This window comes from Mus caroli, unplaced genomic scaffold, assembly GCF_978045245.1.
Source record: "Mus caroli unplaced genomic scaffold, Mus_caroli_1 scaffold_4, whole genome shotgun sequence".
Classification (NCBI taxonomy): Eukaryota; Metazoa; Chordata; class Mammalia; order Rodentia; family Muridae; genus Mus; species Mus caroli.
This window is the reverse complement of record NW_028227259.1, coordinates 139,989,035-140,118,988: the sequence shown is the minus strand read 5'-3', so window position 1 is coordinate 140,118,988 and position 129,954 is coordinate 139,989,035. Positions and strand designations below refer to the sequence as shown.

Sequence of the window (129,954 nt, the reverse complement as noted above, 5' to 3'; positions counted from 1 at the left end):
CAGAGTGAGTTCCTGACAGCCAAGGCCTCTAGTGAAACCCTGTCTCAAAAGGGAAAGGAAAAAGAAAATAAGGTGCTTGTTATTCTTCCAGAGGACCTGGGTTCCCAGCACCTACATGTTGGCTTATAACCACCTCTAGCTCCAGTCCTGGGGAACCCGATGCTCTCTGCTGGCCTCCAAGGCACCAGCTACGCACGAGATGCACAAACATACATACAGGCTTAGTCAAATATCTGTAACACCTATACATATAAAATAAGCATACATATATCTATAGCTGTATATATCTGCATTTCAAACTATGGAGTCTGTTCCGCTTGAGTTCCCCTGCCTTTAAAGCTGAACCAGTCTGTCTTCCTGTCTCTGGCCACACCCCTCCAGCAAGCCTGTCACTTCTTGGAGATCTGCTCTCAGTTGTTGCTCTCTGTGTACCCAGTCGTTAGGAGGCAGTGATTATAGCTCTTTGCAGAGTTAATCTCAGGAGATGGTCCAAGGGCACTTCAGGGCAGCCTTGCTGTAGCCTCCTCTGAAGCAGTCACACCTCTGCCAGCCAGGACATCCTTAGCTCCAGCCACAAGACAACTGGTCCACAGATCCAGGCTGGGACCCAGCCAGCTTGATTCTCCAGGCTCTGCCACGGGCGTGCAGAGTCAGCAACTGGCGGAGAGATGTCTTACACAAAGTGAGGCTGTTTAGGATCTCAGGATGGACCTGAACTGAACAGCCCTGGCCAGTGGAATGGTGGGGCAGAGCCCTGACTGGCAGGCTCAGACTAGTCCTGCCAGCTGGACCAGAATGAGGCTTTCTGCCAGAACCTGCCCTGGCTTCATGCCTGCTCCAGGTGTTCCGATCCAGGGGCTGGATCAGAACTAACATTATCAAGAAGCTGAGAGAGTTGGGGAATCGGTAGTAGCAGGGGACAGGGTGTGCTAGATGGCTCCCTGTGGAAAGCTGCTCCTCCCCACCCCCGCCCATGGGCCCTGGGAAAGCAGGGCTGTGGGTTTAGGAAAGAATGTGGGTGGGTAAGTCTTGCTACAAGCCTGGGACTCTGGGACCTTGTAGGTAAAACGGTTGGGTCCCTTGGATTTGCATTATGTCTTTTGTCCCTTCCATTTTCTTGAGCAAGTGAGTGAGTGTGTGTGTGTGTGTATGTGTGAGTATGTGTGTATGTGTGTGTGATGTGGTTGTGTGCATATGAAGAGACCTGAAATGGAGTCTGGGAATTATTCTTAATTGTTCTTCTACCTTCTTCATTGAGACATTGCTTAATCAAACCCAGAGCTCTGGATGTGGCCCCTGACTCCTGATCTTCACCTCCCCGAGGCTGGATTGCTCACTCAGGTATCTGTGTGGATTCTAGAGGTCTGATTGGTTCTCATGCTTGCATGCTGAGCCACCCCCCCCCCAACTGCTCATATTTTCCTAAGAGCCTCACTATGTTCCCCAGGCTATTCTTGAACTCAAGGTCTTCCTGTCTTTGCCTTCCAGGCACTGGGGATGCAGGCATACACTATTACATAAACACAGCTCTTGTCTTTCCTTCCTTTTGAGGCAGGGTCTTATATAGCTCAAGATGGTCTCAAACACGCTTTGTAGCTGAGGCTGGCGTTGAGCTCCTGAACTTCCTACCTGGGATGGCATCCACCATTACACCCAGTTGATGTGGTGCTGAGGGTGGAACACTCAACTGCCTACATATTAAACTGACCTACATATTAAACTGACCTACATATTAAACCTAGTTTGCTCTTCTTCTTCTTCTTCTTCTTCTTCTTCTTCTTCTTCTTCTTCTTCTTCTTCTTCTTCTTCTTCTTCTTCTTCTTCTTCTTCTTCCTCATTTCATTTGTATGTTCCTATATGTGTATGGGCACTGGTATGAGTCTGTGTGGATGCCATGGTGGGCATGTGAAGGTCAGAGGATAGCTTTTGGGGGTATGGGATTTGAGGAGCTTGGATTCAGGTCATCAGGCTCAGCAGCAAGAGCCTTTCCATGCCAAACCATCCTGACAGAGACGGGTCTTACCATGTAGCTCAGACTAGCTTGGAGTACTGAATCGTCCTGCCTCTAACTTTCGAGTACTAGGATTACAGAGCTGTACTGTCATACCTAGCTGCATTCCTGCAATTAAAAAAAAAAAACTTTTTAAAGATTTTTATGTATATGTTATGTGTGCACCTGTGTGCTTGCCTTTGGAGGCCAGAGGTATAAACTCCCCTGGAGCTGGAGTCACAGGAGGTTGTGAAGCCACCTATGTGGGAGCTGAGATCTGAACTCAGATCCTCTGAAAGATCAGTCCGTGTTCCTAACCATTGAACCACCCCTCCAGAGTCAACCCCTTAGACTCTGGGTCACTAGGCTCCAAAGCCCCCTGGGGCTCCTCAGCTCCCTCCCTGGGCCTCCTGGGGGATGATGGATGGACAAGGCAGAGCACACAAGGGTGGAGCTAAAGCTTGTGTAATTGCTTTGAGTGAGGCTGAGGCTAGTCAAGGCAAGCTCTCTAGAGCAGGCGGATGCTGCGATCTCTGTCAGTCTTGACCGAGATGTCAACCCCAATCCTCCTCCTCTGCCCATTGCTGAGAGTCCACATTCCGTTCTGCAGGTGTCTGTGGGTGGGGTTGACTGGGGCAACACCCCAGGAAGCTGACTGGAATTGCCACATCTCCTGTACCTTCTCTACAATCCTCCTCCTCCTCTTCTTCCTCCTCCTCCACACCTGGCCTCTGGACAATGCTGTTTTTAATAGTATTTTAAATTTGTATTTGTTTATTTTGTGGTATTGATAGAGTTTCAAAACAGTTGGGTTTGGAATGTGCAATATAGCCAAGGCTGTCCTTCAACTCCCGATCTTGCAGCCTAATGCCTCCTAAATGCTGGGAGTACAGGTGTGAACTAGGGCATAAACTGAGGGTCCCGGCACAAGACGTACAAAGTAAGGCATGACCCATGCAAGGCACGGCTGAGGAGAAGGATTTTATTGTGGATATTGGGGAAGGAGACCAGCCAGAGGCAGCTGGAAGAGTCCAGAGCAGGGAGAGAAATTAGCAGATTGGCCACAGCCAGTGGACTGGACCGGCCCATGAGGTAGGGGTGAGGGGGAGCAAGAGAGAGAGTGAGGCAGAGTGTGGACAGACCAAGGGAGGAAAGAGGGTGCACAGCCAACTAGGAAGGTTAAAGAGAGGCTAGGGAGGGAAGCTGCGCTGAGGTTAGTATAGGGGGTGGGGAGAGGAGCTGGGCTAATACTGAGGAAGCCTGGAGGCTAGCCTGCACTTTGATATGCTAGTAGGGACAGTGGAGAAGAAGGAAATTTCTCGCCCGGCATGGTGGCGCACGCCTTTAATCCCAGCACTCGGGAGGCAGAGGCAGGCGGATTTCTGAGTTCGAGGCCAGCCTGGTCTACAGAGTGAGTTCCAGGACAGCCAGGGCTACACAGAGAAACCCTGTCTCGAAAAACCAAAAAAAAAAAAAAAAAAAAAAAGAAATTTCTCTGTTCATAGAGAACAGGACCAGAGGCTGGGAGAGAGGGGGTTGCTTTAGATCTGACTGGCTCTTGATCCTTTTTTTTTTACTCTTAAGATATTTTCATGTGAAAAAAAAAAAAAAAGATGTTTTCATGTGTCCCAGGCTGGCCTCAAACTAGCCATGTAGCCCAGGATAACCTTGAACTCCTTTCTGTTTTTTTTTTTTTTGGTTTTTTTTTTTTTTTTTTTTGGTTTTTTCGAGACAGGGTTTCTCTGTATAGCCCTGGCTGTCCTGAACTCACTCTGTAGACCAGGCTGGCCTTGAACTCAGAAATCCGCCTGCCTCTGCCTCCCGAGTGCTGGGATTAAAGGCGTGCATCACCACGCCCGGCTTGAACTCCTTTCTGATCCTTCCTCTACTTCTGGAGTGCGCCACCATACCCAGTTTATCCAATGTGGGGGATCAAACAGTACTTCACGGATGCCATGCAAACCCTCTACTGAGCTTCTGTTCTGTTCTGCTCTTCTGTTTGTTTTTGAGACAGCAAGTATATGTGTGGCCCAGGCACTCCTAGAACTCACTCTGTAGCCCAGGCTGGCTTCAAATTCACACTGCTTTTGCATCCGTTTCTGGATACTGGAATTACAGGCAGGCATCATCATACCCAGCCTGGTAAACGTTAATCTCCAGGTTATCTCTTTCCCCCTTCTTTTCCCCCAGGAAGGGCCTGAGCCCATAGCGAGCACTTAGCAAAGACCCCAAAGGGTGCTCCAATATAGCACACTCATCCCTAGCCCACCATAATAACTCTGGAGTCAGACGGTGGTAAGCAGTAGCTTACAACTTTTATTTGAGAAAAACAGCAAGTAAATGTATGTATCAAAAGAGCGCACAGATTGACAGAGAGGGATGGCCAGCAATGGCTACGGGAGATAGGCAGCAGGCTGATGGCTTCTACTTGGCTCCAGACTGTTCTGACTTCCCAGCTTCTGGGCCCCCAATTTGGGCGCGGGCCTCGAAAGTGACCGGAATGGTGATCTCCGCTGACTGCGTGACTGCTTTGGGCAACGGAGCCTCCACGGTAAGTGTGCCCTCAGGGGACAGGGAAGAGGACACTAGGGTGGGGTCCACACCTGGAGGGAGCCTGGACACGCAGAAAATCAGGGCAAAGGTTACACATCCCTCCTGACCCGGGGCTCTTCGCCCTCCGCCCTGGGTCCGCTCCCCACCCCGGCCCCCCCCGCCCCCGCCCTCCATGCAAGGAATCAGAACTCACGTGTATTTCCGGGTGAAACACCGAGAGATGTAGCCATGTTCGTCCTGCCTTTCTTCGTGCTTGCCTATGGGTGGGGACAGAAGGAGGTCAGAAGCAGCCCTCTGCTGTCCTAGCTAAGGAGTGGCTGGGACCCCCAGGGAGGCAAACAAACCAGAGTGCGGCGGGGTGCCTGACTGTCTGGAATCTTAAAACTTTCCAGAAAGTTCCCTTCTGAGATTTGGGATGCGAAGGGCTTGGCTCTGACCCAGGCTTGGATACCAGGGTAGGTATACTCAAAGCTGTGCCCACGCCGCCTCCGCGGCTGGGTCTAGGGACCCTGATCCTGCCGCTTGCTTATTTGGGAATGAAGTCTTCCAGAAAATGTGTTGGGTCTTCCTTCATTTTGTTTATGTGCTGCGGGTGGAACGCAAAGCCTCAAAGGCCTCCCGGCAGGCCAGGCGAAGCTCTACCCTGAGCTACATCCCCAGCTGTTGGTCCATATCATCGAAGATGACAGAGCTTTAAGAGCAACCTGCACCCCGCGTTCCGGGGCAAGAGAAGCAGGCAAGGGAGAATGACGCGGGCTCCGGGTCCCTAGGTTCATTTCTAACTTTTCAGGGTCCTATTCCTCAGGGTTTCAGCCCCCATCCTCAGCCCCCCAGCCACTACTTTCGCCCCGGCAGCTTCGTGCCCTCTGGGCACAAGGGAAACTCACCAGTGATCTCCACCACGCCTTCCTTGGTCTTCACTGTGAGCTCCTCGGGAGCGAAGTGGTTGACGTCCAGGGACACGCGCCAGCGATCGGCCGTCTGTCGGATCTCCGAGACCCCGCTGCTGAGCTGCCGGTTGAGCGCTCGGCTGAAGGCCGGTGCGGCCAGGGTCACCGCCGCGGGGCCCTCGGCGGTCGCGGCGGGCAGCGGGCGCACGTAGCCGGGCCACCCAGCGGCGCTGAACCACTGCGACCACTCATCGGGCAACCGGGGCACCCCGAAAGCTTGATCGAAGAGTCGGCTGTGTGCAGGGTACCAGTCCCGGAATGGTTCCCAGCTCGGGCTCCGCAGCAGCGAGAAGGGCACGCGGCGCTCGGTCATGTTCTTGGCTGTGCTGGTCAAGGCTGAGGATCTAGAAGCACTGGGCTGAGGATCCGAGAAGTGCCGGACTGGAGCCCCAGCGTGCTTTTATGTGTGCCCAGCCGGGTATTTTTAGCAGGCGGTGCTTCAGGTCTCTATTAATGGCAATGACCGTCTCAGGGGCCGCCCCTCGCCGCCCCTCCCCTCTGCATTCCTCCCCCTAAGCTTGCAAAGGGGGCGGGCAGGCGCGGCCAGGAAGGTTCTGCCCCCATCTGGAAACTTCTCTTGTTGAAGAAAACAAATGACGGCGTAATACCGGTAGCTGGAGCGATTCCCACTGTCGGGTTTAGGACACTGCTGGCTGAAGGGCGGTGGCCTGGGGCCAGCCCCATTTTTTATTGAGAATAAACCAGGAGAGGTTAGGCCTTTTGTGTCGCAACTGAGAAGCAACTGAACCTGGTCCGAACCTGGAGGCCTGTGGGAACACACATGTCATGGCACACCTGTGGAGGTCTCAGGAAGACCAGCAAGATAGCTGTCTTCTATAGTGTATCTCCTGGGGAGCAAAGGCTTCGTGGCAGGCGCCTTAGTGTTCACTGAATATCTTTCTGACCCAGAAACTGACTTTCTTTCTTCCTTCTTTCCTTTCTCTCTCTCTCTCTATCTCTCTCTCTGAAGTAGGGTTTTTCTTTTTTTATTTTGATGCTTTTTTTTTTTTTTTTTTTTTTTTTTTTTTTTTTGGTTTTGCTTTGCTTTTGTTTTTTTTTTCTTTTCGAGACAATGTTTCTCTGAATAGCCCTGGCTGTCCTGGAACTCACTTTGTAGAAAAGGCTGGCCTCGAACTCAGAAACCCGCCTGCCTCTGCCTCTCAAGTGCTGGGATTAAAGGTGTGCACCACCACCGCTGGGCTATTTTGATGCTTTTTTTTTTTTTTTTAAATATTTTATGTGTATCAGTGTTTTGCCTGCATGAATGTCTGTGTGAGTGTCAGATCTTGAGTTACAGAGAGTGTCAGATTTTGGAATGCCAGGTGGGTGCTAGAATTTGAACCTGGATACTTGTACTGGCTGGTTTAGTGTCAATTTGACACAAGCTGGAGTTATCACAGAGAAAGGAGCCTCCCTTGAGGAAATAGCTCCATGAGATCCAGCTGTAAGGCATTTTCTCAATTAGTGATAAGTGGGGGGGCATTGTGGGTGGGGCCATTCTTGGGCTGGTAGTCTTGGTTCTATAAGAGAGCAAACTGGGCCAGGTGGTGGTGCACACCTTTAATCCCAGCACTTGGGAGGCAGAGACAGGTGGGTTTCTGAGTTCAAGGCCAGCCTGGTCTACAGAGTGAGTTCCAGGACAGCCAGGGCTATACAGAGAAACACTGTCTAGAAAAGACACCCCCCCCAAAAAAAAAGAGAGAGAAAGAGAGCGAGAGAACAAGCTGAGCAAGCCAGGGGAAGCAAGCCAGTAAGAAACATCCCTCCATGGCCTCTGTATCAGCTCCTGCTTCCTGACCTGCTTAGTTCCAGTCCTGACTTCCTTTGGTGATGAACAGCAATGTGGAAGTGTAAGCTGAATAAACCCTTTCCTCCCCAACTTGCTTCTTGGTCATGATGTTTGTGCAGGAATAGAAACCCTGACTAAGACAGTACTATAGGAAGGGCAGGCAGTGTCTCTAACCATTAGGCCATCTCTAAGGAGACATCGAACCTGGAACCTGCAAGCTGGATGAGTAGGGAAACCCCTAGTATCCTCCTGGTTCTGCAACTGCCCCACCCCAGTGCTTGCTCGGACTGGAGGCACAGGCCACACTCAGCTCTTTTTTGGTTTTGTTTTCTGTGTGGTTGTGGCTGTTCTAGAACTCTTTAGACTAGGCTGGCCTGGATCTCACAGATTGGCCTGCCTCTTCCTCCAGAGAGCCCGGCTTAAAGGCAAGCAGCATCACATGGGGCCACCTTCAGTTTTTTTTTGTGGGTTGCTGTGTGTTAAGTACAAAAGAAACTGGGGTCAAAGGGCTATTTGTGGTGTCTATTAGCATACCAAAGAGCACCCTGGCCTGGGGGCTCTTGGCAATACTCTGCTCAGCCCTTCTCACCCTGTCCCTTACCCCAAACTTCTCCAGCTCTTGGGGCTCCCTCTCCCAGCTGCTCATCCCTGTATGTGCTCTCTTGGTCCTCTCTCCCTCATCCCTCTCTCTTGGTTCTCTCTCTCTCTCTCTCTTCCCTCTCTCTTGGTTTTCTTTACCCCATCTCTCTTTGGTGGCATTTTTCTCTTCCAATCTCTCTCAGCTCTTTTTGTTTTGTTTTGTTTTTTGGTTTTTTTTTTGAGACAGGGTTTCTCTGTATAGCCCTGGCTATCCTGGAACTCACTCTGTAGACCAGGCTGGCCTCGAGACAGGGTTTCTCTGTATAGCCCCGGCTATCCTGGAACTCACTCTGTAGACCAGGCTGGCCTCGAACTCAGAAATCCGCCTGCCTCTGCCTCCGGAGTGCTGGGATTAAATGCGTGTGCCACCACCGCCCTGACTCTCTCTCTCAACTATTGTCCATGCCCAATCTGCCCGCCATATTCAGTTCAGTTTCTCGGTTCTGGACTCTAGCAGATGCCCCCGGCTGTACTCTCTCATCATGTCCTCGATTTATACACTGCGGACCCAAACTCAGTCCCCAAGCTTGCACAGTCAGTTCTTTATCCACTTTGGGATCTTCCGAGGCCCTCGTTTGTTTGTTTTGTTTTCTGTTTCTTTGGTTTTGTCCTTTGTTTGATTGTTTGTTGTGTTTTTTGAGCATATGGTCTCATGTAGCCCCGAGTAGTCTAGAATTCTCTAAGTAGCCAGGAATGACCCTAATTCCTGATCTTCCTGTTTGTATCTCTGAAGTGCTGGGATCATAGTCACCTGCCACCACATACAACAGGAATGTCGTATTAAACAGCCTGGTGGGCTCATTGGGAGAGTCAGTTCCCAGACCATCACTGCTTGAGTTTCTCTGGTTCTGTGCCCGGTGGGGGAGTCTGTAAAAGTTACATTCTCCATTCTTTACTCTCCCTCGGCAAGATGGGAATGACCAGGCTGCTAATAATGCTGATGTCACCAGGCAGGCATGAGAGTCAGTGACATCATAGAAGTGAAGATGTAGCCCAGGGCCTGGTGAGTCACAGTTAATTATTGGTTCCTTGTTATCCACCTTGGTTATCCGTCACTAGGGTTGAGCCTTCCCTATCCCTCAGGGGGGTGGACCTAACAAGGGAGGCTGCTTTCAAAGTTGGAGCAACCCTGCTGCCTGTGTTTCTCAGGACTGGGAAACGGACCACTCTCCCAACCCCTCACTGGGGGGGATTCTGGGCAGGGGCTCTACTACTGAGCCACGCCCCCAGCCTCTCCCTGGGGGATTCTGGGCAGGGGGTCTATCATCACTGAGCCACACCTCCAGCCCCTCACTGGGGGATTCTAGCCAGCAATATACTGCTGAGCTATATCATCATTGATCATTTTACTTTTTAAAGAAGTTATTGCCGGGCGTGGTGGCGCATTCCTTTAATCCCAGCAGCACTCGGGAGGCAGCGGCAGGCAGATTTCTGAGTTCGAGGCCAGCCTGGTCTACAAAGTGAGTTCCAGGACAACCAGGGCTACACAGAGAAACCCTGTCTCGAAAAAAACCAAAAAACCAAAAAACAAAGAAGTTATTTAATTTATTATTAATACTTATCATTATTTAAGTGTATGTGATGGGGTTGGGGCAGGTGTGTATGCCATGGTAGGTATATGGAGGCCAGATGATCATTTTGTGTTGCTGTTTCTGTCTCCTTCCACTCTATTGGTTCTGGGAAGGTTATCAGGCAATGTAGCATGTTCTCTTTTTCTTGTTTTGTTTTGATTTTTTTTGTTGTTTGTTTTTTTGAGACAGGGTTTCTCTGTGTAGCCCTGGCGGTCCTGGAACTCACTCTGTAGACCAGGCTGGCCTCGAACTCAGAAATCTGCCTGCCTCTGCCTCTCAAGTGCTGGGATTAAAGGCGTGAGCCAGCCGGGCGTGGTGGCGCACGCCTTTAATCCCAGCACTCGGGAGGCAGAGGCAGGCGGATTTCTGAGTTCGAGGCCAGCCTGGTCTACAAAGTGAGTGCCAGGACAGCCAGGGCTACACAGAGAAACCCTGTCTCGAAAAACCAAAAAAAAAAAAAAAAAAAAAAAAAGGCGTGAGCCACCACGCCCGGCCACATGTTCTCTTTTTTAAAGACTAATTTATTTTTATTTATGTGTATGAATGATTTTGCCTGCCTGTGTATATGTGTGCGTGTAAATATACCATGTGCTGAGAAGGCCAGAAGGCTCCAGGTACTCCGGAACTGGGTTTTAGATGGTTGTGAGCCACACGGTGGGTGGAAACCAAACCTTGGTCCTCTGCAAGAGCAGCCAGTGCTCTTAACCTCCAGCCATCTCTCCAGACCCTGCAGCAAGTGATTTTTTTTTCCATTGAGTCACGTCACCAGCTCATATTGTAGTTTTGGAGATGGGGGTCTCACTGAATCCTTCAGGCTAGCTTTGAACTCACTCTGCAGCACACGCTGGCCTTGAACTCGCTGTCTCTCTCACTCGGCCTCCATGAAGTGTGGATTGGAAGGCTGCTGCATCAGCTGAGTTCAGCTTCCTTTCCTGTTGTTTTAGTTTTATTACATGTGTGTGTGTGTGTGTGTGTGTTTGTGTGGCCATATGCACTTGCACAAGCACTGTGGGGGGTCAGAGACCAACTGGTGGAAGTCGGTTTTCTCCGTGAAAACCAACTCTTGACAGTGCCTTCGTTGGCTGAATCAGCCCTCTAGCACTCTTTGGAGAGAGAACTGAGTTCCCTATATATCTCTTGGAGTACAGCTGGGTCACTAGTGTGAGGTCACTTCAGAAAGCCTTTGAGTTACCAGAGGTCTCTTAGGAACCAAGAGAAGCACTCAGGGCCTCTGCTCTCTCCTATGCTGGGTCATATTATAACTGGGAACTCCTGCCTAACCCATCTCCCCAAGATGTGTGTTTTAGGAAGTCCTTTGTTCCCCGCCCCACCCATGCCCAGCTTCATAAATCTATGGTGAGGTCAGAAGCCTGGGAGGGTGCTCACTGGCCCCTGCTTGCCTACCGTAGCCCAGACTGCAGCCCAAGGTGCCCCACCCTAGCTGGCGCTGTCAAACATGATCATAGATGCTTTTAAATGTGCCGGTGTTGGGCCCAGCCTCGCTTGGGAGGTGGGGGTTACTAGCTCTTTGTAGATACAAGCTTCCTTCATCTGGCTTTATACCAGGGCGAGGAGAAATTATTAGGATTGATGTCACAGCCAAGAGGGCTTGTGCAATGTGGGACCGGCATCCCAGACACTCTGCTGAAGCCACCGTCCCCCATCTACCCCCTCTTTTTTTTTTTTTTTGTAAAATTTGAGACTGGGTCTCGTTTAGCCCAGGCTGGCCCATACTGAATATCAGAGACTATATTTAATTTCCCTACTGTCCCTTCCCACGCGCTGGGATTACAGGCATGAGCTATCACAGCCAGCCTTGTTTTCAGGAGAGAAATGGCTCCCACCCATTGTCCCCTGACCCTCACACACGCACCATGGCACATCCATACATGCACACGCACAAACACGCACAAGAAAATGTCAAAGCGAAAGCAAAACTTGAACTCTTATTGGGTGTAGGTGTGATTAATATATGACAGCCCAGTGTGAAGACCATGAGTTGGTCCTCTCCACCCACATTTTTTTTTTTTGTTTTGTTTTGTGTGTATGTGTGGGTGGGGGTGGGGGTGGCGTTGTAGATTTTGGAATTTTGCTTATTGCTTGTTTTGGAGACAGTATCTCTCTATGCAGTCATTATGGCCAGGAATTTGTTATGTGGAACAGGCTGGACTTGAACTCACAGAGACTGGTTGGCTTCTGCCTCCTGAGTGCTGGGGTTGAAGGACTGTGCCCCATGGTGGGCCTTTCCACCTTGGCTTTGAGTCAGGTTTCTCCTGCCTGCCTGCCTGCCTGCCTGCCTATGCTTTCCATTTCTCTGTAGGAGTCTGGGAATAGAGAGTGCACCATACATCTGGCTTTAATTTTTTTTTATTTTATATTCACTGGTGTTTTATGTGCATGAATGTCTGTGTGAGGGTGTTGGATCCCCTGGAACTAGAGTTACAGTTTTGAGCCTCCATGTGGGTGCTGGGAATTGAACCTGGGTCATCTGGAGGAGTAGCCAGTGAGTGCTCTTAACAGCTGAGGATGTCCCCACTCCTCTGTTTTCTTTTTTGAGACAGCGTCTCCTTACCTAGCCCAGGCTAGCCTGGACGTCACTGTGTACTGTCGGCTGGTGTCTAACGTGGTAACCCCTCTGCCTCAGCCTCCCCACTGCTGGGCTGACTAGTGTTCATCCAAAGTTCATCCAAAGACTTGCAGCTCTTCCTCAGCAGGACCGGCTTTATGACCAACCTGCCCCATCACAGGGGCGGGGCCCAGGTAGCTTTCTGAAGTCTGAGATGAGAAGCAGGTGGGGGAGAAACTGGGTTTTGGGGTCAGACAGGCAGGGCTGGGTTTGAAACTTGGTACTGGTCTGATAGCCTCTTAAACCTACATTTCATGATTTGAAAACCAGGGCTATTTCATCTGCCTATTAAATAATTCTTTTAAGTACATTTATTTGTGTCTGTGGTAAGGGGCACATATGCCATGGCCCATGTTTGGATGCCATGAGACTGCTCACCAGAGGCAGTCTCTCCTCTGATCATGTGGGTTCCTGGGATTGAACTCGGGTCATCCCAGCGAGAGCCTCTACCCGGTGGCTCTCATTTACTTAACTGACATAGTTGTGCCAGGTCCCAAACGTGATGAAGTGTGTCTGGTGAGCTGGGGTCTCTCTCAGTGGCCTTCAAGTTTTTATATTCATTTTGTTCTGTTTGTTTGAGACAGGGTCTCACTATGTGACCCTAACTGACCTGGAACTCACTGTGTAGACTAGGTTGGTCTTGAACTTGTGACGTCTTCCTGCCTCTACCTTTCAAGTGTGTGCCACTATACCCAGTTTGTGTTCTTTCATTTTGGACACTGTGGCTCGTGTGTGTGTGAGTGTGTGTGTGTGTGTGTTTTATGACATAGCAAAATAGCTTCTATAAGGACATCGTTTTTCAGATGTGAGCTGGGGCTGGAGACACAGGGCTGCTGTTCTCCCTGCTCTGGAGGCTGATGCAGATGGGTTGAAAGCAAAGGTCTGCCTGGGCTACAGAATGAGATCATATCCCAAAATAAAAAGCAAGAAAAGGGGGCTGAGGAGACAGCTCAGTGGTTATCTCTGCAGCTATGAGCACTTGTTGCACTTCCAGAGGATCGGGGTTCGAATCCCAGCCCCTGATTCTAGCTCTAAGAGATTCAAGTCCTCTTCTAGATTTACATACATGTGTGCACAGACATGCAGGCAGGTAAAAAAAACACCCATATACATAAAATAAAAATAAGAAAAAAAAAGTCAAAAGATGGCATGGGGTATGGCTCAGTGGTAGAACTCCTCTGCATTATCATGGAGTCTGGGTTCAATTCCCGGCACTGGAAAAAAAAAAAAAAAAGAGGATGGGAGACACAGAGGGAAGAAAGGGAGGGTAGAAGAGAGAGAAGTGAAAAGTACAGGAGGAGCATGGTCCAAGCCTTCAATTGAGAGCCAGAAGCAGGCAGATCTGAGTCTGAGATTAACCTGCTCTACATAATGAGTTCAAGGCCAAGCAGAGATATATGGAGGAGCTGGGATGGGCAGGAAGGGTAGAGGGGTGGGAGGGGGAAGAAACAGGAGCAACTTTATCATCTAGAGATTTCCCTGAACTCCAGGGCTGACAGGCCATAGCCCCACTTCTGCAGAGTCTGGGGTTTCCTCCATGGAAGGGCCCCTCCTCTTGTCTGTAACCTCAATGTCTGGAGTGCTCTGAGAAGTGACTCCCTCCTCCCTTTTCGAAAGTGCCTGAGTTTTTGGCCATGCCAGCCACACCCTTGACAGGCCTCTGCCAGCTGCACCCCAGCCAGCCCCTCCCTTTCTGGCTCAGCCTCAGAGAACACTCTGGAGTCTTCCGGGAGCTGCTAGGCAGAGGCCCGACAGCTGATGGATTGCACCAGTCACCGGCTTTACTGGGTACCAGAAATAAGCATAGTCATCGGTATAGCACACTCGACGTGGGGGTGTCTGGGGTCTCTCCCAGAACATCTCAATGTGTCTCCCTGGGAGTCTGATTTCCCCACTGGCATGAAGCTCACCTACCCCCATCATTACTGAAGGGGATCAACAAGGGGCCAGGTGACAGGGCTAGGGAGCCATTCTCCATCCCCAACTGTTCTTGGCCGCAGAGCGGAGAGAATCTGTCTAGCTAGGGAGTCTGGGGACCTGAGTGCTTCTGACCTTGGCCAGAGGCCAGCAAATGTGACTCATTTTCTTCATCTGCACAATGAGACCATTGGACTGGATGTTCTGGAAGTCTCCAGGGCTGTGAATCAAGTTTCTCCTCTGCTATTGCCTCCCCCGCCCCCTGGGCCGTCTGCGACTTCGTGCTCTGTAAAGGCTAAAGGGCTGCAGTGTGCACACAGGCATTGCTTGACCAAACTTAGACTTTCCCTAGGCCCTTCTAACACTCCCTTGTCAAATTCAGTTTTAGCAAAACCATGCTAAGTGTGTTTTATGTAGGACTGTTAAAATGGCTTAGTAGGTAAAGGCACTTGCCACTAAGCCTGGTGAGCCCTGGGGCTCACAGAGTGAAAGGAGAGACCAGAAAAGCTGTTTTCTGACTTTCATATGTGTGTCATAGTATGTGCGGTAGACCCACACACTCGCACATGTGCACACAAATAAATATATATCAGAAAAAGAAGCTAGAATCCTTCTAGCTTGGTTTAGCTCAAATCTGCTTCATCGACACCCACACACATAAAAATCAATTGTAGGGGCTGATGAGATGGCTCAGCGGTTAAGAGCAGTGACTGCTCTTCCAGAGGTCCTGAGTTCAAATCCCAGCAACCACATGGTGGCTCACAACCAACCATAATGAGATCTGATGCCCTCTTCTGGTGTGTACTTACATATTACATAAATAAATATTTTAAAAAATCAATTGTAAAGCTTTTTAAAAAAATTGCACTTGGGAGGCAGAGGCAGGTGGATTGCTGAGTTTGAGGTTCAAGGCCAGCCTGGTCTACAAAGTCAGTTCCAGGACAGCCAGGGCTACACAGAGAAACCCTGTCTCAAAAAAACCTAAAACAAAACAAAAAATCCGCTTCGTCATCCTGGTGCTTCTCCTCCTTTTCCTTCAGTCCAGCCCCGGCTTTGAGCTTCCTCTGTGGCTATGGATGAGCTTGAATTTCTGGACCTCCTGCCTCTACCTCCTGAGTGCCAGGTTGATTACAGGCACATCCTATCATGTCCCTCTCCTCCTCCTCCTCCTCCTCCTCCTCCTTCTCCTCCTCCTCCTCCTCAAGCAGAGGGCAGGCTGAGCCTGAATCCCCTGGAGTTTTCTTATCTTGCATAGCCAAGGAAGCTCAGAGGGCTGGGAGCCTCCCGCGGAAGGTATCCCCTAAACCACCTTTCCACCACTCTGTCTCCCTCTAGTGTCTGCTCCTTCTCCTCCTCCTCTCCCCCTCTTCCTCCTCCTCCTCCTCCTCCTCCTCCTCCTTTTGCTTTTTTCAAGATGGAGTTTCTCTATTTAGCCCTGGCTGTCCTGGAACTCGGTCTGTAGACCAGGCTGGCCTTGAACTCACAGAGATCAGCCTGCTTCTGCCTCCTGAGTGCTGGGATTAAAGTTATGTGCCACCACACCAGGTACACTTTTTTTTTTTTTAATGTTGTGTGTTTTATGTAAGTGCACCGTGTTCAATCCATGCTGGGAGAACGTATTGGCACCTTGAAAACTGGAACTACAGACACTTGTGTGCCATCGCATGGGTACTGGGAACGGAATCCTAGTCCTCTGCAAGAGCACGTGCTCTTAACCTTTGAGTGACCTCTCTAGCTCCCACACCCTGCTTTGAAATAGGGTCTCTTGTAGTCTAGGCTAGCCTAGCCTGGAATGCAAATCTGTAGCAGGTTAAAGGTATACATCTCCATACCTGGTGACCTTGACTGTAGTCCTGGCTCCACTTGGGATGGCAGGTCTGTGCACTACACCCAGCTTTACCTGTTGCTGAAGATCACATCACACATGCTAGGCAAGTCCTCCCTCCACTCAGCTACTGCTCCCGCCCTTTCCCCCTCAAGTTTCTTCTTATACCTTTCCCTTACCCTGCTCCTTGGCCAATTGCCTGAACAGTAGAGTTTACCCCTGGGGTTGGAGAGATGGCTCAGCGGTTAAGAGCACTGGCTGTTCTTCCAGAGATCCTGAGTTCAATTCCCAGCAACCACATGGAGGCTCACAACTGTTTGTAACTCCGAGATTTCACATTCACATAGACATAAATGCAGGCAAAACACATGAAATATAGATAACTAAAAAAATATCTAGCCTGGTATTGTTGCTGTTGTTGGAATATACTTTAATCTCAGCACTCAGGAAGCAGAGGCAGAACTCTGTGAGTTCTAGGCCAGCCAGGGCTATCTATTGAGACACTGTTTTAAAAAAATAAAACAATCAGTATTAATGACGGTAAAGTCAAGAGAAGAAAGGTATGTTAGGAGCTCCCCAAACCCATGAGAACATAGTCAAGTCTTGAGATGGGCTTGAGTGTCTCCCAAGACAGCCCTTAAAAGTAGCTAGGTTGGGGCTGGTGAGATGGCTCAGCGGTTAAGAGCGCTGACTGCTCTTCCAAAGTTCCTGAGTTCAAATCCCAGCAGCTACATGGTGGCTCACAACCATCTGTAACGAAACCTAATGCCCTCTTCTGGAGTGTCTGAAGACAGCTACAGTATACTTACATATAATAAATAAATAAATATTTAAAAAAAAGTAGGGGCCCAGAGCCTGGGGCATCTCATTTTGGGGACTTGCTGGGTATATAGTGGCTAGAGCCAAGTTTATTAAATGAATACTTTTTTTTTTTTTGCTGTTTCCAGACAGGACTCTCTGTGTTCCACTGGCTGTCCGGAAACTTGCTCTGTAGACTAGGCTGGCCTCAAACTCAGAGATTTTGAGTGTTCTACCTGCCTCTGCCTCCTGAGTGCTGGAACTAAAGCCACTACTGCCCAGCTGAATACATGTTTTGATAACAGACGCAGGCTTGGGAGGTGTGGAGTCCACTTCTGGGAGTACCACAGAGAGACAAGGACTAGGGATAGCAGTGGACTATTTATGTGTTACATTGGCTTGGGGGCTTTCATTGTAGACGCTGATAAAAGACACAGGGACCTGGGGAGAGAGCTTCATCCTGCAAATATGAAGACCCGAGCTCCATTCCTAGTACCTATTCGAAAAGAAACCATATAGGACGATGTATGTTGTTTTTTTTTTTTTTTTCCGAGACAGGGTTTCTCTGTGTAGCCCTGGCTGTCCTGGAACTCACTTTGTAGACCAGGCTGGCCTCGAACTCAGAAATCTGCCTGCCTCTGCCTCCCGAGTGCTGGGATTAAAGGCGTGCGCCACCACGCCCGGCTTGACGATGTATGTTGTAATGCCAGTGGTAGGAAGATGGAGACAGAAGAGTTAATTCCTGGGCCTTGTAGGCCAGCCACCCTATGCCAGTGAGAGACTGCCTCTCAACAAAAACAAAGAGGGTGTCACCTGAGGAATAGCACCCATGTCCTCTAGTCTCCACAGGCACACAGATGTGCACTTCCACATACACATAATTTACAACCTCTTCTAACACACACACACACACACACACACACACACACACACACACACACACACACGGCCGGGGTCTGTTCTCTAGTTGTGTGTTGGGATAGAAACCATTGGGGTGCTTCATGTGAGTCCCATCTGATAAAGGCTGACCAATATAAGAGTGAGTAGCTAAATCCCCAATCCGGAAGAGCTAGTTCCAGGGTCTAGAGCCAAGAGTGCCAAACGCGGGCATCCTGGGGAAGGACGGCCCCGCCCATTCTCCAGGCAACTGGGGCAGGGATCCATACTTCCTGTTTTCGCGTGGTGATCCCGGTCGTGTTTTCCTGGTCCCGCAAGGAATAGAGCAGAGGGCAGGCTGAGCCTGAATCCCCTGGAGTTTTCTTATCTTGCATAGCCAAGGAAGCTCAGAGGGCTGGGAGCCTCCCGCGGAAGGTATCCCCTAAACCACCTTTCCACCACTCTGTCTCCCTCTAGTGTCTGACACTGCCAACAACCTTATCATGGATTCAGGGCGTCTGGAATTGCTGGGGAGGGGGACGGGGATTGTTTGTTTTGTTTTTGTCTTTCTTTCGTTTACGCATTCAATAAACATTTCAAAGGTAACTGTGGCGGGGGTGGCGCAAGCCTTTAGCTCCAGCACGGCGGAGGTAAAGGCAGGCGGATCTCTGTGAGTTCTTGGCCAGCCTAGTCTATGGAGTGAGTTCCAGAATAGCCAGGGCTACACAAAGAAACCCTACTGGAGTGTGGCGGGGGAATTTAGGGAAACAACAAACAAATGAATAGCCGAGGGTGCATTTTGGAAATAACAGTGCACCGTCTTGGGGAGGTATTTCCTTTTCCCTGTGGCTGTTTGGGTTGGGAATCTGACAGGATGAAGGTCTCTGTGCTTTCAATAATAATGATAATAATAGTAATAGTAATAATAATAATAATAACAATGATAATAGTGGTAGGCTGAGATGGCTCAGTAGCTGGGGGCATTTGCCAAAATAGGCTTGGTAACTTGAGTTTGCTGCTGGAAACCCATGTAGAGGAAGAAGGAGAGAACTAACTCTACAAAGTTCGCCCTCTGGCGTCCATGTGCACATTGCGTTATGTCCCACACCATCCACATACAAGTAAAATTTAAAAACAGAAACTAGGGGTTGGAGAGACGGCTCAGTGGTGAATCGCAGCACTTACTGCTTTTACAGACCACTGGGGTTTAATTCCCAGCACCCACATGGTGGCTCACAACCACCATAATTTCAGTTTCAGGAGATCTGATCTCCCCGGGCACAGAGTATGTGATCCACATATAAACATGCAGCCCAACACCCCCACACAGGGCATGGAATAAGAAAAATGAATGAATGAAAGAAAGAGAGAAAAGGAAAATAATAAGAAAGCACGTGTGTGTGTGTGTGATTCTTTTTGTTTTGGGACAGAGCCTCTCTGTGTAGCCCTGGCTGTCCTGAAACTCCCTATATAGACCAGTGTGATGGATGGTTTGTAAATCCTCAGCCCAGAGAGTGGCACGATTGGAAAGAGTGGCCCTGTTGGAGTAGGTGTAACCTTGTTGGAGTAGGTGTGTCACTGTGAGTGTGGGAAATAAGGCCCTCACCCTAGCTGCCTGGAAGCCAGTATTCTGCTAGCAGCCTTCAGATGAAGATGTAGAACTCTCAGCATCTCCTGCACCATGCCTGCCTGGTACACACATATACATATACATGTACACACACACATATATATAATACACACACATATATATGTACATTTTTTTTCCCCAAAGGGATCAGAAAGATGGCTCAGCAGTTAAGAGTGCTGTCATGGTTTGAATATGCTTGGCCCAGGGAGTAGCACTATTTGGAGATATAGCCTTGTTGGGTAGGTGTGTCACTATGGGAGTAGGTTTTGAGACCCTCAATCTAGCTGCCTGGAAGTCAGTTTTCTCCTAGCAGCCTTCAGATGAAGATATAGAACTCTCAGCATCTCCTGCACCATGCCTGCCTGGATGCTGCCATGCTCCTGCCTTGATGACAATGGACTGACCCTCTGACCTGTAAGCCAGCCCCAATTAAATGTTCTCATCATGAGAGTTGCCTTGGTCATGGTGTCTGTTCATAGCAGTAGGACCTTAACTAAAGACAGCCAGGCTGGCCTCCCATTCACAAAGATCTGCTTTCTTCTCCCACTTCCGTGCTGGGATTAAAGGCTTGTACTGCCACCACCCAGCTGTAATTCATGTTAAAAGATACCCTTGCTTTGTAAACCCCAAATTGGCCTTCAACACCTCCCATCTCTGCCTTCAGAGAGTGGGCTCTGCACCACCATGCCCCTCTGGACCAGTGTTCATGATTAGGGGGCCTTGAAGTGCTTCAGGGTATGTGCACAGGACCTGCTCTGCTGAGAGGTCGGCTCTTTACATCTGCCACAGTTCCAGGAAATGCTTGACTCAACCAGTTGCAGTCTAGGGGAGTGGGCTCCATCGGTTAAGTGCCTGTTGAGCAAGCATAAGGACCTGAGTTCAGCTCTCCACCAGCACCCACATAAAAGCCACAGATGTGGTAGACATAATCCATAGTGCTGTGTGTGTGTGTGTGTGTGTGTGAAGCAGAGACAGAAGGATCCTAGGAACTCCACGGCCAGTCAGTCTAGCCAACTAGTGAGCTCCAGAGTCTGGGAGACCCTGCCTCAGATTAGGGTGGAAAAGCTTAAATAGAGGAAAGACATTTAATGTTGGCCTTTGTCCTATACACATATCACACACACACTACCCCTTCACACATATCCCCCTACCATACACTATACTACACACAAAGTACATGCACCACACACACAAACAGTACACACACACCACACACAGTATATACTCCACACACACCACACATACCACACACACCATACACACACTACACAACCACACACACCACACACACACATAGTACATACACACATAAAGTACATACACACACCACACACACACACACAGACAAAGGGGAGACAAAAAGAGGGGCAGACAGGAGGACAAGGAATGGGAGGGCATGGTGGCCTGTGACTGAAATCCCAGTAATTAGGAGACTGAGGCAGGAGGATTATTATCGAGAGTTCTAGTCTAGCCTGGTCTACCAGGCTAGTCAGGGTTACATAGAGAGACCCTGTCTCATTTTTTAATTTTAATTAGGTATTTTCTTCATTTACATTTCCAGTGCTACCCCAAAAGTCCCCCATATCCTTCCCCCCCCACTCCCCTACCCCCCTACTCCCACTTCTTGGCCCTGGCGTTCCCCTGTACTGAGGCAAAAATATGGAACGCTTCACGAATTTGTGTGTCATCCTTGTGCAGGGGCCATGCTGATCTTCTCTGTATCGTTCCAATTTTAGTATATGTGCGGCCAAAGCGAGCACTCTTTTTTTTTATTTGTTTTTTTTTTTGGTTTTTCGAGACAGGGTTTCTCTTTATAGCTCTGGCTGTCCTGGAACTCACTTTGTAGACCAGGCTGGCCTCGAACTCAGAAATCCGCCTGCCTCTGCCTCCCGAGTGCTGGGATTAAAGGCGTGCGCCACCACGCCCGGCCTTATTTGTTTTTTTTTAAAAAGATTTATTTATTCATTTTATTTATATGAGTTCACTGTTGCTGTCTTCAGACACACCAGAAGAGGGCATCATATCTCATTACAGATTGTTGTGAGCCACCATGTGGTTGCTGGGAATTGAACTCAGGACCACTGGAAGGGCAGTCAGTGCTCTTAACCACTGAGCCATCTCTCTAGCCCTGGGAGACCCTGTCTCAAGTAAACAAAACAAACATGGCCACAGTGTACATACATACTACATACCCTATACACACACACACACCACACACCCCCGCTGTCCCCCCACTAACCACAGAATGATGCGGCTGGTAAAGGTACTTACCTCACAAGCCTGGTGATCAGAGTTGGCTCTCATATAAATGTGGCAGGAGAGAGCTGACCCCACACAGTTGTCCTCTGATCTCCACACACATGCGGTGGCACATGTGTCCTCAAACATATTGCATATGTACACACAATAATTGGGGCGGGGTGTGAGACAGAGTTCCTCTGTGTAGTTCTGGCTCTGCTGGAATCTGCTCTGAGGTCCAGGCTGGCCTTGAACTCACAGAGATCTGCCTGCCTCTACCTCCAGAGTGCTGAGGTTAAAGGTGTGTGTCACACACAATAATTTTAACAAATAGCCCACAAATCCTCCAGGCTGGAAGGACATTTTCTTGATTTCGTTTTTCTTTCCACTTGAACCTCAGAGGCAAGTGGTCGGACCTGGTTCCTTGAGGCCACCCACCTCTCCTCACTGGGCCCCTCGGGAGGAATGAGAGCCCCACTCAGTCCTTATGGGGAGAGACCCCAGTCCTCCCTGCTCCCTGATGCTCGCAGTCACAGAGACTCAGTCGCAGCCTGTCACCCGGGCACCTAGTGTTTTTTTATTACAGTCCAAATGTTTTCCCGCACTGCGGAGAAAGAGGGAAGGGGAAACTGAGAGAAGGTGGGAACCCGGTTCAGACCCCAGACTCCTCCCCCCACCAGAGCCCAGGGCATCTGCCCTATTGGGCCAAGGAAGACTTCGAGATCCCTGAGGGCCCCAGCAGGGGGGTGGGTGGGGCTGGGTGCCGCAGAAGAGGGCTGGAGGGGGGACCACCTCATCCCCGTCGTGTTCCAGGGTGAGGGCTTTGGCTGGAACCTACCACCCCAGTTCTGAAAGCCTTGACCAAACCTGCCCTATCAAAGCCTGGTAAGGAGGCCTCCCTTGGGCAGGCTCCGAAGTGCACCGCGTGTTAGTTAGCTTGTGACCGCGAGCTATCATTTGGCCCATAACCCAGACAGCAGCCTGTACCTGTCTCCCAGTAGCCCTTGACCTGTTTGGTCATCTGACTGCCTTGTTTGGGCCCATGCTTAAAAAAAAAAAAAATGCCGCTGCTTTCTACCCGTGTTTTTTTCTTATCTTCTGGCCTGAATTCCCAGTCTCTCACTTTTGAGACAGATTCTCCTGTACCCCAGGTTGGATTCGAACTCACTATGTAGTCTAAGATGACCTTGAACTTCCGGTCCTCCTGCCTCGACCTCCAGGGTGCTGGGATTACAGGCATGCACTAGCATGCTCAGTTTTATGCTTTGTTTGGGATGGAAACCAGGACTTCACTCATGCTAGGCAAGCACTCTACCAACTGAGCTAGGGCCTCAGCCGCTGACCTTTAACTTCCGTGTTAGATACAGATGTGGTATATGCCACCTCTTGTGCTGATGAAGGCCTGGAGGGCGTGGCCTTGATGTGAGGGCGAGGGAGAGAGATGGGCCAAGTGTGAACTTCTCATTGTGCCTGGCATTACCCCAGGAGTTAGGTGGTCCTTTCTTCTCTCTTAGATCTGGCTCGCTTTGCCATTTTTAGATCCACCCCGTGGGAGATAGAGAAAGAGGAGGGGAAGGTCCCAGGCATGGCACCTTCCAAGCTGTGCGGGGGGGAGGGGGGTCCACTGAGCTCAGGTGAGGTGACAGCCAACTCTTGTGGACTCTTGTGCCATACACAGGCAATGGGCCCCAGGCTGGTAAGCTGGCCTCAAGCAGAAGAGGGGTGTGGTGATCTGATCCCTGTGTTCACAAAGGCTCTTTGTTCCCTGGGCATGGTGGGTGGGCAGGGCGTGGGGATGGGCACACCTCAGGGGCAGGACAGTTTGATTCCTCCTCGTGGGTGGTTCACCCACCCTAGAAGACGCTCTTCTGTAGTCCCACTTGCCCACGTGCTGCCCCACCCCCACCCCGGGACCTCTGTAGCAATATGGGGGTACAGACCCCTCTTTCCCAGGTCTCAGGGCCCCAGCCTCTCCTTGTTCCAGGGCCTTCCAACCCTAGATGGGTCCGTCTGGGCTTAGAAGCCCCCACTCTCAGAGCTGCTCCGGCTGTGGTAGCTAGGACTGCGGCTCCTGGAGGCGCTGCAGGAGCGGCTGCGAGTCCCGTGACTGCGGCTGCTGTAGCTTCCATGGCTGTGGCCAGGGCTGGGGCTCCGGCTGTGGCTCCGGCTTGAGTAGTCTGTGCTCAAGCAGCTGGAGGAAGAGGAGGGGCTGGGCCGGTAGTAGGGGATGGGACGCTTGCGGGCACTGTAGGAGAAAAAAGAGAAGATCCTAGTCCACCCAGAGCCGCCAGCTCTGCCTGTCCGTGGTCCTCACTCAGGCCTCAGCCCCCACCCAACAGTGGCCAGGGCTTCCTGCCTTAGTTTCCCCTGAGTCTTTATCTCTGGGACAACCCCAATTCCAAATTTCTGTGTCCTTTGCCAAATTCATATTGATTGTTTTGTTTTTCCTTGTCTGCCAAATTCTTTATCGATCTGAGTGTGTGTCAAACATTTTCAGAATAAATGAAGTTTATTGTGTATGTGTGTTTCTGTCTCTCTGTGTGTCATGCTGGGGAGAGAGAAAAGTGCCTCACAAATACGAGGAGGGGTCTAGTCCAGCCGAGGTGCACCCTGAATTTCATGAATGAAATTTCCTCCTCCTTTTAATGTTTTTATTTTTAATTATGTGTCGGGGGGGGGAGGGGTATGTGCACATGTGCAGGGGCCATAGAGGCTGGAGGTTGTTGGATCCCCTGGAGCTGATCAACATGGAACTTCAATATGTGTCCTGGGACTTGAACTTGGGTTCTCTGGAATGGCAGTAAATGCTCTTAACCTTAGAGCCATCTCTCTAACCCAAAATTTCATTTCATTTTTCTTTTCTTTTTTTTTCTTTTAAATTATTTATTTATTATATGTAAGCACACTGTAGCTGTCTGCAGACACTCCAGAAGAGGGCGCCAGATCTCTTTAAGGATGGTTGTGAGCCACCATGTGGTTGCTGGGATTTGAACTCAGGACCTCTGGAAGAGCAGTCAGTGCTCTTAACTGCTGAGCCATCTCTCCAGCCCTCATTTTTATTTTCTAAGGAAGGTTTGCTATAGCTCGGGCTGGCTTCAAACTCACTGTGTAGCCAAGGTTGGTCCCGAACTCCTGATTCTCTACCTCCTGAGTGCTATAATCACAGGCATGTGCCACTACACTTTTTTCCCTCCTCTTTTCTTCTTTCTTTCTTCCTTCCTCCCTCCCTCCCTCCCTCCCTTCCTTCCTTTCTTCTTTTCTTGCTTTATTTTAGATGTCACTATGAAGCTCAGACTAGCCTGTAATGTTCAGTCTCCTTGCCTCAGCTTCTGAGTTCTGGGGTCACAGATGTGTGCCATTATGCCCAGCATGAATGAAATTAATTTCTTTTTTGAGACAGAGTTTCATGTATCGTAGGCTAGCCTGGAACTTCCTGTGTAGCCGAGGATATCCTTGAACTTCCTATCCTTCTGCCTTTAACTTCCTAAGTGCTGGGACTGCAGGTTTATGTCATCAGTCTGTGATGAGGACCCTGTGACGGCCCGTGTGTGGAACGCTGGGTTCTATGCATGCTCTACTCGCATTCTCTTAAGTGAGACACAGCCATAGGCCTTTGAATGAAGCTCAGCAATTGCCTCTTCACGTGCAGGTACTAACAACTATGGCCATTAATATATATATATATATATATATATATATATATATATATATATATATATATATTCCAGACAACATTTCCAAGGTTTCTCTGTAGCCCTGGCTGTCTTGGAACTCTGCAGTCTAGGCTGAGAGGATGTAGACTTTTATGGTCATTCAAAGAAAACAAGGAGGAGACCCCTGGCCACTGCTGTCTCTGTTGCAGCTTGTCCCCACCTCCCATCTCCATCCCAACCCTTCACTCAGCTACCTCCCGCTGACCCGGAGTTAGTTTGAAGGCAGGTGGCTATGATCCAGAGAAAGAAAAGAAAGTGGTTAAGGGGGCTCTAATGCCCCGCCACACGGGTTAATTCTGAGGAAGAAAACCAGCTGTGCATTAGTAGTAGGAGGAGGAGGCAGCCTGGGACAGAGGGGCTGAGGTGGGCGCTCAACTGGAAGATGTGAAATTCTGCCCATCTTAGGACCCTCAGTGTAGAACTGAATGCATCTGGGATGCTATCTCTAGTGTGGTGGCCTGGCCTTTAGGTCTGAGTAGAAGGCAGCCATATTGCTTTCTTGGAGTCTCAGACTATCAAGAATGAATGGGATGGTTCTCGACCTGTGTGGGGTCCGACCCCTTTGGGACCTCATATCAGATATTTACATTATGACTCATAGCAGTAGCAAAATAGTAGTTATGAAAGAGGAACGAAAATAACTTTTATGGTGGGGGGAGGTCACCGCAACATGAGGAACGGTATGAAAGCGGTGCAGCATCAGGAAGGCTGAGAACCGCTAGACTAAGGACACTTAATTTGAGAAGAGTGTCTTGGAGTTAAAAAGATTCTTACGTATGTCAGCTAATTAGACACATCTGGCCACTGAGGGCCAGAGAGGCACATTCAGTCTCCCTCAGGTGCCTCAGCAGGGCAAAGCTGGGCTCAGAACTCTGCCAATGGCGATCTAGTCACACTGGCCTAATCCTGGGCTTCAGGGTAAATTTTGATTTGTTGGCAGTAGGGATTGAATCTAGGGCCTCACATATACTAGGCAGATGCTCTATCTAGGTCCCCAGTTACTGACCATGTGATTCTAGGCAAGGTGCGCTACCACTGAGCCACGCCCCCAGCCCCTCCCTGGAGGGGGGGAATTCTAGGCAAACATTCTATCAATCTTTTTATTTTGAGGCTAGGTCCTACTTACTAAGTTTCTTAGGCTCGCCTTGAATCGCCACTTCCTTCCTTCCCATCCTACCTAGTAGATGGAATGAGAGGCCTGAGCCACCAGTCCCAGCGTTTGGGTGATTTCATCTGCAGACTCAGACCCTTCTATTCCTCTGTCACCTCGGGCACACGCCTCATTCTGCATGGGGTTCCTCAGACAGCTGCCCCAGATACTAGTATGCTCTGCCCCCTCCGCCAATTCCCCGGGGTGTTGGGAGGTTAGTGAGAAAAGGAGACGCAGATGGAGAGCTGACCACCACCAGACTAGCTCACATGAGTATCACTTGGGCTGCCTGTGGAGCCCGGTCCACACGGCCCCCAGGCTGGCCACAGGCCACGCAGCAGGAGGTTCCTTGAGATGAAGGAGAAAAGTTTGTATCATTGAGGGTGTGATAGACACGGGGAGGGAAGAAGGGGCTCCAGATGGATGAATGGAATCTTCCAGAGCTCTATGCCTGTGACTGGTCACCCCGACCCGCAGACCAGCTCGGATCCATGGCACCTCTTCCCTCCCAAGGTTGTCACTTCTGTCTTTCATGCTCTGGCACCCTCGTTTCTCCCCAACTCTTCGATGACCCCTGAGTCCACTAGTTTCTCTTCGCCCAACCCATCCTCCTTTAGTTCTCTCCCCCCACCCTCCGCCCCCCGGACAAAACCCTCCTCTTTCCTCAGTATTAGAATCAGACCATTCTAGAAGGCCCCCAGGCCTGTGAGCCTTGACTTTCTGACATCCCTAGCTACCAATTAGAGCAAGTAGCCCTAGTCTCTTCTCGCCCCGAGTCCTCTTTGTACCTGGTGATGCGTCTCGGCTCCATGAAACTGGGCGAGTCCCGGCGCCGCTTTCGGATGGGCGAGTAGCTGCGGGAGCGACGCCGGGTGCGGGCGGCCTCAGCCTCGGCGTGCCTCGCACGGCCTTCGCTGTCCTTGTCCCTGTGGGACCCATCATGGTGAGGGATCCCCGCCATATGGGTCCTAAGTCCGGGTTCTATGCCATCCGCCCCCTCCCACCTCACTATTCCGGTTGGGACACTTACCTGCCAAGAGGTTTCTTGGGTGACGGTGAGAGGCTGGGGCTGCGGGTCCTTTTGTCTGGGGAGCGCGAGTGGGATTTGGAGGGCGAGCGGCTGGAGCTCCAGGAGCCCGGATGGGGACCCGGGCTGCGCGATGAGCTGTTGCCCTCTGGGCCTCCCCGTCGGCCGCGCGTGCCAGGCGATGGCGAGGTGCTAGCCGGCCGTGCGCGCGGGGGGCGCTCCTTTGCTCTAGAGGAGGGAGCGAGGGAAAGGGTTCAATGGTGTGGGCTGCGGGGTAGGGAGACACAGGTTGTGTGGGTGGCAGTAGAGATCCATGAGCCCACCCCAGAGGAAATGGGGCGTCAAAGGACAAATTGGGGATTCCCTGTGGGATTATTAACAAAGGAGGGGGACTTCATTGGAAGTGATGGAGTGACCGGGCTGCACGTGGAATGATGGGCGGGGGGCGTATCGGGGTGACCAGTGAGGTCACTGTTTGGGGATGACCAGTGAAGGGGTACTCCTGTGTAGTGTAGGTAGGAGGTCGGCTCACCGTTTCCCGTGTCCGCCGTGACCTCGCTCGGAGCAGGGCTCGGGCCCGGGGCCCGGGGCGCCGCCGCCGGAGTCGCTGCTGGAGTGGGCCCCGCTGAGCGAGCGCGACGAGCCCCGAGGCGGTGCGGGCTTTGTACGCCGGCGCCCCCTGCGGCGGGGCGCGTTGGCCGAGGACCTCGATCGTCTCCTCCTCCGTCGACGACGCCGGCGCCTGGCTGTCCCTCCCGCCGCGCGGCCCCCGCGGCCCTGCGACGACGGCGCGGAGCGGGGACTCTGGCTGTCCTTCCCACGCGCGGGAGGCGTGGGCGCGGCGGCCGCCTTGTCGCAGGCCCGGGGCGAGCTGGGCTTCTGACGGGGAGAGAGGCAGAGAAGGGCACGGAGGGGCGGAGAGGGGGCGAGAGAGGCCGGGAGAGATGCAGAGGGGACCGGAGCAGAGAGGGTGGCAGATGCATGGGATGGACGCGGGAGGGCGGGGAAGAAGCAGAAGAGGGGCGGGGAGGGTGCAAGCCGGATGGAGAGGTTGGAGAGAAAGAGAGGAGGGATCGAAGGGGGGGGGGGACGTGAGAGGGCAGTGGGGTGGGGGGGAGAAAAGGAGAGAGGGCTTTCACCGGGCCTAGGCCGCGGGCTGCAGCCCCGGAGCATCGCACACACGGTTCCCGCGCCTGCCCTGCCTCTACCTCTCCTGAGTGTTCACCTTCTGGCCTCAACATAGCAGACCATGCAAGGTTCTCGGCATGCATAACACAAGAGGGACGGAGCGGTGGGAATGGAGGCTGCAGGGGAGGGGGGCTCCAGGATGGGGTACCAGAGGGATTGGCATTGTCCCCGCATGGGGGACAGACGACTTCCCCCCAGTAGAGAGAAGAGAGAGGTACGACACTGGTAGGTCAAGCCAGGGCCAGCCCACCAGGGCCAGGCTCCCCCCACCAGGGTAAAGGGCATGGGGGGGGGTTTGTCACACGGCACACAGATGGGGGAGGGGGCAAGATAACTGAACTCAAAATTCAACCGAAGAAAAGGAGTCAAAACAGAAATAAAAAAGAAAATCAAAATAATAATAATAGTAACAGAAACAAAAATACCACAAATGTCATTATATACCCAAATCAAAATGATCTGCTGGGGAACCTGACTTTATTGTTATTATTTTCTTTCGGTTAATATTTGACTTTGTTTTGGCGACCCTGCCGAGAGCTCAGGGATGTTCAGTAGCTGACCGACTGTCTTTCTGTTTCTCTCTTTTCTTTTTCTTTTTTTTTTCATTTCATTTCTTTCTTTTCTTTTTCTTTTCTTTCTTTCTTTCTTTTTTTTTTTTTTTGTTAAAGTTCTGATTTTTTTTTTTTAAGTCCCTCTTGGTTAACGTCCACTTACCAATAAAGTGGCACTTCCTCCTTTAGTAGGTAAGTTGTGTAAGAAAAGGGAAAAGCGTGGTAGCATAAGTTCATCATTAGAGTCACAAAAATGCAAGAGAGATAGAGAGAGAGAGAGAAAAACGCAACCACCCCCTCTAGGCCCGAGAGGAGGCCGATTCACCTCTAGCGGACCAGCAAATGTCCAGGTCCTTGGGCATTGGGTGTCAGCCGGTGCCCTTGGCTGACATCTGAAAAGGGCTGTGAATTTGTTTCTTTTCCAAGAGTGAGTTAGGACCAGAAAGGGAACCTGACACCATCCGAGGTCCTGGCTGGGAACTAGGAATGGAGCCTGCCTACTGCCTCAGCACCACGGAGTCCTGGACAAGTCAATATCCCCAATCTAGGCCTCAGTTTCGCCCTCCGCACCACGAGGGTTTGGCTTTTGCTCCCCAATGTCTCTTCCAGCATAAATAGTTGAGGATTCTCTGGTTGCGCCCTCTCCAGCCTCCCCACCCCACCCTTTACAGAAGGACCCTCCTGACTTTGGTCCCCAACCTTGCAAGATCAGATGCTACTTATTATTCTTGCCACTATTCCATTGACAAGTCTGTCCCTGACACTTCCACAATCATTACCCAGCAGCTCTGCTGTCTGTAACCTCAGGTTTGCTTGTTTGAGACAGAGTTTCACTATGTAACAATGGCTAGGCGTCAGATCCATTGGCTTCTGCTTCCCAGGGCTGGGATTAAAGGCATGCACAATGATGCCAGTGTGTATTCTTTTATTCTTTCTTTGTTTCTTTTCTTTTTTCTTATTTATTTATTTATTTATTTATTTATTTATTTATTTATTTATTTATTTATTTTTGAGACAGGGTTTCTCTGTGTAGTCCTGGCTATCCTGGAATTTGCTCTGTAGACCAGGCTGGCCTTGAACTCAAGAGATCTACCTGCCCCTGCATCCTGAATGCTGAGACTTAAGGTGTGGGCAGCCACCGAGACCACCCAGCTCTTTTCTTTGGCTTGACAGGATCTCAAGATCTATAGGCTGGCCTGGAATCTAGAATCCAATATGCAGCCCAAGATGACCTTGGACTCAGGATCCTACAGATGTCACCTCTGAAGGGCTGGGATTACAAACCCCTTCACTATGCCCAGCTTGCTTTGTTTTTAGACACGGTTTTACTATATAGCCTTGAACTTGAAATTCTTTTGCCTCAGACTCCTGAATGCTGGGATTACAGGCGTGTGCCGCCATTGTTGGGCATAATCCCAATTTTTAGCATAAAACAGGACACTGAATCCTTAATGCTATTGGCTGAGGAAGGAAGAATTTGCTTCACTTAGGGCCACTCAGGGAGTTCCAGGCGCCGGTAGGGAGTCTAAGCTGAGTTTGTTCAGGATATCTTGCTATCACTGGGAAGGAAGCATGATTTCCTTGGCCTGAACTTGGATGTTTCTGGTAGAGGGGATGATGGGCCCTGACCTCTCTTCAGGGCTCCATAGAGCCCCACAAAGAGTTCTAGCCAGGATGTGGGCCTCACTGATGGAATGTGCCGATGGCTTGTGATTGGTTGTGGTTGGCTGAAGAAATCAATGAACACTAGCCTTAGCTGGGAGTCAATGAGCCATGAAGACTTCTCCCAGGAGAGTGGGTCTTTCTCCCAAAGTAGAGGCAGGCATAGGTGGCCCTCTGGGTATGATCTGAGTCACCTGTCCCACTAAGCAATCTTTACTTCCTCATCAGCTTAGGCTATGGGAACTGGCGGCTGATTTTTGTTTTATTTTAGACAAGGTCTCTTGTCGCTGAGGCTGGCCTGGAACTCCCAATTCTTTTTTTTTTTTTTTTTGGTTTTTCGAGACAGGGTTTCTCTGTATAGTCCTGGCTGTCCTGGAACTCACTTTGTAGACCAGGCTGGCCTCGAACTCAGAAATCCGCCTGCCTCTGCTTCCCAAGTGCTGGGATTAAAGGCGTGCGCCACCACGCCCGGCTTCCAATTCTTGATCTAGTTGAATTTCTGATTCTTCTGCCTCCACCATCCAAGTGCTGAGAATTACAGGTATTTTTATGCGGTGGTGTGGCTCAAACCCAGGGCTTCATGCATGCATGCTAGGCAAGATCTCTACTGACTGAACTACATCCCTGACCCCATTTTAAGAATTTCAGACAGGGTTTCATGTAGCCAAGGCTGGCCTCTGATTCTCCATGTAACCAAAGATAACCTTGAACTCCAGAAAATTCCTGTGTCTGCATTATGTGCCCAGATTGGACTGTGCCCAGCTTGAGGCTGGTTGTTGTAAGGATACTTTCATTCTTAAAAGCCATCTCCAGAAGAACCCTCAGCTTTCTCCCCGACCCCAACAGGCAAATAACATCTTTCAGTCCCTGGTCTGTACCAGGGTCCTCTCAATGAATTTCCTTCTAGGGGGCAAATGAGAATGATGTCTCTAGGTTCTTCCAATGCATCCTATGCCCAGGGTGGTCAGCTTGTCAACTAAACAGAGATACCAGGTAAGAGAGCCTTAGGAACAAATGCACGGGAACTCACAGCTCCGTGTCACCATGGTCCCCTCCTTTAAGGCTACCCTGGTCAGGGGAGGTAGCAAAGCCAGTGGTAGAGGATTGCATACTGGGATTGGGACCAGTTCAGAATCAGAGCTAGAGACCTGACTCAAAGCAAAGAACAGGGTCAGGGAGGAAGATCAAGCCCATGATGTTCCCTGCCAAAGACAAGCAGGAAGCCCCTCCCACCTCCCCCCCCCCCCCCCTGTCAGTACTGCAGTCTGAACCCAGGGCCTCATGGATGGGAAGCAAGTCGTTCTACCAGTGAGCCACAGCCCTAGCTTCCTCCTCATCACTTTGAACAGGGTTCCATGGAGCTCAGTTAGGACTCACTAGATAGCCAAAGTTGACCTTGAACATTTTAAGTTTTGCTTAGTTTTGTTTTTTTAAACTAAAAAGGTGGTTGCTTTACCCCCCATAACAGTCATACCACCATTGCATTGATGGGCACATCTTGCCAGACATTGGACTTCTATTCTTCCTGTCTCTACCTCCATGAGCCATCACGCCTGATTTATGAGATGTTTAGCTTATAACCCAATGCTTCACATATCCTAGGCAAACACTGGCAGCTGGACTAGTGATCCCCAGTCCCATGCAGATACATCTTGACTTCCCTTGGCTTGGAGGTGGTGTAGAATATTAGGAACAGAAAGGATCTGGACTGTGTGGCTGAATACCCCTAATATGCTTTTGTCCCCAGCCATTGAGGTCTAAGCCAAGATAGGTGGCTTCCTACCTTCCTACATAGGTCTTGAAGTCACAGTTCCTCGTTTGTCACTTTCCCGTGATTCCTTTTGAGCTGACCCTGCCCAAGCCCAAGGAGAAGCCCTTGAGGGGAATTAAGTTGATTGTGAGAACTTATGCTAAGTCTCATATGAGGTGGCCATGCTTCCCCACTGATAAAATGGGGATGAGCAGAATCTTGATTGGGTTGGCCCATGAAGGGACTAGCCTGTATGCTGGCCCCCAGCCTGAAAGGATCAGAGCAGGGGTGAAGGCCTGGGGTTGGGTGGAGAGGGTCCCCTGCAGCCCAGGATGGCAGAAGATGGAAAGAAGGTGCTGTCAGGGAGTCCCTGGGGAAGGGCAGCCCACTCATCCCTCCAGAAGCTGCTGAGAAAAGGTCACCATGACCCTGCTGGAGGCTGCACCTGCCTCCCTCCCTCCCTCCCTCCCTCCCTTCCTTCCTTCCTTCCTTCCTCCCTTCCTTCCTTCCTTCCTTCCTTTTCTCTTTTGTGTATATGTTCCTCTGTGTGTGCAGGTGTATATGTATGTGTGTGTATGGGGAGGCCAGCTGTCAATCTTGGGTGTCTTTCTCCAGGGTGATATTCTTTTTTTTTTTTTTTTTTTTTTTTTTTTTGGTTTTTCGAGACAGGGTTTCTCTGTGTAGCCCTGGCTGTCCTGGCACTCACTTTGTAGACCAGGCTGGCCTTGAACTCAGAAATCCTCCTGCCTCTGCCTCTGCCTCTGCCTCCCAAGTGCTGGGATTAAAGGAGTGCGCCACCATGCCTGGCTGGTGATATTCTTTTTAAATTTTAATTTTTAGCAGCTATACATTGTAAATTACACTTATTTATTTAGTTGTGTGTGTGTATGTGTGTATGTATATATGTGTGTATGTGTGTGTATGTGTGTGTGTATGTGTGTGTCTGTTGTGTGTGTGTATGTGTGCATGCATGTATGTGTGTATGTGTGTGTGTGTGCAGAGGACAACTTGAGGAGCCTGTTTTACTCTTTTTACTTTGTGAGTTCCAGGAATTGAACTGAGGCCACTGGGCTTTGTGGCAAGCACCCTTTACCCACTGAGCTGTTTTGAGGACCCAGGGTTAGTCAATTAAGCCAGGCTGGCTGACCAGCATGCCCCAGGCATCTTTTTGCCTTTGCCTTCCCAGACCTAGGATTAGAAGCACAAGCCACCATCTTTGGCTTTCTAATGTGGGTTCTGGGGCTTGAACTCAGGTCCTCTTGCTTGCAAAGCAAACACTTAATACACTAAGTTATTCTCTTAGCTCTGCTAGTAACATCTTCCTCCCCATCCCCCTGTATAAGAAAAATGTGAGGGTCAAGGGCAATAATCAAGGTCAGAGAAAGGAGACAGTGGAAGCAGAGGGGGCAGGGGACAGAGGCAAGGAAACATCTGGAGTGACTTGCCTTTGTGTCCTCTTTGCACCCCAGGACTGCACATGCTTGCCTCTCTCCCACTGTCTCCCCATGTTGAAAACCAGGAAGTCTTGAAAGGAGGGGGGCTCCATGTCCTCCTCAGGCTGAGGTACCTCTCCCTTTCAGACTCCCAGCCCTCATCCCCCTTGTGAAGAGCAACACTGTCATCTCCCTCCCAGCAAGCACCATTCGAGATAGCTAGAGTGTTCTGAGAAGTGAGCTGGCCTGACCCTTCCTGGAATAAACACGGGAGTAGTAGCTAACCCTTCCTTTTCCAAAGCTGAAGACGGAGAGTCAGCAAGACCTCACAGTGGCTCCCGGGAGCTCAAAATTCTGTGGTTATTTTCAGGCAGGACAGGAAGCTGATGGGAGAAGGAGGAGGTGGTGGCCCCCTAAGGACCCATTTCTGACTGCCATTTTCTACACAGCTAGCTGAGCGCTGGAGTGGCCACCACGAGTTTCATGTGATATAAGTGCTCTTTCTGCCTTGAGTCACTCTGACTATTAGCGATGGCCTCTTCTGGATCATTCTGCAACAAGGAATACCACTGAATTCTCAATTTCAGAAATTCAGCAGGAGAAAGGACACTGGGGACTTGGAGAAGCCCCTGTTCTGGGGGTAAGCTAAGATTTTATACCATTCTGAAAATCACCCCAGAGTCTTGGCCAAGTAGGTTCTTAAGGTCTAGTGCCTGTCCCTGGCCCACTCCAGACCCTCTCTGAAGTGACTCTGTCATCACATGTAAGTTACAGAGCTATGGCTCTCTGTGGTACTAATACCTGCTAGTATCTCAGAACCTTGAAGCTTGTACCTCTGATATCTACTGTGCTACCATGAAAGGACTTAGTCTAAGTCTAGAGTTCATTCAGCCTGGTATAGTCAGCCCCAAAGGGTGCAACGGGACTTAACTTTGAACTTGACCCTCAAGGTTCTTACATCCCACTCTTCTACTGCTTACTGTCTAGGTGGGCCCTGGAGGACTGGCGCATGTGAGACCAAAGCTCCTAGCTAGAAGCTGGCAAGGATAAAGGTTAGGGGTTCTGCAACCACCCCGGACAGTAGCAATCAAAGCGACCCCACTGCAAGCACACAGAACAAGAATAGACATGAAGACTGAATGTTAGACCACATACAAGTGCATTCAGCCAACAATGAGAATGAGGGAGAGCGAAGGGAGGCTTGGGGAGAGGATCAAGAGGTGGAGAGGAAGAAGCAGAGATAGCAAAGATGGGAAGGAGGAGAGGATGAGCCTGCAAAGTCATCAGGGCTAGGGATGGAGAATGAAGGGAACCAAACCACAGCCCAGGGGGACAGTTCAGGTGGCTCAGTTTGGAGAAGGGGTAAGTGAAAAGTTAGTTAAAGAAAGAGAGGAAAGAGAAAAACAATCAACTTAAAACAAAGTGGAGGGAGGGAGGGAGGGAGGGAGGGAGAGAGAGAGGGGGAGAGACAGAGAGAGAGAGAGAGAGAGAGAGAGAGAGAGAGAGAGAGAGAGATTCAAATTAAGCAGAACAGCTGCACATATCTGAGCTGAGAGAGGGAGAGCAAGTGCATAGCCAGGTTGGGGTACCTACCTTCTCAGTGGTCACAGACAGGGATGCAACAATAAAAACAAAAAAGGTCTCTGCACGGGGAAGGCAGGACACCAGTGACTCAAAGTGGCCTCCCCTCTAAGCTAGCAGAGGGGGAAACAGCCTGCCCAGTGGCTTCTGGGTGTCACCCCAGGGATGGAAAGGGCCACTTGTCAGCCACCTCTGATAGATTCATTATGTATTCATTTCTTTTAAAACCTTTAACCACAGGGTTCAACAGACCCTTTCCTTAATCCATTATATAACAAACTCCCCAGAGGGCATGCATGCAGCAGCTAATGAAGGCAGAAAACCACAGGGTGGACAGGGAAGGGGCAGGCAGCTTGGGGGAGAGGCCCAAATCTGGAGGAGAGAGATGGAAAGGGGAAAACAGGCACAGAGAGATGGAGCATAGAGAGAGAAAGGAAACAGAAAGGTCAAAGAGAAGGAGGCTGGTTAAGTGAGGCCAGTGGAAAGGATGCAGAGGGCGGGGTGGGGACTGCATATTTAAAAGGAAAGACAACCACAGGTTCCATTGGAAGAAGGAGCCTGCCTCTCAGATCAGCCCCATGGCTTCCCTAAATTTTTTCTTTTCTTTATCTGCTTTTTTTTTTTTTTTTTTTTTTTTGAGACAGTGCCTCATGTAGCAAAGACTAGCCTTGAACTTGCTATATAGTTGTGGCTGGCCTTGAATATCTGATTCTCTTGCATCTACCTCTCAAGGGCACCACGATGCCAGATTTCCTGTGGTGCTAGGGATTCAGTCTTAGTACACCTGTGTGTATTAGGCAAACATTGCCAACTAAGCCCCATTCATAACTCTCTTCCTTTTTTTCCCTCACACATAGTAGGCCAGCATCCCACTGCTGAGCCACATCCCAAGATACCTTTTTACTTTTGATTTTCTTTCTTTCTTAGACTAAGTGATCGAGAGTGACCTTGATGGTCTGGAGTCTGTGATCCTCTTTCTTTGGATTAGAGGTGAACACCACCAGGCCTGGCTGTACTTTTCAGAGATACCAATGGCTTGTCCCCAGACTAGAACGGCGCTTTTCTCTAGCTTAGAATGCCTATCTTGGAAAACTTTACCTGAGTTAAATTTGCAACAGCCTTTAGTCTCTCTCTCTCTGTCTCTGTCTCTCTGTCTCTCTGTCTCTCTGTCTGTCTCTCTCTCTGTCTGTCTCTGTCTTTCTCTCTGTCGGTCTGTCTATCTGTCTGTCTTTCAAGACAGGGTTTCTTTGTGTAACCTGGCTGTCCTGGAACGTTCTCTGAAGACCAGGCCGGCCTTCAACTCAGAGATTAGACTGCTTCTACCAAGTCCTAGAATTAAAGACCTGACACTGGCTTCCCCTGCCTGCCAACAGCACCCAAGGAAATGTCAGTCCCTCGCTCTTTGTGTGGTCCCTAGTTTTTTTGCAAGGTCCTCTGTGAACTCAGAAACACCAGTACTGTTAATTTACAATGTGAGATAATTTCAGTTCCCTGGGGTTAATAAGAGGGATAATTGCCCCTCCTTAGGAAGTAATATGGATATGGTTACTAATTTTTATTTGGAGTTGTGTTCCCTTTTAAATTCTGATCAGAAGAGAGGAAAGTATATAAAGATATGGGCATGACTAATGTAGACTTGAAATTCAAACACCATCTCTGCATTAGAAGAAAGGCTTCCACAGGAACACACACAAAAGCAAAGTTCTAGAACACAGAAGAGAGAGAAAAGAAAAAAACAAAACCCAACGCAAACCCAGAAAGATAGCTCATATTTCTGTACATTACAAAGATTTTTTTAAATAAAGAAAAAGTAAATACAAACCAAAAAAAAAACCAACAAAATAACAGGAAAAAAAAAGACATAAACTCCCCCACCCTCAACTAAACAAGATATGGAATTATAGTATTACCACGTTTCAAATGGGAGGCTAAAAAACAAACAAAGACATAGGTGGGGTTAAAATGTTGAGCTTCTGTTTTTTCCATATCTTTCTTTCTCTCTCTTTTTCTTAATGATCTTAATGATAGTGTCTTAATGCTCCCAGTATTTATGCCCAAAGACATTCAAAAATATTTCTTGAAACAGTGAAGGCACCATTGATGCCCCACCCTCCCTTCATCTCACCTTTCTGGGTACAGAAGAACCAGTCTCTTTAACATTCCAACCCCCACCCCCAGTCTTTTTTTTTTTTTTTTTTTTAACTAGAGGATTCAAACATAGGTTGCAGACCCAGGATGGTCTTAGACTGTGCAGGAGGCAAGGGTGAGGAGAAAGAGTCTGAGCTATGATTTGAGATAAGAGTAAACAATGTTCTTGGAAAACTCCTTTGGCCATGTGAAACAGTGTTTTGGGCAGAAGATACAAAGTACTGCCTAGACCAAATGCTGACTCAAGCCATTTGACTTGTGTCAAGGTACCTTCTAGGTACTGTTGCCATTTTGTCAGAACTGCAGGAGTCTGGTTACTGTAGCCATTTTGTTTACACATGTACAGGACCCTTGCAAGGGGCCACAGGCAGGGAAGTTGCTCAGAGTTCTAGGACCCCACAAAAGGGGTCAGAAATAGGATGAGACTTGGTTTGAAACCAAACCAAACCAAACCAAACTCAAACTGTGTTTTGGGCTATCTCAGGAGGCCATACATGGGAGACGGTGCTCGGTCTTTTGTGCTTTGGAAGTTTGGGGGTGGCCATGCTACTTCGCAGGTTACCTCATCAGTTCCAGCCCCTGCTGGGCTGCTTTAAGATACCCCTTTGTTCCCTCTCCCATACTCAAGACAGATCCAAGAGACATCGCTGTCTTCACAACTGCTGGCCTAACCACAGCCTCAGGAGCTAGGCCAAGAACCTGGCATCCTTTCCAGGTAGGACAGCCTAGAGGCAGGTTCATCTGTAGATATCCTGAGAACAAAAGCTTTGTGCCTGTTTCCTTTCCACCTTCCTCTCCAACACCACAGGAGGAAGAGTATTTCAGAAAAGGGAGGGAGTGAAAGAAAACAACCAAAACCAAAAAATCAAAATGAAACTGACATGTAGAGGTTTGTGTTGGCTGCAGAGACCTGAAGTGTGGGGATGGCAGCTTGGAGCATAGCTGAGACATCGTGGGTAATGCATGGCTGCTGTGGAAGGGACCCTGCTATCCTATCCCAAGTTCCTGAGCACACCCAGAGGCCCTGTCAGCATTGCAGCACCTTCTCCCTGCGAGGCCTCAGCTTCATGCTCTGACGGACAGACAGATGGGGTCTATAGACCCTGTGTGGCCCACATTGGGAGAAAAAGGTCTAGTGTTTTTTGTTTGGGCTCCTACGATCATGTGATCACATCACATGCTTGCAGATCTAGAGGTGATTGTGTCCCTCCTGACGATGGGTGGGCACAGTTTGTGGAGCGGGTAGTAATGGTAGGGGTGTTATAGTTTTCTCTGTACTATCAGCCTGGGAGGAGAGGCTCACAGGTTGGAGACACTGGTCCAAGGTGGGCAATGCGGGGGCCAAGTACTAAAGAAGCTCATTGCATGGTCCGGAGAGAAGTGAAGGGTTAATGGAAGGGGCTAAGAGGAGGGAAGAACTCAGTGAAGGGGTAAGGGCTTGGGTGTCACATGACACCCGCTGCAGTTTGAGTCATTTCTCTCTAGGATGTGTTTACAGTCTGCACCTGCTCCCTGAAGGCAAGAAACCTCGGTTTATTCCCCAGCACCGTATCCTGACTACCTCTATGGTCAAGCCTTCTCTGACCTTCACTTTGCCAAGTCGAAAGTAGCCCAGGCCTGCAGGTGCCCACTCACCCCCAAATTCTCACCAGACCACCAGGCCCAGGTGAGAACAACAGCCAACCGACATCCAACTGAGCAAGGCACCCGACTCTCCTTGTAGAGCACAGGTCAGAGGGATGGGAACAGGGAGAGCATCTGTCGGGTCACCTGGAGACCCATCACGGCCCCGCCCCTTCTGCTACCCTGCCCCAGCCCGCACGGCGCAGTCCGCCGGCAAACAGCGTGAAGAACCCTCCACAAAGCCAAGCTTACGTACATCGGGCGGGCTGTGCGCCGAGCCGGGGCGACCGCCGTGCGTTCCACTTCGCTGCCTGCTGCCTCCGTTCTGCTGGGGCGACCCCCATCCGCTGCCGCCCGATGGGGATGGCGACCGGCTCCCGCTGGATCGCTGGCTGCCTGTCTTCCGCCCGTCATCTCGATGCTTGGGGCTCAGTCTGGGGGAGCAGAGGGATGGGGGAGCCGGCGTGGGACGCCCCCTCTGCAACTGACCTGGTTCCCAGCTGCACTACCTTGAGTTCCCATTTAAGTTCTTCCTCCAGATGGACACCAATTTGCTCTGTCTGATGAACTTTGGTTCTGGGGACTGCTCCCGCATCCCAACCCTTAGGGACACAATAATTCCCTCCACCCCACAACGATGTCTATCTATCTATCTATCTATCTATCTATCTATCTATCTATCTATCTGTAATTTTTTGAAGATGATCACATGTAATCCGGGCTGACCTTCAAACTCTACATCTAATCTCGAATGACCTTGAACTTCTGATCCTCCTACCTCCATCTCTGAAGTGCTGGCATTGCAGGCATGCATTACCACAGTTGTTCTGGGGGGTCAAACCCAGAGCTTCGTGCACACCAGGCAAGTACTGTAGCAACCTGCCCTGAAGCAGCCCCTTTGAGCACAGCCCCAGGGTTCAGCCTACCTGCTGGGTGATCCGGAATCACTGTAGTGTGAGGACATTGAGGGGCTGTGGGAGCTGGCGCTGCTGTGGTGGTGGAACCTTCGGCCTGGAGACTCAGTGTGAGGCCTGGGGTGGGCAAGAGGAGTTGGCCTGATGGAAGTGCTATTTGCCTTGACCATGGTGTAGCCTGGCCCGACCGCAGGGACTTGGGGTAGGTAACTCAGAAAGGTCACTGGGGGATCAGCCCCACCCCCAGCACGGCCTGAATGGGTCTGGGTATAGGGTCTCCAAATCATTCCTGAGAGTTAGGGAAAAGCATTTCTCCTGGGAAAGCCCCAACTTCCAAAGACCATCTCACCTCTCACCTGATCTTGGAATGAAGGTGTGTGGCTGAAAGGATCAAGGGACAGAAAGAATGCATGGGTGGCAAGGGACCTAGGCTCCAACAATCCTAAGTGGCCACTGGCTCACAGGGCTTCCTCGGTGCAAGTTAAGTGAATCTTAACTTTTCCGTCTGGCACAACTGGAGAGCTACCCTTTGAGTAGTACCCTTTGCCCTTGGAGGTATGATTCGAGGTGAGTTTAAGAGGTTGGTTTGGGGTGCTAAAAGGCCAGGTTTTCTGGGGATGGGGGAGCAGAGGGTGTGTTTACCTCTTTCGATCTTTGTTTTTTTCTTTTCGTTTGCTCTTGAGGCTTCTCGATCTGCAGGGAGCAGAGACTGAGTCTGAGAAGAGCGCGCCAGAGAGTGACTGTGTAGAGCCCGCACTGGAGCCCAGCTGAACTCAGGTACAGAAGCTTGGAAGTTCGAGTTGCTCTTCCCTTAGGTGGGAACTTTCCTGGCTGACAGGGATCTGCCCATAGGGTACAGCCAGGCTTCATGAAGAGGGGTGTGTACGCATGTGGTGCTGGCGGGCACACTTAAGTGGGAGCACTACCACAGAGCCATGCTCTGTCTGTCACATTCTGCTTTCTGTTTCCCGTTTAATGATCTCATTCTATCTCCCGTTCCCTCTCTGATGCCACCAAATCCTTTCAAATCCCAAACACATATAACAAGCACAGAAATGTACTTCTTACAAGAGAGAAAGGAATAGGAAAGGACCTGGGAGTGGGAAGTCTTCTGCTTGCTTTGAGCCTCAGAATCTCCCGGAAGTGGATGTAGCAGTACTAGCTCACTTACATACAGGTCCAGTCCTAGTCAGAGGGGCTGAACATAGCATGTGTCCACTAGGGGGCAGCAGAGGCCCATGCTACCCATCCACTCTGGGAGGGAGGGGAAGGGCAGAAACGGGGTGGGGGAGGTTCTGGGGGTGGCGATTGGGAAAATAAAAAGGGTAGGGTGGGGGAACTGTATAGGCTTTTCTACTAACAAGTACAAATGGCCTTTTGTAAATCCCACCAATGGAAGGGCCAGGAGACTACACCTGCTCAGGGCTGTGGAGAGGGAGTCTGGCTTCCAGAGTAAGGGTGCAATTGGCCTATACCTTTTGATCCCTGATACTGAGCTTTCTACTAGCTTATGCCTGGGTCCCCCATCCCCATCCCCACCCCACCCCCACCCCCACCTTCCCTCAGTCATCCCTAAAGATCAGGCTTGTAGAGAGCTAGCAACCGATATGCCAAACTCCAGCTGTGGTCAGAGCCTCAGCACCCCATCTTCTATCTCTGAGCCAACCCAGTTCACAGAGATGCTCTGGCCTGGCATGTCCCCCGCCCTGTTCCATGCAATTTGGGGTCCTGATGCTTCCACTTTCAAAGAGGGTACCTCCTGACACACCCACTGGACACAGGAGTTGCAATTCTTTCTGGACTTTCTTGGGGCTGAAATGGGGCAGGCAAAGGCTAAAAGTAGTTCTTGGGCCTACCTGACCTTTCAGCCTCACTTGCATCAGTGAAAGAGGAGTCCCCTCTCACTACTGTGGTTTTGGTCCCTGAAGGAGACCGGCTGCCTCTGTTTGCCTGCCTGTTCAGGAAAGCACAGCTCACCTGTATCGTCTCTTCCTCCGGGACCCAGAATCAGACCTGTAGGGTGATAAGTCCTCCTGAGTCTCTATAGGAATGGCTGGTGAGGACCCCAGCCCAGGGAATGGCCAGCCCAGGTCCTGAGCCCAGGGAATGAGGTGGGCAGCTGGGGGTGGGGATTGGGGGCAAAGTACCGATCTCGACGGTGTTTCTTCACATTCTTCTTCTTCTTGCGCAGGGGGGAAGCACTCCCACAGCTGTGGAGATGGGTGGGCACCAGTGAGCTTGGGGTGGAGGGGAGAGGATGTGTGTGGCTGATGGGGTTCCCGGTCTGGAAGCTGGGAAGGGGCCCCAAGCTATGAAGCCCAGAGTCCCTTGGATAGAATGACCTGGAGCTTATGGGTCAGACTGGCAAGACCCCTAAAGTTGCTGCTACTGCCTGCCTCTTTTGCCTTCGTGTGTGTGCACAGATACATGTAGAGCCCAGAGGTCTGCCTCGGACATCACTTATGAGGCCCCCCCAATATATTTATGTATTGTGTGTGTTTATGTGCACATGCCAGGGGACATACAGGGAGAGCAGAGAAAACAAAATAGTCTTTGCAAAGTTCTTTTCTGCCACTGTGGAGGTCATGGGACTGAGGGTTGCCGAGCCTTCTCACCAGCCCTGTTTTCTGAGTCATGGTCTTTCACTGGTTCTGGGACTTGCCAACTTGGCTTGACTCGCCGGCTCCTGAGCCCTGGGAATCCATCTATTTCTGTCTCCTCAGTGCTGGGATTAGAAACCTGTGTGTGTGTATGTGTGTGTTGTGTGTTGTGTGTTGTGTATTGTGTGTGTTGTGTGTTGTGTATTGTGTATGTGTTGATGTGTGTATGTGAGTCTGGTATGTGTGATGTATATGTGTGTGTTGTGTGTGTGTGTCTGGTGTGTGTTGTGTGTGTGTGTCTGGTGTGTGTGTGTGCCTGGTGTGTGTGTGATGATGATGATGATGATGTGTGTGTGTGCCTGGTGTGAGTGTCTGATGTATGTGTGTGTGTGATGTGTGTGTCCCTGGTGTGTATGATGTGTATGTGTGTGTGTGTCTGGTGTGTGTGTGTGTGTGTGTGTGTGTGATTCTAGGAGTCCCACTCGGATGTTCATGCTTTCAATGCAGACACTCTCCTGTCTGAGCTATCTCCTCAGAACCTTTGTGTTGTTTGCTTAGTTATTTTCGTTTGTTTTGGAGATTGGTTTTGCAGTGTAGCCCAGGCTAGCCTTGCGCTCATGCTCTTCCTACCTTGGCCTCCTGAGTGGTGGGATCACAAGAGTGTGCACCCTGTCATGAGGGGAAGGGGAAACACTTTTGTTGGGGGAGGGAGTCTGGTTTTCTTACAATGCTGAAATTAAAACCCAGGGCCTCACACTAGGCAAACTCCCTGGCTCTGAGCTATCCCCAGTCCTGGGATCTCTTTCTGGGCTGGGTGTGAGAGTCCAGTGTCCAGCCATGAAGGGTCAGACCTCCTGTCTCTGGAAGGTGGCCTTGGGTTCTTCCCACCCACAGGTGTCGCTCCCCCCGGACCCCCTTCCTGTCCCCTTCATCACTGACCTGCATTCTGACTCTAGTCTCCTCTTTTTGCTGAGGGTGGATGCCAGAGAGAAAGGACAGACAGATGTTTCCAGTTAGCTAATGGCCCCAGTTTGTACCTCAGGACGCGATGGGGGCAGAGGGGACATAGAGATGGGGGAGTTGTAGTTGAGGTCCAGTAATGACCCCCTTCCCAGGGACACACACACTTGGTTGGGATGGTGTTTAAGTGAGTCCTGGGAGGATGGTACTACCCAGTGGGGATGGGACTTAAAGTGGGGCGGAGCCTAGGGAATGGGCGGGGCCAAGGAGAGGGGCTAAGCTGCAGTGTAAGAATTCAGGAAAGGGAGAGGGGCAGGTTAAAGTTTGCAGATTCCAAGTGTAGCATCCGTGTCCCGTGTCCCGTGTCCCGTGTGGGTCCAAGATGGGAACCTCAAGGCCCTCCCCACCTCGCTCTAGGGCCATGCGCCACTCTCACCGGCTCCTCCGATGACTGCCTTTCTTTTTCTTCTTCTTCTTGGGAGGGGGCGATGCAGAGCTGCTGGACCAGTGCTTGGTCCTGAGCGAGAAGGGGCGGCAGCGGGAGGTGAGGGGGGCGGCCCCGTATTGCCCTCCCCTCCGCCGCGGCGGCCGCTCACCTGTACCCCCGGTGCCCGCGGTAGCAGGAGACCGGGCAGTCGCAATCCACTGGGCCGTCGTCCTCATCGAAGGGTGGGTACTCCAGGCCCGGCTCCAAGCCTTCCATTCGTCGCGGGGTCTCTGCCACGCTAAGGAGAGACAGAGATGCTGCCCGTCCGCCTCTAAGACTGGCCTTCTCGCTGCTGCAGCCTAGGCGATACCCTCTGGGCTATTTGTGGCTGGGAAGAGGGGACTATGCTTGTAGACCAGGGGGCTTGCCATCCCCAGGCCTGGGGGATCTGATGAAGATCTGAGTAACCCAAACTCAGGTTCAGTGGTTTGCAAAAGAGAAATGCCAAGTCAGGTAGAGCAGGCCTGTTAGCTCAACTACTGGGAATGCTGAGGCAGGAGGTTTTCAAGTTCAAGGTCTTTCTGATCAACCTAAATAAGAATGAATGGATGGATGGATGAATGGATGGATGGATGGATGGAGGTCTGGGGATGTAGCTTCGAGGTAGAGCACTTGTGTAGAATTACCCAGGGAAGGACTTGGGGTCCCCAGCTCAGCTGTATAGCACCCACCAATAGGAAAACCCTGAGTTTCACTCCCAGTAACACGCGCGCACACACACACACACACACACACACACACACACACACGAATGCAGAGTTGGCAAAGGGCCCACCTAGCCTATCTGCAACACCTAAGCTGGGTGTGGTAGGGTACACCTCAGGAGTTCAGGGCCACCCTTTGATACTTAGGGAGGTTGAGGCCAGCTGGGTTACCTGAGAATCTGCCTCAAACATCAATAAAACAATTAGGTCCATCCCACGGATTGAGCTCTTTCTTACCCCTGGACAAGTCTTCTCCCAGTGACTGTTAGCCTGTCGTCTTATCCTGGTGTCCCTTCTGGCCTCCCTTTCCCTATTCTTTCAAAGGACCCCTCCCCCACCGCTGACATCTGCCTTTCCAGATCCCTGGGCACCCCCCACCTCCCGCCTTTGTGCCTCCCCTCCCACCTCTTTTCCTTCAGCCCTGGCCTCAGCCTCTGAAATATTCATAGCCTCTCCTCACCCTCCCTCCCCTCCGCAGCCTCCAGAGGCCTTCTGCACTTCCAAGCTCCAGCTGCCGGCTGTCTTCATCAATCACGGCCAGCGCTGGAGGGTGTGTGCACTCGCGGCTCAGCTCTCTGCCATCCCCAGCTCTCTACCACTCCCCACCCGTCTCCCTCTCCGAATCTCAGAACTCCACTCCACCCAGCAGGAGCCTGCTGTCTGCCGGCCTCCCCACCCGCAGGCATCCTCTGCTGCAGATGACTGGTTTGCAATGTGCTATCTAGGCATTCCACTCCTCTCAGGGACTCACAGGAGTCTTTATCATGATGGCTCTGTCCCTAAGCCACCGTGTGACCTGGGATGATTAGGTTCCTGGCTGAGCCTCTTCTTCAACAAAAGAATTCTTTAAAAAGTTAACTGTATTTTAAAAACATTATTTTTTAAAAAAATATTTATTTACTTACATATGTCTGGGAATGGGGCTCACATATGCCACCATGAATGTAGAGGTCAAGACACAGCTTGCAACCATCATTTCTCTCCTTCCACCATGCGGATTCAAACTCTGATCATTTGGCTTTAGAGGCAAGCTCCTTTACTCTCTGTGCTATCTTTTGGTAGCCTACATTTCAACCCCCCTTTTTTTTTTTTTTTTTTTAAATCGAACAAGCCTACAAATGGTCTTCCATAGTAAAGGGCTCCAAGGTGACAGTCCCTTCCTCCTCATCTCTACCTCCCTCATCTTCCATTCTGGTGAGGACAGTTCCCTGGCTTCAGAAGAACCCCCCCCCCTTCTCACACACACACACACACACACACATACACACACACCCTTGGGGGCTGCCCACACACAGTTCATCCTTTCCTGTACAGAGGAGGGAGGGCAGCACCAGTACCAGCTTTGGATTCTCAAGATGCATTTGAATCCAGAAATGAGTGTGCTGGCTAGCCCTCAGGGGCCTTATCTATACAAGAAAAGAGAATTCCCTGGCTTTGAGCAGAGGATTAAGTAAGATTCTCTCTCTGAAGCTCCCAGCAGAGAGGCCGGTCCAGTGACTGGAGTGTAACCCAGTACTGATTACTAGGTGGGAGGCATCTGCTGGCTTACACATCACAGATGCCTCTTCCTGGAATCGATCTGGGAACAGCACATAAAAGATGGAAGGAAGGGAGACCGGCTGTGGTGACATGGCTAAGGGAAGGAAGGCTTTACAGCAGGCATGGTGGCACACATTTATAATCCTGGCACTCAGGAAGGAGGCAGGAGGATCACAGGTTTGAAGTCAGCTGTGCCACATAGTAAGTTCAGGGTGAACCTTTTTATAGAAACCCTGTCTCAATAAATAAGTAAGCGAACAAGGAAAGGCTGACAAAATGGCTCAGTGGGTAAAGGCATTTGCTTCTAAGTCTAGTGACCTGAGTTCCATCCCCAGAACCTACGTGGCAGAAGGAGAGAACTGACCCCTGCAGATTGCCCTTTGACCTCCACACATACACTGTGATGTGTGCATTCTCCAATCTCCTTTCTTTGTCTCTCTCAAAATAAATACATAAAAAGTAATAAACACAAGGGCTGGGGCTCAGCAGGTGGCGTGGCAGATCGTTTAATGCCCAACCATGGGAGTGGACTTCGGATCTCCAGCTCTCACATAAAAGCCAGGCGTGCTAGCACACACCTGTGATCCCAGTGGCAGGAGCTGGAGTTAGGAAGAGCCCTGGGCCTCCATCAGTTCCAAGTGGTTACTACCAGGTACAGAGAAACTCTGTCCCCCCAAAATCAGGTAGAGCCCATATGGTGGCATATGTCTTTAATCCTAACACTTGGAATGCAGAGGCAGGTGGATCATTGTGAGTTCGAGGCCAGCCTGATCTACAGAGTGAGTTCCAGGACAGCCAGGGCTATACAGAGAAACCCTGATTTGAAAAACTAAAGGAGAGAGAGAGAGAGAGAGAGAGAGAGAGAGAGAGAGAGAGAGAGCCATTGTCTTCTGACTTCCACCTGCACACACATGTATATATACATGAGTGAGTGCATATACTTGCACATATGAATGTACTCACATATACCATGCACACATACACAAGATAAAAATCAAAACCCCAGGCAGGGCTGGAGAGATGGCTCAGTGATTAACAGAGTTTTCTGCTTTCCCAGAGGACCAGAGTTCAATTCAGTTCCCAGCACCGTGTGAAGGGACTCTTAACTAGCCCTAACTCCAGCTCGGGGTGGGGGGGTGGGGGGGTGGGGCGGTGCAACATGTTGCCCTCTTCTGACCTTGGCAGGTACTTGCACATATCCACATATCCACATGCATATCCACATGCATATCTATGCACAGAAATAAACTACAATCAGCTGTGAACTCATTACTTTCAAGTGATTATTAACTAAATTCTGTGTTTAAAAGACAAAAGCCGGGCTGGAGAGAAGGCTCATCGGACTGCTCTTCCAGAGGTCCTAAGTTCAGTTCCCAGCAAACACATGGTGGCTCACAACCATCTGCAATGGGATCTGATGCCCTCTTCTGATGTGTCTGAAGAAGATTTTATGCACATTTTATATACATAAGGACCATGTACTTATGTACATAAAATAAATAACTCTTAAAAAAAAAAGTCTAGGGGTTGGTGAGATGGCTCAGCAGGTAAGAGCACCCGACTGCTCTTCCAAAGGTCCTTAGTTCAAATCCCAGCAACCACATGGTGGCTCACAACCATCCGTAACAAGATCTGACTCCCTCTTCTGGTGTGTCTGAAGACAGCTACAGTGTACTTACATATAATAAATAAATAAATCTTAAAAAAAAAAAAAAGCCTAAAGCTCAAGGACCAGTTCTGTGGGTCAGTGTCAGGTCTGTGGGTCAGCGTCAGGGGCTTTCTCAGCACATGTGAGGCCTGGGCCTTGATCTGTAGCACTGCACAGGCAGCTTTTAAGTCGACATATCTCCATCAAGATACCCACTCCCTTATAATTGGAAGACTGATTTTATTTTTTCAAAAGAAAAGAAGAAGCCACATGTGGTGGACATGGTTCAGTGATTAAAAACCCTTCTTTAGTGTGAGGCTTTGAAATGAATCCCTAGCACATTAAAAAACAATAGTTATGATCCAACTTGCAAAAATGCTGACAGCCTTGAGGCCAACACATGGATGGATATCTGGGAAGCTTTTGGGGGGAGCGCTGGAGAGACTAATGTGATCCTATTGCCTGCACAGAACCAAGCATCCCCCTCCTTTAACTCAAATCTCCCTGCTCGTCCTCATCCTGAAGCTGCTGGCTTCCTTCCATCTGCCCTTGTCTCCCTCCGCTGGAATGTCCAGCCCCTTGAAGTCCTAGGTCCATCACATCCCACACAGCTCCTCAGCCACACAAATGCCTGACGTGTAAAATACAGTCTTTAGTGAGGCTGTAAAATGTAGGGACATCACATCTAAGTTGTGTGGGCGAGCTGGTGGGAGGAGGGAGCCTCAGTTGATTCAGACTGGAGCATGATGAAGCTTAGATACAAAATCAAATTACTCCCTTTGAGCATTACTTAATCGAGGACCTTTCCAGGCTTTGTAACTGCTGGGTTAGGTTGGCCACTGATATCCTTCATGCATGCCTTGCTCCCTGCTTCTTCCCTGTTCCCTGCACATCCCTTCTCTGATGGCTCCATCTTCAGGGTACCTTCCTCGGTAACTCTCAGCTTTATTTGAAGAAATCGATTTTATAGGTATGATTGTATAAGTGTATGTGTACCATGTGCATGCAGTGCCTATACAGGCCAGAAGAGGGCGTTGGATTCCTTGGAACTGGAGTTACAGGTGGTTGTGAGCCACTATGTGGGTACTGGAGTGGACCCTGGTTCTCTGCAACAATAACTTGTGCTCAGAGCCATCTCTCCAGCCTCCCTTGTTCCCCACCTCCACCTTAAGTTTTGGAGACAGGGTCTCTCTCACTGTTGCAACAAGACTAGCTAGCCAGCAAGGCCCCAGCGTCCACAGGGGCTCAGCTTGCAGATGCACACTATGCACATGGCTTTCATGTGAGGGCGGAGAACCCAAATGCAGCGCCTCTCCTTCTAAGCAAGCATTTTCCCACTGAGCCATCGCCCCACACCTACTTATCACCAGCACATTCTAACTTACTACTTGTGTGGCTATGGCTTCACATGCTGCATGGCCAGGCTTCCTTAACATTGTTTGTTCTTAAACCCAAGTTTGTTACCTCGTTAATGGTTCATTACACCGATGGAATATGTCTATGGGGGTGGGAGGATGGAGTGTCATCCCACCATAGAGGTGACCGGCTCAAGCACAGGCAGTTGGCTATGAAATGAAAAGGTGTCTCGAGACCAGATTCAGTGGCGCTCACCCCGGATCCTGGCATTTGGGAAGTGGAGGCAGGAGGATCAGGAGGTGAAGGTCAACAAGTTGGAGGCCAGTCTAGGCTACATGGAACTAAAAATGGAGGGGGAACAGGGAGATGGCTTAGTTGATAAAGTGCAGCCTGTGCAAGTGAGAGGATCTGAGCTTCATCCCAGCACCCCAGTAAAAATCTGGGTGTAGTGATGTGCCCATGTGATCCCAGCATTGAGGAAAGAGAGACAGGAGGGTTTCTGGAATGTGCTGGCTGGCCAGATCAGCTTAATGGTGAGCTCCCAAGCCAGTGAGAGCCTGTCTCAGAAAATAAGGTAGATAGAAATTGAGGAAGGTATTCAATGTTGATCTCTGGCCGCCACATGTATGTACACACACAGGCATACACACACACACACACACACACACACACACATACACACACACACACACACACACACACACACACACACACACACATGAAAGGTTGCCCCTCACTGGATGTTCCTTATACCATTTTTTTAATCAAAAAGAGACTTTTGGGGGGTAATTTTAAAATTCCATCTATCTATTTATTGAGTGTGTAGTGTGTGAGTGTGTGCATTATGTGAGCGAGCATGTGTGCTACAATGTGTCTGTAGTGGTCCAAGGATGACTCCCTGGATTTTATTCTCTCTATCCACTCTGCAGGTTCCAGGGATCAGATTCAGATCATCACTGGCTAAGTCCCCTCACTGGCTAGTGTGCCGACACTCTGGTCACTTAACTGCTTTTGTTTCTCTTTAGCCAGGAGCCTATTGGTCCAACCAGCCGCGATCATGGTGGGATTCTGGGCAAAGGGTCTTCCCTTTCTGCCCGTCCACTCAGCCATCATGGCGCTCGCCTCACACAGGCCTTGAATGGTGGCAGGAACAGGAAAGAACTGCATCTGCATTCTTTTATCCCATGCCTCCCAGCCCGGGGCAAACATTGATCCTATGTCTATTATGATAATTGCTAGTGCGGGTGCCAGACAGTATTTCGAGTGCTTTCCATGTATTTATCCCATTTAATCATTGAATATTCAGAACAAGCCTTTGACACAAGAACCATCATTAACGTTCCTATCTTACAGATGAAATGATGAGGTTCAGAGAGGCCACACCACGTCTAAAATTAGATGTGTCGGGAGAATGACTAGACTTTGTTCACACTGTGTTGGGAAGTAGCTCGTAAATATTGCCTCTGTCAGCCTGCTTTCCCAAACACTTTGGTGTATTATATAAGCAGGAAACTTTCGAAACAGAGCAGCTGGCTGCTGAGGTGGCTCAGAAGCCAAGCCTGATGACCTGAGTTCATACGGTGCCCAAATGGTGGCAGGAGAAAACTCATTCCTGCAAGTTGTCCTCCACATGCATGGCACGGAACATGCACGTTTACACACACACACACACACACACACACACACACACACACACACACACAGAGGGTAGAGTGTGTGTGTGTGTGTGTATGTGTAGGTAGGCTATGAGGAGGTGGTGGAATTCTGGGGGTGGGGCCAGTTGAAGGAAGTGGGGCAGCATTGTGGGGAATGTCTTTGATGGACATATCTTGTGCTTCTCCCTTTCTGTGTCTCTGGCAGTTTCTGGCTGCAGTGATGTGTGCCATCAGTTCCAACATGCTTCCTCTGCTACGGTGAATTTACCCTCTGATACCATTAACAAGACAGCCTGTGTTGTCTGTGTCGCGTACTTTGACCACAGGTCTGGACAGGTAACGAACACACCATGTTCCCACCCCGGGGATCCACCATCTGAAGGAAAACATCTCCAAACACATTCTGTCTCTGTCCAAAGCCTTTTCCTGCCTTCTGGCTTTTGTAGGGTCATTTCTAGATATGGCAGCAAGACAATATTCTGATGGCAGTCTGGAGTGAAGATTACCCCAGGAAGCGATCACTCTTCTCAGTTAACACACAGGCAAAGAGGGACCACTCCCTAAGTGTGATCCCACCTCTGTTGTGAAGCCAGTATGAACTCATAATGACCCCAAAGACCCACAGGGTGGGGCCCCTTCAGTCTGGATCTGTCTTCATTGTTTATAAAAAGTTTTCAAATTTTATTTTATGTGTGAGTGTCCTGTCTGCCTGCTTACATGAGCACCTACATGGAGCCTACAAAACTCAGAAGAGGGCATCAGATCTCCTGGAACTAGAACTGGGGATGGCTGTGAACCACCATGTGGGTGTCAGGAATTGAACTTGGGTCCTCTGGAAGATGACAAGTGCTCCCAACCACTGAGTCAACTCTCCTGACACTTACTCTTTTTTTTTTTTTTTTTTTTTTTTTGGTTTTTCGAGACAGGATTTCTCTGTATAGCCCTGGCTGTCCTGGAACTCACTTTGTAGACCAGGCTGGCCTCGAACTCAGAAATCCACCTGCCTCTGCCTCCCGAGTGCTGGGATTAAAGGCGTGCGCCACCACGCCCGGCTTGACACTTACTCTTGTTAACTGTAGGGGCTTCCAAATTTGGGGGTAAGAGTATATTTATGTGGTAGAGAACTTACCTAAAATGCTCCCAAAACACTAGTCTGCAACTTGTGGAGTGTCAAGAATGGAGGCCAAGGCATAAATGCGGGGGACTCAGGGCTTTATAGGGTCTTGGGGAAAACCTAGACTTGGCAGGCACACAGAGACAGCCAGGCAGAAGGGAACCCCCAGACCTGTGGTCAAAGTACATGACACAGGTGACTTGGGCTGTTTTGTAAATGGTATCAGAGGGTTTTTGTTGTTGTTGTTGTTGTTGTTTTGTTTTGTTTTTTTGAGACAGGGTTTCTCTGTATAGCCCTGGCTGTCCTGGAACTCACTTTGTAGACCAGGCTGGCCTCGAATTCAGAAATCCGCCTGCCTCTGCCTCCTAAGTGCTGGGATTAAAGGTGTGTGCCACCACGCCTGGCAGGTATCAGAGGTTTAATTCATTGTGGCAGAGAAACCATGTTAGAAGTCAACAGAAATTGAGCAGTTGCTAATTGGAGTCAATTCTTGAAGACAATTGAGCACAGGAGTCATGTAGGTGATGTCGGTGGCCACCTGTCAGTGATGTGTATTTGCCGTGTGCTGGGGATTAATCCTCACCATTTATTTATGTTTTTCTCATGCTAGGGATAGAAATCAGGGCCTCCTGCATGCTATGCAAGGGATTTACAGCTGAGCCACATCCCCAGAGTCTTCCTGGGGTGGAGAGGTGGATTCTTGGCAAACACTCTACATCCAGCGCTTCATGGAGGATTCTAGGCAAGTGCGCTATCATTGGACTCATCTCCAGGCTAACGAGCCTAGGAGGTGGGTATCCTACCTTCGTTTTAAATGTAAAGTTGTGAAGAGCTGGGGAAATCAAGGGTCTGCCCAGTCACAGCTAGGACTGTGGTGCAGCAGGGAGCCAGAGGCCAGGGTGCTCACCTTAAACTTAGAGCTTTTGACACGTGGATGGAGCATCTGTCTCTTTCCCCTATACATCAAAGATGTGAAAACTGGCTCAGATGCCAGGTCCATAGAAAGTGTGTGGCCAGGCTGTGGCGAACCCTGCCTCACCCCTATGTATGTGTCAGGCCTAAGAACAAGCTTGATTTCAGCACCACGGATAGCTGCCGGCCTTTGGGCTGCTGAGCACATCTTGGTGTAGTTGTTGCAGTTCCTTTATTAACGCCTTTATTGCTGTTTTCTGTGTGAGTGTGTGTGCTGTATATGCCTGTGGGGTGTGTGTACATGTGTAGGGGGGTGTTGGTGCTCAAGTGCATGGGTGCAGAGGTAGGAGGAGACAACAGCATCCCGCTCTATCACTGTTATTTTCTTGAGTCAGAGTCTCTTACTGAACCTGGAGCTAAGATGGCAGCCAGCAAGCCCCCGAGAACCTCTCTGCCACCCACAGTGCTGAACTGCTACTTCTTGTCTCCCAAGTGCTGGTATTACAAGCATGTGCCAGCACACCCAGTCTTTAATGCTATTGTCTGTACTTAGAGACTTTTGGTTCAATTCCCTTATGATGAAACAGGAGCTTCGTGCAAAAAACTGGGAGAGCCACACTGTATTAGAGATCACAAGGATAACCAGCAACGACCCCGTTCTCAGGCTGGGAATGAATGTCACATGGATTAAACATACGTTTGCCTAGCATGTATGAGGCCCTGCATTCTATTCCCAGCATGACATACACTGAGCATGATAGTGTATACTTGTAATCCCAACACTCTGAAGGTGAAGGCAGGGGGGTCACAAGTTCAAAGTCAGGCTAGAAAGATGGCTTGGTGGTTAAAAGCACTTGCTGTTCTTGCAGAGGACTGAGTTTGGTTCCTAGCATTCACGGCAAATGGCTGCAATTCCAGTTTCAGAGAATCTAATGCTCCCTTCTGGCTTCCGTGGGTATCTGCTCATGTTCATGTTCTCTCTCAGTCTCTCTGTCTCTCTCTGTCTCTGTGTCTCTGTCTCTGTCTGTCTGTCTCTGTCTCTGTCTCTCTGTCTCTGTCTCTTTTGAGATAGGGTCTCACTATGTAGCTCTGGTTATCCTGGAACTCCCTAAGACCAGACCGGTCTTACCTGCATCTGCCTCCTGAGTGCTGAGATTAAAGGTATGGGTCAAACTGGTTTTTTGTTTTTTGTTTTTTTTTAAAGGAATAAAAGAAGTTCAAGGTTATCCTCAATTACAGAGCAAACCAGACCATCTTGGGATACATCACACACACACACACACACACACACACACACACACACACACACAATCACTGTTATCATTCTCTTTCTTTCCTTCTCTCTCTTCCTCTCTCTCTCTCTCTCTCTCTCTCTCTCTCTCTCTCTCTCTCTCTCTCTCTTTCGTCAGGGTTTCTCTGTGTAACAACCTTGGCTGTCCTAGAACTTGCCCCTCAGGCCAGGCTGATCTCAGACTCACGAAGATACACCTGCCTCTGCCTCCCAAGTGCTGAAATTAAAGGCAGGCACCACCACCACCACCCTGCCTTAGAAACTATTTTAAAATATTTGCCATTTTTATTTACATGCATGTGTGTGATTGTGTGTGTGTGTGTGATTGTGTGTGTGTGTGATTGTGTGTGTGTGTGTGTGTGATTGTGTGTGTGTGTGTATGAATGGACGCCACACGTGTGCAGGATCCTGAAACCAGAAGACTTTGGATCGCTGTAGTTGGAGTTCCAGACAGTTGTGGGCAGCGCAACAAGGAAACTGGCAACTGACTTCTGGTCCGCAGAGCAGTTATGGCTCTTAACTGAGGAGCTGTCTCGCCAGAACCTGATGTCTTTTTTTTTTTTTTTGACCCAATCTGTTTTATTAAGGTTGTACACAGGACCAAGAGAGAGTTATTTGCAGAATAACTTAACAGTGGCTCTGCCACTAAAGAAAATGGTTTTCCGGAGCTGTGACGAAAGGATGAACCATCTAGAGACTGCCAATATCCAGAGATCCATCCCATGATCAGCATCCAAACGCTGACACCATTGCATTCACTAGCAAGATTTTGCTGAAAGGACCCAGATATAGCTGTCTCTTGTGAGACTATGCCGGGGCCTGGCAAACACAGAAGTGGATGCTCACAATCAGCTAGTGAATGGATCACAGGGCCCCCAATGGAGGAGCTGGAGAAAGTACCGAAGGAGCTGAAGGGATCCGCAACCCTATGGGTGGAACAACATTATGAACTAACCAGTACCCCGGAGCTCTTGACTAGCTGCATATGTATCAAAAGATGGCCTAGTCGGCCATCACTGGAAAGAGAGGCCCATTGGACACGCAAACTTTATATGCCCCAGTACAGGGGAACGCCAGGGCCAAAAAAATGGGAAAGGGTGGGTAGGGAAGTAGGGGGGAGGGTATGGGGGACTTTTGGGATAGCATTGGAAATGTAATTGAGGAAAAGATGTAATAAAAAATTAGTTTTAAAGCCGGGCGTGGTGGCGCACGCCTTTAATCCCAGCACTCGGGAGGCAGAGGCAGGCGGATTTCTGAGTTCGAGGCCAGCCTGGTCTACAAAGTGAGTTCCAGGACAGCCAGGGCTATACAGAGAAACCCTGTCTCGAAAAACCAAAAAAAAAAAAAAAAAAGTTTTATATGTAAAAAAAATGTTCCCTCATTTAAAAAAAAAAAAGAAAGAAAAGAAAATGGTTTTCCCTATGGGTCACCAAGATGAATCAGTGGGTAAAGGCACTTGCCGCCAAGTCGGATGACGTCAGTCCAATCTGTAACCACCACGCGGTAGAAGGAGTAAACTGATTCCCGGAAGTTGTCTTCTGGCCTCCACACACACACCCTGGCATGCATGTACACTAACTCACGGTCACACGCGTGCACATACAATAAGTAAATAAATGTTTAAAAAAAATGTTTCTTTCCTAGCAGCCACCAGCTGCTCATAGAGCCTTGGAGAGTGTTTTCTTTTGATTGAGACAGAGTCTTTTTGTATATCCCAGGTTGGTCTTGAACTCACTGGGTAGCGTAACAATCTTCCTGTCTCCGAAGCTAAAATCATTGATTAGGTTTTCGTGAAACAAAAGTGGACAAAAGTCTGCAGATTCAGGAAGGTGTCTGCTGCTGAGCTGGGCCCACGGCTGAGAGAAAGGCCAGGAGTCTTTCTCCAGCTTCTCTCACAGCCTCAGTGCTGATTGGGGAAGAGTTCGTCAGCGAGGTGGACACCCTCTGAATGTGTCCTGTAGGATTTGCTGAGTACATTGTCAGGCAGAGCACTGGGCTACCCTTTGCCATTTCTCCAATTCAGCCCACTCCATTTTCTACACAGTTTTTTCTCCTGTGCTGGGGCTTGCATTTAGGACTGTAAGTACTCTAAGGCTGAGCCCCAGAGTCATGCTGGAGGGTTCAAGACAAACACTCTACCACCAAACACCAGCACCCCCTCACGGCCCCCAGCAGTGGGCTCTACCACTGAGCCACGCCCCCAGCCCCTCCCTTGGGGATTCTAGGCAGGTGCTCTACAACTGAGCCACGCCCCCAGCCCCTCCCTGGGGGATTCTAGGCAGGTGCTCTACCACTGAGCCACGCCCCCAGCCCCTCCCTGGGGGATTCTAGGCAGGGGCTCTACCACTGAGCCACGCCCCCAGCCCCTCACTGGGGGATTCTAGGCAGGGGCTCTACCACTGAGCCACACCCCAGCCCCTCCCTGGGGGATTCTAGGCAGGGGCTCTACCACTGAGCCACACCCCAGTCCCTCCCTGGGGGATTCTAGGCAGGGGCTCTACCACTGAGCCACGCCCCCAGCACATTCACATTTGGCTTTGTACAATCTAGGACACATCACATGCTTATCCTGGAGTTCATTTTACAGGTAAAAATAACCGACCCACTGACTAACTTGTAGCTTGCCTGTGGTCATACTGTCAGTTGGTTGCAATATTGGGAGTCTGAACATTTCTGAAGTCGCCTGGCTCGTAGCCCATAAACAGGAACCAGGTGGGCAGCAAATGGCCCTCAGGGATCCTCAGTTGTGCATACTCTGTACTCTAGGCCAGGCCAGAGCTTCCAGTGGGCAGAGTTCATGAAATCTCCTTCACTCAGCCCATCTCCTAATGGTGCATCGGGACAAGTCCTCCCCTTCGTCCCCATCCAGTTGCAGCGTGAGATGCACCCTCCCTTACTGTCACTCAGGCAAATACTCACATGTGGGCCCCAGGCCGGTCCTCCCGGGTCAGTACGCCTTCCTTCTCCATCAGCATCTGCCGGAAGGTCCCGACCTTCTGCCGGATCTCCTCCTCTGAGTACCTGTGGGGAGGAGGAAGCATAAGGATTTCACGGCCACCTCAGGTCTCTCCTCAGTGCACTTTGCCTGCTCTCCAGCACTCGCACACTCCAGTGGTGTCTACTTTTCGTAGGTTTTTATTCTATCTCAATGAACCCTCTCCCTCGACCTCCCTTCCCGCCACTCCCACGCCTCTCCGCCCTCCTCCCCCCCAAGCCTCTCTGCCCACCTTCTGCTTTCATTCAGTACTCTCCTTTCCCTTCCTTCCCCTCCCTTTCTTCCTCCCTCCCCTCCTTCTTCTCTCTCTGTATTTTATATTTCTCCCCTCTCCCTTCCTCCTTTTCTCTCTTTATTTAATTTATAACTACACTGTCACTGTCCTCAGACACACCAGAAGAGGGCATCAGATCTCATTGTGGATGGTTGTGAGTCACCATGTGGTTGCTGGGAATTGAACTTAGGACCTCTGCAAGAGCAGTCAGTGCTTATAACCACTGAGCCATCTCTCCAGCCCCCTCCTTCTCTTCTTAATTCTGTTTATTATTAAGCTCATCATACAAACTATAAAAAGTTTTAATTCTTACTTGATGGATACACGTTTTTTTGTTTGTTTGTTTGTTTGTTTTTTGTTTTTTTGGTTTTTCGAGACAGGGTTTCTCTTTATAGCTCTGGCTGTCCTGGAGCTCACTTTGTAGACCAGGCTGGCCTCGAACTCAGAAATCCGCCTGCCTCTGCCTCCCGAGTGCTGGGATTAAAGGCGTGTGCCACCACGCCCGGCCTGGATACACGTTTTGTCTGTATGTCTATCTGTGGACCACATGTGTGCCTGGTACCCAAGGAAGCCAGAACAGAGCAAGAGATCTCCTGTAACTGGAGTCACAGATAACCATAACCACAGTGAGTGAAAACTGAACCACAGTGCGAGTGATGAGAATCGAACCTGGGTCATCCGGAAGAACAGATGGTGCTCTTAACCACTGAGCCATCTCTCCAAACTCCTTTTTTAAACAGAGTCTTGCTACGTAGCCCAGGCTAGCCTGTAACTCACTTGAAATGCAGGTCTCTCCCTTTTAGTACTCCTGCCCCAGGGTCTCGGTGCTGGACTCACAGGCTGCCCCTCAGGACTGTGCACTCACAATTCATGCCTGATGTGTCTGTGGCTGTTAGTGAGTGAGTCTTGGGTCATGACCTCCAGGGTTTTCATTCTTTAGAATGGGAGACAAAGTGAGAGAATAGAAACGGGGGAGGGGGAGGGAAGGGGAGGGGGAGGGGTCTTCTCTTGCTTTGCCTTCTGCTCAGGACCCACTACCTACTCCTACAGCAGGCACAGCCTTCAACCACTCAGCCTGTCCATGGAAACGGTATACCTTTCCCTCTCTTGTTTCTTATTGATATTTTCCTCAACGAACATTTTATAGAAGATTAATTTAGCTTTCAAACTTTGTTTGTTTGTTTGTTTGTCAAGACAATGTTTCTCTTTGTAGCGCTGGATGTCTTGCAATGTGCTCTGTAGACCAGGCTAGCCTTGAACTCAGAGATCCACCTGCTTCTGCCTCCCATGTGCTGAAATCAAAGGTGTGCACCACCACCCTATAGCATTCAAAAGTTGTTTTTAAAGCAAAAACCCAAACAAACATGTCCTTTATTTATGTGGGTTTTTTAAAAAGGGGTTTCTGGGGGATAGAATACAGGGTCTTGTACATGTTAGGCAAAGGTGAATGACCACTCAGCCAAGAACCCAGCCTCTTACTGGGTGATTTTCGACAGGCAGTTTACCTCCAAACTACAGTCCCAGCCTTTGAGTACATCTTTTGACCCATAAACTTCTAGGATCACCTTGTAGTGACCCAAGGGTGAACACAAGGACTTGACACATTGTGTATTGACAGAAGGGAGGACACCCTACCATGGAGGGTGTCACCAACTATGTTTCCATAGTAACCTGTATCTTCTGGATCTTGGCAGTGCTCCTTTCTTTAGTAATTATGTTAGCTTGTCTGTGGCTCTGTACTACCTCAAAGTTACTTAGAGCTGAAGTTTCCCTCCCCCTCCCCTCCCCCTCCCTCTCCTCCCCCTCCCCCCTCTCTGGGTTCAGTCCCCGGAACCTGATAGTCTGTCTGCCATGTTGTGGCATCCCCACCCCCAATTTCTTTAAAAATGTTTAGAGAGCTGGAGAAATGGCTCAGCAGTTAAGAGCCCCGGCTGCTCTTCCAGAGGTCCTGAGTTCAAGTCCTGACAACCACATGGTGGCACACAACCATCTGTCAAAGGATCCGATGCCCTCTTCTGGGTGTGTGTGAAGACAGAGAACTCATATACATAAAATAAATAAATAAATCTTTAAAAATTAAAATGTTTATATTTCTTATTTTTAAAAATGTATGTGTGTTTTAATGTATATGTGCAGGTGCTCACGGAGGCCAGAAGAAGCCATTAGACTCTTTGGAGCTGGAGTTTTTCTAAGTCCTCTGAAGTGGGGGCTCGTAACTCTCTTTTCATGTCTTGAGCAGCAAGTGCTGTTTTTTGTTTGTTTGTTTTGTTCTGTTCTGTTTTGTTTTGTTTGTGAGACAGGGTAGTTTACTAGGTAGCTCTGGAGTCCTGGAACTCACTCTGTAGAGCAGGCTGGCCTTGAACTCACAGAGATCCACCTGCCTCTGCTTCCTGTGTGCTGGGATCATTCCCTGGGTCTTTGTTTTTGAGACAGGTTATCACATAGTCCGGGTTGACCTCAAACTGGCCATGTAGTCAAGAATGACCTCAAGTTCCCGACCTATGTGCTTCTCCCTCTGTGACGCTGAGATTGTAGGGAAACGGAATCCAGGGCTTTAGGCGCACTAGGTGATGCTAACCCTCATCCCCAGCCCAAGGCCTGGGTTTTAGTGAAACTTGAAGTGTCTCCTAAGGGGCCAAGGGCTCTCTCTGGAGCCTATAGATCCTAGGCAGGTTCCCATATTCAGGCCTGTATCCATTGGGAGTGTCGATGTCTCACTAAATTCACTTAGCACTAAACGATTTTAAAAGTTTAATTTATTCATTTATTTTTGGCCAGGCATAGTTGCCTTTAATCCCAGCACTCAGAAGGAAGAGCTGGGGGATCTCATAGTTTGAGGCCAGTCTGGTCTACATAGCAAAGTTCCAGGTTAGTAAATTATTATTTATTTAATGTGTATGTGTGCATGCATGTTTGTGTATGTGCGTGTCTGTGTGCGCGCATGTGTGCGCACCCACACGTGTGACTGAGGACATGAGTGACTTCTGAGCCCAGGACCATCCATCTCAGTGACTAGATTAAGGGGAAAACACAGTTTAAAGGTCATGGAGACTTTGCAGGAAGCCTGGTTACTTAGAAAAACCCCTGTGTTTTCTTCCCTGACTAGCTCGGCATCTCTATCCATTTTATAGATTGTGGAAATGGGGGCCTTGAGTTGTCATTTAAGTTTATTCGTCTTTATGCTTTCAACACTGGGTGTGTGCATCCGGGGCATGGGGCACGTATCCCTGTGGCTTCTGTGAGTTAGAGCCTAGTCTAGAGCGTCAGAGACGGTTTCTGGATTGTCTGAACTAAAGAATAAATGAAAAGTTGGCTTTGTGGCTCCACTTAGCTAGTCCAGACCCTGCTTCCTTGCTGGATTAGGCTGCTGATTCCCAGTACCTTTCAGATTCAGCACCAGGCTCCAAATGAGGCACCCAGCTCTCCCTGAACACTTCAACCCTATTCCAACTCTGCCCTCGCTCTGCCCAACCTTTTTCTGACCCAGCCAAGGTCAGGATTGCAGACTAGGCTCAATGTTCAACCAACCTCATCAGAAGTGGCATCTGCCACAGGCTGGATCAGGCCCTGGCCACATTCCAATGTTGCTTCTAGATCCACTCACCATGCAGGGCCAATCTCCCTGCTCAGTCCGGTCTCGACCACGCCCCACCCTGTTGCACCAATATCCTGGGTACAGCTCCATCACATACAGGTCAGGTCCTCTCAATCAGAACAGTCGCGCTCCACAGCTCCCCCAAACCCTGGTGGTGTACCAAACTCCAGAGTGCACCCAAGCTTACGCCCATCTCAGTCCTGGCTCCACCCACCCCGTCCTCACCCCAAGTTACTCTGCCACACAAAGTCTCTGGGCACAGCTCTACCACTGCCAAGTTCTCAAACAAATAGCCTCGCACTCCTCCCGGAAGTAAAGCTTGACCATTCTCTGTCTAGGCGCCCCTCTGGAGAGTTTAGCTACACCCCTACTCCGCCATTCTCCCCATGTCTCCATACTTACATCCACACTCTTGCTCTGGCTTTATCCTACCTTACTCCTGCCAGACGCTATGCCTAGCCCCGCCCCTTCCTCCGCACCCAGCCTCAGTGCATGCTGGACCGCTGCTTAGACTGGCTGTGCCCATTTCAACCACATACCAACCATACCCCCTGTCGGGCCCCGCCCTTTCCCACTTCTCCAAGCACAAAGCACATCCCAACCACGCCCCTATTCTAACTCCTCCTCACCAGGTACTCCGTCTCTGGTCTCGCCCCGCCCCATTCTGCTCTGATTCGGGCTACGAAATCCAAACACTCCCCAGTCTGTCTCTGCCCTGCCACGCTGCACCAAGTCCCCAAGCGTAATCACCGCTCTACCGTAACTCCTTGCCCTAGCCACGCCCCACCATGCTCACCACGCCCTAGCCCCGCCTCTGACAGCTCCAGCGCCAAGTGCTGAACAGTTTGATCTCGCCCCACCCACATCTCCTTTGGCCCCACCCCTCCCGCCACGCCCTACTCACCCCTGCTCCTCCATCATCTCCTGCAATTCCATGCACTTGAGCTCCACGCGTCGCTTGCGCTCGTGGTCCAGGATCTCCCGGTGCGCGCGCTTCACCAAGCCGGGCTCGGCGGCGCGCAGCTCCTCCTCCGCGCGCGGCCAGGACCCGGACGAGGCGCCGGGCTGCGGGAAGCCATTGGCAGCATCCGGTGGAGCTGGCATGCCGGTAGCCCCGTTGTTCACGGTGGAGGACATGACACAGGTCCTGCGGGACAGATAAATCACAAGGTGGGGTGGTCACTCACTTCTCGGCCATTGGCTAAGCTCTTTCTCTGTGACTTAATCCTGGAGGTTTAGGGCCCACTCGCGGCTCTAATCCGCTTGTTCTCACGCTGTAGAGGGAGGGGCGGGTACCACCACTTAAGGACATGAATGTAATTCACACTAGTCTTCCCCCATCTGTACAGTGGGTGGGTGCAGGCCAGATCTTTGTATTTTGTTTTTCCTTCACCTTTTTTTCCTTAGACAAGATTTCCTAGCCCAGCCTGGCCTCCAACTCACTGTGTAGTCAAGTGTGACCTTAAACTTCTGATCCTCCTGCCTCAGTCTCCTAAATGTTGGAGCTTACAAGCTTGCACCATCAGACCCTGTTTATGCAGTACTGGCGATGGAACCCAAGGCTTTGTGCATGCTAGGCAAGCGCTCTATCTGCTCTGCTCCAGCCCCTCCAGTCCCGAATGCCTTAAGAGAAAATCTTCTATGAAGCTAGTGACATGGCCCAAAGGGTAAAGGCACTTGCCACTGAGCCTGGCTAGAGTTCAAAGCTCAGAACACAAACACCACACACACACACACACACACACACACACACACACACACGTGTGATAGAAGTAGAGAACCGACTCTTGCAAATTGTCCCCTGACCTCTGCATACCGGAACTATGGCACATGCACACACAACTCAATAAATAAATGAGCACAAACGATTTTTTTGTTTTTGTCTTTTTTTTTTGATTGCTTGTTTGTTTTGTTTTATTTTTCTCAAGATAGGGTTACTCTGTTCAGTCCTGGCTGTCCTACAACTCTCTCTGTGGACCAGGCTGGCCTCCAAGTCAGAGATCTGCCACTTCTCCCTCCTGCGTGCTGGGATTAAAGGCATGCACGACCATGCCTATCGAGCCTATTAATATAAAATTTTAAAAATCCTATTTTCTGGTGCTGGGATGGAACCCAGGACTTCATAAATGACAAGCAGTCTACCACTGAGTTACAGCTTTAGCCATTTTTTTGTTTTAAAGATACTGCTGGGTATGCGGTGACTCATGACTTTGGTCCCAGCACTTGGGAAGCAGAAACAGGCAGATCTCTGAGTTGGAGGCCAGCTTAATCTACAGAGAGTTCCAGGAAAGCCAGGGCTACACAAAGAGAAACTCCAGGTTGGAAAATCAAAAACAAAGCCAATTAAAATAAAAAGATATTAGGAACTTATTTTCTTTTAGGTGTGAAAGTTTTGCCTGCATGTATGTATGTGCACCACATGTGTGCTTAGTGCCCGAGTTGGTCAGAAGAGGATATCAGATCCCCTGGAACTAGGTTTGTGGGGAGTTGTGAGCCATCATCTGGGAATCGAACTTGGGTCCTCTGCAAGAGCAACAGACAGGTTCTCCTGACCACTGAACCGTCTTTCCAGTCCAGCTTCAGCTGCTTTGTTTGCTTGCAGTGTTGGCATTCGAACCCAGGACCTGGTACCTGCCAGGTAAGTGCTTAACATCTTGGCTGCATCTCCAGCCACCGGGCTCAGTTTGAACCAGCCGTAGCCCAGGGCACCGTTCTGGCTTTGTTCAGTATACTTCTAACTTCCAGTCTGCGTCCAAGGCAATCCTGCAGGAATGGGGGTTTCTCCAGTTTCATTCTCTTCCTACTTTGGGTGTAGTTTCAGTCTTTTCTGCATCTGGCTAACTCTCCCAAAGCTAATATTGCAGGAGGTAGTTTCAATAGGAGCACCTCTCCTTTGTTCTCGAAATACTGATCCCAAGGTCTGCCCAAGGTGACGTGGAAAATTAGCTTTCCAGAAAGCCATGTCCTCTTGTGTGCTAGGGGTAGGGCAGAGGCATGATTTGGAGGCAATAAGTAGAACACACACACACACACACACACACACACACTCACACACTCGACCTCTATCTTAACAGAGGGAACCGCCTCCTAAGCTATTTCCGGGTCCTTTCTCCAAGGCTCTGCTAGTTGCTAAGCAACTGAAGGTCTCATTCTCAGGGTGTGGGATGCAAAGGATTGAGGGAAGGGTTGGGCATGTATAGATTGGAGCCATCTCAGCAACACTCTTTCCTCTTGCCTCTCTGGGGATGGAATCCAGGGCTTTGCACATGCCAGGCAAGCACTGAGCTAGCTAAGCTATAACCTCAGCCCAATTGACTTTCAAAAAAAATGGCCTGGCCAGATATCTCACCAATAGGGTTCTAGACCAGGCTCCTCTACTCTTTGCTGTGTGACCCTGGGGATATTACTGCCCATCTCTGGGTCTCTGATTCCCAACTGTGGCTAGGAAAACCATCCGCATTCCTTGTGATGGGCGAGTTCCTGGGGACTTACAGAAGGGAGTTACTTGTAATGGTTAGTTTTCATTGTCAGTTTGACATAATCTAGAATCCCCTGGAAATGCAGCCTCAGTAAAGGGCTGTCTGGTTTGAGCTGGCCCGTACATTGATTGAAGTGGGAAAGCCCTGTCCACTGTGGGTGGCATCATTTCCTAGGCAGGGAATCCCAAACTGTTTAAGGGTGGACAGTGTGAGCTGAGCACTGCATGTGTGCTTTAATTCATTGCTCTCTGCTCTTGACTGTGAATATGATATAACTAGTTACTGCAAGTCCCTAACACCATGCCTTCGCTGCAACGATAGGATAGATTGTAACATTGATTTGTGAGCCAAATGAACCCTTGACCTCTTGAGTTAAGAGTAATGCTTTTTTTTTTTTTTTTGGACAGGTCCTTACTATCAAGCTCCGAGCTGGACCTGGCTATGTAGACCAGGCTGGCCTCAAATAGACAGAGATCTGACCACCTGAGTGCTGGGATTAAAGGCCATGTGCTACAACTTCTGGCCCTTGTCAGTGTATTTTATTACAGCAACAAGAAATTAAGACACTACCCTAACTCATCCCTCTTCATCCCTAACCTAGAAAATTTCCCACCTCTGCCCCTGGAAAAGCCCTGAACCTCAAACTCAGTTCTCCTCTGAGGCACACACACACATATACACATACACACACATACACACACCCCAAATACACATTCATACATAAACACACCACATACACATACATCACATCTACACACACACATACACCCACACTCACCCACTCATCCTCACATGCACACACCACACATATATACACACTCATATACTCCCACCCACCCACAACACACACACACACACACAATTTTGATCCCTCACCTCTCTCCTCACTGTGGTTCCTATTCATCCACTTATTCTCTGCAGGTGACATCATCTCCATCCCCCATCTCAGGTGACAACATCTCCATCCCCCATCCTCCATCTTGCCAGGCCACCCTGTCCTCAGCCCCCATCTTCCACGAATAACCTGAGAGATCCACCCTGGCCACAGAGGCCACCTCATGTCTTGGGTTAGATTCAAATAGCCTGGTATGGTAGCATATCACTGTGGCACAACCTTGCCGTCATGGTCCAGCCACATAGATCTTCCCTTTCTCTTAACTCCAGGCCTGCCAACTTGCAGCTCACACTCCCATAATGCTCTTTGTTTTTTGAGATGGAGTCTTACCTCATAGATAGTCCACACTGATCTTGAACTACCACATCTCCCAGGTTGGCCACCAATTCATTTTCCCCTACCCTCAGCCTCCTGGGTGCTACAGTTTCAGGTTTTAGCCACCACGCCTAGCTTCCAGGATGCTCTCGCTACAGACTCCTGGTCAACACTCACAGGCACCATCAATCTAGAGAAGCCTTTCCTTATCCTGAAGGCTGGGGCCACCCTTTCTAAGCTCTTGTCACTTGCTGTTGTCACTGTGGATTTACAAGCCTAGGGCAGCCTTGGAGCTTCTGAATCTTGCTATCAGTCAAGTGCCTACATAAATGGAGCTCAATGAACAGGACTGGAGCAAATCAAAGCCATTACAAAGGGTGGGTGGGGTAGAAATACGTGGCACAGCCAGTCCTGCTGCCTGCACACTCTCCTTGTTCTGCCTTCTTAGTTTCCTTGTGCTGGGAATGGAATTCAGGGTTCTTTCCATGATTGGCAAGCTGTCTACCACTGAGCCACGCCCCCAGCCCCTCACTGGGGGATTCTAGGCAGGGGCTCTACCACTGAGCCATGCCCCCAGCCCCTCACTGGGGGATTCTAGGCAGGTGCTCTACCACTGAGCCACACCTCCAGCCCTCATTGGGGGATTTTAGGCAGAGGCTCTACTACAGAGTCATGCCCCCAGACACTCACAGGCAGATTGTAGGAAAACACTCTACCACTGAGCTACACTGCCATCTTGAAATTTCATCTCTTGCCACATTCTGTTCTAAATCAGCCCCCAGCCTCTAACTCCCCTATTTGGTCATTGTTCAGGTAGTTCAACTGGGTTAAAATTTCTGTTCTCTTCTTTTCCACCCAAGGAGCTTCTATTTATCCTTTGGAGTCCAGCCCAAATGTTACATGGGAATCTTGATCTAGGTTGGAAGTTTGAATCACCCCCCTGCAGTTTTGACCCACCTGATATGGCATTGGGACACTGTAGTTCAGTATGTTTGTGTCTGGCTGTTTGTGTCTGGCTACCATTCCTAGCTTGTAACTGAGGGAGCACTGCCCTAGCTTCCCAGAGCAGATCCCATACTCACAATGGAGTAGGGGCCTGAAAGCCGTAGAAACATTTGAGACTTCAGCCCCTGGAACCTAGCTTATGTTGTCTCTTTTTGAGATGCTTGAAATAGTCTTGCTCTGTAGTCCTAATGGGTCTGAAATTCTATATGTGATCAGGGTTGGCTAACTTCCACTGCTCAGTCCTGCCTGCCTCAGTCTCCCTAGTGCTGGGATTACAGGCAAGCACCATGGCACCTGACTGATGGACATATTCATCTCCCCTTGCCCCATAGAGCCTCCCGTAGCCCAGACTTGCTCTTAAAATCAAGGGTGACAGACGATGACTTTGAACTTCAACAGTCCTGATCCTAAAATCTAAAACATGCATCTTTTGGGGGGGGAGGGGGGAGGGGGGAGGGTAGTCAACATGACCTGCATACCTAGGATCATGTGACAGACTGCAGAATCAACACAGAGACACTAAAGATGCTCTTTAGAATCACCTACACGGCCGGCCAGATGACTCAGCAGGCATAGGTGATGGCCGCCAAGACAGATGCTCTTGACTTTGAGCCTTGGAACGCACTCGGTGGGAGGAGAGAGCCTCCAGGGCTCACAACTTGTTCTCTGACCTCCACAGGTACACGGTGGCTTGTGTGCATGGGCACGGGCTCAAATTAAATTAATTTAAAATGGAGAATAATCTATGGACTATGTGCATGAGGTGTACATGAAACATAATTAGCTGGGCATGGTGGTACCTATCTGTAATCCCAGTGTGGGTACGTGTATATGTGTGTGTGTGTGTGTGTGTGTGTGTGTGTGTGTGTGTGTGTGGCTAAGACAGGAAGGTTGTGAGTTCGAGGCCAGTTTAGACTACATAAGCATATAAGACTACATGGTTTGCCTCAAAAAAGCAAGCACTCTATTAACGGAGCTTGGTGATAGAGTACTTCCATTGTAGGCACAACTGAGTTAGATTTCCTGAAGTCAGATAAAATAGGTGTATTAGTGTGTACTTCACTTCCTGGGGAAGGTGGAAACAGGTGGATATCTGGAATTCACTGGTCCTCGTGATAAGCTCCAGGTCACAACAACAGCAGCAGCAACAACAACAAACAATCAGTCAAAAACAAAGAAACAAACCCCCAAACCAAAGTGGACAGTGCCTAAGAAATAACATACAGGTCACATGTGGCTTCCATACACATGTACACACACACACACACCACACACACCACACACACGCACACACGCACACACACACACACACACACACACACACACACACACACACACACACACACACACAGAGTCTCTCTCTTCCTAAGTCTTGGATTCAGCAGTTAAAAGCACTGACTGCTCTTCCAGAGGTCCTGAGTTCAATTCCCAGCAATTATGTGGTAGCTCACAACCATCTGTAATAGCATCTGATGCCCTCTTCTGGTGTGTCTGAAGACAGCTACAGTGTACTCATATACATAAAATAAATAAATCAACAAAATTGATAGGTTGGGATAAAGCTCAGTGGTAGAGTGCCTACATAGTCTGCATAAGGCCCTGAGTTCAATTCTCACATACACAAAATTCTAAAACCTGGGAAAATATAACTGAAGTTGGAAACACTTCTGGCCCCTAGCATTTTTTTTATAAGGGATTTGTACCCCGTCCTTTGATCTATGATAACTGTTTGATTCACCTGTACTCAAATTCGATGTAGGTACCTAGTGGAGGACCACAGTGCTCTGTCCTTCCGAATCACATGCTTGCTTAGTGAGTGGATGATCGAGTGGCCTGAAGATCAGATTCACAGAGGACACAGTCTGGAGGAGCTTATGAATATAGTCACAGCCCCCAAATGGCTGAACAGATGGAAACAAAGGGATGAACGTATAAAGGTAGAAAAGGGATTTTGAGAAACAGAAATGGCACATGTTGAATCTGGGTCCCCAAACTAACAGTCTAAAGTTGGGTTGGGTTAGACCGCGTTTAGAAAGAATATATTTAGGGAGCATTGAGGGATTTTCAATGACCACACTCCCAGTTTAAGTCAATATGACGAAGAGGCTGCCAGAAGTCCAAGCAATCTTTAGCTACATCGACGAAAATATGATCCTGGGAGGGAGGGAGAGTGGAAGATACAGGTGGCTAGACACCCTGTCTCCGCTCATTTGAGAGATCGAAGAGGATTCAGGTCACACCTGGCTGAGGCTTCTGCTAAGAGCTGTGAAATGTTGTCAGACTTGGCAAATAAAAACATGGGCTCCCTAGTTAAGTGAAATTTGAATTTCATGAAGTTCGTATTTGGGACAGGCTTCTAAAAATTATTCGAGGTTTCTCTGAAGTTCAGATCTAATTGGGTGTCCTATATTTTATATGTCAATCGACCTCCGATGTATCACAGATTCAAATCTCTGAAGGTGAGATTATTATTATTCCCTAGGTGACTCAGTTTTGTTTTCTCTCTGTGTGTGTCTCTGTCTCTTTCTGTCTCTTTCTGTCTCTGTCTCTCTCTGTGTCTCTCTGTACCCACCCCTGTCTGTCTGTCTCCAGAGCCTCACTATGTAACCAAGCATAGCTGGAAATCAATTCTCTCTCTCTCTCTCTCTCTCTCTCTCTCTCTCTCTCTCTCTCAAGATGTATTTATTTATTTTATGTATATGAGTACACCATTGCTCTCTTCAGACACACCAGAAGAGGGCATCAGATCCCATTACAGATGGTTGTGAGCTACCATGTGGTTGCTGGGAATTGAACTCAGGACCTCTGGAAGAGCAGTCAGTGCTCTTAACTGCTGAGCCATCTCTCCAGTTCCCTGAAACTCTTGTTTAATATAAAACCTTTGAGACAGAGTCTCACGTGCCCAGGTTGTCTTGCGGTCATCAGTGTTCCTCCTGGGTATCTATGGGGTTGGTCTAAGCTTGGATGTGCAATCTTTCTGCTTCAGACTCCAGAGCACAGAGACTCTATGCACCCTGCCTCTTCATCTGCAAGACAGGGCTTAATAGAAATCCTGCCTCTTGAAGAGGTTATGAAGAGTGAAGACACTGATGTATGTACAATTTTTGTTCCAGCCACATGATGGACACCTACAGTCCCAGCATGTGGGAGGCCGAGGCAGTAAGATCATGAGTTCAAGTCCAGCCCGTACTATGCTATAGAAGGATAGTCTGGACTACAGTAGAGTGAGACCTTATCTGCCTCTGTCTCAAAATCAGCAAGCATGCAAACACACACACACACACACACACACACACACACACACATTGCTGGTAATGATGTAGGTCAGCACACATAAAACCCAGCACTGCATAAATGGTTTGTGCTGTCTGTCACAAACCTGTAATTTCAGCACCCAGGAGGATCAACGGTTCAATGCCATCTTCAGCTACATAGGGAGTTTGGGGTCATCCTGGGCTACATGAGGTCCTGACTTAAGGAGAAGAGAAAGAAGAAAAAAAGGTGGCGGCGGGGGTGGGGGGAGGTTGTGGAGATCCCACGGTAAGCGGCCAGAGCTAGAAGCCTGGAGGAGCTGGTGTCTCCCGGCGGTGAGAGGGTTACAGCAGCTTCCTCCAGGCCTTCTTGGAGTCTCTGGGGAACTGCAGAGCTGCTGTGTTACCCAACACTCCAAAAGATGCTGCTGCAGCTGGGAGAGAAAGACACCAAACAGCTTCCTTTCAATTATTTAGTGGCTGGAGCTTCCTGGGGCCCCGGCTGGAGCCAGAGGAAAATCTTGGCGGAAGCAGCATCTTGCAATAGGGCTGGAGAGACCTGGGCTGGAGCCATGGGCTAGAGCCAAGGTGGGAGCCTGGGGGAGAGAGAGGCAGCCTGACTTGTTCGAGTGCTGGTACCTCAGTGCTGTGCCTCAGTAACAAGCTTTAGGGTCCCTTCTCCTGTCCTCTCCTGTTCAGTCCAGAGCTCTCTGTCCAACCACCAGGGCCTGGGCCAGGGCTTGGCTTGACCCCTCCTCTGCAGCCTCAGTCTATGCTGTTGAACAGAGGTGAGATGCTGACCCAAAGCAGGCAGGCAGAGAAGGCAAACATGTGCAGCCCAGGAGGAAAGCACAGGCTGCTTTGGTAGCGTGTAGGTTTGGGCAACCTGTCCAGCCTCAGGCTAGCGTCCATCTTTCCTGGCCTTTACTGTTCCTTGAGTCTGGAATGCCTGACCCCTCCATTCATTCTGCCAGAATGACCAGTGCCACCTTCAGCGACTCCCTAAAGTGTGTCCTCCTGGGGGAGGTGGTTCTGGGGGTCACCTTAGCATTCTGTACTTTTTCCGCTATGTTCTGTCTCTGGCTGAGTGACAGGTTTGTTTATTTGTTTGTTTGTTTGTTTATTGTCTCATGAAGACCAAGCTGGCCTTGAACTCCTGTAGCCAAGGATGACTTTGAACTCCTGATTCTTCTGACTTTAGCTCCTGAGCTCTGGAATTCCAAGCACTAATCAACATGGCCAGTGTCTTCAGTGCTCAAGGTCAAGCCCAGGGCTTTGTGCACTCGACCAGCTAAGCCCTGTCCCCAGCCATATTTTTGAGATAGTGTCTTACCAGGTAGCCCTGGCTTCCCTAGAACTCACTCTGTAGACCAGGCTGGCCTCAGACCTCACAGAACTCCACCAGCCTCTGCCTCTGAAATAGGAGGAGGACTAGCTGTGTGTGCCACCACACCTAACTTCCCATACCGGACTGGACTTGTGATTCTTCTGTGTTAGCCTCTCGGGTGCTAGGATTACAGACACACTCCAATCCCCGGCCTGCCAGGGGTCTCTCTGAGAGCAGTTGAGTTCATCTATCTTCCTGTCCTTAGTGTCTGTCTGGGGTGGGCTGTCACACTGGGCAGCCATCTGTGACCAGCTCAGCACTCAGATGTGGAGGTAGGAGGATCTATAGTTCAATGTCACCTTTGGCTACATAGTGAGTTCAAGACCCGCCTGTGTTGCATGAGACCTTGTGTCAAAATAAACAAGAGGGGCAAAAATCCAACCTCGGGCAGGGGAATGGCTCGGTGGGTAAAGCTGCTTGCCTCCAAGCCTGAAGACCTGAGATTTACATAGTTGGGGGAGAGAACTGACCCCCCACACTGTCTTCTGACTGCCACATGTTTGTGCCATGGTACACACTCAATAAACAACCAAGCAACTGTAATACGCAGCTTGCCTGTGTTTGTAATATACAGCTAGCATGTGTTTGTAGTGGTGAGGCTCACTTCTTCTATCTCACTACTGTCATCTTCAGGGACTTTAGTGGAAGCTGTCCTTGCTCCCAACATCCAGTCTGTTTCCCTTTGACATTTGTGTAAACTCCATGGCCATCTCTTCCCAAGGCCTGATGTCAGCCCAGTCTCTGAATGAGATGGGAATGTCTTGTCTTCTAGCCAAGCGCCACCCCCATCCTAGGGTTTCCAACTTGAATTCCCAGATCAAAGCCTGCATGGCAGGTTCCTGGAGCTGAGGGCGCCTCTGCTCTGTGCTTGTTAAGGAGGAGCTGCAGTCTGGGCCAAATAGCCCAGATGACATCTGTGCAGACTCCTGAGGTCCAGAGCTGGCTATGCAGAGCTTGGTATGGGACAGACCCCACAAGCCAGGAGTTCAGACTAGCAATGTCAACAAAGGACGGCAGGCACCCTGCTCTCCAGGCTTACAGACTCTGGGATAGACCAGAACAGGCAATACTGGCTCTCAAACATTATACAAAGCAAATCAGTAAACAGCTATTGAAGCCAGAGCTGAGGGTTTAGGATGCTCCTCGGGCAGCATGGCGCTTGCCCAGCTTGCACAAAGCCCCGGCTTCTGCCTCCAACACTGCCTAACTTCAGAGTGATGAAGTACACTTGTAATCCCAGCACTTGTGGGTGCAGGCAGGAGGGTCAGAAGTTCAAGGTCATTCTCAGTGGACAGGCAAGAAGACTTAGCAGGCAAAGACGTTTGCTGCCAAGCCTGATGACCTGAGTTTGGTCCCCAGAACCCACACATGGTACAAAGAGAGATAGCTCTCCTCCTCTGACCTCCACATGTAGGCTGGGCTGTGGCATGTGCACAAACACACATGTACATGTGTGTACACGCATGCATGACATAATAAATACATGTAAAATCATCTTTTACCAACAAAAAGTCATCCTCAGCTATAAATAAGGCCAGCATGGAGAAATGAGCGGCTAGCTCAAAAATAAAATAAAATAAAATAAAATAAAATAAAATAAAATAAGGCTGGAGAGACGGGTTAGTTGGCAAGGTTTATGGCAAGCAGTAGGACCTGGGTTCAAGCCTCAGTTTGTTCTTTAAAAGTCAAGTGTGGAGCTGGGCACTGGAGGCATATGCCTGTAATCTCAGCAATTGGGAGGCAGGGGCATGTGGATCTCTTGAGTTCGAGGCCAGCCTGGTCTACAGAGTGAGTTCCAGGACAGCCAGGGCTACACAGAGAAACCCTGTCTTGGGGTTGGGGGTGGGGGGAGTAAGGTGTGGAGCTGGACTAGTGGCTCAGACGTTAACAGCATTTCCTTTTCTTCCTGAGGGCCAGAGTTCTGCTCTCAGCTGCTGTACCTGTAACTCCAAGGCCAGAGTACCCAGTGCCTCCAAGTCTCTTGTATCTTCTGGCCTCCAAAGGCATCCACACACAAGTAAACACACAATACGTTCACACAATAACATTTTTAAAAATCTTAAAAAGAAAAGCTGGACGTGGCTGCTGGGCAGTGGTGGTGCACACCTTTCATCCCAGCACTCAGGAGGCAGAGGGAGATCCCTGAGTCCAGGCCTGGTCTACAGAGTGAGTTCCAAGACACTCAGGGCTACACAGAGAAACCCTGTCTTAAGAAAAAAACAAAACAAAACAACACAACACAAAACAAACAAAATGCTGCACAAGGTAGTGTGCATTTGTAATCCCTGGTACCTTCTGGCCAGCTAGCCAGGATCAGCGAGACACTGTCTTTAAAAATAAAATGGATGCCATTTGAGGAACAAAACTTAAGGCCCTATAAACTGGATAAACTAGTGCACAAATGCACACACACACACACACACACACACACACGCACACGCACACGCACACACACACCTGCATATATTACACACACACCTACCTGCACACACCACACTTGCGGATGCCATGCACACATACCTGCACATACCATATACATATATATGAAGATAACACACACATACACGCAAAACACTGAACAAATAAATAAAAGTTGGCAACTTGGAAGCTATGGTAGGAGAGGTGAGTACTGGCCAGGCAGCTGCTCTCTCCCACTGGGGAGAGTGTTGGTGGGGTCTGGGGCAGATGCCTCCTCTACCCACACAACCTCATTATGGAAAATTCCCTCTATTGACTTGACTCTAATCAGGCAGTCTGCCCTGGGCATCCCCCTCAGGTTCCTGCTGGGCCAGCTGAGATCAAAGAGAGAGTCAAAGAGAGTTGGGCTGGGGGCTGGAGCGTAGCCTGCCAGCCTTTCCCATCGATCCAGATGTGCCTGTCGTTGCTAGGCAACAGCCTCCAGTCTCTTCTGGTCCTTCCTCCCCCCGGGGGCTGCAAGATTGGGCAGTAAAGGGAGTGAGAGACAGAAAGAGAAACATGCTCACTCCCTTGTTTTTCCTTTCCACACTAAAATCTCTGTTATCAAGCCTGGAGTCTATTTTCCTGCTGGGGAAGCACTCCTGTATCGGGAGCTCCGCCCTCTCACCAAATGGATCCCTTTATCTTACCACACATCTACATGCATCTCTGGTATACTAAAAATCCACACATCCAGTGCACCAAAGAGGAGCGTAGTCTCCTAGGAAGAAAGACCAGGGACTCACCATGAAGGTCAGAAGAGGGGAGGGGAACTCAAGGCAAGACTCAAGGCTCATGCAGGGGCTGGCACACACATCTGTATTCCCAGCACTTGTGACATGGAGGGAGGAGTGCCAAGCCTGGGATGTCAATAAGGCAAAACCCAGAGAAAACTCATGGAAGTAAGGCCACGGTTCCTGAGTCCTAGTTTCTGCTTTGAACTTGGATCTGATGTGGGAGTCATCTGATTTAGGGAGAATGTCTCCAAAGACAAATCCACACTCACATTTTTGAGTGGGTTGGTATCTTTCTTTCTTTCTTAAAACGTAGGCTGCATTTCATAGTAATTTTTCCTGTTGTTGTTTCAAGTGCTGTAATCTAAAACAGTAAGTCATGTTTTTTCAACAGGCGTTGAAATGTACTGCGGGCTTGCGAGGCTGAAATTGATGAAATAATGCAAGCCAGTCCCTGTCATCTCGCCTTTGCTGTTCTGCATGTGTCATCAGCCCGTCCCGCTGATCTTTCCTGGGGCTTTTTTCTTTTGGTTTTTTTGAGACAGGGTTTCTCTGTGTAGCCCTGACTGCCCTGGTACTCACTCGCTCTGTAGATGAGGCTGGCCTCGGAACTCAGAGATCCGCCTGCCTCTGCCTCTTGAGTGCTGGGATTAAAGGTGTCCACCACCATTGCCCAGCGATTACTTTTTCACTTTTCCGGGTTTAGAAAAGTTGGCTGTGTGTGCCACGCCCTAGCAGTTGTTATATTACAGCATATTTAGAATTTGGTCCTTTTCAGGAGGACTTCCCTTGTAGGTGGAGGAAGGAAGATATTTCTCTTTCTGTTGGCCCCTCTTTATTTTTCTTTGGTGTGTGTGTTCAAGTGAAGGTTTGCCAGTGGAGGCCAGAGATCAACCCAGGCATCACTCCTCAGGAGCCATCCATCCTGGTTTTTGAGATCTACAGTTCATCAATTAAGCGAGGTTGACTGGCCAGTGACGCCCCCAGGGTTCCTCCTTGTCTCAATCCCTCCAGCACTGGGTTTACAGTTGTGCCCTACCATGCCCAGCTTTGGGCATCCAAATCAGGTTCACGCATGTGCAGCAAGCACTTTACAACAGATCCGCTTCTCCAAACCTGCCTTCCCCCTTGATTCCTTTCAAATCTTTTCTTTCTTGGAGACACTGCCTCCCCATGCAGCCCAGCCTGGCTTCCAGCTGTGCAGCCCAGAAGCTCATCAAACTCCTGCCTCAGCTTTCTAACCACTATGTCCAGTTGTCAGATTTTTAAAAAATTAATTAATTAATTTTGTTCTATCTGAGGCTGGAGAACAAGTTTAATATGGTTTTGAGCGGAAATGAAAACCACAACAGGGCAGGCTGGCTCACCGCTCATCAGCTGCTGGGCTGGGGCTGGGGGTGAGGGAAGAGAAGAGGAAGATTCAAGAAAGCAAGCTGCCACGGCAGACACGTGGCTGTCAAGTGACAACCTGAAGGACTTAGTTTTGCCCTTCCACTATGTAGGTTCCCGGGGGCTTGAACTCAGGCTTGGTGACAAGTGCTTTTAACCACTGAGCCATCTCGACAGCCCCCAACCCTTCTTGGAATGTATCCGAGGGAGAAGAAGAGGAACTTAGGCACTTAACAGCTCAGTGCAGTAGACAGAAAGGCTCTGTCCCACTCTGACCCAGGGTGGTTCCTGGAAGCCCTTGGTCCTGGCCCTGCCAGCCGCTTGCTCTATCTCAGCCCTACAGTATGGTGCCCTTCTGAGACCTCTGCCCAGTACCTGATGCACACACTTCAACTCTGAGAGGCACAGCTTTCCAGGGTCCTTGACAAATGGTAACCAATTAATGTCAATTAATCTGATTATCCTAAATCGTTAATTAAGCAGTTAATTAGCAACATCATTGACAATAACCCATGGATCCCTCAGGGATGGCAAGTGGGGCTATGAAGGAGGCTCTCAGTTCTCTGGGAGGGAAGGGGTGAGTCTCTTGGTGTTGCACCAGGAGCGATGGATACTCTTGCCTTCCCATGTATGCCTGTCCATGTATTTTTCTTGCTTTGCCATCAGCACAGAATCCACTCCTGCCATGAGCTCTGTCTAGTAGACCCTGGCCAGGGTGGAAAGGGTGATATGAGCTGGATTTGTTAGCATAGGTCTGTCATCCCCAGAGGACCAATTACTTGAGGCTTATCTGGGCAACTTAGTGAGACTGTTTCCAAATAAAAGCAAAAATAAGGTGGTGGGGCTGGGGGGCGGGCGTATAGCTCAGTGATAGAGCTTTTGCTTAGAATCCTTAGTGAGGGTCCGGACATGTTACTGGAGCTATATCATCTCCTTTGCGTGCATACGGTCCTGGGGTCAATCCCTAGTAGAGGAGACCTCTGTAGGGGAGAGGCCAGGACAGGAAGGGAAACTGTGTCCATCTGAGAGGCTGCTCTAAGGTCCCAGAGCTCCTCTGCATGCTGCCTCTTCCTTCCCAGACCACAGCTTGTCACCTTCACCAAGGCCATGGAACCCTCAAGCTTCACAGCAATTCTGGATGGGAACAACCAACTTTCAGGACACTTGGAAGATGAGGGAATGAGCACCCTTAGGCCAACCTCTGCAGCATGGGGACCTTTGACAACACAGGGCGCAGGCCCTTGCCTTTAAATAGCAACAAGTCCGAGAACCTGGGAACAGGGCAACCCCACCCACTGTGCTATCACTCCTGAGCTGAGGTATGGACCTCGGCTTCCATCCCACTCCAAAGGATGCTGTGAGGATGAGAAGGATGGATGAAGTCAAGCTGCAGAGCCTGGTACCCGGGGGATGATGAACAGGGAGCCAAGAGGAGAGAGAGTAGTGTGTGTCAGAGGCTGAGCAAGGAGCCTCGAGGACACACAGGAGACAGGTTTGCTTGACATACCTCACAGAAGCTGTCTGAGCAGAGTGTGGTGATGAAGGGGGAGAAGAAGGAGGAGGAGGAAGAGGAGGAGAAGGAGGGGGAGGAGGAGGAGAGAGATCAAGAGGAGGAGGGAGAGGAGGAGGACAACAACAATGATGAAGATGAGGAGGAGAAAGAGGAAACGCAGGAGGAGAAGGAGGAGGAGGGAGAAGAGGAGGAGGGAGAAGAGGAGCAGGGGGGGGCATTTTAGGCAGAAAAGACCACATATGCAAGAACGAGTCACTGATCTTCAACTCCATGCAAAATAGAACTTGTTTTTACAATACTAGGGATGGAATCCAAGGCCCGGTGAACCCTAGACAGGAGCTCACTGCTGTGCCACGGTCCCGGCTTTTTTATTTTTATTTTGAGACAAGTTTCAGGCTGATCTTGAACTCTCCATCCTTCTACCTCACTTGCCTAAGTTCTGGAATCATTCCGTTTCTGTTTTCTTTTGTCTTAGTTTTCTGGTTCTGGAAACCTGGCCAGTGATGCGCTCTGCTGGGTGAGGCACCACCACTGAGATCCACTTCCAGCTCGTCTGCGTCCCTCCTCTCCCGTGTCCTGCCATCTGTATGACCCTCGCACCTCACACTCAAGATTCTGAACCCTTCATTCAGATTGGGTCCTAGGAATTTTCTTATCACAGATTCTTCTCGAAACACACAGGAAGGCATGTTGCATCATGGGATCTCACTGTGGGGAATTTGTATGTCCTGGGGTGGCCCCTGGGTCACGTGACCCGTGTCCTGAAAACACCTCATCGCCCTCCCAGTCTCCATCTGTCTGAATCACGTTTGCCTGTCTTCAAACAGTTCTGTCTGCTGGGTCCCGCTGGGAGCGTCCTTGGTGTGCTAAGCTGCCTTCCTGAGAAAGATGGAGCCTCACATCCTCACCTGGCAAAGTCCCCACAGGCTGTCTTGTGTCTCTTCCTGAGTCCCAATTTCCTTGGCCCTGGTTTTTCTTCAATTCTCTTCCTCCTTCAGGAGTGCGCTTCGTTCTGGCAGACCTGCATGGTTTCTGTGAGGTCCATCTGGGATGCTGGCTCTAAAGTTCCCCCGCCAGGCACCCCAATCTTGCACCAGAGCCCTGGCCCACTCTCAGACAAGCTAAGCATCTAAGCCACGTGGCCTGCAGAAACATTACCAAGTCTAGGCAAAAAGGATACTTTGTATTTGTGGTGTTGGTGAGCCTCCCGCCAGGGTGCAGGCTAGACAAGCAAGCATCTTTCCACCCAGCTATGCCCAGCCTCTCTCTGGGGGATTCTAGGCGAGCTTCCTGCTGAGGAGGGCTTCAGTGCCATCATGGTTCTAAATCTTTATCCAATGTTCAGCATGGGACTGAGTATGGCATCGATTATGAAACTTCTGAGTCAAGTCAAGGTACCAGGCTGGACTGGGGAGATGGCCCAAGGGTTAAAAGCACTGGATGCTCTTCCAGGCAGGGGTCCTGAGTTCAATTCCAAGCAACCACACGGTGACTCACAACTACCTATAATGGGATCTGACGCCCTCTTCTGGCATGAACCATATATACACACAGAATACTCATACATATATACATTTTAAAAAATTATTAAAAGAAAAAGAAAGGCACCAAGCAAAGGTGCGGCGAGTGACGGATGCAGGTCGGAATGAGCGTTTCTGCTGTCAGATGCTCCAGAGAAAGGGGGTGGAGCAAGGAAAAGCTCGGAAAGGCAGTGGAGAGCAAAGTGTGTCTCGTGCACCTGTAATCCAGCACTTGGGAAGCAGAGGTAGGGGCGATCAGGAGTTCAAGGGCAGCCTTGGCTATGTATCAAATTCAAGAGCAGTGTAGGATACAGGAGACCTTGTCTTCAAAACATCAAACAAACAAAACCATAAAAATAAAAATACAGGGGCTGGTGAGATGGCTCAGTGGGTAAGAGCACCCGACTGCTCTTCCGAAGGTCCAGAGTTCAAATCCCAGCAACCACATGGTGGCTCACAACCATCCACAACGAGATCTGGCGCCCTCTTCTGGAGTGTCTGAAGACAGCTACAGTGTACTTATATATAATAAAATAAATCTTTAAAAAAAATAAAAAAATAAATAAAAATACAGAATTGGTAAAGAGCTCATCGGGCAAAGGCACGCACTGCCCAACTTAGTAACCTGAGTCCTCAGGACCCAACTCCCAAGTGCCACTGCCCTCTGCGCTCCACTGGGGACCTGAACACAATAAATGAAAAAAACAAAAACACCCAAACAAACAAAAAAAATAAAACCAAAGTAAAACCAGACAACATGAATGGATTAGATGACTCAGCCAGCAAAGCGCTCGCCAGGCAAGCTGGAAGATGAGTTCAAGCCCCAGACTCATGGATTTTTTTTCCCCCAAAGAAAACGTGCTTATAACTCCAGTGCTAGGAAGTGGAAACAAGCAGATCTCTGGGGCTTCCTAACCAGCCAACCTACTTGGCGAGCTGCAAGTCAGCGAGAGACCCTGTCTATTAATAAGTAAATAGCCAGATAAATATGACAGTGCCTGCCATTTCCTCTGTCTTTGTATGTGTGTGCACATCTGCACATGCACACACAGATACACACATTCATTCACATGCATACATGTGTGCACACTTGTAAGCACGAGAACACACACACACACATGTGTGTGCACCCCCCCCCACAAACTCATAAAGAACCAAGAGAGGCGTTCTACATAGGATACTGAGAGTGTGAATAGGACCAGATGATGGGAGGGGGTTAGGGCTGACCATCAGCAGGGCCAGCTGAGTGTCCCAGCTTCCATCTCTCCCAGGAGACTTCCAGTGCCTTTCTGGGTGGCTCAGCTACTCGTCCAGTCCTGAGGCTCACTCTGCTAACCAGGAGTCTTTGTTGGGTGCTAAGGGATATGCTACCAGCTGGGGATAGGCTGAAGGCTCTACCCCCCGGCTTTCTCCCCACCCACTGGTCTCCCTTTCTCTCGAGAAGATTCTAGGCTGGGCACATGCATCCCCATCCCTGTCAAGTCTCCTGGGAACTCAGGACCTGTCTCTCTTCAGTTATGCGGGCACTTCTTGCCTTGGTGAGCAGTGGCTTCTTCAATAAACCGTAGTTCCTTCTTAGCCACAGCCTTTCAGTGTCTCCCTCCATCCCTCCATCCCTTCCTCTATCCCTCCTTGTCTCCCTCCTGCTCTCTATTTCAGATGACGAACCCCAAAGTTGCCCTGATACTCTTGGTCAGTGGTTCTCAACCTTCCTAATGCTGTGATCCTTTAATACAGTTCTTCATGGTGTGGTGACCCCCAACCATAAAATAATTTTTTGTTGCTACTTTGTATTTGTTATTTTGCTACTGTTAAGAATCATAATATAGGGCTGGAGAGATGGCTTAGCAGTTAAGAGCACAGACTGCTCTTCCAGAAGTCCTGAGTTCAATTCCCCAGCAACCACATGGTGGCTCACAACCATCTGTAATGGGATCATATGCCTTTTTCTGGTGCGTCTGAAGAAGCTACAGCATACTCATAAATAAAATAAATAAACCTTTTTTTTTTAAGATTTATTTATTTATTTATTATATGTAAGTACACTGTAGCTGTCTTCAGACACTCCAGAAGAGGGCATCAGATCTCATTACGGATGGTTGTGAGCCACCATGTGGTTGCTGGGATTTGAACTCTGGACCTTTGGAAGAGCAGTCCGGTGCTCTTACCCACTGAGCCATCTCACCAGCCCCCAAACCTTTTTTAAAAAAAGAATCATAACGTAAATATCTGTGTTTTCCAATTGTCATGGTTGACGCCTGTGAAAGGGTCTTTTGACTCTGTACAAAAGTAGCTGTGACCCCCAGGTTGAGTCTAGATGACCTCTCTAGATCCTCCTGCATCCTCCACTGGCCCTGGCTCACCAAGGACTTTCCACCTCTCCATGTCATTACCCTTGCTATGCGGGGTACCACTTCTCTGCATCTTCCTTATCACTCTCCAGGGCCACAGAGAGCACCAGCTCTCCCAGGGGCCTCCTCCTGTGGCCCACAACTCTGTAGATAGCTCCCATCTCGCTGAACCTCAAAGGGTTGTAACTATGAGTCCCCGCAAGTGCTCTAGGGAATCGTCAAGGTGAAGGTCAGAGTCAGACTGACCCCTGTGTCCTCACGGCTCATACAGTGCCCAGGGACACAGAGATACCCACCATGTGTGAATTATATTGATCCAGATGGTGGTGCACATTGGATTCTATTTAATAATAATAATAGATAATAATAGATTTTTTTTTTTGAGACAAGATCTCTCTGTGTAGCCCTGGTTGTCCTGGAACTAGCTCTGTAAAACCAGACCAGGCTGGCCTTGAACTCAGAGAGATTCTCCTGCCTCTGCCTCCTGAGTGCTGGGATTAAAGACATGTGCCACCAACCAGCCATGATTTTATTCTTATGGAATTCTGTCAAACCCACCATCTATCACTTCTCTGTGTGCGCCAGGAGGCAGATCCACACTTCAGCAGCTGGTCCTGGGGATAGAGGGTGAGCCCAGCTGAAAGCAGAGCCTAGGGATGGCTATCAGCTGATTCTAGCTCTGAGCTCTTTCCACTGAACTCCTGCAGGATCCGTGATCTCCCCTGGGGATGTGTGACCTACTCAGACGGTCTCTGCCAGCAGCTTTGGCCACTCCTTTCAGCAGTCCCTGGCACAGGGTGCTGACTGACAAAGCCACTTCACTCTCAGGCTCATCTGCCCCATCGTCATCTCTTTCAAGGAAAGCACAGAGCCCCCAGACCCCGAGGCTGTGTCCTTGTGGGCCTTGGTGAGGCTTCCTTCTCTACTCTCATTAGCTTACTGGGAAAGCAGCCTCACCCACAACCAGTCTTTATACAGCCTCACAGGGCTCAGGCTCCAGCATAGGGGAAATAGTAAGCTTATGATCGGTCTCTGAAGACATCTTAGGATGCTCAAGCTGGAGAAAAAAAAATGGATGCAGACTTCTCCCCACGGCCTATTTTCAATGATTTAATTTCATGTACCTATGAGCATGTAGGAAGAAACCTGCAAGGAGGTACCACAGTCTTAGTGCTTGTCTTTGGGTGATAAGAATGTTTTTCTTTGTGTGTGTGTGTGTGTGTGTGTGTGTGTGTGTGTCAGGAATGAATGGAACCCAGGACTTTCTATATGCTAGCAGTTATTTGACCATTGAACCACACCTCCAGTCCAAAATTGGCAGGTGCTCTACCACTGAGCCACGCCCCCAGCCCCTCCCTGGAGGATTCTAGGCAGGGGCTCTACCACTGAGCCACGCCCCCAGCCCCTCCCTGGAGGATTCTAGGCAGGGGCTCTACCACTGAGCCATGCCCCAGCCCCTCACTGGGGGATTCTAGGCAGGGGCTCTACCACTGAGCCATGCCCCCAGCCCCTCCCTGGGGGATTCTAGGCAGGGGCTCTACCACTGAGCCACGCCCCCAGCCCCCTCACTGGGGGATTCTAGGCAGGAGCTCTCCCACTGAGCCACGCCCCAGCCCCTCCCTGGGGGATTCTAGGCAGGTGCTCTACCACTGAGCCACGCCCCAGCTCCTCCCTGGGGGATTCTAGGCAGGGGCTCTACCACTGAGCCACGCCCCCAGCCCCTCCCTGGGGGATTCTAGGCAGGGGCTCTACCACTGAGCCACGCCCCCAGCCCCTCACTGGGGGATTCTAGGCAGGGGCTCTACCACTGAGCCACGCCCCCAGCCCCTCACTGGGGGATTCTAGGCAGGGGCTCTACCACTGAGCCACGCCCCCAGCCCCTCCCTGGGGGATTCTAGGCAGGTGCATTATCATTATGCCATACATCTGACCTTGTAAAACATTTTAAAATTGCCAGGTGGTAGTAGCAGCACACACCTTAAATCCCAGCACTCGGGAGGCAGAGGCAGGGGATTTCTTGAGTTCGAGGCCAGCCTGGTCTACAGAGTGACCAGCCAGGGCTACACAAAGAAATCCTGTCTCAAAAAGAAAATTAAATTAATTTCATTCTCACTACATGTGTCCCGGTGTGCACAAGTATGCACATGGATGTGCACATATGCATACCACACTGTGTATGTGAATACCACAGTAGTTCTTTTAGGAACCACTTCTCTCTCTCTACTTTGCTCTTACTGAGTCCCTCTCTCTCCCAGGCCCTCTGTCCCGCCCTCTGTGTGTGTGTCTGTCTCTCTTTTTCTGACAGGGTCTTATATAGCTTAGATTGTCCAGAAACTCACAATGCAGCCCAGACTGGTCTCAAACTCTCAGCAGCCCTTCTGGCTCAGCCTTCCATGGGCTGGGATTACAAGCATGAGCCAACATGTGTAACCGGGTTCTTATTTAATTATTTGTTTATGTGTCTAGGGGTGAGGTTCTTTCTATACAGCCCTGGATGTCCTGGAACTCGCTCTGTAGACCAGGCTGCCCTTAAACTCAGAGCTCCAGCCTGCCTCTGCCTCCCAAGTGCTGAGATTAAAGGGAGGCCTCACCACACTTGATTCCTTCCTTCCCCCACCCCCACTTCTTTTCTTTTTAAGAAGAGGGCATTGACAATACAACCCAGGGCCTCGAGCTCGCTAGGCAATTGTTCTCCCTGAGCTATGTTCCCTGGGATTACCCATGTATACCTTTGCCAGCTTGAAAGCAGGTCATCTGTAAAACCAAACGCTTCAACACACGCTAGGTGTGGTGTTACATACCTGTCAGAGGACAGCCAAAAGTTTAAGTTCAGCCTAGGCTAGTCTGTGATACACATTGACATATTGAGACCCTGCTTAAGAAAGAATTGAATGCAATTTGGTTTTGCCTGCCTGTCTCTGCCCTGGGTAATTCTGGGAAATAGTGGGAAAGAAGGGACCCCCCCACCCCCACCCCAAATGAAGAAGCTGTCTGCATTCCAGGATCAGCGAGTGGGAGAGTCTCATAGCTTTCAGAGGCCCCAGCAAGATGCTGAGGGATCCAGGCTCTGTCTGCCAGCTTCAGCTGGCACGGCAACCTCTGCAGTGGGCAGGAGGCCAGGGGGAGGCTGGTGGAGGCTGAAGCGAGGCTGCCTGCTGAGGAAACAGTGCTGCAGACCGGCAGCTTTTAAGATGATGGGAGCCCTAGGGGGTTGGTTGGTGGGCTGCTCTGGAGCCAAGGTCTACATAGCCACTGAAGGGCCTTTCTACAAGTCCAGAGGGTCTACCCAGACCTTGGTCATTTGTCCAAATCCGCACGAGAACCCCGTTTTGGATGATACAAGGCTAACAGAGCTGGGCTGAAGGTGAAACTGTCGACTTCCTATACCCATGACCAAGAGGAAAGAGGAGAGCAAGAAACACAGATGTCACCACATGGTGAACAATGCTGTACCAGACTGCAATTGTGATTGCTGGCAATGAATTTCTTCCTATCGAAGGACCCCAGACCTCTTATTTTCTTTCTAACCTCCTTACCTCCGTGTGTGTGTGTGTGTGTGTGTGTGCGCGCGTGCGCGCGCGTGTGTGTGTGTGTGCCATAGTACATTTGTGGCAGAGAACAACTTGTAGGGTTTGGTTCTCTCTGTCCACCGTGTGAATCTCAGGTATCAAACTCAGGTGATTTGGTGGCACTAGCCTTGACCGGCTAAACTATCTAGCCAGCCCTCTCGACCTGATCTCCTGATCAGGCTTTCTCCTTTTTACCTAAGGCTTCTAGTTGGTCTAGCCTGGGCAAAGAGTCCCGGAGATCTATCCATCTCTGCCTCCCTAGTGCTGGGATTACAAGTGAGCACCGACTTGCTTGGCATTTTTACCACTGAGCCATCTTCCTGGCCCAGTGGTTCCTAACCTGCAGGTCACAACCCTTTTGGTGTGTCGAATGACCCCTTCACAGGGGTCACCTAAGACCATCTGCATATCAGACATTTACATTACGATTCATAACAGTAACAAAATTACCCTTATGAAGTAGCAACAAAAATAATTTTATGGTTGGGGTGGCCACAATACAAGGAACCATATTAAGGGGTTGAAGCATTAGAAACGTCGAGAACCACTGCCCCAACACCTGACCCCTTTCTTTCCTCTCCATGCTACAGCCAAACTCCCTCACACATCTAACTTATTTACAGGTTACATCTGTCCTTCGGGGCCACCTCCATGAGCTTCTAGCTCTTCAGCAGGTCCAAATCACTGACCCCCTTTCTATTCATTAACTGCGCCCCCACCCCTGTCCCCCCCCAGCTTCCTGACTCTTCTCTGGGTTTGGGAGCCAAGCAGGTCTCTCTTTCTTCCTGGCTCCCTTACTTTTTGTTGTTGTTGTTGTTGTTGCTTTGTTTTGGTTTTTGGTTTTTTGAGACAGGGTTTCTCTGTGTAGCCCTGGCTGTCCTGGAACTCACTCTGTAGACCAGGCTGGCCTTGAACTCAGAAATCCACCTGCCTCTGCCTCCTGAGTGCTGGGATTAAAGGCGCCGGCCCCCTTACTTGCATTAGCTGTCCTAAGAACTCCTAACACTCCTGTTCAGGCCCAGCCTTACCCCAGTAGAATTCAGCTGCAAAATTCCTCTTCCTCCACAACTCCCCAAATCATTCTCAGCCAGTATCTCCCGATGCCTCTGCCCTGTGTGCCCGGTGCTGGGGGCCTTCCTGGCTCTGATGAACCATTCTGGTAGGTATCAGGAGGGCATTTTTGGTATGCTAGAGGTCACTCGAAATCCAGGCTGGATGTGTGTCTAATCTTGGCTCACTGTGGTATCTTGGATCCTGGTATTATTTTCTCTTTTGGAAGCTGATTCTGTTATTGGGAGGGATGGGTGGGTTTTGAAATCTCAGCTGCAGCAGCTGATAAATCAAACCTTGAAACACTGGAGGTGATTTCCACTTCTGCTGATGGAATCACAGACTTCCTGACATGGTGTGTGTATGTGTGTGTGTGTGTGTAAATGCATGTGTGTTTATATGCACACGAAGGGCACAAGTTGATGTCAGGTGTCTTTCTCAATTGCTTTCCACCTGTTTTTGGAACAGGTTCTCTGGCTAACCCTGGAGATTGCTGAGAAGCTAAATTGGTTGGCCAGTGAGCTCCAGCTATCCACCTGTTTCCACCCTCCTAATGGTTGGCTTGTGGATGTATACCACAGCACTGCTTTTTATGTGGGTGCTGGAGATCTGAACTCATGTTTGGATAACAAACACTCTACTGGCTGAGCCATTTCCCCAACCCCCAGATTTTCAGATTGTGTGTGTGTGTGTGTGTGTGTGTGTGTGTGTATTTTAAGGGATTGAACCCTGGTTCATTTAGTAAGAAAACCATCTACTCCTGAACTGTAGACCCAGTTGTCTTTTTATTTTGACACAGGCTCTTGCTAAGTTGTCCAACATGGCGTTGCACTCATTCCATTGCCCTGGCTCACCTTGACCTCAAAATCTGCCCACCTCAGCCTCCCAAGCAGTTGGGATCACAGACCTACACTATCATGTCTGGCTTGACATACAGATTTTTAGAAACCCTGATATTGCCTGGCAGTGGTGGTGCATGCCTTTAATCCCAGCACTTGGGAGGCAGAGGCAGGTGAATTTCTGAGTTCAAGGCCAGCATGGTCTACAGAGTGAGTTTCAAGACAGCCAGGGATACACAGAGAAACCCTGTCTCGAAAAACAAAAACAAAACAAAACAAAGCAAAAACAGAAAGCAAGCAAGCAAGCAAGCAAGGAAGGAAGGAAGGAAGGAAGGAAGAAAGAGAAAGAGAAAAAGGAAAAGAAAAAAAGAAAGAAAAGAAAAAGAAAAAGAAAGAAATCCTGATAGGAACTTTGAGTGGTCACCTTGTGAGGCTCTATTATACACAGGGACACTGGGGACTTGTTGAAGGTCAGACAAGAAGTCAGGATTGGAGCTGGGCTCAGAAATGCCCTTGGATTCACATCTCCAGCCCTGCAGGATTTTTTCCTCTTTCATGCTACCCCTGGCTTCCGCTAGTCCACAGTGCTCTTCAGAAGGTCACCAAGGGCTGCATGGAGGGAGAGCAGAGGGCAGCAGAGTGTTCTAGAATCCCCTCTGGGCCCAGAGACAGTGGGCTTAGATTACACTGAGACCTTGGCAAAACCACATCACACTTCTAAGTTTTGTTTGGATCCTCTGCAAAGGGAAGACAGCGTTTGTTATTCTCAAGACAGGGTCTCTCTGTTTAGTCCTAGCTGTGCTGGAACTTGCTCTGTAGACCAGGCTGGCCTCAAACTCAGAAATCCACCTGCCTCTGCCTCCCACATGCTGGGATTAGAAGCATATGTCACCCAAATCCTCACCCTACCCCCAGCTGACATGTGTGTGTGTGTGTGTGTGTGTGTGTCTGTCTGTGTGTCTGTGTCTGTGTGTGTGTGTGTGTGTGTGTGTGTGTGTGTCTGTGTGTGTGTCTGTGTCTGTGTCTCTGTGTGTGAAGGGTCATGGTTGTGTGAATGGTTGAAAAAAGGAAGAGACTGAGACTGGGGAATGTAGTTCTGTGGAAAAGTGCTTTCTTAGCGTAAGGCCTGGGATCCAACCCTGCCATTGCAAGAAAACAAAAAAAGAAAGCAAACTTGCCATCCCCTGCCCTGTGAGCATCCTAAGAGCGGAGAAGTCGTGGTGTTGGCCTTGGAGTGAGGAAAATGGAAGCAGAGGAGGAGATGTAGGTCGAAGGGGAGTCTGACTCCAACAGGGCTGACAGCTGCTGTGACTTTGGGCTGTGTGAGGGGGTGAGAGCTAACCACTCAGAAATGAACGGGCAGCCACCCGCTTTCTGAGGTCAGCAAGGGCCTGCTGGGAAGAGGAGGCGGGGTGAAGAGGTGGGAAGAGGAGATGGGTATGATAGTGACCGGATGGACTTCTTCTGGAGGTGGGACCACAATGCTGGACAGGTTGCAGAAGGGGTGCACAGACACCAGTTCAGATCACTGTCTACCCTCAAATGTCCTAGTGACCTTGGGCCAGTCACCTCCCTACCTCCCTGTGTACTCCTCAACTCCACACCTGTAAGCCGACATCACAAGTCAAGATCCCCATCCTTATCCCGACCTAGACAGCGAGAGGTCAGGACAAGTTATCAGCAATATACTTCTGCTCCAGGGAAGAGAGCTAAGCGGCTTTGTGACCTCGGGGAAATCAGTCTATCCTTCTTTCTCAGCTCTGAAAAAGGACCGCTGAGGTCTTCCTCGGGAAGCGTGGGTGAGGATCAGCTGAGTCCATTGCAGCCGTAAGCCAATCACGGTGCACCCAGCAGCCATAAGCCAATCATGGTGCCTGGTGTGATACCCTCAGCTAAGTTGGTTCTCAAAGGAGATGTCCTTTGGGAATCAAAAGACATACAAAATACATACTTCGAACACCTCTAGGTATTTCTGTAGGGAATGTTACTTGTAATTTATTTAGTAACATTCATCTAGTGTCTTTAGTGTAATAGTATTACATATATCTATATCTATCTACATACACACACACACACACACAGAGTATAGTAGTATAATATATAAATATACACAATAAACAGAGTTTCTCTGTGTATCCCTGGCTGTCCTGGAACTCACTGTTTAGACCAGGCTGGTCTTGAACTCAGAGATCCACCTGACTCTGCCTCCCAAGTGCTGGGATTAAAAGCATGTGCCACCACCACCTGGCTCATTCACATTTATTTATTTGTGTTGGGACAGATGCAAGTGAGACTGAACACAGAGGTCAGTGGACAACATGTGGGATTTGATTTTCTTCTCCCATAGTGTAGGATCCAGGGGCCAAACCTAGACTGTGGGGCTTGTGGCAAGTGCTGTTACACACTGAGCCACCTCACTGGCCTAACACCCCACTGTTTAAATAGTTCCCACTCATTATATAGATTATCCCAGTAGTTCAACCACAAAAGATTCTGCCCACTCTCTCAGCAAGTGCCGGGAGTCACCCTCAACAACAAAAGAGATTGTTAACATTCCACCTGTTTACACAGTGGGAGGCAAGCGCAGAAAGGTTACATGGCTTACCTGAAGTCAAATACCTACGTCTGATTCCCTGTTTCCTGACTTCAGAGGCTGTGCCTCTCAAACCACCCACCACTCACCTCTGAGAACCCAATCCTCTCCCTTTCAGTCATCCTTCCAGAACTACCTCTCCACCCCACACAAGAGTGTGCGATAGGAGATAAAGTTTAAGAATCCCCAAACTAGTATTCTGTGGGAGTGATTTCCTAGTCAGCATAGTTCTATTTCTGGTTTGGGGTAAAGAATTTGATGCCACCCCAGGTCGTGACCTTAAGATGACCCTCTGGGTTCAGGGGCCCTTTTTGCCCATCATGTAACCACCCTTTGCTCTGGATACAGGATACACGGCCAGGCAAGGCCAGGCAAGGTGTGATCGTGCCAGGAGCAGGTGAGTGGAGAGGTGTCAGGGGACTGAGAAGTTATGGCTGGGATAGAGCGAAGACACTGGAGTGCCACATCTGAGTGGCCTTTTTCTGGACCTCCCTGATCTGTCCTTCTGGGAAGCAGCTGTCAGAAACAAGAACAGCAGGAGGCCTCAGTGTCCAGGCAGGAGCCCTTGAAAGAAAGTGGGAGAAGCTGGCAAGCTAGAGGCTGCGTCTTTCTTCTCAGGGCCTTATCAGAAGTCTTACCACAAGGCTAGACCTACCCTGGGCCTTAAAAATTCTTGCACAATGCCCTTCCAAACTCCCAGTGGCTATTTTCACATCTGCACCCGCCACCCTCTTCCCAGTGTGAGAATAAATGCCAGCTTGTGAGAGACCCAATTCTCACTGTCAGCTCCTACCTCCCCCGGGGAATTGGGTAGCTGGGAAAAAGGCCAGACTGTCCCTTATGCAGGCACCCCCCTGCTGGACAGAGGCCCAGCATCCAGGTTGGGGGGGGGGGTGGCTGCTCTCTCCACCTCTGCAAGAGATGGGTGTCTAACAGTGTCCCTGAATCTGGATATCCTTTCCCTGGGGAGCAGGTGCTTCTCCTAAGTTGGGGGGAAGGGAGACTGTATGGTGGCCTGCTTGGCATGCTCATGGGCTGGACCATGGTCAATTTATGTCCAGGAGAGTATTCCCCTTGACCCTCGAATTCACACTTTCTCCATCACTGTAGGTGAAAAGACAAGCATTCTCTATCTCTAATTCTACCTCGCCTGACCCCACGGACAGATAACTCCAGCAATCAACCCCTCAACACCGATCCTCTGCACATCTGGGCCCCCAGCTGGGGAGGCCTGAGGTCCAATCCAGCCCAGCCCCTCTGGGAAACACCCCCGCCCCATCAGAGGCTCTTACCTCCCCCCCTGACCTCTGCAGTCTTCTGGATGCTGGAGCCGGGTTTCAAGGTCCCGTTTGTCCCAGGTCTTCTGCTCGGCAAGGCTGCTCTGTGGCCTCCCCACGGCCCCGCGCCCCCGTCTTCCCGCAAGCGCCGCCGCCGATTGCTGAAATGCTGGACAGCGCACTACCATAGAGGCGGCCTCCTGGCCCGCCTGGTGGCTAGAGCAACCCGGATACAGCGGCTCACAGCGCCCTCTGCAGGTCTGGAGTACCTGATGCTGCGGATACGGGACCAGCAGGGGGCAGGCAGGTTGTATCTCCCCCCCCCCCCCCCCCGCGCGCTGCTTAAGAGCAAAGGCAGTCATTAATTCGGAATTGGGCGTGGTCCTTGGTATCTAGAGTCCTTAGTAGCACTTTCCCTGAAGCCTTGGTGTAGTTAGAGAGCTAGGGGAAACCTCCAAAGATGTCCTTGACATTATGTCCTGTGGCTGGACCAGGCAGGCTGGGGAGAGGTTTTTTTGTTGTTGGTTTTTTTGTTTTTTTAAATCCTGCCCACTTCTTCTTTTCTCTCCATTTCTTCTTTTTTTGGTAGGGTCTCATATACTCGGGGTGTATCAAATTCACTACGTAACTAAGGATGACCTTGAATCCTCCAACTCCAGAGTCCTGGGATTTGGGACATACACCAAGGACTATCCCTGATTTATGCACTGCTGGGGATGGAACCCAGGGCAAAGGGCAAGCACTCTACCAGCCAAGCTTCATCTGCAGCTGTGGTCCTCTGAGACAGGATGTTGCTATGTGTCCCAGGCTGGCCTCAAACTCAGCAATCTTCCTACCTCAGCCTCAGGCTCTGGGGTCACTGGACCTAGCTGGATAAAGGAGCCTGAGAATGAGACGACAGCTGGGTGTTTGGTATTTCTAGGCCGGAAGTCATGGGATCCTGAGTTCGAGTCACTATTTAGTTACTTTGTGTGTAGCCTTTAGCTGTCTGTCTGCGCCAGCAACTGTCCTAAAATAGCCATCTTCCTGAGCATGCGGAATGGGAAAAGCTTAGCAGCAGCCATGAAGGGCTCCCAGAGATTACTCCCTGGTGTAATCCGGGAACATTGACTGCTCCTGCTTCAGTCCCCCGAAAGGGGCTCCCCATAGCGCTCTCCAAAGGGAGTGTTAGACATGCCAGAACTGACTAGAAGGGTCAGGGCTGGGGTGAGGAAAGTCAGAGTGTAGAATTTACAAAACTTTTTGGAGGTTTGGAGCCATGGCTCCAGCAAAGAGCACTGGTTCCCCTAGCAGTGGGCCAAGTTCTATTTACAGCATCTACAAGGCGCTCCAGAACCATCTGTAACTCCAGTTTCAGAGGATCTGTTGACTTCTCGGTATTTTCTTTCTTTCTTTCTTTCTTTCTTTCTTTCTTTCTTTCTTTCTTTCTTTCTTTAAAATTTTATTTGAAATGGGGGTCTCATTGTGTAGCCCTGACTGGCCTGGAACTCAGTATGTAGGCTGGCCTTGAACCCCCAAAATCTGCCTGCCTCTGCCCCTTAAGTGCTGGGATTAAAGGCGCACATTACCAAGCCTGGCTCCCATCACCCTCTTTTAACCTCACCAGGTACCATACATAAGATGCACATACATACATGCAGGTACCACATTCACGCACGCGCACACACACACACAAACGAGAGAGAAAGAGAGAGAGAGAGAGAGAGAGAGAGAGAGAGAGAGAGAGAGAGAGAGAGAGAGAGAGAGATCTGTGCATATTTCTTGTGAGCTTTTGAGTCTGGCATGCAGGTCTGTGAATATATGTGTTCATCTGTGGCTGCCTGTCTTACTAGAGCCTGTGTGCACCCTCCTCCCCACCCCTCCTCCTTCCCACAGGTTTCTTTGCCTGTATCTTTGGTGTGTGTGTGTGTGTGTATGTATGTATGTGTATGTGTGTGTGTGGTGTGGTGTGTATAAGATCCTTACAGAACAAAGGTCAGAAGTAGGTAAGACAGCAGGCTACAGCTGCTACTGCCAGCTCTGCCACCCCAGAGCCCCAAGGGTGAGTCCTCAGCCGGTCTTCCACCTTCCTGCTGAATTAATATTTCATCAGCTGGGATTTGGGGCTGGCCAAGCACCAGTTGGACTGCTCCTTCCTTCCAGGGAGAGTCTGCCCTTCTGTCTGTTTGGACTTTCTAAGGTAGAGAACAAGGGGATCTGCAGGCAAATCAGTAGCTAGGAGAATACCTTCGGATGCCTGCAGTCTCTCCTGCTTTGAGGAGCCATAGCTGGGAGTGGAGGGGGGAAAAGGACAGGAGGAAGGCCAGGGAGGTGCGGGGATGAGGTGTCCTCTTCCCATCGCAGTGCAGAGATCATTCCTTAACAAAGTTAGCTTTATGAAGCTTGCCACTGAATCATGGTCCCTGAGTAGCCCTGGCTTCAAGGCTTTTTTGAAACTTAAGACTAGGAACGCTGCCCTGGCTGAGTATCCATCACCTTCATTTCTTTGTCTGTCTCTGCAGTGACTGCTGCCTTGACTTTGATGGGGCGCAGGGGTACACTGCTTTAGGGAAACTGCAGACAGTCTTCCCCAGCTACCTCAGAGTCTCTATTCCTACCAAGGGTGGGGAAGCCCTGAAGCCCTGGTGATCTCTTGGTCTTAGATGGTCCCCTTCCCTGAGTCTGGCAGTCTCTTTCTCTGTGTTGTAGTTTGGATCTGGAATGCCCCTCTCCTGTAGCCTTGGACTTTGAAAGCTTGTTTGTTCCCCAGCTGCTGCTGTTCTAGAAGGCTGTGGGAGGAATCTAACGCTTCATAGAGAAAGCCCCAAAGGTAAAGGCCCTTCAATCCTAAAGATTCACATGGAAGAAAAAAACTGATGCCCCACAAGTTGTCCTCTGACATCTTCCTGCACACCATTCACACACACACACACACACACACACACACACACACACACACACACACACACACACACGATAAAGTAGAAAAGAGTACGGTCAGCTGCAGATGCCTCAGCTGTTAAAGGCTTTTACTGCTCTGTTTCCCAGCCCACACGCTGGGTGGCCCACAGCTCTACGGGATCTGATGCCCTCTTCTGGCCTCCTTGAGCATTGCACCCACGTGTACCTATACACCCAGAAGAGAGAGAGAGAATAGAGCAAGTTGGAAATGAGAGGCCAATGTGGAACAAAGAGGAGTGAATAGTGGTTAATCAGCTGCTTTATTCATTGCTGTAGCCTGGGGACATTTCTATCAACCCTTGACAAGTCCTTATAAACAATGACCTACACCCGATCTCCCTCTGCCCCACACCATGCATCTTCTGTGTACACATACAGGCACCTAGCGTGGGGACACCCCCTCCAGGGAATATGCGGTGACATCTCCCATAAGATCTGGTGTGCACACCTGGGAGAGTATATACCAGCATCCAGGTCCATGTGTTCCTTTGGGGACAGAGTAGGCAGGGGAGGGGTGGTGGGTCTAGCAGCTGAGGCTGCCTGGGTGTATGTGTCCCAGTTTCATCTCCAGCATCTGTCTGCTGGCAGAACAGATTTTAGTCACCTGAGCTCACTGCACACTCCCGCACCCGGCTTTACCACACACGTGACAGACTCACAAGCATCGGACACGTGTCCTGTCCTCCCTACACAGTACTTCCGTGGATCTCACACACATTCTCCACCCAGGATGCTGGTATATACTCTCCCAGCCTCCCAATTCCACTTTCCTGTATCATGTCCATGAATATGTTTAGACCATCTTCTCGTGCCCAAAAACTGAAGGCTCAGCACCGTACCACATCCTTGTAGCCCCCTTCATACATGATAGGCTAGCTCTACATGCAATGGGCACCCACACGCATGCGCAGTGCTCATCCCCACAGCGGACTGACTTTGCCACCACGTGAAAGATATCTTAAAGGCAGTCTCTTTTTATTGTTTTCTTTTATTAGATTGATTGATTGATTGTGTGTAAGCGTGTGGAAGCCAGGACAACCTGTGGAATTGAGTGCTTTCCTTCCAGCTTGTCAAGTGGTCAGGCTCAGTGGCAACCGTCCCCCTACCCCCACCCCACATGAGCCAGCTTGTCAGCCCAGCTCCTCCTGTTAAGTTTCTATCGAATGTAGTATACTTTGTCCATCCTTGTTACATGGGATGCGCCTCCATATTACTGACGCAGAACAGACACTCAGAGAGAAGAAGCAATGCTCTTCGCTCTCTGCAGGAATTCGGAGTGTGGCCATTCACACCTGTAAGCCAAACACTCAGGAGGAGGAAGAGCGCCATGAATTAGAGGCGAACCTGAGCTGTAGTTCCCTGCTCCCGTACACACACACACACACACACACACACACACACACACACACACGAGTATAGATGGCAGTCACAGGCAATTGTGCTGTCCAGCGTGGGTGCCAGGATCTAAACTCTGGTCCTCCAGGAGAGCACTTTGCGGTGCCATCTCTCTTCTGCATTGTTTACAAGGCAAGAGCTGATGCTGAACTTGGTTGGAGCTCACACGGGGGTCATCCTGGCTCCACTTCCTCAGTGCTAGGTTAGGCAAGTGTCACCAGGACTGGCCCTTAGCCTTTCCGAGGATCTGAACTCAGGTCACCAAGCTTGTGCAGCAAATGCTTGCCCAATAGAGCTGTCGCCTCAGCCCCCACCCACTTTGATGCTGGCAACCATCATGTTTCTTTCTCAGGGGTGAGTGACACTCCTTAGGGACCTCCCTCACAAGGTGGGATAGCTAGCGGGGTGGAAAAGCCAGACAAAGACATCTAGAGTTTACTCTACATGGGCAGCAGCCGTGGTGTGGAGAGACCCTGATGCGCCTGCTTCTGATTCACCAGTGCAGGAGTTATAGCTGTGGACCACCACCCACCATGCCTGGTTTTACCCTCTGCTGGGGCTATAATCCGGGGCTTTGTGAATTCTAGGCAAGCGCTACCAACTGAGCCTTTTTTCTTTGTAAGTTAATTCCCTCAGATATTTTGTTATAGTGCTAGACAACTGCATATATATATATACACACAGGCATCACATATATACTTCATGCCATACACACACACACCACATATCACACACACACAGAGATACACACAGACTACACACAGAAGTATCACTCAGCACACACAGAGACTCTCCCCCCACCCCCAAGCCTGAGAAAAGAACACGGGCAATGCCCCCTGCCTGGGCCTAGCCAGGCAGCCTCCCTCTGGCTGAAGCTAGGGCAGAGTTAACCTAATTACCATCCTGGGGCTGCCTGGTGCACAGCTCAGCTCCCCGCCCGGCTGGGAGCATATTAAAACCAGCAGGAGTCGGGGAGGGAGGGAGCCAGAGGAAAGAAGCTATTTTTAGGTAGCAGGTGGGTTTGTAGCAGGGCTGGCGGTTGAGAGGGGAGGGGCTGAACGTCGTGATGGGGCCGAGGTCAGGGCACAGGGTAATCTGAAGAAGATGTGTTGAAACTAAATGGGGACCAGGGCAGCTATGGTCTCCCCAGGGAAGTGGGGAGGGGCCAAGAGTTGAGAGAAGAGACTTGGTTGGTTCTGAGACAGAGCTGTGCCTGCTGGGGTTGGGGACCGAGGCAAACCACCCTCAAGGGTCCCTAGAGCAGGGAAGAGCAGAAATCACTCAAATAGGCGGAAGAAGGTGTGATTTGATAGCCCACCGCCTAACACAGATAGTTACACAGACACACAGACAGGCAGACATACACAGGCACACACATACAGACACAGACAGGCACACATGAACACACAAGATGGACATACATACACACAAACATGGAGTAGAGATGCAATATCTTGTCCCCGGTCCCCAAGAGCTTCTAGATAGGAGTGTGACCACCTGGGGCTCACCAGCTACTCCAGGAGTGGCTGTTTTTCCCTGTTCAGGCCTTGATCTGGGGCCAGTCCCTTTCTGTCCCCTATCAAGGGTCACTAAGATCCTGAGCCCCAGCAAGGAGCACAGTGAAACACACACACACACACACACACACACACACACACACACACACGCAAGACATGAGAACTTGGTTGAACCAACAACCCCCAAAATGTGAAGGTTTTGTGTTCAAGGCTCACTCAGTACAAGGGGTGAGTGGTGACCGGGGAACTGGGAAATTCCCAAGATGTCTAGCACATGACCTTGAACTTTCCAAAGCTACAGGGCACCTTGTCGAAGTAGAGGATGCCCCACAGTAAGAGAGCCTTGGGTTCAAATTTCAGCTCCCCTTACCTGCCATGTGACTCTGAACTGTCTCTCAGGCATGGAGTCCCTTGCCTGGAGAGTGGAGCTTGGATAATTGTGATGAGAGTTAAAAGAAGCCCATCTGGTGCTGGAGAGATGGTTCAGCCATTAAGAGCACTTGCTAGTCTAAGGATCAGAGTTTATTCCTGAGCACCAACCCGGATGGCTCACAACTGCCTGTAACTCCAGCTCCGGAGGAATCTGACGCCCTCTTCTGGCCTCTGTGGGTACTGCACACACAGAGATGCATGCATGTAAATTTAAAAAAATAATAATAATAAAATAATAATAATAAACCTTTGTTAAAAAAGAAAGCTGATGCTGTGCATCGTGGTATGCACATTTAATCCTAGCACTCAGGAAGCAGAGGCAGGAGGATATCTATAAGTTCAAGGCCAGCATTGTCTATGTAGTGAGTTACAAGACAGCCAGGGGTACGGAGTAAGACCCTGAGTAAAAATCCTTCCGCCTTAAAAAAAAAAAAAAAAAAAAAAGAAAGCTGAGCTTAGCTCAAAGATTGGGTCCTGGGTTCAATCTTCAGTGCTAAAACAAAAACAAAACAACAGATAAAACAAATAAATAATGCTATATTGGTTCTGGAGCCAACGTGTCTAACACCAAGGACTTAGCAGGGTTGGCTCTTTCTGGGATCCTTTGCCCTTAACTTTGTTTGGTTTTGCTTTCATCCTGTGTGAAGGTGGTGTGTGCGAGTGTGTATGTGTGTTGTGTGTGTATTGTGTGTGTGGTGCTGTTTGAGTAGTGTGTGTGTGTGTGCATGTGTGTGTATGTGCATGTGTGTTGTGGTGTATGTATTGTCTGTGTGTTGTGTGTATGTGCATGTATGTATATATATGCATGTGTGTATGTGTATATGTGCATGTATGTATGTGTCTGTGCATGTGTGTGTATGTATGTGTCTGTGCATGTGTGTGTATGTGTGTGCCTGTTCCCATGTGTGTGCCTAAGGCTGATGTTGGGAGTTCTCTCTCTCTCTCTCTCCCCCTCCCTCTCTCCTGAACCCGACATGGCTAGTCTAGCTAGCCAGCTCACTCGGGAGATACTGCCTCTTTCTGGGATGTGAACTCAAGTCCTTGTACTGCACAGGAGGCTTTCATTCTTGAGCCTCCTCTCCAGCTCCTTACTAACCTTTCCCTGGGGTCGCCTGCCTTCCTCTCTTTGTAGCCTCAACTCTCCACCTCCAATGACAGCAGTGCAAGATCTCACTCTCTGCATCGCCTGTATCTCTTCCTCCCGCTTGGATGCTCTCACCTGACCTCTCCTAAGATGCTCTGTGATTCCCCTATGTTAGGTTCAGTTCCCAAGCACCTACGATTGGTTGCTTACAACCACTTGACTCTAGTTCTTGCAATTCTCCTGGACTCCGAGGGCCGCAGGCATGCACATGGTACACATACATACATGCATGTATGTACACATACACATAAAATAACAAAAAACCATGTTCTTAAAAAAAAAAAAAAGAAACCGGGCGTGGTGGCGCACGCCTTTAATCCCAACACTCGGGAGGCAGAGGCAGGCAGATTTCTGAGTTCAAGGCCAGCCTGGTCTACAAAGTGAGTTCCAGGACAGCCAGGGCTATACAGAGAAACGCTGTCTCGAAAAACCAAAAAAAAAAAAAAAAAAAGAATTTATTCTGAAGTCAAATGTGAGCCAACATGGCAGAGTAGCACAGATCCTGGTTCCGATGTGGTAACAGACTGAGGGGAGATTTTAGTGATGGAATAAAGAAAGTTAGAAATTAAGACACTTCCCATATACATTGGTGGAGACATCAGGTCACAGACAGGAAGGGAAACTGAGCCTGTGGGCATCAGATGCTGTCTGAAGGAACTGTTAGCTTTGAGCTGGTGGAAGCTAAGGGTCTGCTTGTGCATTCCAAAGCTCGCTTTCTTTCTCTCTTTCTTTCTTTCTTTCTTTCTTTCTTTCTTTCTTTCTTTCTTTCTTTCTTTCTTTCTTCCTTCCTTCCTTCCTTCCTTCCTTCCTTCCTTCCTTCCTTCCTTCCTTCCTTTCTCTCTTTTTAAAAGATTGTATTTATTATTATACATAAGTACACTGTAGCTGTCTCTAGACTTGCCAGAAGAGGGCATCAGATCTCATTACAGATGGTTGTGAGCCACCATGTGGTTGCTGGGATTTGAACTCAGAACCTTCAGAAGACCAGTCAGTGCTCTTAACCACTGAACCATCTCACCAGCTCCCCAAAGTACTTTCCTAATGGGCTAAAAGATCATGTACAGAGGTGGGTAATGAAAGGAGCTAGAGCTAGCCCAAGATGAGTTGTCTCTAGAATTGGGAACCTTTTAAATTCTCTACAGCATTCAGGTTCTGTTCAGTTGTGTCTTTCCGGGGACTCTCATTTACAAATGCTGTTGTCCGGGGGTCACTTTGGGAAAGAGATATCCATTAATTATACGATGTTGGCCTTGGGGTGTATTAAATCCTTGCCTTATCACCACGACAAGAGCAGCTTAGGGGAGGAAGGGACGGCTGTGTCCCACAGTGTGAGCTTATCTGTCAGGGAAGGCATGGCGGCAGCAGCAGCCGGAGCGTGAGGCGACTCCTCCCGAGGCATCCATAGTCAGGAAGCAGCGAGAGAGGGATGCTGGGGCTCTGCTTGCTTTTTTCCTTACATCCCTTCCAGGACCTCAGATCGAGGGATGCTGCTGCCCACATTCAAGGCGGGCTTCCTCTCCTCAGTTAGATCTGTCTAGAAATGCCCTCATGGACACAGCCAGCAACCAAATTCCACCAAGTTGCCAATGGAGACTCACCATCATCGGCAAGGGGAAAAACCACTTCCAAATCCCAGCACTCGGGAGGCAGAGGCAGGCAGATTTCTGAATTCGAGGCCAGCCTGGTCTCCAGAGTGAGTTCTGGACAGCCAGGGCTATACAGAGAAACCCTGTCTCGAAAAAACAAAACAACAACAACAAAAACCCACTTCAATAAAAAACCCACTTCCAAGTCCTGGATTTGAGCCCCCTACAGGAACGGACGTGTAGCTCAGTGAGGTGAACAGCTGTGTGGGTGCCCTGGAATGGGATATATAAGTTGCTCTCTGGATCCCCAAACTTGAGCTTGTATTTAGGAGGAGTGCCAGTCTATGGTGCTATTAAAATATTTAACTAGGGCTGGAGAGATGGCTCAGCAGTTAAGAGCACTGGATGCTCTTACTGAGGACGGAGGTTCGGTTCCCAGCCCCAGTATAGCAGCTCACAACCATCTGTTACTTCAGTCCCGGGGGAATTAGTGCTCTCCTCTGACTCTGTGGGCGTTGCACACTTATGGTGCACACACAGGCAAAGCACTCATACACATAAAATAAAAACCAAAATCCTTTGAAGGATTCAGTATAGCTGGGTATGATGCTACACCTCAGCACCCAGCAGACTGAGCTAGAAGGATCATGGTTTCCAGGGTAGCCTGAGCTACATAGGGAGACCTTGCCTCAAATATAAAACCAAGGAAGGAAGGAAGGAAGGCTGGGAGGTGGCTTAATGGTTAAGGACACTCTCACTGCTCTCGCAGAGGACCCGAGTTCAGAGCCTTAGCACTCAAGTCAGGATGCTCACAACCACCTGTAACTCTAGCTCCAGGGATCTGACCCCTTCTCCTGGACTTCACATATAACTGCACACACATGCAATTCCCCTCCCTACCCCGCAACATATAATTAAAAATAAAATCTGGTTTTAGATGGTGTACTGGCTGGTTTAGTGTCAACTTGACACAAGCTGGAGTTATCACAGAGAAAGGATCCTCTCTTGAATAAATGCCTCCATGAGACCCAGCTATAACGCATTTTCTCAATTAGTGATCAAGTGGGGAGGGCCCAGCCCTATGTGGGTGATGCCATCCCTAGGCTGGTAGTCCTGGGTTCTATAAGAGAGCAAGCTGAGCAAGCCAGGGGAAGCAAGCCAGCAAGCAGCAGCCCTCCATGGCTTCTGTATCCACTCCTGCCTCCAAGTTTCCACCTGTGTGAGTTCCAGTCCTGACTTCCTTTGGTGATGAACAGCAATGTGGAAGTGTAAGCTGAATAAACCCTTTCCTCCCCAACCTGCTTCTTGGTCATGATGTTTGTGCAGGAATAGAAACCCTCACTAGGACAGATGGGTACCGGATACCGGAAGCATTTGGGTACTGATCAGTGGACTTAGGGGTCCTCTTGGCATGTTCAGCAGTTACCCATTTACTAAAGGGAATGTTGGGATGATCTACAGGCGATGGCCTCAGACAGAGCAGCAACAGGTGACTTAAGAGGGCTAAGGAAATGTCTCTACCTCCCCAATAGGTCAGCTATCCTGGGGTGACTATTTTCAAGAGGTTCTCCACTTCTGGGCATCTGCTTCTGTCTGCCCTGCAGTGACCTCAGTTAGATGACATAACACAATGAAGAGGGTCAAGAGAGAATGTGGCTTTGGTTAGGTGTCTACCTCCGATCAATAGGATCCCCTTTTGTTAGAGAAAGGAGACAACAGTCTCTCTCTCTCTGTCTGTCTGTCAGATTTGTTATTTTTATGTATATGTCTACCTGCACAGTCTTTTGTTTTGGTTTCAAAAATATTTATTGATTTGCTTTATGTATGAGTTCTCAGCTTTCAGACACACCAGAAGAGGGCATCGGATTCCATTACAGACGGTTGTGAGCCACCGTGTGGTTGCTGGGAATTGAACTCAGGACCTCTGGAAGAGCAACCAGTCATCTTAACCACTGAGCCATCTCTGAGTCCCCTACCTGTACAGGTTTATGTGTAGCGCCTGAGTGCAGGAGTCCCCAGAGCCTGGAAGAGGGCGTTGGATCCTCTGGAACAGTCCACACCTGAGTGCTAGAAACTGAACTCGGGTCCTCCGGAAGAGCAGTAAGCCTCTTACTGGGAGCTAACAATAGCCTTTTAAAGTAGGTTCAGGCGATCTATCCTGAGCCCAGAATACAGGCCCCAGGCCAGGTCTCTGGCCTCAGACGTCTGCAGAAGCTGCAGGGCAGACCTGGGCCTGTCCCCACTCCTGTCCCCTAGGTAGCTTTCTCCTACACTGGGTTTGAATATCAGCCTCCTCTCTCCTTGGATATCAGCATTGTCCTTGTCCAGTGTCCAGAGCGTTGGAGACAGGAAAAACCCACAGACAGTCTGGCCACTCCCTCAAACCTACAGAGACTCAGAGCTTTGCTTTCCAACCTAGGGGCTTCTTTCCATGGCCCTCCCTTTATTGTTTGCTCTTACTCTGGCGGCTGGCGACTGTTCCCTCCCTTCTGCCTGGATGAGACAAGACCAGACAGCACGGCTAGCCTGATTTGGCTCTGGAATGCTAATCTCACTCCCGAGTGACCTAGTCTGCTTGGAAACTATGCACAGCATCGGCCTCTCGCCCCCTCTTCTGGCCACAGAGGGAACTGCAGAGTCTGGGCCCGGGAAACCTGGACACCACAGCGAACTCACGAAAACTCACTAAAACGCTCTCCTTTTCATTTTCCAATGCGACCGTGGTTCCTTCCCCTGACCCCAGCAATCTTCTACAACCCATTTGTCTTCATCCGGGTCCCCCACTGCCTCGAAGCTGCTAAGGACTGGCTCTCATAATGGCTTGCATAATGAGCACATTAACACTCCAATCGCCACCCTCGCCTTGCTTTGCTAGTCAGGAAACAGGAGATGGTCAGGGAGGGAGTTAACTGGACATTTTACAAGAACAGTATTAGCTTTTAGCTGCTAAGCCATCCCTTCAGCCCTTCCTGGTCTTCCACTGACCCCAGAGCTCCCTGATTGGCTAGCCTGGCTGGCCAGCAAGTGCCAGGAATCCTCCTGTCTCCGTCCTACCTCCAATTTCCTCCGTGCTGTGGTTACATTGCCACACTTGGCTTTTTCTGTGTGCTCTTCAAACTCGGGTCGTCCGTGCTTAAGTACTAGGTACTTCCCCCACTAAGAATCTCCCCGTGGAGCTGAGAGGAAGTGGAAATGGGGTTGGGAAGTGAGTTCGCCCTTCCCAAGCTGCTTACAGCCACCCTGTTGACCCTCAGGCTCTCTGCTTTGTTCTTGCATTGTGGAGTGCTGGCCTTTGGCTGGGAGTCTCTTGGTGCTTTCCAGGAATGTAGTCTAGAGCCCACCTCGCATGCAAAGAGGATCTTTCTCATTGAACTGAAGCAGCTTCAGTCTGTGGCCTAACACCAAATTGTAAAGTTATTTAAAACATTGAGTCATCTCCCTCTTTTGTTAGATTTATATTTGTATGCATGTGTGTTCAGGTGTGTTTGTCTGTGTGTGTGCACTTCTGTGTGGAGGTCAGAGGTCAATTTCAGGTGTTCCTCAGAACATCCATTCTGTCCATCTTGGTTTTGAGACAATCTGTCTCATGGGCCTGCCACTCAGTGATTTGACCAGGTTGCCTGGCCAGTGAGTCCTGGGGGTTCAAACTCAAGGCCTCGTGCTTATGTAGAACATGTCCTCTACCAGGGAACTGTCGACCTGAGGAAATGTGTTCCTAACTGGATTGTGGTACTCTTGATGAGGAACCTTGTAGTTGGCAAGGTCATCATCTCAGGCTCCTTTGCTGCCTGAAATGCTAGCCCAGCACTCTCCTCTGCCTGAGCAGGCTGCCAAGGAAGACTGGAGATTCCTGCTCTGCCTAGACATCTGGGGGTGTCTTTTCTGGAGCCTGGGGGTCCCAGACCTTCAACCTTCATTTCTCCTGCTAGTTCTGAGACCAGAGCTGTCAGGCGAGACCTGACAGGCAGGAGCCAACACCAACGTGGCAGTGGGATCTGACATCCCAGCGCTCAGGATTTTGTATCACCTTAAACATAGTGAGACTGTCAAAAAAGCATGTAGCCAGAGAACATAAAGGTCATTGCTTCCCTACTTTCACTCTTGCCATGGAGTTTTTGCTGGGTGGTGTGTGTTTATGCGGTGATGCTTCATAGCTGGTTTCTTTTCTCTTCCTCTTTAGGTTGAGACAATGTTTCTATATGTAGCCCTGGTTGTCCTGGAACTATACAGACCAGGCTGGCCTCCAGCTCAGAGATCTGCCTGCCTCTGCCTCCTGGTGCTAGAATTAAACACCTCACTTTGCTACAACTTCTGTTTCTAATACCAATGTTTTTAAAGAAAGATTTATTTATGTATGTGAGTACACTGTAGCTACACAGATGTTTGTGAGCCTTCATGTGGTTTTTAGGGATTGAATTTTTAGGACCTCTGCTCACTTCGGTCAACACCGCTCCTTCAGTCCCTGCTTGCTCCAGCCCAAGCTTCATTTATTATTATATTATACATAAGTACACTGTAGCTATTTTCAGACACAGATCTCATTACGGATGGTTGTGAGCCACCATGTGGTTGCTGGGATTTGAACTCAGGACCTTCGGAAGAGCAGTCATCTCACCAGCCCCCTCTAGTACCAATTCTAACTGTGCCTAACTTCACTAAGTTATATGGACTTTGGGTCTAGTTATTTTGGATGTGTGATGCTTTTATTTACTTAAAGGATTTTTTTCTTTAATAATAAAGTCTATACAAAAAAAAAAAAAAAAAGACTAACCAGGATTGGGCAGATGGTCCAGTCAAGTAGAGCGCTGACTAGTAATGCAAGCGTGAGAACCTGAGTTTGATCTCCAGCGTTAGTCGTCCCCCTCTCCCCACTTCCCTCTCCCTCTTGCTCCGGGCCTTTAATTTTTATTTCTCATTACAGATGGTTGTGAGCCACCATGTGGTTGCTGGGATTTGAACTCATGACCTCTGGAAGAGCAGTCAGTGCTCTTAACCCCTGAGCCATCTCAACAGCCCTCCAGTACCAATCTTAAAAAAAAAAAAAAAAAAAGAAATAGGGCCTGGAGCTATCCCAGCCTATGCCAGCACCGATGGGGCAGCCCTGAAATACGAGCAGTGACCATCCACAACCAAGAGGTCACTAGACCTTAGCTCCAGCCTGTCAGGTGAAAGGAAGGATGCAGAACTGAGGCAGAAAGGAGGTGGTGTCTGTTTCTCCCCTCCTGGAGCAGACTGCACTATGTAAGCCAGGCTGACCACGAACTTGCTCCTCAGACCTTTTATTTTTGGTGGCACTAGGAATTGATCCAGTCTGTTCTATGCTGCTGTGACAAACACCATGACCAAAAACACTTCAGGGAAGAAGGGCTTATGTGACTTAAACTTCCAGATCTCAGGCTATCATTTGAGGGAGCTCAAGGCAGGAACCTGATAGCAGGCCTGCTTGCCATTCCACATATTACCTCAGACCAAAGAACTCACTTCACTGCCAAACAAGGACAGAAAGCTTACACTGAGCCAGATTTCTAAAAGATTATTTTGTTGAGACAGGGTCTCAACTCTGTAGTGGAACTCACTATGAAGACCACGTTAGCCTGGTGCTCACAGAGCTGTCTGCCACACCTCCTGAGTGCTGGGATTAAAGGTGTGCCACCATACCCAACTACTTTAGTGTTGGTGAGGCTATTTGTACCTGCACCTTTGCTCTCAGAAGCCAGAGGCATTGTAGGTCCCCTGGAGTTGGAGTTACAGGCAGCTGTCAACTGTCTGGTATGAGTGCTGGTGACTAAACTAGGTTCTAGAATAGTACAGGCCTTTAACCAGCTCCCTCTAGCCCCAGTGAGCTTTCCTTCATTGTAGGACCACCTGTCCAGGGAATGCTGCTGCCCACAGTGGGCAGGGCCTCCCAACAAATTAACAATTAAGGCAATGCCATATAGACTTGCCTGCAGGCACATCTAATCTGGGCAATTTAGAGGGAGGTGTTGATATCCAAATTGGTTCTTGATTGTAACAATAAAGGAGGCGGAAGTCAATTGCTGGGTGAAGGGAAAAAGGTGGGACTTTTGGGTCCCAGGAGGAGAAGGGACAGGGAGGACGAAACGACCATGTAAGATCTTGGGGGGCTGGAAATGGCAGTCTCTGCCCTGGCGGTTGGCTAGAATAGGTTAGTTGACAAGAATCAACTATCTAGCTAGTTTTAAAATATTTACTGTCTAGTGTTTTCCATCTGCAGAGCATAGTGGGCAGGAGAAGGGGCAGCAGGGAGAACAGCAGTGGCTCATCTTGGAGCTGAGAGCAGCAGCCCAGGGACAAATGAAAATTGTCCTTTTAAAAATTACACAAAACAGGGCAATCCCTCAATTAGAAAACTCCCCTTTCATGTGACTCTAGGCTGTGTCAAATTGATGGTTAAAAGCATGACAGATCTTAGGGGACATGCTAGGAAGCACTCTATCCCAGCCATGCTACTAATCATGGGCTACTGCTCTACAGCTGAGCTCTACCCTGCTGCTCTAATGTTCTGAGACAGTCTCCCTCCCTCAGCGGCCTGGAACTGCTCTCAACTCTGCAGTGCAGGCAGGCCTTGGCCTTTAGACCCTCCTGCCTCACCCACCACGGAGTAGCTGGGGTGACAGGCATGCACGGCTAGGCTGGCCTTAGACTTCTCTGAAGCTTCAGGGGTCTCTGCCTAACGTGGGAATAGCCGCTAGCTCTTGTTGATGTTATTATTTTAAGATAATTCTCCCTATGTAGTTTCAGCTGGCTTGTAGTTCAGAATGTACACCAGTCTGGACTTGGAATCAGAGATCATCTTGTCTCCTGAGTGCTGGGATTCAAGGTGTGAACCACCTCGCCCAACCGTAGACTCTATTCCTGATTAGTGAGCTGATGGGAAAGGAAATTTACAGAGACCTTGAAAAAGAAAATCAGAGCCTGCTTTACTGTCATTATCAACAGACCAGACATAATTTGGAAGAGATGCTGATGCTGACTCAACACCCTCCATCATCGCAAACTAGACTCTCAAGTGGTTCCAATGACATGATGCTGAATAAGTTAGGATGCTGCTGCTGCTGCTGCTCGAGGCTCACACCTCTCACTTCATGTTCTTGACAAAGTCTTCGCCTTTCTTGATGGAGGCTTTCAGCTCAGGGATGGCCTCGGCAATCATTTTCTCCTCAAAAGGAGTGATCTTGCCAATGCCTAGGTTCTTCTCCAGGCCCTTTTTCTGAATGAGAAGGGAAATGGTGACATGTGAAACCACATTCTAGCTTGGTTCGGCAGCGCAGGCCTCTACCAGGTCACACGGCCAGTCCCTCACTGGGGGGTTCTAAGCAGAAAGATTGTACTTTAGCTGCACACCAGCCCAAAAGCCCTTTTCTTTCAACTGTAGCCTGGCCTTGACAGCCATTCACAGCTGCCACATTCCCCACGCTATACTTGCACAGCTCTGCTCTAAGTGACATTGTTCCTCCTCCCCTAAAGCCAAGCAGGTTCCCAGGCAGTGATGGGGGCTCGCCCTGGATACGCACCCCCAACAGCAAGGGCGTAGAGAAGTAAGTGCATTCCGTCTCTTTGGACTGAACAAAAGAACACTCAACGACTCCTTCCTTCCCGTTCATGGCATCCACGAGGGAGAAGACAAAGCGGGCTCCAGCATAAGCCATGGACAGAGTGGCAGAACCTGGGAGAGAAAGAACGATGGGGCAGCACTGCCAGCACCAGACGCCACATACCAATTGTGCTGCCGGGAAAGCACCTGCACCCCACACTCATTGGGGGTGAGGGGCGACTCTGGGCTGCACTTCACTGTCTCCAAATCTAAAGTCACCTTCACCCTACAGAAAACTGAGCTGCTTTCTAGAACCTTCTCTTCAGGCAAAGGCAGATGCACCATGGAGAGAAGCACCCATTATGGTACCCAGGGACAACCAGCCTTTCTCTGTCACCCAAAAAGTCCTGGCTCTCAGTGTCGGTGTTCCTACCCCTAGGGATGCCTGGGACTTTACCTGCTCCAGCCTTGGCCTTCACGACTTCTGTGCCAGCCTCCTGGATCCTCCCGGTGAGTGTGGCCAGCTGGTCTTGGGGAAAGTCAACCTTAGGGGTACACTGCAGGGCAAGCCAAGGACTATGTGAGCATTTTCTGGTGCTAGCCCCTCCACACACCCCAGGCCTGGCCCACTCCCCCCGCTACAGTGTGTTCCATTCCAGCACCACTGCAAAAAGAAACCAGGCTTCATTTCTTCTTGGGGATGTAACTTAGGGCCTCCTTCATGCCAAACAGAGGTCCTGCCACTCAACCACAGATTCCAAAGTCTTTTTTTTTTTTTTTTTTTTTGGTTTTTCGAGACAGGGTTTCTCTGTGTAGCCGTGGCTGTCCTGGAACTCACTCTGTAGCCCAGGCTGGCCTCGAACTCAGAAATCCGCCTGCCTCTGCCTCCCAAGTGCTGGGATTAAAGGCGTGCGCCACCACGCCCGGCTCCAAAGTCCTTTCTTATAGACAAAGGCAAAAATCATTTTTTTTTGTTGTTGTTGTTTTTTGAGACAGGGTTTCTCTGTATAGCCCTGGCTGTCCTGGAACTCACTCTGTACACCAGGCTGTCCTCGAACTCAGAAACCCACCTGCCTCTGCCTCCCAAGTGCTGAGATTAAAGGCGTGCGCCACCACGCCCGGCTAAAAATCACTTTGTTGTTGTTGAGACAGATCTTATGCAGCCCAGGCTGGCCTTGAATTCATGATGTAGCCAAGAATACCTCTGACCCTCCTGCTTCCACCTCCCTGTGTAGCCCCCATGCACAGCCACCCTAATTACCTGTGTGCACACATGTATACATTGGGAGGCCTGAGGTTGATGTCAGCTGTCTTCAACCACTGTCCAGCTTATGTGTGTTTTGAGACAGGGTCTCTCACTGAACTCAGAGCTCCGACTAGGCTAGGCTGACTGCCCAGAGATCCTCTCATCTACTGGGCACTAGCATGATAGCCTTGCCTCTGGCTCATTTTCACAGGGTTGCTGGGAGTCCGACTCAGGTCCTCGTGTTTGAATGGCAGGCACTTCACTGACTGAACCATCTTCCCACCACTTACTCTGCCAGAGGTTTTACACACTGAGCAGCAGAGCCCACGACTCCGCGTAGCATATTCACCCAAGGATCACTTCACCTTTGGTCCTCACCCAGGTTTCTCCCATCTCTTCTCTATCACCCCATTTGCAACCAGCTCTCCCTTTTGTGACTTGCAGCCACAAATGAGCTTGAAGAAACTTTGTTTTAGATTTATATCCACTGACCCATCTCTCCATGCCTGGCCTTGCAGAGTCATAATACTCAGGGTGGATGCCTAGTTTCCTCTTGGTTCATTTATACAGTATGCTACATACCACAGATATGAGTACATCATATTCAGGGGCTCATTAAATGACACTCTTATCACCATTATATTCAAATCAACTGCTGGATTTTTTGTTTACTATAGGGCTTGATGTAGCCCAGGATGGCAACAAATCCATCCCACAGCCGGTGGATGGCAACTGTGAACTCCTAATCCTCTTGCCACCACCTCCCCAAAGTGGGAATTTATAGCTGTCCCCTCTCACACCAGGCCTCCTATAGTGCCTGCTTTGATCTCATGGGCTGTTTCCCAGTGTGCTAGATAGAGCCTGCTACTTCTGACAACATCCAGCCCCACAGCGGATAATCAGGAAAACCCTAGACAGTTGGGTTCCAGCTGCAGCAGAAATCCTTCCACAATCCAGGGGCCAGTTCCCCTTGTCCAGACTGTTCTGAGGGCTTCAAGGCAGCCTTAAGAAGGCGTCTGTCTTTTAAGAGAGCGCTCTTGCAGTCACGCACCTGAGAGATGAGGGGGATGATCGTCTTCCCGGCGTGGCCGCCAATGACAGGCACGTTGACTCGAGCTGGATCCAAACCCTACTCACCAAAGCAGGAGCTTGATTAAGTGTTAACAAGTTCTCAGCCACAGTCACCCAAAGCACACAGACGGGGAACCCAGAATGCTCACAAACAACCAGGAGCACTCAGAGTCTGGCCCTGTCATAGCATCAGTCACTGTGAGCAGATGCAGGGAGGCACAGTGTGGTGGTTTGAATATGCTTGGCCCAGGGAGTGGCACTATCAGGAGATGTGTGTCACTGTGCAGATGAGCCTTCAGACCCTTGTCCTAGCTGCCTGGAAGACAGTCTTCTTCTGGTAGCCTTTGGATCAAGACATACAATTCTCAGCTCCTCGCTGCCTCAGCACTCTGTCTACCTAGATGCTGCCATGCTAACAGTGGACTGAACCCCTGAACCTGTAAGTCAGCCCAATTAAATGCTGTCCTTATAAGAGTTTCCTTAGTCACGGGGTTGCTTTACAGCAATGGAAACCCTAAGACAGACAGTTTGTGTAGGGGCCACCACAGGCTCCTCTGTCACAGGCCAAACTGTACTGTCCACCTTGCTAGACACCTGATGACATCCTCATGTAGCCAGAGGACAGCAACACTCCTATGCTAAGGTCACTATGAAAAACCCCAACAAGTGTCCTTCCCACCCTGTCCCAGATAAAGAGTTCTTTCCCCAAAACTTAGAGAATCTAAACCCGTTCCCACACTGTGGCTGGACAGCAGAAGCACAGGCTCAAGGCAGCAGGGCTGCTAGTGAGATGTACACACAGCCAAGTGGAATGACTGCCAAGCAGGGTGTGAAAGGCATCAGCAGACACTGGCTGATTAAGAGCATCTCAGTGGTTAAGAGTGCTTGCTGTTCTCGCAGGGGACCAGATTTGGTTCCTACTACCACATGGCATGGCTCATAGCTAATTAAGATAAATTTACATCTACACATGTATATTTAAAAAAAAGGAGTTGGGCACGGCCCGAGTCAGGAAGCAGGCAGGATGTGAGTCCTTCCAGGTAAGCTACTAAGCTACCCTAGGAAAAGGAGGTAGAACTAGAGGTCCTGATGATAGCTATTTAAGGGCTTCTATAACTTTTCTGATCCTTATCACCGTGTGTAAGGACTAGCAGATAAATCTAGTTTGTCCAGGGCATGGCAAATGAGACAGGTGGTTACCATCCAAGAGTAGACTCGAGTCTGAGCGCTGATGCAGAGGGCAGAGAGCACACTAAGCCAGTCTGAGCCTGTGGGGCCCACTGCCTAAACGCCTACAAAAAACACTGACACTGCTGCAAAGACGGAACTCTCGGGGCCATGTTTCCTGTCATATTCTGTGCCCTCCCATGAGCAGTTCAGACAACAGGTACTGAGTCACCCACAGGGTCCTCCCTCACCTTTAGCTCTGCCACAAACGTGTTCGCTCTGACGATGTCAAGGGTTGTCACACCGAAGATCTTGTTGGGGTTGTACACGCCGTGCTTCTTGAAAACTTCTGCTGTGATGGGGATGGTGGAGTTCACCTAAAAAATCGTGAGACAGACGTCATCTTACAGCAGAGCCCAGCACAGGCCCTGCCAACAGCAGTAAGCCACCTGCAAGGACAGGCAAAGCGGCCACAGGATATGAACAAAGCACACCCCTGCACGGACGCCTGCTCCCTGGCACCCTGGCTATCCCATGCACTCACCCAGCCCTGCCCCCAGTACTCACTGGGTTGGCAATGATGCAAACCATGGCTTCAGGACAGTGCTGGGCACAGGCAGCCGTCAGGGTGGCCACAATGGTAGCGTTGGTGTTGAACAGGTCATCCCGTGTCATTCCTGGGATGATCCAGGGTGAGAGAGCCACATACAACATTATGAAATTTCAAAAACAATTACATGTTTGGTTTTTCCTCTGTGTGCAAACATGTCATGGTGAGTGCAAGTGTGTGTGAGAGAGTCAAAGGACAACTTGTGGGAGTTGGCCCTCACCTCCCACTTTTGGGAGGTCTTGTACTCACATATAAGCACTAAGAGAACCAGGAATCATGCCGGAGTGTCTCCTCACTGGAGGAGATAGAAATCAAATACCTGCATTTCATCTGTGGCACCGAGAGTGGATTTTTCTCTAATGGCCTGGTGACCTTTCAGCTATCTCGAGGCAGACCTCACCCAAATTACCAAGAATGACTGTCCCAGGCTCTTCCCTCCCTCGACCTTTACCCATCCTGAGGGGAGATGTCACATGTACTTTCTGGCTGCTGACCTCTATGCTCAGTTAGAGACCAGCCTTTCAGTTATAGAATCCACCTTCACAATCAAATGTAATTTGTAATAGTCTCTATGTAGTCAAACTTTATTGTGCCCTGGAACTGGACTCCCAGTTGCCTGGAAACTTTTCCCAAACTGTACTTTTTTTAAAGTTTTTATTTTATTACATTTTTTTATTAACTTACTTCTTTGAGACAAGCTCTCTCTCTCTGTAACAGTTCTGAGCTGTTCTGATACTCACTATGCAGACCAGGCTGGCCTCAAAGTCAGAGCTCTGTCTGCCTCTGCCTCCCCAATGCTGGGATTAAAGGTGTGCACCACCATGCCCGGCTTGTCCTGTGTTTTAAGCATGCGGACAGTGAAGCACCTGCCTTAGGCTCCCTGCAGGCTGATCCAGGCTGATGAAGCCAATCTGCACTGGGTTTTCATTCTCATCTCTTCAAGTGCCCCACTTCCCTGTCTGACGCCTGCAGGAACCCCTCAACTGGTGCCCAGCCTGGGGTACAAGACCCTCAGAGAAGGTAAGAAAAGTTTTAATTTTTCCTAGAAATTAGAGGTTAGGGCAACTCACTAAAATGACCTTTATGTGAGAGAATGGAGCCATAGGCTCTTCTCAGTCCTATGAGACAAACTGTTTTGTACAATTAGTGAAATATTTGTTAAGATCCCAAAAGCCCAAAATGTTCAGAGCAATAGCGCTGCACTAAACGCATAGGAGCTAAAGTAGAGAACCCATGAAAATGAGGATAATAAAGTCCCTGTCAATGTGGGTACCAGGGACTGAATTTGAGGTGTCAGGCTTGGTGGCAACCATCTCTACCCACAAAGTCATCCTGAAGGCCTATCAAGGGTAGCAGGAGTCCTAAGGTGGAGCTGGCTGGAGTGCATGGAGGGCTAAGCAGAGTGACATTTGTTGTCCACAGCACCAGAGCCGGCAGAAACCAGGTGGACATGTAGTCTTTCCCCTGGACAGAGAGGAGGCCTTTGGAGAGGGAGAGGGGTAAAGTCACAGTGTCAGCAGGACGCACACGCTTCTCAACTGTGTGAGGACACTTCAGGCCATGCTTTAGAATATGTATTAATAAAAACATATGTATTTGTATGTGGTGGCCTGCAGAGATGCAGGTGGGTGTTGGCTCCCTGGGAGCTGCAGTCACGGGCATTTGTGAGCGGCCCACTGTGGATGCTGGGATCTCCATCAGGTGTTCTCACACTGCAGGAAGTGCCCGTAACAGCTAAGCCTCTGTCCACCCCACGCCCGCACCCACACACAGACACACACACACATACACACACCTGGTTTCCTGGGCACTCCGGCTGGGATGACCACCACATCACAACCTTTGAGGCAATCTGGCAACTGCTCCGGTCCAAGGTAGCCTGGGAAGAATACCCCATTAGGGCAGTGTCACCTTTCCGAGCCCAGGGAAGCCACATGTGAGGGGAGAGCACACAATTGCTAGGTCCCATCTGTGAGGTGCCAGCCCCTGTCTAAGGGGAAGAGCCCCCTCTGGACGGACTAGTTCTACAGAAACTAGCTAGGATCCTCCTGTCTCCACCTTCTGAGTGGTGGAAATTGAACCCAGGGATTCAAGCACGCTAAGCTCTACCCCCACCCTGAGTCTTTTTGACAAGGTCTCAAATATATAGCCCAGGGTGACCTTGAACCTATGACCCTTTTGCCTTAACCCTGCCAAGTGCTGGGGTGACAGGTAGCCTGCTTCAAACTTCTAAAACAAAGTATTTATTATTATGGGGGTGTGTGTGTGTGCAATCACAGCACATGTGTGGGCTGACAACTCTTTGGGATTGGCTCTCTCCTTCCACCTTCATGTGAACCTGGGCGACCAGGCTTACACAGCAAGTACCCACCCACCAGTTGCTTTTCTAAAAACCACCACAGCTTAGGTATTTGTAGACCCAAGTCTAAAACAATGCAGTCATTTAGGCATTTGTGCAATATCACTCTAAAATGAGCCTGCAGCCCTCAGGTTCACCTATGATCCTGTTTTCAACCCAGACCCTGGCTACTACAGAGAACATGGTGCAGTCTCCGAGGCAGCCACGCCCAGTACCTTTCACATTTGCTCTGGTCTCAATGTGACTCAGATCTGCTGCCACACCAGGTGTGTGAGCGATATCGTAGAGGGTCAGGCGGCTCACTAGGGGGCTGTTCTTCAGCAGGAGTGAAAGGGGTTGCCCAATACCCCCAGAAGCTCCCAGGACAGCCACTTTAGCATTATTCTAAAAAAAGCAGAGAGATGCACACTTTAGACAGAACCAGCAGGGCACTCCAAAAACCACGGCACAGGGCTCTAAGATGACGCAATGCCCAAGCAAGAGTCAGCAGCCATATCAACCAGTTTTGCTGTGGAAGAACTCTGGACCTCCATCCCAAAGTCCAAATTCAAGTGGAGAGAACACAAGCCTAGAGATAGCAGGATCCAGGGGTCACGTGCCAAATGTCTTTTCTAAGATAATGAGGCAGCTCCACCTGGGCAGCCAGCTGGACCCATGACAGCAGCCTTACCTTTGATCTGCGGTTTAAGAGCTACACATTACTGGAGAGCAGCAGCCTCTTACTGCACTAAGACTGAGGTAGGAAAGCTGGAAGAGAACTATTCCTGCCACCACGAGAACTTGTTCCAGGATCCCCACTCACCCACAGAAGGCTGTAGCACTGTGTACCACTGACTTGACACACATCCTCCTGCCTGCTCTCCAGTCCCCTCTCCTGCTCCCTCCTCACAGGCACTTTTGAGATACTGGAATTGAACCAAGAGCTTTGCTCTGGTTAGGCAAGTGCTCTGTTACTGAACTCCATCCTCAGCCCCTGTGCACCTGTACTCTAAACCATCTCAAGATGACTTGTGGACTGGCAGTATAACCTAGCAAGTAGAGGTGCTTGCTGGAAAGGAGAGGACCTGATTTCGATCCTTAGGAGCAAGAAACCAACTCCAGGAACCTGTTTTCTGAACTTCATGCATAGCCACATGTAATAAAAGTTAAAAATAAAAAGATTGCTTATAACACTTAATACAATATAAATATGCAGAGGGCTGTGAAAACAGAATTGTTTAAGGAATAACGAGAAGAAAAGTTTGCACATGTTCACTATGGATGTAATATATTTTGAAGACCTCTACATTCCTACTTATGTATGTTACATATGTATCTGTAGGAAGGCACGCCATGTGTGTGCATGTCCAGACCACAGAGGGCATCAGAGCAGTTGTGAGACACCCAGTGTGGGTGCTGGGAACTGAACTCAGGTCCTCTGTAAGAGCAGCAACTGCTCTTAACCTTTGAGCCATCTCTTTAGTTCCTTTTTTTTCTTTTTTGAATGTTTTCAGTCCAAGGCTGGCTGGCCCTGTGGGTGGAGGCCACAGGGCTACACAGCAGGAAGTGTAATTAGACAGTAATTAATGCTGTAATAAGTAATAATGGGTTTCAGTTATCAAAACCCAAAGCCCAAGGTTGGGGTGCGGCTCAGTGATAGAGTGCTTGCCAAGCACGTAGGAGACCTGGGTTCCATCCTGAGACCTGGAAGAAGAAAAAGGGATACACACCTATAGTCCCGGCAGGAGGCAGAGGCAGGAGAGTTCTGAGTTAGAGAACAGCCTGTGCTGTGCAGAGAGGCCCTGTCTCCAAAGGAACCAGTGTATGAAGAACCTGGCCTCCAACCTGCCTGTCTCGTTGTCTCCCAACCCCTTTACCCTGAGTCACTGTCACCCCAGTGGGATCTCTCCAAGGCACTAGTGCCGTAGTTCCTTCCAACTCCACTGACCTTTGCTGAGAGCCCAGAGTCGCTGTCAACTGCCCACTGCCTAGCAACTATACTGAGGATAGATAGAACTGTAACACAATTCATTCACAACTTCTGCTTTCAACATCTACGTCTGTTCAAAATTTCTAGGTTTGTGTTTCTACTACACGAATGCACATACAGATTAGAAATAAACACATGGGGTGGGGGAGGGTCACTCTGAAGCCTTTGACTACATTTTTCCATTGAGACAGCAGAGCCCAAACACCCTTAGTGCCAGTTGTCTTTGGATTTACTCCACTGTTTTCTCAAGAGCTACTGGTATTTTCTTTTTGTGTTTCTAAATCTACTGAAAGCCGAGCCACTGAATTTTTAAAAATACCCTCAATTGTTTTTTCTCCAAAATCTTTACACTGCACCACCAAGCCACACCCCCAGCCCCTCCCTGGGGGATTCTAGGCAGGGGCTCTACCACTGGCCACACCCCCAGCCCCTCACTGGATGACTCCAGACAGGCATGCCACCACTGAGTGCTACCTCCAGCAAGCTCTTCCAGAACTCTTCCTCATCTCAGTTAATACCAAACCCTACCACCCACTGACTCTACTTTCCCTTATCTAATCAGCAAATTCGGTCAGCTCCACCGATTTTCACCACACCCACAGTCCCTTACATCACAGTGACTCCTTACCTGTCTCCCCTACCTACCAAGTACCTGCTCTGTTCAAAATGGTACCTCACTTTTAAGGCAATATCCATGTTTTACAAGGCTTGCTGGGTTTTCTCCATTCCTCCTTTTATTATTCCACATCTCCCTGCCCCATATGCTGGACAGTCTCCATCCACCTGCCTGCAATTCTTTCTACACGTAACCTATGCTTCCTTCTGGTTGTCACTGAAATGTCACATCACTGATGCTGGGCCTGTGATTGTGAGATGGCCAGGCAAGTAAAATCACTTGCTTCAAAAGCCCAAGGACATGAGTTCATTCTCGAATCTTTCCCACATGATGAAAAAACAGACTCCAGCAAGTTGTCCTCTGTATGCTACTGTGCTGTGATGTGCACACGCACAGACCCACACGGCCCTTCCCCCAACTAAAAAGAAGATCTCAACTTCCTTCCTCAGTGGCACAATATTCACTTAGCATGAGTATCGATCCTCCGCGCACCTCCCCCCCCCCCCCCCCCGCACTTAGCCACACTATTATTCACCATCTCTGCTGAGCTAACCCTACTCTACTGTTCACGTTAGCTCGTCTGTGACCATCTTTGTATCTGAGCACCCAGGGCTTTCTGCATGCCTCGCAGTGTTTACCACTGAACTATGTATACCCCAGTGCTAGTTTCTTTTCAGAGTCCTCCTAAGTCACCCGGGCAGGTTTCAAACTTTTACTCTTCCTGTCTGGAACTCCTGAGTGGCTGGGGTTACAAGCATGCATCACCACACCCAGGGTGTAATATGTTAGCTGTATTATTTTTTGGTGTGTGTGTTTATGTACAGGTACCCACGGAGGGCAGAAGAAGGCTTCAGACCCTCTGGGGTTGGAGTTACAGGTGGTTAGGAGTCACCTGCCTTGGGTCCTGGGAACCAAACTCCATTCTCTGCAAAATCAGAAAGCACTTTTAACTGTGAGCACCTCTCCAGCCCCTTGCATCTTTATTTTTCAATGAATGGACTGAGTGGGAAACAGGAAGACCTGACCTAGATGGTAAGAAATGTTGACTTCCCTTGAATGATCAGTTCCCCTCCGGAGCATGGCAATTGTTTCTCAAGCCTTGGTTGTATCAATTTTGCTAGAGATTTGTACAAAATACTGACCCTGCCCTCTTGACACGATCCTGGGTCTCCTTTACTGATTCAGACATGCACTAGTTAAAGAGGCCCTGGCCCAGGAGAAGATTGACTATAAATAGCTTAGCTGTAACTGTCCTAGGCCAAGTTTACCCAAAGCAAGGATGATCCTCCAAGAATAATTCAAAAGAGATCCAGTGGAGGAGATGGTTCATTGCATAAGGACCTGAGTTCAAAGCCTGGTTCCCCAGCCTGGCAGGTTCATCAAAGGCCTTCTCGCTCTCATAAATAAATAAATAAATAAATAAAGTCTACAACAGGGGTTCTTAAGCTTCCTAATGCTGCAACCCTTTAATACAGTTCCTCCTGTTGAGGTGAACCCCTCAACCATAAAATTACTTTTTAAAATAAAATTGCTACTTCGTAACTTTAATTCTGTTACTGTTATGAGTCGTAATGTAAACATTTGTTACCGGACCCCTGTAAAGGGATCATTCGATCCCAAGGTTTAGAACCGCTCCCTGGTCTAGAGTGTGATGGCCAAGACACCGATGTCCTTCTCTGGCCTCTGTACAATCATGTGCACATTACACCACACACACTCTGAAAAACGATGCTTGGTGCACGTCTTTAATGCCGGTACTGAGGCAGAGACTGGACACCGTGAGTTCGAGGCCAGTCTGGTCCACATAAACGGATATAAAGCAAGCAATCCCTGGGCGGGAAGGCCACTGACAGTGCTAATTTCAATCGAGTCTCCCAAACTACTGTGATCCTGGTCCGTTCTCCACCCTCGGAGCCCCCGGCTACCGGCAACTACGAAGTTAACGTCCGCGTTATTTCTCTCCTGGTGCCTCCCTCCCATGGAGGCTTCAAGGAGAAAATCAGTTCCGTCGAAGCAATGCAAAGTTGCATATAATGCAACTCGCATCCGGACCGCGAGCCTCGGCTTCTGCACCTACGTGGTGCGCAGACTATGGAGGAAACCTGGACTGACTCTGTCCCCCTTCCATGTTGGTCGGGACGTGAGCCGGGCGGCCCAGCCGTCCAGAGTGAGCCTTGGCTGGTTAAGAAACGCCGAGCTCCCCGGGACGCGTGTGCCGCCCCCGGAGTTCCTTCCTAGGCAGGCAGCCCCTTGTACCTGGGCCGAAGTGCTGAAGCTGCGGCGGAGAGCGGCGCCGGCAGGACGGGCGAGAGCGGACAGCATGGTTAGAGCGGGCGGGACACGGAGCTACTGGCAGGAGCTACGAGGAGAAGAGTGACTCCAACGACCTCCACTCTGCGCAGTGCCCGCCCGGTCCAGAGCCACCTGATCTCGCGAGAGAAGTACAAGAAGCTTGAGCCAAATCTCGCGAGACAGGCTCGGCCGTGCGGTTCCTTGTCTAGCACTACCAAGACCCCGCGAGCGAAGCCTGACGTCACGATTCTCTCCGGTTCCAGCGAAGTCGTCTCTGGGCTCCGCCCACTTCCGAGATCTCGCGAGAGAGGCCCGGCTTCACTTTATAAGGCCGTTCCTTCCCCCGCCCTCTGCCCCGCCTCCCCGCCGTTACGCTTTGCCCACTTCCGGGACCTGGCGCTGGGACAGTCACCAGGATTAGGCGGAATATTGGGACCGCCCCTAGCAACTCGGTGCTAGGAGGACTCTTGGAGCGCTCGCCCGGAGGACAGGCTCTAGGTTAGAAGTACCCGTTATCCCAGGTGGGGCTCCGGACGGACGTCCTGCCCGGGAACCCGACCGAAGTCCCGCAGCAGGTCAGGAGGCCCGGGAGCTCCTGACCTCAGCCAGGCCCAACTTTCCTGCCCCCTGGAAGAGGCCGGCTGGGGTCCCGGGGCGTCCCGGGGCGGGGTGGGCAGGGCAGCATCTCCCCACCTGTTTCCCCCAGAGCCGCCCTTCCGACAAGTTGCAAAGAGCCTTGTTGAGGTTCCAGGCTTCGCACACATCCGGCTCGGAGGAGCGAGTACTCGCGTTGTCATGGCACCAGGCGATGAGCAGGACCACGGTCCTGGGTCTGGGACGGAGGAAGAAACGTTTGGTGACCGTGACTCAGGCTTTGGGCTTGTCTCTACCCCTCAAACTCTCCAGCAGTGCAGGGAGCACAGTTCTGCAACACTTATTGCTTTTCCTGCTCCCCCCTTCCTTTCCTTTCCTTACTAAAATCTGCACAACACACGATTAAAAAAAAAACTATTCTAAATAAAGTTCAGGATCAGAGCTGGAGGGATGACTCTGTGGTTAAGAGCACTTGCTGCTCTTGCAGAGCTTCGATCCTGAGACGCTAGCAGGTGGCCCACGACCCCCTGAAACTCTAGCTTCAGGCATAGCCATTGCCACAGGCACTCATATGCACGTACCCATGGAGACACAGAAATAAACGTCAATTAAAATGATAAAAATGTAAAAGTAAGGACCCATATACATACAGACGTGCACATATATGCATTCGAACATTCCTACATACATTCGAACGCATGCTACACACATAAAAAATATTCCAGAGGCTGCAACAGAAGGATTGATGTGAGTTTGAGGCTAACATGAAACTCTGTTCAAAAAAATAAAATAAAATAACAACCACGAAAACAAAAAGTTGAGGACGGGGGTGGGGGGCGTTTAGAGAAGGAACTGGAAGGAAGGGAACTGGTTGGGTTTGTTCAAAACACTTGGCATGAATGTGAAGTGCTCCAGCAATAGAGTATAAGTTCAGTGTCCTAGCTGTCCTTGAGCAGGCCTGTATTCCCAGGGACTTGGAGGCTGAAGCAGGATGGTAGCAAGTGACTCAGTCTGGTTGGGGGCAGTGACAGAGAAAGCAAGGCAGCTGGTGGAAACAAACGAGAACTAAAGAGCATAGCAACACACGAGAGCTGTCGATGGCTGGCCGACTCTCTTCCCTGGCCTCTACCTCGTTGCTGGATGGATAAAGTGTACTACCAGCCCCGTCTGGAATTGGATATGCCTCCCCCGGTTCTTGCCTGGCCTTTGGGGAGCAGAATCTAGTGGGCATCTGAGTAACATTTGGAGAAGTGATATGTGAACCAGGAAAAATGGGTTTGGAATGGAGGTCATGTTAAAAGAACCTTCCAGAGGATGAGCCACTTAAACAGACCTGCCAGAAGACTGGGTGGGTCTCGGTGGGAGCCCTGGAGGAAGGAAGTGCCTCTTGTCTGAGCTGGTAATGATTCAGTGGGCAAAGAAGCAGGCTGCCAAGCCTGAGTCCAATCTCCAGGGCCCATGCTGTTGATTCTTCAATAGTGCCAAGTATGGAGGCAAGGGAAAGGAGGAGACGGGAAGACGTAGCCTTGTATTCCGGGAGATGCTTTCTGTTGGGGTAGGGATATATGGATAAGCACTGCCCTTGATCTTATCTCTGAAGTATATGCTCTGGTAATTGTTTAACTTTCTGACGTCATCTAGGGGTCAGGGAGTATGTATTTATTAATCATTAATTAATTAATTTATTAATTTTGGTTTTCTGAGACGAGGTTTCTCTGTGTAGCCCTGGCTCTCCTGGAACTCTGTAGATTGGACTGATAAACTCAGAAATCCCCCTGCCTCTATCTCCCAAGTGCTGGGATTAAAGGATGCACCACATTTTATTTATGCTATTATTACTTTTAAGGCAGGGTATAATGTACCCCAGGCTGCCCTCAGACTTTCTGTGTAGCCAAGGAATGGCCTTGAACTCCTGATCTTCCTGCCTCTTAATTCCAGAGTGTTGCTTGCATCAATGTACCCAGTTTATGCAGTGTTGGTGATGCAATCCTTGTGAACGGTAGGCAAGCACTGTACCCACTGAGCTTGTCTCATTCTGTTCGTCCAATTTGAGACCATTCTGAGAGTGGGCCCTAGTGAATTCTGGTAGAGTTGACTGAGATTAGAGGAGGTTGGAACCATCAGGTGCTCAGGGCCCCTGAAAACTAGCCAGGAACCTTGGAGCTGCTTCTTTGGGGTATGTCTAACAAAGCTTTTGAGATCATCACAAGCATGTTAGGAGGAAACAGGACTTGATTTAAACACAAAGGATCCCAGGGCCTGAGGATACAGGGGAGAGAGTGGCTGGGAGATGTGGGGGAAACTACACAATGAGATGGTTGGAATGTGAAGGAAGGGGTAGGGAGAGGGCAGAGGTGGGACCAGTACGGCTGGTCGCAAGGGCAGAGAGGGTAAGAGAGAGTTGGTGGTTAACCAGGTCTGAGGTACAAATGACAGGGATGTGGAGGGGGCTGGGGATGGACAGTGGTTGGTAGGGCACTTGCCTAGTATGCATGAAGTCCAGGGTTGGCTCCTTAGCACCTCATGTGGTGCCCACCTTCATTCCCAGCACTTAGAAGGTACAGGCAGGATAGGAGGATCAGGAATTTAAGGTCGTCCTTGACTCTAAAGAGAGTTTGAGGTTAGCCTGGGCTACATGAGACTCTGTCTCAAAACTAATGAGAATAAAAAGGGATGTGGGTGGCTCAGTGGTTAAGAGTCTGTGCTGCTCTTGCAGGGGACCTGAGCAGTTCTCAGCACCCTCTTGAGCCAGTCAACTGCCCAATAGCTCTAGTTCTGGGAGTCCAATACCCTTTCCTGACCTCTATCAGCTCTTGTATTCACATTGCACATAATCATACACACATACACATAAATAATAACAAAACTAAATTGTTTCTTAATGAGTCAGGCATGGTGGTACATACCTTTGATGCCAGTACTAGGGAGCCAGAGGCAGGTGTTCCAAGCCAACCAGAGATGCATAGTGAGAGCCTGTCTCAACAAACAAACGAATGACTGTGAGAGTCAGCCTGGGGAAAGTGTATCTAGGTCAAAGGGGAAGTTGGGTTGTGTGGACGAAAGACTGACTTGGAAAAGAGCTACATTTGAGGCTGAACTGAGCTTAATGTTGAGTTGTTGAGAGGGGGCAGGTCATGTGATGGGGACATGAGGCAAGAAGAGATATCAACGAGACAGACACCAGAGCTGAAGCCATCCCTATAGGGAGGAAAGTTGTGACTAGGAATGTGCTCAGTGGTAGAGTGCTTGCCCAGTTATGCATAAAGCCCTGGGTTTCACCCCCAGCCCCACTGTCCAGGGTTTCCATTGCTCTGACAAAACACTAGGACCAAAAGCATCTTGGGGAGGGACGAGTTTATCCCATCTTGACAGTGTATAGTCCATCTTCCAGGGGAGTCAGGGCAGGGTTCTGGGGAGGGTTGATGTAGTGGCAGTGGAAGAGCAGTGCTGACTGGCTTGCTCCTCGTGACTTGCTCAGCCTGCTGCTTCTTTATAGCACCCGGGACCAACGGGTGGTACTGCGCACAGTGAGCTTGGACCTCCAGACCAGCTTCTCAATCGAGGGTCCCTCTTCCAGAATGACCCTTGATGGCTTCAAGTTGACATAAAACACGTAACCACATAGGGCACAGCCACATAAACGGCACGGCAGTGCTTACATGCTTGTAGGTCGGGCACTCAGGAGGTCTGAGATGGCTTCAGAGCATCGGGAGTTCAAGATCATTCTCTGCCTGCACAAGGGAAATACCGCGGGCATGAGAAACTGCAGTCATCCCTCTTCTACTCTGCACCTCCCTCGGCTCCCTCCCCTCTGCGCCCTTCTGTACTGTGTATAGGAAGGAGTAACCCAGCCCATCTGGAATGATTTGATTGCTGAAAAACATTTCTGTATTCCGATTCTGTCTGCCTCCCTCCATCACCAAGGTTATTGATCTGATTTTGTGTCAAGCTGTGGCTCTATGGAAGGCTCTGCACTCAGTGCTTCGCCCCTAGGCATAATTCAGGCCATCCCCAGACTCAGGAGGCTGAGGCAGGGCCCTGCTTTTAAAATACAAACAAACAAAATGAAACAAAGGACAGTGCATCTGTAAAGTCAGCTTGGATCTTTTTATTTTTTCACCTTATGTGTATTGGTGTTTTGCTTGCGTGTATGTCTGTGAGAAATTATTAGACCTTGGAGTTACAGACACTTGTAAGCTGCCATGTGGGTGTGCTGGGATTTGAACTTGGGTCCTCTGGATGAACAGTGAGTGCTCTTAACTGCTGAGCCATCTCTCCAGCCCATCAACTTAGATCTTTACCAAAAAAAAAAAAAAATTTTTTTTTGATTATTCGAGACAGGGTTTCTGTGTAGCCCTGGCTGTCCTGGAACTCACTCTGTAGATCAGGCTGGCCTCAAATTCAGAAATCCGCCTGCCTCTGCCTCCCAGGTGCTGGAATTAAAGGCATGCGCCACCACTTCCCGGCTCTCCAAAAAGTTTTAATTACATTTTTATTTCTGTTCTGTACATATGTGTGTGGGCATTAGCATGTCATGGGCATGTGTGAAGGTCAGAGAAGTCTGGGAATATGAGAATTGAGAAGTATGTTTAAAAATTGCCTTTACAAATCAAATTTTGGCCCAATGTGTAACCAAGTTAGTAGTGTGCTTTGTGGTCACATGTAACTACTCAGCCTGCTTGCATACTGTGTACTGAGCCTGGTCAGACCCAGTTAACCCCTAAGAGAGGCATTGTAATCCATCTCGCTTTGGACTTCCTTCATACAAACTCAGCTGAAGGTACAGCCTTGGTTGTACTTCATTTCCTACTTCTTCTTTGTGATTCTTTCATGCCCCTGACTCAGAACAATATGTCTATGTATGAGCTGTGATGACCAGGTCTGTGACTATGTGCTGGAGGCAGTGAGGCACTGGAAAGCCGTGTCCTCCAACCCTGCAGTCTGTCGGAACGTGGAGATATGGCAATCATTTCTGCCTGTGTCTGTGTGTACTGTTCTGTGTTAGTAAGGCCAGAAGAAAGCTTTCCCCCTTATGAGCTCTCTTCATTACCCAGATCTGCATGTTGTTAATTATATAAAGAGGGGCCTTTGTTCAGGACCACTCTTCCACAGAGATTGGAACAGGAAGAGCAACATCTGAATAGAGCATGCCGGCAACACCATTCGTCTTTCTCCCTCCACGCAGCATCACCTTTTGGGGAATGTGCACTCTCCTTCCATTATGCGGATCCTGGGAATCAGGCTCAGGTCTTCAGGGTTGGGGGCAGGCACTTTTCCCCAGGGTCATCTCAGCCTCACCGTTCTTTAAATCCTGGCAGCGTTTGGGTTGTCTCTAGATACCAGGTTTACCCTCACCGTGACTTCATGTTTCCTGTTTTTTGTTTTTTTTTTTTTTTAAGCACCCGCATTTGGGAACTAGAGTGTCTGGCTTCACAATTTCCTTATCTCTCTTCCTTAATTCTCTTCCCCATTTCAGGTGAACTGTGGCTTCTGACCACCCATTGTTGGTGGGGTGGGGTTAAAAGTTGAGATGGGGCAAGAAGTTCCCATGAAGAGTTCTGACAGATGCATTTCCCTGCACAGTGCTCTCATGAGTATCTGCTGCCTACAGTTCTCCTGGCTGGGCATGGCTACATCCCAGGCTTCCTGTTTTCAAAGCCATAGCCCATGGTTTCTTATATCTCCTACCAGTGGTGACTGCTCCATTGTCCCTTTAGATAGTTTCTTTGGGCTAAACCTTTGTGTGCATGCATGTGCACATGTGCACACACACACACACACATGAATGTAGAGGCCAGAGGGCATCCTTAGTTGTCATACTCAGATCATGCCCACTTTTGTTTTATTTCTTGAGACAGGGTCCTACTATGTAGCCCTGGAAGGTGTGATTCTCACTATGTAGACCAGTATGCTCTGCCCCCTAAAGGTTCCAAAACAGTGCCACTAGCTGGGGACCAGGTGTTCAAGTGTGTAGGTCTATGTGCGCCATTTCACTTCAAAGCACAGTAACAAGGCAGGGAAAAGCAGGAAGCAAGAAGCCCCACAGGGCAGCAAGTAACAGTATTCCCCAATTATATTTTGGGCTCAGGTAATAGCCATCCAAGACTCCATTAGGAGGAGGAGTCTAAAGATAGTATGGGAGGGAGGAGGAGGGAACAAGGAAGGACTCTAGTGGGTGGGCTGCAATGATTTGGCAGATAATGGTGTTGTTTGTAGAGCCTAGGATGACTAAAGATGACCAGGTATTAGACATGCAGGCATATAGGTTTTAAAACTTTTGGCCTGGGCAGTTTGGGTAGGATTAGGGAGATGGCTCAGTAGATAAAGTGCTTGCCATCCAAGTCTAGAGATCTGAGTTCGATTCTAGCACTCCTGTAAAAAGCCAGATGATACATGTATATACACACACACACACACTCTTAAGCTCTAAGAAGAAAAGAAAAGAAAGCCAGGTAACTATAATCTTAATGCTAGGAAGGAAAGGGCTTGCTGGCCAGCTAGTTTGTCTGAATTGATGAACTCCTGGTTCAGTGAGAGATGTATAAAACACTTGACATCAACTTCTGACCTACTCACAAGCGTGTGCATGTATGCACACAAACTTACATACACACGCTCACATGAACACATAAACACAAATGCACAAAAGGTTTTGGACTGTTGAGTATGATGGCTCATACCTGTAATCCCAGCACTTGTTGAGACAGAGGCAGGAGGATTTAGAGTTTGAGGCTAGCTATGGCTTTGTAGCAAAACCCTGACTCAAAACAAAAATGTTCAGCCATGTTATATTTGAGATTGGGCAGGGGCACATGAGTGGAGTCGAGTCTAGAGGTCAAGGCTCGATGGCCTGTGGGAGGCAAGGGAGTATGTGGTGACGCTTACATTCAAGGGGCTGGCTGGATCACTGGTGGATCCATCCACTGGGTGGATCCTGGAGTTACAGTGGTGAATGTGAATCTGAACTCGTTATAATTTTTTTTTTCTGAGACAAAGTCTCATCCAGGTTGGTCTTGAACTTGCTTCGTAGCTGAGAATTACTTGAATTTCTGGTTCCCCTGACCCCACCTTCCATGCACAGAGGTGACAGGTGTCCACCATCACAGCCCACCTTGGGACAGTGTTACTGCCACATTGTGGAGGTAGAGACTGAGACATAGAGAAGCTAATCGTGCCCCTAGGTTGATGCAGCCAAGAGCAAGCGGCAGAGCCTAAGCTCAGGCCTGACAAAGCCTGACAGTTAACTAGGTGGTGGTGGCTCACCCCTTTAATGCCAGCATTTGGGAGGCAGAGGCAGGTAGATCTATGGAAGTTCAAGGCCAGCCTGGTCTACAAAGTGAGTTCCAGGATTGTGAGGGCTACACAGAGAAACCCTGTCTTGAAAAAGCAAAGTAAACAAACAAACAAACAAACAAACAAAGCCTGTAGAGGTGAGGAGGAGGAGGCTGTGAAAAGATGTCACACCCAGGAATCCTTGCCTGAAAGAACAGACAAGGAGCTAGGGCAGGGGCTCAGTTAGTAAAAGTGCTTGTATTGCAGGTATGAGCAGGTGTGAGGACATGAGTTTGCATATTTTAGACCCCAAGTAAAAGGCCAGGCACAGTGGCACAGCCTTGGAAACCCAGGGAGAGTAAAATGGAATATGGAGGCAGGCCGCTCCCTGGAGGGTCATTGGCTCTCCAGGCTAGTGAGAGAGCATGTCTCACAGGTAGAAAGAGTCTAAATAGTGACACAGCGGGTTGTCCTCTGTTCCCCACATGCATGAGGAATACCTGCATATATGGGTGGGATGGAGGATGAAGAGCGTGGCTGAGTGCTAAGGAAGGACCCATTGCAGCTGCGATGCTGGGTTTGGGATCTGGGAATTGAAGTCTTTGATGAAGAGATTGGCTTTGGATGCAGCTTTTTAGAATTATTTGATTTGTATGAGTTTCTTGCCTGCATGCATGTATGTGCATCATATGTGTGCCCTGTGCCAGTGGAGCTTGGGAGCCATTGGATCCCCTGGAACTGGAGTCACAGATGGTTGGGAGTCACTGTGTGGGTGTTGGGAACAGAAGATGAGTCTTCTGTAAGAGCAACAAAGTCTCTTCATTGCTGAGCCGTCTCTCCTGCACCAGATACTGGCTTCTCAGAGCATTGCGTCAGCAACTCAAGTGGTGCCTGTTTGGGGTGAGATTACTCCCCTGTACTCAGTTTCTCTTCCACATTGCCCTTCTGGTCTCCTTGATGAACCCTTCTAGAAGGTAGTTTTCCTACAGGAAGCTGCTGTGTGTGTCCATCCCTTTTGGAAACAGTATGCTGGGGACTAAATGTCTCAAAAGGAGCCAGCTTCATACGCATCAGCCTTGATGTCAGATCCTTAGCACAACCCACAGTGCTGTTCAGTAGCCTCATGTTCTTCTCCCGCTGCGGCTGCATCAGACCCTCCTGGCCTTCCTATGCCCCAGCTCACTCTTGCTCCCAGGAGAAGAGTGTTCTTTCCCCTCCCCTTCCTCTGTCCATCCAGCCTCCTGGCATCTCAGATGAGCAGCACTGCTGTAGATGGCCTCTAACCAGTCCCCAACTGGGTAAGGGGAATTCAACTGTGAGCCTGTGGCAGACATCTCATACTCAAACCATAATATTAAAACATTTGAGGGCTGGAGAGATGGCTCAGCAGTTAAGAGCACTGACTGCTCTTTCAGAGGTCCTGAGTTCAATTCCCAGCCACCACATGGTGGCTCACAACCATCTGTAATGGGATCTGATGCCCTTTTCAGGTCTGTCTGAAGACAGCTACACTGTACTCATATAAATAAAATCTATTAAAAAAAAACATTTGAAAGATTTATTTTAAACTATGTATTCGTGTGTGTCTGTGCATGGGTATATACACATGTAAGTGCAAGTGGAGGCCAGAGAGGGTGCCAGACCCCTGAAATTAGATTCGCAGGCAGTGGGAGTTAGGATCTTCTGCAAAAGCATTATACATTCTTGATCACGAAGGCGTCTCTCCCGCACCTAAGTACTAGGGGCTGGAAACATGACTCAGTGGCTACCATCATTCATTACTCTTACAGAGGCACCTAATACCCACACGATGGCTCACAACTGTCCATAGCTCCAGTTCCAGGGGAGCTGACAGCCTCTTCAGGGTTCCATGAGCACAGCATACACATAGTACAAATACAAACAGGCAGGCAAAGCACCTAGAAAATAAAAGATTTAAGTGTGTGTGTGTGTGTGTGTGTGTGTGTGTGTGATGGTATGCACATGGCTACCACAGCACAACTTTTAGGAGTCCATTCTCTCCTACCATGGGATCAAACTGAAGCCATCAGGCGTGCACAGCATGCTTTCTTGCACTAAACGACCTTGCCCAGCCCTAGCAGTCACTTATAGTGCACTTCCTAGCTATGTCATTGTATAGCTGCATAGCTGCATTTCCTGCTGGGCAGAAACCTTGATGAGGTTGCCTTGCCTTCTGTGGTTATTTCTAAGGCTTAGCTGAACAGGTGCTCATTGTTTGCTAATAATAATTGAAAAAAGAGCTGTTGAGTTGGTAGCTCAGGGGCAGGGTATTTGCCTAGCATGCACCCTAGACTCAAGTCCCAGGGCTTGCATACGCACACACAGATGCACAAACACAAGTAGAGAGAAGAAATGAAATAGTAACCATTTACAGCTTCCTTGGTAGTATATGGCTTTGTATGTTGTGATACAGTTACATATTCATGTTAATTTGCATATTCATATGTTGTGATTCACAAATGCTAGGCAAGCACTCTGTCAATCAAACTATAGCCCCAGCCCGACGTCCAGTTTTTGAAGTGTTTAATTCAGTATCTCATTTTCTGGCATTCGTCTAAATAGATGTCTGTTAAATTTGTACATTGTTGAATCTTCCCAGTAGGATGGCTGACTTGCTTTTCTGTGAGCCAACAGAACTCTATAACATCTTGAATCAGGTCTCCAAGCTGTCCAGATTGGCTGAGCCCAACTACCTCTGTTTACTGGGTAAGTAGAAAACAACAACACAACAACCCAACACACCAACATATACATATAGCAACACACACAAACACACCAACCCAAACACGCATACCAACATGCAGACCACACAACACATCAACCCAAACACATACAAATATCAACATGCAAAAACACAGCACACATCAACACACCAAGCCAAACACACATACCAACACCAACATACACATGGCACACACCAACACACCAACCCAAACACTAACAACAACACAAACACCACACACACAAACATCAGCACAGTACTAACCAACAGGTATGTTGAGAACAGTGGCCTGCAAACCTCTTTTTGAAGGTTAGCAGAGTTTCAGGAGGGGGAAATGAATGGTTGGTTCAAAAGGCTGCCCGTGGAAAGGCTGGGGAGATTAGGCTCAGTGAATAAGGTACTTGTACAATGGTGAACACCAGCGTTTGGTCCCCAGCACCCATATAAAAGTCCCAGAACTCGGGACAGGGGAATGGGATACACTGGGCAGACAGCTAACTAAACTCTGAAAAGGTGAGCTTGGGTTCTGTGAGACCTAGGTTCAGAAAAT

General features: G+C 49.6%; 4 protein-coding genes and 1 non-coding gene across 11 annotated transcripts in view; 1 reads left to right on the top strand and 4 right to left on the bottom strand.

The window, feature by feature from the left end:
• Positions 1-4,286: 4,286 nt before the first annotated feature.
• On the bottom strand, positions 4,287-5,993 carry Hspb1 (heat shock protein family B (small) member 1). Its single transcript, XM_085837286.1, has 3 exons — positions 5,431-5,993; positions 4,737-4,800; positions 4,287-4,604 (listed from the first exon to the last, which is right to left on the bottom strand). Exons 1-3 carry the CDS (start codon positions 5,804-5,806, stop codon positions 4,415-4,417), a joined length of 630 nt encoding a protein of 209 aa, XP_085693412.1. The 5' UTR covers positions 5,807-5,993; the 3' UTR covers positions 4,287-4,414.
• Positions 5,994-20,817: 14,824 nt separating this feature from the next.
• LOC147005370 (U6 spliceosomal RNA) lies at positions 20,818-20,924 on the bottom strand. The gene has a single exon (XR_015047059.1). It is a non-coding gene; the product is annotated as a U6 spliceosomal RNA (small nuclear RNA).
• A 1,524-nt stretch (positions 20,925-22,448) lies between these two features.
• Positions 22,449-91,062, bottom strand: Srrm3 (serine/arginine repetitive matrix 3). Of its 2 annotated transcripts, XM_085837285.1 has the most exons (15): positions 90,912-91,062; positions 62,177-62,419; positions 57,328-57,429; positions 44,299-44,427; positions 44,139-44,219; positions 43,682-43,711; positions 42,290-42,352; positions 42,120-42,155; positions 40,785-40,835; positions 40,155-40,259; positions 39,485-39,662; positions 27,825-28,171; positions 27,296-27,520; positions 27,054-27,191; positions 22,449-23,647 (listed from the first exon to the last, which is right to left on the bottom strand). In XM_085837285.1, the coding sequence occupies exons 2-15, from the start codon at positions 62,407-62,409 to the stop codon at positions 23,419-23,421; spliced, it is 1,947 nt and encodes a 648-aa protein (XP_085693411.1). In that variant the 5' UTR covers positions 62,410-62,419; positions 90,912-91,062; the 3' UTR covers positions 22,449-23,418. The 2 variants fall into 2 exon arrangements, with proteins under 2 accessions (XP_085693411.1, XP_085693410.1); XM_085837284.1 differs by lacking the exon at positions 43,682-43,711 and having other exon boundaries at positions 90,912-91,046.
• A 15,764-nt stretch (positions 91,063-106,826) lies between these two features.
• Mdh2 (malate dehydrogenase 2) lies at positions 106,827-119,065 on the bottom strand. Its single transcript, XM_085837283.1, has 9 exons — positions 118,760-119,065; positions 114,134-114,302; positions 113,355-113,438; positions 111,517-111,626; positions 111,201-111,326; positions 109,763-109,840; positions 107,923-108,022; positions 107,446-107,597; positions 106,827-107,141 (listed from the first exon to the last, which is right to left on the bottom strand). The coding sequence occupies exons 1-9, from the start codon at positions 118,823-118,825 to the stop codon at positions 107,010-107,012; spliced, it is 1,017 nt and encodes a 338-aa protein (XP_085693409.1). The 5' UTR covers positions 118,826-119,065; the 3' UTR covers positions 106,827-107,009.
• Positions 119,066-119,164: 99 nt separating this feature from the next.
• Styxl1 (serine/threonine/tyrosine interacting like 1) overlaps positions 119,165-129,954 on the top strand; it is a 33,275-nt gene continuing 22,485 nt past the window's right edge. Inside the window, exons 1-2 of one of the 6 annotated variants that reach the window (XM_085837282.1) lie at positions 119,165-119,293; positions 129,285-129,388. In XM_085837282.1, coding sequence (XP_085693408.1) covers positions 129,286-129,388 — 103 coding nt within the window. In that variant the 5' untranslated portion in view covers positions 119,165-119,293; position 129,285. Of the gene's footprint in view, positions 119,371-129,281; positions 129,389-129,954 lie in introns of all 6 variants that reach the window. The other 5 variants (XM_085837279.1, XM_085837281.1, XM_085837278.1 and 2 more) reach the window with 5 other exon arrangements.

Excerpts from the sequence above, each read along its gene's own strand:
- Hspb1 (XM_085837286.1), bottom strand. The coding sequence starts at position 5,806 with ATGACCGAGCGCCGCGTGCCCTTCTCGCTGCTGCGGAGCCCGAGCTGG. Across the intron at positions 4,801-5,430 it reads AGGCGTGGTGGAGATCACTG|GCAAGCACGAAGAAAGGCAG; the intron begins GTGAGTTTCCCT and ends CCCCACCCATAG. Across the intron at positions 4,605-4,736 it reads TGTTTCACCCGGAAATACAC|GCTCCCTCCAGGTGTGGACC; the intron begins GTGAGTTCTGAT and ends CTGCGTGTCCAG.
- Mdh2 (XM_085837283.1), bottom strand. The coding sequence starts at position 118,825 with ATGCTGTCCGCTCTCGCCCGTCCTGCCGGCGCCGCTCTCCGCCGCAGC. Across the intron at positions 111,627-113,354 it reads CGGAGTGCCCAGGAAACCAG|GAATGACACGGGATGACCTG; the intron begins GTGTGTGTATGT and ends GGATCATCCCAG. Across the intron at positions 111,327-111,516 it reads TTTGCATCATTGCCAACCCA|GTGAACTCCACCATCCCCAT; the intron begins GTGAGTACTGGG and ends ACGATTTTTTAG.
- Srrm3 (XM_085837285.1), bottom strand. The coding sequence starts at position 62,409 with ATGTCCTCCACCGTGAACAACGGGGCTACCGGCATGCCAGCTCCACCG. Across the intron at positions 28,172-39,484 it reads CGGCGCACAGCCCGCCCGAT|AAGCCCAGCTCGCCCCGGGC; the intron begins GTACGTAAGCTT and ends TCTCCCCGTCAG. Across the intron at positions 27,521-27,824 it reads CACGGCGGACACGGGAAACG|AGCAAAGGAGCGCCCCCCGC; the intron begins GTGAGCCGACCT and ends TCCCTCCTCTAG.